At 51.7% G+C, this 139,496-nt stretch overlaps 8 protein-coding genes and 1 pseudogene across 17 annotated transcripts in view; 3 read left to right on the top strand and 6 right to left on the bottom strand.

The window, feature by feature from the left end:
- Positions 1–20,452, bottom strand: part of camsap3 (calmodulin regulated spectrin-associated protein family, member 3) — a 34,901-nt gene extending 14,449 nt beyond the window's left edge. For 3 of the 4 annotated variants that reach the window (XM_066707809.1, XM_066707810.1, XM_066707811.1), the window contains exons 1-2: positions 19,893–20,451; positions 6,657–6,913 (exon numbers count right to left, since the gene is read on the bottom strand). In XM_066707809.1, the coding sequence (XP_066563906.1) occupies positions 6,657–6,913; positions 19,893–20,025 (390 nt within the window). In that variant the 5' untranslated portion in view covers positions 20,026–20,451. Of the gene's footprint in view, positions 1–6,656; positions 6,914–19,892 lie in introns of all 4 variants that reach the window. The other variant, XM_066707808.1, reaches the window with a different exon arrangement.
- Positions 20,453–22,175: 1,723 nt separating this feature from the next.
- On the bottom strand, positions 22,176–31,412 carry xab2 (XPA binding protein 2). The gene is made up of 19 exons (XM_066707812.1): positions 31,271–31,412; positions 30,465–30,613; positions 30,195–30,318; positions 29,823–30,020; positions 29,472–29,606; positions 28,209–28,373; positions 27,942–28,086; positions 27,632–27,783; positions 27,402–27,521; positions 26,697–26,828; positions 26,441–26,572; positions 25,488–25,601; positions 25,210–25,372; positions 24,645–24,835; positions 24,381–24,503; positions 24,086–24,257; positions 23,872–23,992; positions 23,146–23,267; positions 22,176–22,929 (listed from the first exon to the last, which is right to left on the bottom strand). The coding sequence occupies exons 1-19, from the start codon at positions 31,304–31,306 to the stop codon at positions 22,853–22,855; spliced, it is 2,571 nt and encodes an 856-aa protein (XP_066563909.1). The 5' UTR covers positions 31,307–31,412; the 3' UTR covers positions 22,176–22,852.
- Positions 31,413–31,667: 255 nt separating this feature from the next.
- On the bottom strand, positions 31,668–41,817 carry stxbp2 (syntaxin binding protein 2). Its single transcript, XM_066707807.1, has 19 exons — positions 41,740–41,817; positions 39,271–39,320; positions 39,061–39,142; positions 38,845–38,921; positions 38,595–38,670; positions 38,187–38,290; positions 37,827–37,975; positions 37,547–37,631; positions 36,459–36,589; positions 36,258–36,365; positions 36,077–36,134; positions 35,863–35,928; positions 35,579–35,659; positions 35,286–35,427; positions 35,003–35,109; positions 34,760–34,858; positions 34,521–34,606; positions 34,144–34,304; positions 31,668–33,710 (listed from the first exon to the last, which is right to left on the bottom strand). The coding sequence occupies exons 1-19, from the start codon at positions 41,774–41,776 to the stop codon at positions 33,640–33,642; spliced, it is 1,770 nt and encodes a 589-aa protein (XP_066563904.1). The 5' UTR covers positions 41,777–41,817; the 3' UTR covers positions 31,668–33,639.
- Positions 41,818–47,116: 5,299 nt separating this feature from the next.
- pet100 (PET100 cytochrome c oxidase chaperone) lies at positions 47,117–49,908 on the bottom strand. The gene is made up of 4 exons (XM_066707806.1): positions 49,806–49,908; positions 49,416–49,502; positions 48,481–48,513; positions 47,117–47,794 (listed from the first exon to the last, which is right to left on the bottom strand). The coding sequence occupies exons 1-4, from the start codon at positions 49,830–49,832 to the stop codon at positions 47,708–47,710; spliced, it is 234 nt and encodes a 77-aa protein (XP_066563903.1). The 5' UTR covers positions 49,833–49,908; the 3' UTR covers positions 47,117–47,707.
- A 7,020-nt stretch (positions 49,909–56,928) lies between these two features.
- Positions 56,929–73,307, top strand: LOC136753463 (G-protein coupled receptor 54-like; annotated as a pseudogene).
- Positions 73,308–74,354: 1,047 nt separating this feature from the next.
- LOC136752464 (dentin sialophosphoprotein-like) lies at positions 74,355–77,626 on the bottom strand. The gene is made up of 4 exons (XM_066707804.1): positions 77,381–77,626; positions 75,517–76,626; positions 75,119–75,188; positions 74,355–74,706 (listed from the first exon to the last, which is right to left on the bottom strand). Exons 1-4 carry the CDS (start codon positions 77,550–77,552, stop codon positions 74,616–74,618), a joined length of 1,443 nt encoding a protein of 480 aa, XP_066563901.1. The 5' UTR covers positions 77,553–77,626; the 3' UTR covers positions 74,355–74,615.
- Positions 77,627–80,521: 2,895 nt separating this feature from the next.
- Positions 80,522–84,682, bottom strand: LOC136752463 (uncharacterized). Its single transcript, XM_066707803.1, has 3 exons — positions 84,389–84,682; positions 82,720–83,812; positions 80,522–82,197 (listed from the first exon to the last, which is right to left on the bottom strand). The coding sequence occupies exons 2-3, from the start codon at positions 83,809–83,811 to the stop codon at positions 81,799–81,801; spliced, it is 1,491 nt and encodes a 496-aa protein (XP_066563900.1). The 5' UTR covers position 83,812; positions 84,389–84,682; the 3' UTR covers positions 80,522–81,798.
- A 60-nt stretch (positions 84,683–84,742) lies between these two features.
- akap8l (A kinase (PRKA) anchor protein 8-like) lies at positions 84,743–94,922 on the top strand. Of its 2 annotated transcripts, none has more exons than XM_066707802.1 (13): positions 84,743–84,832; positions 86,080–86,118; positions 86,395–86,629; positions 88,081–88,516; positions 90,457–90,565; positions 90,991–91,037; positions 92,309–92,339; positions 92,495–92,609; positions 92,762–92,903; positions 93,102–93,207; positions 93,305–93,435; positions 93,526–93,621; positions 93,748–94,922. In XM_066707802.1, the coding sequence occupies exons 1-13, from the start codon at positions 84,808–84,810 to the stop codon at positions 94,195–94,197; spliced, it is 1,962 nt and encodes a 653-aa protein (XP_066563899.1). In that variant the 5' UTR covers positions 84,743–84,807; the 3' UTR covers positions 94,198–94,922. The 2 variants fall into 2 exon arrangements, with proteins under 2 accessions (XP_066563899.1, XP_066563898.1); XM_066707801.1 differs by having other exon boundaries at positions 88,018–88,516.
- A 1,454-nt stretch (positions 94,923–96,376) lies between these two features.
- Positions 96,377–136,497, top strand: brd4 (bromodomain containing 4). Of its 6 annotated transcripts, none has more exons than XM_066707797.1 (22): positions 96,377–96,489; positions 102,633–102,748; positions 108,417–108,634; positions 120,218–120,542; positions 120,737–120,874; positions 121,167–121,302; positions 121,479–121,846; positions 121,951–122,472; positions 122,628–122,756; positions 122,952–123,167; positions 123,925–124,142; positions 124,321–124,721; positions 126,138–126,248; positions 126,347–126,399; positions 126,542–126,911; positions 127,961–128,773; positions 128,935–129,047; positions 129,277–129,433; positions 129,536–129,666; positions 129,852–130,057; positions 134,078–134,510; positions 135,714–136,497. In XM_066707797.1, the coding sequence occupies exons 3-22, from the start codon at positions 108,534–108,536 to the stop codon at positions 135,780–135,782; spliced, it is 5,010 nt and encodes a 1,669-aa protein (XP_066563894.1). In that variant the 5' UTR covers positions 96,377–96,489; positions 102,633–102,748; positions 108,417–108,533; the 3' UTR covers positions 135,783–136,497. The 6 variants fall into 6 exon arrangements, with proteins under 6 accessions (XP_066563894.1, XP_066563896.1, XP_066563893.1 ...); XM_066707796.1 differs by having other exon boundaries at positions 96,392–96,489; positions 102,459–102,748; XM_066707795.1 differs by lacking the exon at positions 96,377–96,489 and adding an exon at positions 97,163–97,443 and having other exon boundaries at positions 102,459–102,748.
- Positions 136,498–139,496: the final 2,999 nt, after the last annotated feature.

Below are 139,496 nucleotides of genomic sequence, written 5' to 3'. Positions count from 1 at the left end.
CGTAGACGAGCCGGGCCGAACCGGGAGAAGGCAGGAGGGCTCGTGTTCCTGCGGGGTGGCGGCGAGTTGTGCAGCAGTGTGCGGAATACCAAGCTGTCCCGGGAAAAGCTCCTCCCGGTCTTGAAAACATGTTGGGGTTTTAAATAGAAATTCGTTTTTTTTTTTTTTTTTTCCTTCAGACTCACACCGACCCACACTGTAATAAAGCACACTGTGTCACACACGCAGGAACTGAACTGTAGAAGCTGCCACTAGGGGTCGCCAGCCCTCCACAGCACTCCCCTGAGTCAGCAGTCTGGAGGTCACAGGCGAGAAACAGCGCTCACTGGAGCGGGAAGGACGAGCCACTGCAAGGCAGAGTTCATTTACAACACACCCACACAGACACACTCGCACAGCAACACACACACAGACACACACTCGCAGACACACACTCGCAGACACACACTCGCAGACACACACTCGCAGACACACACTCGCAGAGCAACACACACTCGCAGACACACACTCGCAGAGCAACACACCCACACAGACACACACTCGCAGAGCAACACACCCACACAGACACACACTCGCACAGCAACACACTCGCACAGCATGACACATGCCAACACACACACACTCACACAGCAACACACTCACACACTCCAACATACTCTCTCAATACAGCGATCCCTCAAATAAAACTGCACTAGATTTACACACACATCAACACTCTTCAACACATCAAAACACAGAAAAATTACATTTCACTTGTACCTTTCAAGCAGTGTGTGTGTGTGTGTGTGTGTGTGTGTGTATATTGTGTTTGAAGCACAATCCAGATTGATCCAGTGTGTAATTAGGGGGCCCTGAATCATGTGGACCAGGTGTTCACCTCCACCCCCCCTTCCCTAGTCTCATTAACCTCTCCCGCATCATCTCCAGATTAGCCGCGCTGAGCTCCTCAATGCCATTAAGAAGCTGTGAGGTTTAAACGCATCCTGATCCAGCCGGGAAGGGGTGAGGGGGTGTGCAGCGGACAGCGATGATCGTGTGCTGAGCGCAGGTGAGCGTTTGGGTAGATCTTTAAAGATGACGAATTAAAGAGACGTGCGTTTTCATTGTGGCTCTTATCCAGGCTTACAGAGACGCACACCAAGAGAGAGAGACACAAAGATTGTATTTTAAGGTGTACACCGCTTCAACAACACGGCTGACTTTCACGCCAAGAAAGTACCCTTGATTGGAACTGAGAGAGTGTTGGGGTTGGGGGGGAATGTTAACTGGGTTCAGCCTTACTGAACAAACAGCACTATGTCACAATAAGAAAAAACGCATGGCAGAAAAAGGAGAACGTCACTGAGCTGTTCTGATAAGTAGAACCATGATGTGTACACAGGCACACACACAGGCACACACACACACTGATTGTATGCCCCCACCCTCCACCCTCTGTGAAATCCCCTGCTAATGGATAACCTCTGTACTCAGCGCTGCCTTAATAATCATTAACCCAGCCACTCCTCGCTCCGTGATTGGCTGATAGGCTCAGCGTTCCGGAACGCAGATGGAGATTCCGGGAGAGCCACTTCCTCCCAGGGCCCACACAGTGCGTCTGAGCACCGTGGCCGTTCCGGCTGTCCGCGCAGATCGGCTCAGGCCCGCCGATACACAGACGGGACCAGTGAACTGAGCAACTGGGTCTGGAGGGGCACATGCAGCTGAATTCAATTAAATATGAGAGAGAGAGAGAGATAGGAGGGGCGGGTGACAGGGACAGAGAGAAAGCAGGAGGTAGACGGGAGAGAGTCAATACATGAGTGTGCGTGTGTGCGTGTCAGTGTGCGCAGGCGTCAGTGTGTGCGTGTCCAGGGGAACTGTACAGGACGCGAGCTTCTGTGCGTAGCGGGATTCCCAGTTAATGAATGGACCTTGCGTGTGCGGGTTCTGGATACTGTTGTGATGTTTTGAAAGTAATTTGGGAAAAAGGGGGTCAGGGAGCTGTTCAGTGGGGGTGGGGTGCATGCCAGCACTGTCGTCCCCCGGCCCCCTCCAGAATGCACTAAGCCAAATCACAAGAGCGCCTAATGAGGTCTGGCTTTGACAGCGAGAGAGAGAGAGAGAGGAAAAAGGATACACAGAATAAAGAGAAAAGAACAGGAACATTTCCAAGTCTGTGTGCCAGGCGGCTGCTCGGAGGGGGGGTTGTGAGGTGACCCTGTCCATCCCTCCACAGGGTGGCTGTGTGACACGACAGGACGCCTTGAGACCAGACTTTTAAAGCCGCCTTCGTAGAGAGAGACGAGCGCATTGCGAGCAGGCCGAAGCCACCACGGCTAAATTTAGTCCGGCTGCAGCGCCATAAAAACAACAGATGAAGGCTTGGAACATTTTTTGCGTCTCTAAATATCCCCCCCAGCTTGTGTGTTTTGTGTTTTTGGCCATTCTTACTGCAGCACCGTCTCTGTTTATCTCCCGTTAATTAATAAAGAATGGCACAGGCAGCCCGTGTTCCCGCCCGAACCAATCAGAAGCTGTAGTACGAAGCATTCAGCCCAGGACTGGCCTCACTTTCACAACGACTAAAAAAAAAAACATTTATTGAAGCGTCCGGGGTTTTTCAGTTCTGCAAAAGCATCTCTCCCCCCTAAAACAAAGAGCCTTTCATTTATTTAAAGAGCAAAAAAACCACGAAGCAACAACAACGACGACAAATTCAAATGCCTGTACGGTAGCCATGGAAAGTAGATCACACAAACTTCCGCCAGACTCCGCATCTTTCTAAGGAAGTGAAGCAGCAGGAACACAGGTCTGTCCGTCTGTCCCTGGGCGTGTGTCTGTCCGTCTCCCGTACGACTGTCCCTACAGGCAAGTGCGACTGCGGAAGCCACGACTGGAATGGTTGTGTGGGGGTGCGGCCAACTGCTCTTTTCTGAGCCGCCGGTGTAAAGATCGCAAGGGCGAACAGTGCCCCACACCAGACCCTGCCCTTATTCGAGAGACTGCGCTCAGACACTCAGACGTGACTCTCCTGACTCACACCGATGCCGCACAATCCATCATGGCATCTCGACTGCCATCCTGAGACACGTCTGGCGAACCAACCCCCCCTCCGTCACCGCAGTCAAAGCGATGCAAGCCCGAGACTCTCACTAACACACCCCCTCCGTGATAATCCCGCCAGCCCCCCGGACTCAGATGGGCAGAGATCAGAGAGCCGAGCCCAGGAGGAGCAGCTCAGGGGGGGCTCGCACTGGCCTCCTCGTCAGATATGCGCTTCATTACTGCACTTCCCCATGGCCTTTACCGGCACTGTCTCCGCGGTCGGCCCGTCCTGCCATTTCACCGCTCTGCTGGTTTGATGAGGCCTTTAAATCATCATGGTGTTAAACTGGCCCGGCCCCGTGCTCAGAAGTGCCCGGCTGGCTCTTGGCGCGGTTTCATGTAATCCGAGGTGCTCCAGATCAGGATCAAAGCGTCCTTTGTTTCTCACGTACGAAGCATAACGAGGGATTCGACGGTGGCTTGCTGTGAACGTCCTTTGTTTCAGACTGTGCTCGGCGCTCAGAACCAGAAACACGACCCCCTCTCGCCTCGCTGTCTGTACCGATTCGAACAATGTTGAATGTTGATCCCTCACCCCACGCACTGTATACACGCTCTCCCTCACCCCCACGCACTGTATACACACTGTCTCTAGGACTCAACAGCAGGGCACAGTTAGGGTGTCTGCCAATACAAAAATACCAAAATAATTACTAAATCAAGTTCAAGCCTTCAAGCTTGTGCTGCAAACGAGGAGGCACAGATTAATGGTCTCCATGATGCACTACTTTCCCATTAAGCTCTGGAGACCCTAAGCTGCAGTCTGGGAGGGGAGGGGTGTCTACAGCAGGGTGTGCTGTCAGTGATCATCCTTTTTAAATCTGTCCATCATCGCAGCGTAAGCGTGTGTTGAGGTGGTGGGGGCTGGACACACGATGGCAGGCCACAGACCCCCATCTGTCCAGCGCATGCCACCAACAGCCCCAGAGCGACGGGCAAGAGCCGGGGTCCTTGCCAGTCCTTGCCCCGTGGAGCCGGGCTCGGAGCAGGCGGCGACTCCACTAGAGACCACCGAAAGAGGCGGATGGGCGGAGCGTTAATGGAGAGGTGGTCTGTGGTGAATCAACAGTGTTGGCTGTCTCTCTCCCACTCTCCCTCGCTCTCTCCCTTCATATCTCACACTGACAATATCGCCCTCCATATTTCTGCATCCACCCATCTCACAGTGTCTGTTTCCCTCCATTTCCCTCTACTAAACCCCCGGGGGCGGAGCAACGGAGATTGCGCAGTCAAAGCGGTTTACACCCCCGGCTTGCCTCCCTGTCCAACCAATAATACTGCTGCTGGTGACCCACTTATATCTGCGCTTCCTGCACAGCTCCCTGTTTGCAGCTCACCCACACGGCCATGACACACACACGCACACAGAGCCATGACACACACGCGTGCGCACCAGAGCCATGACACACACATTTTTATAGTAGTACTATTAATTTCAGGGCCGACTTTAATTTTAAAGGCAGGATTTTGGATTGGCAACCCCAAATGCCAGCTTTTAGTAAAGTCGTGATATTTAGATTTATTACGAGAGTAAATTGTACAGAGGAGGCTCTAGGAGTCTTAACTACTAAATTAATTATCATATTTATATTAATTCAAAAGAAGGCAATATTAGGCATAAAATCAAGTAAAACCAACCCCCTGGATGGATGTTGGCCTAGGTGCCCGCCTGTATAGCCTACGGCAGGAGCCACTCCTGATTAACTTAAATTCAAGAAACATTTCTAGTGCTTTATGCTTTGATATTAATGCTGCACCATATCTATACATTTTACACTGCCATCTGATTTACATGAAACATGGAATCAAATACTATTGCTCTTTACATAGGCTACGCAGTTACATTCATTACTGGAATATTCACTCATTACCAAAATGTGAAGTCATATAATCCTTCACTGCACCTTCAATAACGCTTTCCATAATATAGACCAACACTATGAGTTAAACTGTTGTAGGAACTCAACATGTGGTAAGGAAAGTAATTAAACATGACTTATCCCAAATGTTATGATCGCATTCTTGAGGTATATTTCGGTAATGACAATCTTTGAAAATAAAATAAATTAATAAAGTAAATAATTATATTTTGTTTTACAATAGCTAGCTTAGAGCTACTTTTTATCATAGTAATTAAAAAAACATGTCCCACTCATGTGCTTGTGAAATGTTACTGCATTTATAGTGACTTTAGACCCTACTAAGCTTACTCCAATAAAAATGTGTGGGTCAATATCATTTAAAATTTAGAATTTCGTGAGAATCACCAGCGCACATGCACACGCAGAGCCATGACACAGGCATGCATACAAACACACCCACATGCAGAGGGACTGTGGACTCTGCAGTCAGTTTGTCAATTGAGAGGAGCTTCACAACGACAATAACGATGACATCATCAGGGCGAGAGTGACAAACACCCCCACACAGCCTAAACGGGGGGGTGGGAGGGGCAGCACAGCTGGGGGTGGGGGGCACCCACACACACGTACCCCCGGCCCAGTCAGCCCCCTCCCCCTGGCCTCAATCACACCAGTTTCCCCTTAAGAAGTAAATCCAGGGATTAATGGATTTCCCAGCCAAACCTCTTAAATAGTTTACATTTTTTAGGTTGCATTTATTTTTTTGACAACAAGGTCGATGGCCGATCCGAGTCCCCGGCGTCACGGTGAAGCCTCCAAGACAAACCCGTAACAAGTACATGTGCACACACAGACAAACACACAAATAAAACAAGCTAAACAGCTGAGCGCACGGACGCCTCTGTGAGCCACACGCACGCCGACCTCACGATGACCCGGCAGCCCCGACGCCAATCCACCGGATCACAGCAAAGGCCGGCGACACTCCTCTACAGTCCACAACGGCAGGCCGCTGGGGGTGCTTACACTTACATTAAAAAACAAGACTGCGCTTCGGACAGAGGAGAGCAGGTTCTCGTCACGACCAGCGGGAGAACAGCCCGGCCGTATTAACATCAGTCAACAGATCACTGCGAGACAGAGAGCGAACCACCGCACGGCTGGGCGACGCCTCCCCCCCCACCACACACACGGCCATGACCCAGAAAGTCGGAGGAAAAAAGACAGAGGAGAGGAGAGGAGGGCCAGTTTAAACACACGTCTCTCCAGAGCCAAGCGCCAGACGTCTGGACTATAAACCATCGCTCTGCTTAACGCACTCTAACATCTCTGCTCGTCCGGCCCAGACCCCCCCCTCACTGATCCCTCCCTTTCCCAGTTTTCCCTCTCTAATCCTCCTATTCCCAGAGAGGCTCATCCCGGTGGAATTAACTCCAGCCGCCCACCCCTGGGGGCTATCCCATCAGCCACCTGGCAGCACGGCCAGCTCCTGCTCCCAGCGTGTGATCCTCTCTGCGACCTTTACAGTCCAGACAGACTGACAGAGACAGAGAGAGACCGACAGACAGACAGTCCAGAGAGAGAAAGAGAGAGAGAGAGACAGTCCAGACAGAGACAGAGACAGTCTAGAGGGAGGTACCAGCCTCTCCCCACAGGAGGACCAAGGTGGTCTAATCTACGCAGGTCGGGTCAGACGGTCTCACTCACCATCTTGATGGGCTTGTGCCGCAGGTCGGCCTCTGTCACGGGCACATCCTGCTCCTGGAGGCTCACCCCCCTGCAGGCCAGGAGCTGCAGCAGGGCGGTGTTGTCCCGCGGCGCCCCCCCCTCGCCCCCCAGGACCAGCCCGCACACCCGGCAGTACAGGTCCGAGGACAGCAGCAGCCGCGTGACCGGGGGCTTGATGTGCTCCTGTTCATACTGGTCACTGTAGAAGGGCTCTCTGAGCTCCTCGGGCACGTTCTCTGCACAGGGGAGAGAGAGGGAGAGTGGGTAAGTACATCAACCAATTAACCAATTTAGAGGAGATGGTAGGAGAGAGTGAAGATGAAACGGCCTCCAGGGCAGAAGGGAGGGTCCCGGCACCAGGCCCAACAAACCAAAATTCCCCGGTGTAACCCGGAGGACGGCACGAGAGAAAACGGTGCCGCATCTAAACGTGGAATGTGGTACACTGTCGGGCGTCTGAGAGGCGTGACGTAACATACATTTACAAAAATAAATATTGTGCGAAAGACGGGCCGTGCTTGTTGTTAAACACGACATTAGGAGGCAAGAATGCAGCGACAACAGGAATCAATGACGAGGAGGGATTGACGACACAGGGGCGTAACTGAAACCTCGCACTCCCAGCAAAGCAGCGTGCGTGCGCGTGTGCGTGTTTGGTTCAGCCAGCCGAGCGAGTTTCTAGGCCTGCGGTGCTGTAGCTGCTCCGGGTGTAGAGAAGGATCTCCACGTGGACTGACGCACATTCCAAGTCAGTCCCTACAGGCTCCCCACAGCACAGAGATCAGCCCAAAAACCCCACTAATCGATCGATCAATCACCCTTTATTCACACAGGGAAGCCTCAGTTGCAGAGGGCCCTGCTACACAGTCAGGAGTTGAATCAAATGAACGCCAGAAAACACACAGTGGACACGTGTATATAAAACATACAAATCAAGATCACCCCACACACCACGATACAGCAGCCTGAGCTATACCTCTCCGCACTCCTGCTCTCATCACACTCTTGTTAAACTCTGCTTCCTGACGCCCCTGATCACTTCTGTTCAGTCAGCACTTCGACCTTCTTACAATGACATCTCCGATGCCCCCCCCACCCCGTGGCACACGCCTGGGACAGACCTCTGTCACGCCCGTCAGCTCGTGTAGCATGTGCGCTGCCTGTATTTACTGCACTTTATAAGGCTTGGAAATGTTTTCTTGTGAAAACCGAGTCGCCCCAACAACAACGGCCGACAACAGGGCTGCGAATTAGAACCGACTCAGGGGTCCGCCGGTCTGCGTTTCCCGTGGGAAAGAGACTGCTGCTGGAGACATTACTGAGGGAAGGTCACATCCACCTTGTTCATGAGAAAGAGGGAGTGAGAGATAAAGTCCCAGTCGGAGGGAGAGGGACGTCCCAAGCTGCAGCCTTGGACTCGAGGACGGGACGGCTCCCCTTTACTCTGACACACACGCGTGTTCTGTAACTTTCCCAGAAGTAAGAGAGTGTTCACGGGGAGGGTTAAGCGTCTGATCGGTCAACTTCAGGAGATTAGCTGGAGGTCAAAGGGCAGATTTAAGATGGTGTTCTATATACATACTCTGTGTGTGCACTCTCTCTCTGTGCTGAAATCGATGCCGGACAGCCTGGAGACGTTGCAGCCACATGGGCTGCAACGTCTCCAGGCTGTCCGGCATCGATTTCAGCACAGAGAGAGAGGACTATGCATAAAAGCAGGTCAGTCCTGATCTCCCCACACCACACAAAAACACCTGACGAGCCCCAGAGTTCACTGGGCTCCATGGCCCGATGTGGGGGTCTGCTCAACGGTAGGCGAATAAGGAGCATCATAACCGCAATAGTGACTGACCGCATGGCCGGCTGGTTCCCTGCACTGGTTGAAGCAGTGATTGAAAATGCAGAGAGACAGAGACAGAGTGCGAGAGAAAGTAGAACTACACATCACGCCTGGACCACGCGAGACAGCCAGCAACGCAGAGGGACGGAGCGCCCTGCCTGTCACACTGAGCCGTCCTGACACACGCGGCAGGATTCGGCCCCAACGGAGACGAGAGAGACAGCCGCCCTGCCTTCACACTCGACTCCATCAATCACAAGTGAACACAGAGGCATCAGGACACCCCCGGGCTCACGGGTCTCCATCATCCAGCTGAGCAGTCACGTCTACAGGGGTTAAGCGATGCGATGGGAGGGGGTTTCCACAGCGCTGCAAGCCCTGAGGGACGCTACGTCCTCTCTATGCCCCCATCACCACTGTCCTCCTACCCCCTGTGACCCACATCCACACAGCGCAGCGCCAAGACACCGAGTCACAGACACCGAGACACCAGACCCAGGAGTCATCAGGGATAATCCAGGGAGATTAGGAGGCCAGACACACACACACACAGCACACACAGTACACAGACGAGAATGCATATACACACACATAGCACATCTATACACACACAGCACACACATACACCGACCAGCCATACCATTATGACCACCTGCCTAATATAGTGCCGCCAAAACAGCCCTGACCCGTCGAGGCATGGACTCCACCAGACCTCTGAAGGTGTGCTGTGGTATCTGGCACCAAGACGAGCAGCAGTCCTGTAAGTTGCGAGGTGGGGCCTCCATGGATCGGACTTGTTTGTCCAGCACATCCCACAGATGCTCGATTGGATTGAGATCTGGGGAATTTGGAGGCCAAGTCAACACCATGAACTCGTGATTCATCAGACCAGGCCACCTTCTTCCATTGCTCCGTGCTCCCTGACTGGTCTGCGGCTACGCAGCCCCATACACAACAAACTGCGATGCACTGTGTGTTCTGACACCTTTCTATCAGAAGCAACATTCACTTTTTCAGCAATTTGAGATACCGCTTTTCCTTCCTTGGACACTTTTGATCGGTACTGACCACGGCAGACCGTGAACACCCCACAAGAGCTGCAGTTTTGGAGATGTTCTGACCCAGTCGTCTAGCCATCACAATCTGGCCCTTGTCAAAGTCGCTCAGATCCTTACGCTGCACATTTTTCCTGCTTCTAACACATCAACTTTGAGGACAAAATGTTCACTTGCTGCCTAATATATCCCACCCACTGACAGGTGCCATGATAACGAGATTATCAGTGTTATTCACTTCACCTGTCAGTGGTCACAATGTTATGGCTGATCGGTGTATATATACACACAAAGAAAAACTTTATCCAAGGGATTACAAAAATAAAAGCCCTCCTGTCTGCACTTAGAGCTAAAACATCACCATGTATGTGTTTGTATGTTTGTTATGTATTTTTGTCAGATGGGTCATTTGTTAAAATGGTTTCCCCACGTGCGTATGGGGGATATCTGAACACGGCAGCGTACATTCACACGTACACGTGGGGTCTGGATGCAGCTCACAAATCTGAAACAGAAATATACACATCTACTTGTATTTATGATCCCAGTCTCGCTGTGCGGTTTCTCTGCATCTCCCGGGGGAGGATCACACCTGCACAGTCGCCGCTCACGGGCACATCCTCCCCGCCATGCCGTGTCACCTGCCTGTGATTCACACACAGTCCGTCCCCGGGGCGCAGCGTCAGGTGACTGCGGTGACACACACACACTCGCACACACCATTAACTCCCCAAGAACCTGCTCTGCCTGCCTGACTACCCTCTCAAACACCCCCCATCCCCCCCGCCCCACCCACACAGGCCAGTCCACTGACACACAAATGCGAGAGTCAGGGCAAAACCTTGTCCCACAAGGAAGCAGAAAAGAAGTTGCATTTCTTATCCTCCCATTTCTTTCCCTTGTCAGGAGTCGTTCTGGAGAAGCTGTGGCCTGATCATCCCCACGTCCCCCTCTCTCCATCTCACACAGCAACACACTGATGCTGCCCAAACGGGTCTTGCGTTTTGTGGTTCCGGTTCTTTGACCTTCGCCCTGCGAGGATTCTGTTCGTGTGGAGTTTGCGTGACAGGAAAACTGTCAAATAAAAATGTAGTGAGTGGATGGGAAGTCCCTACATATACGGCAAGTTTAAAATGTGTGTGTGTGTGTCAGAGAGAGACACGCAGGGACAGAGGGAGAGAGGGAGAGAGAGTGTCCCGATGACATGTCAGCCACTGCGGAGGGGCTTTGAGCTGTTGTCCACAGGGCACTAGAGCAAAGATGCCAATTTTGGGGGATGACCAGACAGTCATGAACCACAGAAGCCCTGGTGGGGGGGACACGCACCAGTTCCTTTTTTTTAATCATTTTACATTTTCAATCACCATGGTTCTGTCCGAGACGGAACAAAAAAAAAAAAAAAAAAAAGATGCATTTAAAGGGGAGAGACATTCAATGCTGCAGACAAAGAGGCCTTGTCTCCTCTGAGAGACTCGGCTGCACATTAATTCGGGTTAACCAGGGGGTCGGTGCTCTGAAATAATCTTTTTTTTTTTTGCTTTCCTTCACCTCTCCCCTCTCCGCTACTGTGATTTTAATGCTGTCCTGTAGAGGCAGCGACCTAAGGGACTGAACTGGTCTGGACTGGACTGCTGCAGAGTCACTGACTGGACTGGACTGCTGCCTGACTGGACTCTGGTGGACCCGTGCCACTGTCCCACAGCCAGCTCCACACCCCACAGTGAGAAATTCAAAGAAACAACACGGCAGCAGAGTCACAAAGCCAACACCCCAGTCCTGGGGGGACAGCGAGAGAGACTGTTCTCTCCTTCAGAAACACCTCAAAAGAAAAACACCCTAAGTTGGGCTGACCTTTCCCACAATGCACTGCTCCTCCCCGGGAACAGAGGCAGGTGAGAGGGAGCCTTTGGGAAATTAGGGAACAGCAGCCCATTCTGGTGGCAAGCAGAGAAGCGGGGGGAGTGAAAAACGAGGGAGAGGGGTGTGAAGTTACCGGAGTGTGCGTCTGTGGAGGTGTGTGCATGTGTGAGAGTGTGTGTGTGTACGTGTGAGACAACACGCGTGCACAGACTCTCCTCGCTGCCCCTAACGGATGAGTCCAGACACACAGAGCCAAACTCATATTATAAGCGCACACATTACAAAATATAAATAAATAAATATAGGGACGCACAAGTACTCCACAGAAGGAATGCAAATCAGCATGCAAACCATCCCCTGAACTGGTCCGACACGAAAGTGGAGAGAGACGGTGACGTCATTCTCATGCGCGCGTGTGCGTGGGCTGAGCAGCAGAACCAGGGTCTCTGCAAACTGAAAATCTCAACTACATTTCTCTTTTTTTTTTTTTTTTTTTTTGAGGCCCCATTTCTTTCTAATTAGCTTTTCCTTCAGTTGCAATTACACTGCAACTCGGACACAGGGACTCGACTCGTGGCTTCGATCGATGGCGCTTTGGGTCACTTAAGTCCTCCAAAGAGCCGATTTAATGAGCTCCTGGTTTCATCCCGACATGACACCGTCACCAGACCTGGCGTGGACGAGCTGTCGCAGTTTGTGTCGTTTACACACGGCGAATCTTAAGCCTGCAGTTATGTTATATTTTTATGAGTTAATTCCCCTTTTCTACAGGAGTGAAAGAGGAGCACAATGCCCATGAAAGCCTGTTTGCTTTTCCTTAATCCTATGCTATACACACACACACACACACACAGAGGCAGGGCTAGACAGGGGAGACACAATGATGGTGTCTGAGTGAGTGGCGCTCAGTGCGGTCAGCCGACTGCAGGATCACAGACGCACAGCAGGGACCACCACGGGGGAGGGGGAGGTAGAGACCCAAAGGAAAGGAGGAAGGAGTTGAGGGAGAAAGTAGGAAGAGACAGGAAGGGGAGGGAGGTGCTGGAGAGAAGGGGGGGTGAGAAAAGTATAAATAGAAAGCAGGCGATTAAAAAAGAAAAAAGGAAGGTTGGGAAGTGAAGGAGGCTGTTTGTTTTGCTTCTCTTTCCCATCTGTGTACTTCCTGACGGGGGGGTCGAAGGTCAACATGGCTTTCCAACACGGAGCGCCTGAGCTTTCAGAATGCAGGAAGGGTTCCTGTCGGATGGAATTAGTTTAACTTTTGTAAACACAAACCCCCAAATGACAAGAAGAACAGGAGGAGACACAGATCGCTACAATGCCACTTTGGGGGCGTCGTCAAATGACGGCAGTAACATCAATTATTTGTCTCGTCTCCCCCCCCGTGTGAGCTCTGTACCCCCACACATCGGTTGGACCCCGCCCAGGACCGCTCCAGACGCGGCAACACCTCCGTGCCGGTACCACGCGACCCGTGAGCGGGACCGACTGCACTGGCTGGAATCCCTTCTGTGCCTCTGGGTTTCTGTGCACTGATACTGTAGGCCCCCCGACTCCCGTGCCGTTACCCTGTCCCCCTGCCGAGTGGCACTTCGTGGCGTTCCAGTTGCCAACGAAGAGCGGGGACTACAACTCAACACCGCGCCGTTGGATTCCCTTCGCTTTCATCCACATCAAACATAAAAACAACCTGTGCACGTGACAGGAATTTACATACGAAAACAAACAAAGGAACGGGATCAAAAAGCTCGATTCTGCAAGGAAGCTCAGAGCACGAGAACACGAACGGGACAGGAAGCGGCGCCGAGGCATGATCCGGATCCTTCGGGATGGATCGCAGGCCCCGCCGAGACCCAGTCAGGTTCCTTTACAGCACAGCGTCCCCACAACCGGCCTCAGCTCCTGTCCGTGTGGCACCACTCGACACCACTGCAACACGCCCGCGATGGCATCTCACGCACCCTACTCCCACTGCGCTCAGGGCTGCCAGTATCGTTTACTCCGCGCCTCTTGTTCGCCCGGATCGGCCCTGGCTCAGGGAAGTGCAAAGAATTGTGCGTTTTGACAATACCTCCATTGTGTTCCCGGAGAGAGGGTTAGAGGGAAAGTGGTTTTATTACACTTAAGATTGTGCCTACGTGGAACATTGTAAGTGAAACCATGTCAGTCACCTCGGAGGAAGGCATCTTCATCATAACTATAATAACTACAACAACACAGGCCCCCTAATTTACCACAGCACAGGTTTGAATCCAGGTCTCGGTCTGCCGGCACCTGTGAGTGAGACCAGCCGACACCAGACACTGGATGTGTTATGAGCTTGGTGCCTCATGCAGAATACATTTGCATAGATAAGACACTTGGAGTTCAAATAGTATTAAAATACATATTTGCCTTCTGCTTCATCAGCGAGATCAGTGTCAGAGCCCTGGCACCTGCAACACTCAACTGGGTCCGCCAGCAAAACGGCCTCTCTAATCTACACTCCCGACGGATTAGGACAGGGTGCCAGGGGAGGAAATAAGTGTGGCACAACTCTCTGTAGCCCACTGGCGGTGCGACGCTAAAATCCGTACCCCACCACCCTGCATTTTTGGGAGTTATTCTGAAGGCCTGAGCTCTTCAATGCAGTCTACCCTGTGCCGGCGTGGGTCACGGCAAGAGACCGGCACGATCACCGCCACTTGTCTCCCGTCTCCCGGTCAAAACAGAAAGCTGCTCTCCAGCTGTAGCCTTCCAGTGAAATGGCACGAGACTCCCGGCTCTAATGTCAGAAGCGTCCGACTCACTGTACAGCGCGATTGGATGGCCCTGGCCCCAGCAGAGGGCGTTTGTTTACTTTCCTGACGGCTCTGCCAAAACCACTGGACTGAAGTTCCGTCCAAAAATAATAGGGTCTGAGCTCCGGGCGGCCGCTCCGGGCTTCCCCCTGGGAATTTGCTTTCAGGAAATCTCAGCAACGGCCAAAGCCTGGCCCAAAGAGCAACTCTGGGATGAACTGGAACAGAGAGCTGCTTTTAGGCACGGCGCCTTGGTGCAGTGTGGCGCTTATTGAAGTGGACGTCGGTGTACCGGACTGTACTGTACTGTTGTGTATGCTTCTGTGGTGACGGGGCGCTATAAAAACAATGCATTAGACAGGATTATTGTTCGCTGAAACGCTAATGCCGACCGCATTCCCACTCTGCCCAAGCCCACGGAGCAGCACTGGCGGGCCCCACCCCGAGCAGACACCGCCCCGGCCGGCACTCTCTCATTATTATGGTAGTCAGCTTAAGAGGGGAAAGCCACGAGGCGAGGTGGAACCGAAACCGGGTATGCAGTCAAACATTCAAACATCCAGCCGGCCAGTCCTGTTCTGCACCACGGAGGAGCAGGACAAACCAGAAACAAACACAGCGACACCCGAGCACCGTCCCTGCACCCCAACACGCCACGGACAGAAACCGCATGTCAACACTGCCGTCACTCGCTCAGCCCGTCGGGCGGCTCTGCTCAGTGCCGGCGGGAGCGACTAACAGTTTAATGGAGCGACATTTGCCTTTGTTTGCTTAGCGGCTGAGTCATTTTCTCAGTGTGACTCTGGCAGGTTTTTACTTCACTGACGCATACATACACACACACACACACATATATATGAAGGCATGTACTTAAACATACAGAGGTAATGGAAATTATTCACACCCTTCATTTCATTAGAATATACGTGTGTGTAAATGTGGGGCAGATACTCTGAGGATTTCTACAAGCAGAGGATTGAACACAGAAACAGAAAGTCAGTAAATGGAGCCCCAGTGTTAGTCAGTGCCAGGATAAAGAACAGAGCGAGGAGAGGAAGGGAGGGGGGGAGGGACGAACTAATTAAGCTAATTAGACACTGCCACAGAGAAAGACCAAGAGAAAAGAGAGGAGAGAGAGACAGCAAAGAGGGAGAAAGGGAAGAGAGAGTCAGACAGTTGACACCTACAGTGACAATTGAGGGAGGGAGAGAGAGAAAAGAGAGCTAGATATATGGGGGGGTGGGGTGGCAGAGAGCTCTCCTACATAGTCCAGAGCCCTGATCTTATCTCATTTCATTACAGGCCACTTCTAATGCCCTGCTGTGTTCACCGAGGACTCGACTGCCAAGAGCGAGAGAGGGAGAGAATAAAACAGTCAGAGAGAGAGAATGTGGATGAGGAAACGATCCCAGTCTATCAGAGGACTGCGGGTAATTCAATAGAGGACAGAACAGTAGCTCTTTCTCCCGAAGGCCATGGGCCGCCAGGCTGTGCAATCGTTACACCAAACATTTCTCCAGCCGTGCATTTCCTTTTAACAATGTTTAAACTGGACACGATGCCTCGGGTGGACAACTCACATGCACACGCACATGCACACGCACACCTCTTATATGACATCCGCCTTATTCAATTTCGTCAATAAATAGCTGACCGTTAACCAGAGTAAACAAATGTTTAGGGCCAGCAGGGCAATCTGCCACCACAGGCCACGTCCCCAACGCTGCACGGCTCGGAGCCCACGCCCCTGTGTTTACTGCCCTCGGAGCACTTAAGAGAAAGAGTGAGAAAGAGAAAGAAAGGTGGACAGGAGGGGGAAGGGAGGGAGGCAGGAAGAGGAAAGGAAAAAATGAAAGAAAAGCAAGCATACACAAAACAAACAGTGCAGCCCGTTGGCTTCAGTGAGGTGTTTTCTGGCGGGCGAGACGGGCGCGATGGGCACACTACAGGCCCCTGCCACGCTGCGGCACAGAAACGCAGCGCCAGCACGGTCACTAAGAAATTGACATTTTAGGGGATGGAAAAAACTAAACAAAGAAAACAAAGAAAAAGGAAAAACTGAAGCATTTGTGAGCTCAGGCGGACCCTGCACGTACACCAATCACATCCACTGTTCAGGACTCAGCAAAAAGCACCCGGCCCTGACTGGACAGTAATTAAATAAGTGCACAACAGCAGCTGACATCTGCGGAGGCGAGGTGTGCCCCATTCCTCTCCTGGGCTGCTAGTGATGACGTCATCACGCCCAGTCATGTTTCTGGGAAGAGCTGGCCGTGCCGTCAGGAAGGACCTCGGCAGCAGACCTGGCTCAGCGAGATCCTCTAGACAGACACGGCGCTTTCTTTCTACGCAGCGTGACCCTGAACGTCTGAGCAGATCCCCACCTCCTCGTCCCAGTGAGGGGGGGCACAGACAGTGCTCCAGAGCTCTGTGCCGGAGCCGTGCCAAGGCCAAGGCGTCTGCGGAACGCTACACAAGACGAGTCTGGCAGGTTCTTCCACCGGCCTTGCTTTTGTAAACAAGAAATGGAAAAGATAATAGAACGCGTCACGCAGCTCAGGGGCGCTCTGTGGCGACGCCTTGAAGCGTCCTACAGAGACGACAGCGACATCAGCAGGGGCAGGAACAAGAGCAGCCGCGGGTCTGCCTTTCTTGATTCGGGCACCACTCGAGCTGCCGTGCCCCGACCGGCACTGAAGCTAGCTGGGACCCACCGAGCCCTTGCTTCACCAGAAACAAACAAAAAATGGATGCCGACCGGAGTGGACGCGAAGCTCAGGCAGACACCAGAGCAGAGGCCGGTGAGAGGAACCGGCCAGACTGACGACCGCCGCTTCCCCCACAGGAGCGCCGGCCTGTCAGGAAGGCAACAGAGTGCCAGAGGAACCGGCTCGATCGATCTCACGGACGGGACTCCCTGATGGAGCCCAGAGAGCGCGCTGCGAGATGAGCGGACCGCAGCAGAGCCGTGTGGGTCTCGAGGCCTCGGCGCCTCCCGCTCCCCTCTCGGCCACACGGTGACTCTCTGGGGAGGTTTCGGCTACCTAGAACTGCCCCAGCACCAGGTCTGCTACATAAGCTTCTACACAAACTACCTCGCACACGAAGTCCATACAATACAGTGCAAACAACACAAACAACGCAGCACAAAGCGCCGCCACACAATCCACCTGGTTCAGGACAAACCTGTGTTCAAGACCGGCCACCATCGAAGGCCTCCCGAGGAGCCAGGAGGCCTCGACCAGCCGCCCGTAACCCGTCTCGTCTCCTAGCCTATCCTCACGGACCCCCACCCCCCCGCCCCATCTGGCGCATGTGTAATTTCCAGAACACAGCAACATGTATCCCGGGATCCCACGCCACATTCCCGTCCCGGGGCAGCAGGCCAGCCCAGCCCCTACACTGCGCGGAGCCGAGCAGCGGCTGGGACACTCCTCTGGTTCTTCTGGTTCCGCTCGTTTGCTGACAAAACATCTAAGCCCAAGGGGTGCAATCACAGCTACTGGGCAAAAACTTCAATATTGGGGAAATAATATTGTAAACCAGCGTTTGAAGGATGCTTTTTGGTTTTTATGGAATTGATTTGCCATTTTCCAAGCCTTTCTTCCTGTGGCTAACCGGCAGGCTTTTCAGGCTGGGACTAGGCCTCAAAGCCCACCACATTTCCACCAACCCGAGGGATAAACACACAGGCCAAACACAACAAAGACCTCATCCTCTTGGCACAGTGCGAGAGACGAAACAGCCCTGCTCCCATCTGCACAGAAGGGACTCTGAGCCACACGGCGGGGAGCTGTCGAGTCCGACAGGAGCGCCGATCGAGCTCATTGATCCCGGAGGATTTTAAGTCATTTAACGTTAACCAGCTCAGGGGAGGGCGGCGGGCCGGCCGCCTGTTAAACATCTGGACATCTTAGCAAAACAGATCAATAGCGGCAGCGAGACGCACAGTGCGGTCGCAGCCTTCGAGGGGGTCCTAACTGGGGCGGCTCTCATTCTGGGATTGGGCAGACCAATCGCAATGTCCCGGTCAGCGGAAGTCTGCGTTAAAAACGTGCAAACGAATCCCATCATCAGTACGATCGTCCCAGCAGCCACATGTTGGAGTTATCAGCATAGTGTAAACCACAGCACCAACCCAAACCGCCGGCCCGTGTTGTGTGTGTGTGTGTGTGTGTGTGTCCCGTCTGTGAAACAAAATCAGTGCTTGATATTTAAGCCTCAGACCCCTCTCCTGTTCTGAGAGCAGCCGTCACCTGCCCAGCGCCAGTGTGCGCTCAGAGTTTGGTAGGAGGTGGTGAACATCTCCCTGTGGCCTAATATTTAGGATTTCCCGTTACATAAAGCAGCTCTGGGACAGAGAGGGGTGGTGGCGGTGATCCCCAATGAAACACAGATCAATTAGAGGAGAGGAGAGGAGAGGAGGAGGCCTTTGAATGTCCTGCCACCGCCGCACCTGCCATTCCCCGAGGAAACATTCTGGTTTTTAGAGGGGTCAGGATTACTGCGCTAATCATCATCATCATCATCACAACAACACTTTTAAACCAGTGTGTGACGTGCAGAGATACAACACTAAGACATAAACAGATATGACGTGATGCTCTGCTAGAGCCCAGAGGAAAAACACCTCCTCTCTGATCCCGAGCAGGGAAGCCGCTCTGCTTAACAAAGGGGCCGACTGGGGCGGGGGGATTAGGTCTTGAACCCGCAGTTTAGATCTACCCTTTCCTTCTATGCAAATCTGACCGATCCATCTGTCACAGCCCCGCGTCCCTGATATGTAGCCTGTATACATACATACATACATGATTAGCAAGGCGTGTTGCTGGGGATGCCTGTTGTCCTGCTGTGCTGTGCTGGGGTGTGTGTGTGTGTAATAAATCGCTACCATATGTGCACCTCTGGACAGGGTGCGTTGTGGACACACTCGGGCGGCATTAAGGGATAATATCGCAGCCTAGGCCTCAAACTCGGCAAAGGATTGGTGTTTAAAATGTCGAGGTTGTAACACATCATCACACCCACATCCCCCGCAGCACAACAACACAGCCACGTTCACCATCACGCAACACGCAGCTCCCGTCTAAAGCCACCAATTAATCAATTAACAGCAGCCTAATAATCGCTGAATCGAGTATCGAGTGCCAGGTATTAGAACGCAACAAAGTAACAAAAGAATGACGCAAGGATGACGGTTATTGATATAAAAATGACAGCACACCATCTAACACACCGTCTACACACTGAATCCGCCGCTGTCTCCACATCTAGATCCATCTTAACGCAAACTGGCAGCTGTTAATTATGTAGGTGGTCAATTACGCGTGTACGGCGACACACACACACACACACACACACAAGGACATGTGTGTCCCGTCTCCAGGAACATGCGTGTCCTTTGTGCCCGAGAAAGCGCTGATCCTCCGGGACACAAAGCCACCGGAGACAATACAGCAACCCAACGCACACAGTGACACAGTGACACACCGCCGAGCCGAGCCGAGCCGAGCCGAGCCGACACCTCCACACGAACGGCACCGGCCCGGGGTGTCAGCGCGGTGTCAGACAATACCGGCCAGACCCAGGCAGGGAGAGGCGAGACAAGGGTTAATACCAACAATAATAACAGTAATAAGGAGGAGGAGGAGGAGGAGAAGGGTGATGAAGGCTCCCCTACCTGCATTGCCGTAGGATTTCGCCAGCAGCCAGCCCAGACTGGCGCACACCCGGGCCCGCTGGAAGTCGTACTGATCCAAAGGCTTGATCTCCGGCACCAGGAACGTCTTCCTCATCGCATCTGAATCCACCATAGCAAGACCAGGGCCGGGAGCCGGGAGGGAGGGAAGAGAGAGGGAGAGAGGAGAGAGGGAGGGGGATCGCGAACAAAAATGGAAGGAAAAATAGAAACCGGGGCCGGCCAGCTATTCCATGGGCGCCGGGGGCAGAGCTGAGGGGCGCCGGGAGTCGGTCGCTGGCTCTCGGCTCAAGGCAGGGTCATGAGGCGGACAGATGCGGCCGGGGATCCAGGTGAGGGGAGGGGGGACGCGGCTGCCTTTCAATCCGGGTCCGCTGAGCAGAGTCCCAGACGGCGCCCGTGTGTCTGTCTGTCCGTGTGTCCGGCGGTGCACGGCGGCGGTGGGGCGGCAGGGCAGGTGTCACTGTGCGGCGTCCATGTTTCCAGCGCTGCTGCTCCTGCTCTCCGCCGCGGATCCGCTGGTGTCTCCGGAGCGCCGCCCGCCTCCACAGCCCAGGTGCTCCCGGCGCCCGTCACTCAAGCCGCCGCCGGCCAATGGCGGAGCAGGGTGGGGAGTAGAGGGGCGGGCCCTGGCGTGTGACGCGGCCGCCGGGCTGCTGCTCCCGCTGGGCAGGTGAGGCTGCGGGGCTGTGCTGTGCGGGACTGTGCTGTGCGGGGCTGTGCTGTGCTGTGCGGGACTGTGCGGGACTGTGCTGTGCGGGGCTGTGCTGTGCGGGACTGTGCTGTGCGGGGCTGTGCTGTGCGGGGCTGTGCTGTGCGGGACTGTGCGGGACTGTGCGGGGCTGTGCTGTGCGGGGCTGTGCTGTGCGGTGGGGGACTGTGCGGGGCTGTGCGGGTACCTGGGATGAAGACGTGCGTTGTTACAGTTCGGTGGATATAGCGCACATAAAGGGATGAAATGGCTTCTGAAACCCTCTGAGACACACACTGACGTTGCCAGAAAAGTGTCCACAGCCCCATCTTTGACCCATTTAATATATTGCTCATTATTTTCCCACTGTACTACTGCTGGCCAGATGGGTATTATTATTATAATTATTATTATTAATTTGTAATCAGAATATTGTTTATATACAGTCTGTCAGTGTGATCCTGTGAGAGTGAGTGAGTGTGTGTGAGGGTGTTTTGTGTGTGTGTGTGTGTGTGTGAGTGAGTGTGCAGGTAAACACCACAGCGTGACATTGACCCGTCTCAAAGGTCGCCTGTTAAACAAACACGTCGACTGCACAGGGACCTGGGAAGCAGAAGTCTCTCACAGTGCAGGCTGGCGTTCTGCTTTTACTGCCTTTAGTGGGAGGCATCGCCATCATTCCTCAGACCTTTAACTTTCACCAACATCACGTAAAAGTGCTCGACAGGTCCGGGAGTCTGTTCGAGGACTTCCGGGGTGTACTGCTCAACCTCCCTTGCTCATCGAAATGCATAATTATTCAATTTGTGGAGGCACTCAGGACTTAATACCCCCCAAGGTCTGGAATTTGAACTCCCAGTAGGCTCAGCACTCACATGATATCTTAACCCAAAAACATCTTTACATCTTGCTGGGTAATTTTGTAAGAGGATTACAAGAGAAATATTTTAATCTTATTAAAGAGAAATGATTTCCCCTTCGATCGAGGTCTCGTGTCTCTCAGTGCAGGTCTTTGTTGCGCTTCAAGAACAAGAGCGCTTGGAAGTGGCCTCCACCGGGACGTCATCTCTACACACTGTGCACAACGGCAGGAGGGGAAGTGAATGAGCACAAATATACACACTCTTTGTATACATAAAATGGGGGAGAACCCTTTCTAAATACTCCAGAATCATTAAAACGAACTATTTGAAACCGTCTTTCTTTAAGAACTATTATATCTTTAATGAAACAACTCTATAATATTGAATGAAAACAAAGCCTGGCCTACACACCTTCCCATGGCCTAACGATCGATTAATGCCCAGACGAGCCGTGTGTGCGGACTCGGTGCTGGCGTGATCACGCGTGTGTATGTAGGGAATGACCCAGTTTACACAGTGGCGCAGGCAGTGACACACTAACAGTGTTGAGTTCAGAGGCTGCAGACGCTGCTTCTCTGCCCTTCACTCGGCCCCTCTCTCTCGCCAGCGCCGCTCAAACTGGCGGAGCGTGGCGGCCTCTCCTGGCTGGAGCCGATACTGCAGGCGGCTCTGGACTCCAAATCAACGTCTGTATTATTAATACAACAGAAAACCAGGAAAGAGTTTTTATTACAAGCTGACAAAACAACAACTGCTGGACAGATGTATTCGCACCCCCCAGCCCGCGATGCAGACTTACCCCCCCCACTTTAATCGACCCGGGTCCCCTGGTGGGGGTCACGCTGGGGTCTCTGCAGAAAGAGCAGGAACAACAACAAGGGGGGGGGAAACTAAATAAAACGCACAAAACGGTGACAGTTGGGCTCCGACACGAATCCCCAGGACACCCAACCCCCCACCCACACTATGAAGACACAGCGCCCCCCTCCCAGTCCCACCACACAGGGAATGAGTGTCGTCTGCCCCAGGCCCGGTCCGGCCCAGCCCGGCACCCAGTTGTCAGAATGCGTGTGTTGGGGTCTGCTCCAGTGTATGCTTGGTGTTGTGTCGTGGCTCCAATGGCTATGTCTGTAACGCAGCTCTGCGGTTTAACCTCCGCCTCCCTGAGCCGGGCCACACCGGACATAAAGACACTCCGCGTGCACAGCAGTCCGAGCCGCTCCAGATGTTACGGCTGGCGGCTCCTGTGACGGGGGGTGCGTTGACGTTCCCGGTGCATGGGGTTGGGGGGGGTTTCCCAGCAGGCCTGCGGATTGCGTGGGCTGAGATGGGCCGAGCTACGTGCAGCAGGGGCCCGGACTGCTGGTTCTGCGGCCCTCTGGTCCTGCTCAGTCCCGGGGTGGAGTGGTGTCCCTCAGCCCCCCGAACACTGCGGACGGCACGCTCTTCTGCTCCAGTTGCACCTCTGCACAGAGAGACAGAGAGAGTTAAACAGGAGCAGAAACACTCTCTGCTCATTGTCAGTTACATGTCCCCGTCTGTCCGTCTCTCGACCCCACGCACGGCCGCTGCTTCACTCTCCAACAGGGAGCAGAAGAACATCTTCCCAGACCCCAAGCCCTACATGACCTCTGACCCCCGCAGTAACACCTTATGCAGCACCCCAACCCCGCCCCCTCACCGTCGGGCTCCTGGCCTCCCTCCCCGTCCTCGTCCCCGTCCTCATCCTCGTCCCCGATGTCGATCTCGTCCGGGTTGGCCTGCTTGGCCAGCTCCGCCAGCTCGCTGCGGGACGCGTCGCTCCTGCACCAGAGACACGGGACAACACGCGTGTTACAGAGGGCACAGCTCAACATCTTTATCATCATCTATATCACAGTTAATGATCATTATATCTGGATACTGTGGACAGTTCTGGGCTCCAGACTTCAAGAAAGATATCGCTGCTCTAGAGGCAGTTCAGAGGAGAGCAACCAGACTTATTCCAGGTCTGAAGGGAAAGTCCTACTGAGAGACTGAGGACCTGAACCTTTTCACCCTGGAACAGAGGAGATACGTGGGGACTTGATCCAAGTCTTCAAAATCATGAAAGACATCGACCACATCAAACCAGAGGAGCTTTTCCAGATCAGCAGGGACACACGCACCCGGGGACACAAATGGAAATTGGGCTTCAAGGCATTCAAGACAGAAAACAGGAGACACTTCTTCACACAGAGAGGCGTCACAATCTGAACAAACTCCCCAGCGATGTGGCTGAAGAGACAATTTGGGATCATTCAAAAACAGACTGGATAGGATCCTTGATCACTTAGTTATTAATGGACACCAAACGAGCACGATGGGGCGAATGGCCTCCTCTCGACTGGACACTTCTTCGTGCTCTGGTGACGGTCCTGTGTCTGACCTGACGAACAGGATCTTGTCCTTGGCTCGGGGCGTGTCCTGCTGCGCCTCAGCAGCCATCTCCTGCGCCCGTTGCTCCAGCATCTTCATGTCATCCCCACCACTCTGCCCCGCAGCCAGGTCTGTGAGGGGGAGGGAGAGTGAGAGATCGCATCATTTACTCCCCCACCTCCTCCTGCCCACCCCGCCTTCTCCCCCTCTCCCGCTCTCCTCACCGGCGGCCGTGGAGCCCGAGGTGGCCTTGAGCATCTGGGAGCTCATGAAGTTGACCTGCGTGTTGTAGGTGGCCTGAACGCTGCGCTTGATACGCAGCATCTCCCGGATCGTGTCCTCGTTGCCGTGGCGGATCTCAAACTCCTTCCAGGTCTGCCAGAACGCTGGCGTCATCTGGGGCCGGAGAGAGGGGGAGGGAGAGGAGAGTGTGAGAGGGCAGGAGAAAGAGAGGGGGAGGGAGAGGAGGCAGGAGAGAGAGAGAGAGGAGAGGGAGGGACAGGAGTGATCGGCGCTCACCCGCGGGTCGCAGATCTGGGAGCAGTAGGAGTAGATGGCCCGCGCCCGGTCGATCTCGCCCAGCTTGCTCTCCATGTCGGCGAAGCGCAGACACATCTCCCGGGAGTGCTCGTCTGGAAGCACCTGATCAATACCACACATCAGCACCGCCGATGACACACATCATCATCAATACACACAGACACACTAAATGAAACCCGTGCATGGACAGATGGACAGATGAACAGATGGACAGACGCACAGACAGGCCCCGCCCCTTCTGACCTCGATGGCGTTCTGGTAGATGGGCCGGGTGTACGTGACGCCGTAGATCTGCGCGGCGCGCCGGATGTAGATGTTGAACATGTGGTGCTGCTCATCGGCCGACACGGCCCGGGTGGCGCGTTCGTACACCGCCATGGCGTGCCGCGCCAGCCCGAACTCCTCCTCCAGCTTGGCATACAGCAGGTAGATCGCTGTGCAACGATCAGATCAATCAATTAATTAATTAATTAACTCCTGGTGTCCAGCAGGGTGACTGGTGTCTAGTAATCTATCCGTAATCAAACGACCAACTGATCCACAGCTGGGCCAGGAGAGAGTATTTCAAGTAAAGAAGTAAAATTTAATCAATGCCAATCAATCAACTCCTCTACCAGGCCTGTTCACAGCACTGCCCCAGAAAATCAGTAATCAATACAGATCAATCAATCAATAACCACTCAATAACTGGGTGCAGCAGGTAGACGGCTTCCAGAGGGAATGTGATCAACAGACAATGATCCATTATCCAGGGATCAGCTGGTCTCGCACCCCCGGGAAGACCACGATCAGTCAGTCGGGCACTTACTCTTGGCGTACTTGGGGGGGCAGCCGTCCAGCGCCTGCTCGAACAGGTCCCGCGCGCGCTCCAGCTTCTTGCCCCCGTAGCGCTCGATGAACTTGGTGAGGTAGGTGTTCCAGATGTCGTACACGTTGGGCCACTTGAACAGGGCGATGCCGCGCTCGTACGCCTGTGGGGAGAAACAGCCATCAGCGCCCGCTCGTCTCAGAGCTCGACGCCCCCTGGGGGGCCGAGATCAGCGCGTCCCCCCCACTCTCAGAGACGCGGATGGGGCGGCGCCTCACCTTGAAGCTCTCCTCGAAGTAGTTGTGCTCCTCCAGGAACAGGGCATAGTTGATGATGATCTGGGGCGTGGCGATGCGCAGGTCGATGATGCGGTCGTACACGGCCTTGGTGGACTGGCAGAGAGAGGGACAGTGCCCTTACACACATGTTACAGCCTAGCTCACGATGTACACGGCATTTACATGCGCCCCGCTGCCACATTTTCCCCATTAGACTTTAATGCAAAGAGTTCTGGAGCCGGCTGCATAAAACTGTAGTAGACTGGTCTAATGTGACAGTTAGACTAGTCTATCCAAGTTAGTCAGTTGCATAAAAATGAAGACTGAAAAGTCAGCCTATATAATTTAAACTCTATAATTTAACCTGCACTTCTGTCATTTCGAAACTTTATACATTTATATTATGACTGATTAGTAATTTTGTGCTGTATTTAGTGCTTTTGTTTTGCTATTGTATCCTATAGCCTAAGTCACCCTGGAGAAGGGCATCTGGCAAGGGAACAAATAATAATAAACTCTGCGAATGTTTCCTCTGAAATTATCATATTACTGAATTGTTTCTCCCGTCTTTTAGAGGCTGCACAATGTTAACTTTTTCATTTTATCCCATGGCTTATGTTTCAATGCGTGGTGTGGTGCGGGCGCTGACCCCAAGGGGTGCACGAGAAATATAATGGCGCTCTCATGCAATGTTGCCGGCTGCACAACCCCACCACCCCTCCCACCCGCTCTCACGCTATTTTGTTGTGAGCCCCAATTTCAAAAACTACCACAGATTGTCAGATAACCGAGATCTTTGCCGTTAGAGACACATCTGCCTTTTCTAAAATTTCTTCACGCGTCTCAAAATTCCCAGAATTATATACAAACACAACAGTGGTGAGGAGAGAGAGTACCAAACACACACACGACACACACACTCGGGACAGAACACCAAACAATCCGATCGGTACCTTGAAGGTCCCCAGACTCTCCTCCAGGTCAGCCAGCATGGACCACACCTTCAGGGACTTGTAGACCCGGTTCTGGACAGGCTCTGACATGTCGAAGTACTCCGCCTTCTTCGACGGGATGGCCGTGGCTTTCTGTGGAGGGGGGGCATGAAGCTCACAACGGTTAACATAAGGGACGTGTATTTAGTAATATTCATATTGCCGCATGTGGCTGGGGGTGTTTAGACCTGCAGCGGTCTCCCGCCCCGCCCCTCACCCGGAGGATCCTCAGCGCCTGGTCGTAGTTCTCGTGCCGCAGCTCCATCTCCCCGTACTCGCACCACACAGCCGCCAGCTCCTCCACCTGCTTGTAGCTCACCTTGGTGGCCTTGTCAAAGATGGTGCGGGCCTGAGGGACAGGAGAGACACGGTTACAGCAGCTGGGACTCCTGCCAGAGTGTGTGACTGTGAGTGAGTGTGCGTGAGACTGTGTGTGTGTCAGTGTGTCAACAACATTAAATATACAGATTTCCACAGTAGATGCTGCTTATCAACAACATCTCTAGCAATTAGACAGTCGTCCGAATGCTATCTCCACACCCGGAGGAAGTCTACACCCCCCCGGAACTGTGTCACGTGTTGCCGGGTCAGTACCTAACCCACACTTATGGACACGCCGCACTGGTAAAGTGTAGGAAAATGTATATATTAAAAATACAACACTGAAATATCATAACTGTCTCCTAACCCCCGAGCGAGGCTGGTGGAACTGTGCCTCAAGGCCCATTCGAGGCCTAATTCAGCCGAGCGATTCATTTTATTGGAATGAGTGCGTTTCTCTTGGACGCTGTTGGGCAGGATGTGCAGATCAGCTGACACACCTCAATCCCAGGCTGCGAGGTAACAAGATGACTGTTCTGAAAGGGGGGCACTGTGTGTGTTTTATACGTTACATGTTTTATAGTACAGAAAATGCTCTCACGTCATCCAGTTGCTGGTTGTCCTCGTAGAACTTGGCGAAGGAGACCCAGAGCGAGTGGGGCTTCCCCGTGGCCTTCATGGCATCCACCGTCTGCACCGCCTCCGTGTAGGTGTTGATGATCTGCACGGGGAAGCAGGGAGCGACAGGCAGAGAGAGAGACTTTCTGTCAGCCATTAGTGTCCATCACCAAGTGAGCAGGGTGTGCTGACGGACAGAGTGTCGCGGCGTACCTCTCTGGGCTGGCCCTCGTACAGCTTCACCCTCTTGTGCCACTCGTGCACGTTGTGTGGGTTCTGGCGCAGAAGCACGCTGTTGAGCAGCAGGGGGCGACGCGCGATCAGCTGCTCGAAGCGCGCCAGCCGCAGCTCCAGATCCACGTCGTCTGCGGGAGCAACACAGAGGTCAGGGGTCAGGGGGGTGGAGAAGCGTACAGTCCCGTCTCTCTACAGGACTAGGGCTCACCCCGAGGGGACGCGAAAGGTATCTAAAGAGCGGCGCAAAAGCACCCCCCACCCCCCAAGCTCCCAGACCTGCCCTCACCCTCTCCGTCTGGGCCCAGCTCGGCCGTGGTCTCCATCTTGGCGGCGATCATGCTCTCCTCGAACTGCGCGTAGCTGTCGAACACCTGCGTGAAGTCCCGCACCGTCACCACCGTCTGGATCGCCTCCTCGTACACGTCCCGTGCCTGCGCCAAGAGAGAGGGGAGAAAGACAATGTGACACAGTAAAGGTTTAATGAATGAAGTTCAACGAATATGGTCCAATATCCCTGCACATCTCCCTCTCCGCCCGCGTAGCATCCCCGCACCTTCTCAAAGTGCCCGCTGCGGATGTAGTAGTCGGCCATGGAGCACCACAGCTTGCCCAGCTGGTCGGTGAAGCGGGTCAGCCCACCCCGGATGATGGCGCCCACGTTCAGGGAGCGCACCTTGTCAGGGTTCTGCGAGATCAGGTCACACAGCTCATGCCACAGCTGGGGGGGTGAGAGAGGGCGTTATTGAGGGGCACCGTTACCAGTCAGAGCTGCGCTGGGCCTCCGGACTGGACACAAATTCACAGAGTACAGAAAAATACATTTAACTGTGTGGTGTTCCCCACGAGAAAGTTAAATGTGTACAAAAACACAGACACGGATACAGAATACACACGCACACCCATACCAGGGCTTAAAAAGTCGATCAAAATATTTGATTTGTTATTCAATGGGCATTAGTTGATTAATCAGGCACTTATTAAAATAAGTAATGGTCTTTGATATTACAGTATAACAACGCTGAACGTTGATATATATATATATATAAATGTATATAAAAAAAACACTCAATTATAATCAGCAAACGGATGTTTTGCTCACAAGTGATATTGTGAACGGCTCACACTGCCCTTGTAAAAGCATTGCTTGGAAATGAAACCGAAAACCTTCAGTTTCCTTACGAATCCAGTTTGAATGCAGAGCTCGACTGTTGTTTCCCTTTAGCGGCTGTAACCCTGCAGTTTGAGCGCAGATACTGTACTCGTGATATCTTGTGTGATCCGCCTTTATAATTTCACTGGACGCGCAGAGACTGATTTAATTTGAATGACTCCTGAATACACTGTGCATATCCCTTCTTACTGCGTTTTAGCTGCATAAACACAGATCAAGTTCAAGGCGCGATCTCTACCTCTGCAGTCTTTCATGTGCTTGAAAAGCACATATTGTATAGCATCAAGCCCGATTTACACTTCTGCGTAGGTCTGCGTATGCTTCTTTGTGTAGCGACGCAGAGTAGGGGTTTGTAGGCAGAGGAGCCAACGCCACTGCTCCAAAATCTCAACAGCGCGTCAGGCCACTGAATGGTTGAGCAGGAGATTGAGAACCGTGACGTGACTAATCGCAGTGCTGGGGCGACTGGTGTACGATGTCTGGCTGTAGGCGCTGCAGAATATGCACAATATGTGGTGACAGGCGAAAGTGTTTACAATTCATCTCCTCATCCACGAAACGAATTTGGCGCATTAACAGACTGTACTTGCCTGGACATGTGCGGAGGTCTCACAAAACTACACACGCACACCACAGCGCTCTCACCTGGTAGTTGGACTTGCCCTCCTTGGAGACGAAGCTCTCGTTGTTGACGATGGCAGCCAGACGCACGGCCGCCTCGTCCAGGCGACCCATGGAGCGCAGGTACTCGATGTACTCCTCCGCATTCTCCGGACAGAGCTGCGTGGGGAGAGAGAGGGAGAGCGCATGACTGAGTAGGAGAGAGTGAGAGAGTGAGTAATGAGATGAGATGGTGAGTGCGTGTGTGAGCTAATGTTTGTGTGAGAGAGAGAGAGATGGAGGTGGAGGGGGTTTGAGTGGGCCCCAGTGAGCAATGGATGAGCGTTTCAGGGCAAGCCGTGCCGTGGGGCGTGTGGTGGCGGCGGCGTGTGGCACCTTGAGGTAGCGACGGTAGGCGCGCACAGCCGTCTCTGGAAGCGGGTGGCGGCGGACGAAGCGCAGGTACAGGGGCCACACGCGTGGGTGCTGCGTGACCGGCAGGGCCCTCAGAGCCCGGTCGAAGGTGCGGCGGCTCCGCGTGATCCGGCACTGATCCACAAGGAACTGGCAGTAGTCCAGCCAGATCCGCGGCATCTAGGACAGAAGAGGGGGAGTAGAGGAGGGTGACAGAGGAAAAGGAGAAGAGAGCTATGAACAACGAAGACTGACTCACGATCATAATAATAAAGCATCCTGCCGAGTCCTGGAGAGATTGGTTTCCTGATCCACTGATCGATCGATCCACTGATTGATTGATTGACAGTGTACCTTGTGCATGAACACCAGCGCCCGCTCGTGACAGTTATTGACCTCCTCGAAGGCGGACTCAGTGATGCACTTCCCCTTCACCTGCTTCCGGCGCTCTCTCAGGTAGTTGTACCACAGCTTGTAACTGCGGAGACACGGCAACATGTCAAACACAGAGCCTGCGGAGAGGACAGTGTCGCTGCAGTCCAGTCCAGTCAGTCACCCTGCTCCAGTCCAGCCCAGCCCAGTCCAGTCCATACCTAGTTCCTAGTACTGGACAGTGACACTGACCTGCCGGGCAGCTCCTTCAGCGCCCTCTCGTACACCATGTTCAGGACGCTCTTCGGGCCATTCTGCTTGTACTCAATGTAGCGCATCCAGCACTTGACCGAGTATGGGTTGCGGATGATCTCCTCCTCGTAGGGCAGGTCATCCTCCTCCTGCCAGTGGGGCACAACCACACACACACACAGACACACACACACAGACACAGAGACACACAGTGACACACAGACATACACACACACAGTGACACACACACACAGACACACACACAGTGACACACACAGTGACACACAGAGACACACAGACACACACACAGGTCAGGACAGCTCCAAGGAGGACAGAGCTCACTTCTTTTACAGCGATCAGAAATGTATAGCTTTTACCCAGCGCAGTCCCGGGTTTTCATTATTATTTTAAGTAAATGACACAAGATCACCCTCTCTCCTAAATAAACAAAGACGTGTGTTTTACTGCACATGCTCAAACCTCCCCAGCCGAGCGCTTCCGCTGCAGCGCCACAAAGATCAGCCCTCATCTCTATTACGTGTCTACTCGCTTTCTTACGCGGATTTGAGAAGTTCAGGTTCACGTTCAGACCAGATGTCCACCTCCCCGTTCCTCGAAAACCAACGCTTAACCCTGTGACAATAGCGGCTCATCCCTAAACCCGCCGCCCACGATGGCGCTCCCTCTCGCCGCAGACCCACTACCTGTAGTCCGAGGCTCTGGCGAGGCCTAAGAAAGACGCGACTCTTGAAGCCACGCCACCCGCCCGACCTGGTCTGTGTACCGCGCAGTTACTCAATACTCACGAACATGACCTCCCGCCTGTCCGTTAGCGAAGGCATCTCCGGATAGGAAACACAGCGATGTCGAGATGTTTATTTATTTCAAAGAAACCGTATCCGAAACTTCCTCAACGTGCGGACGACGACTACAATCCCCGCCCTGCGCCGCCACGGCTCTGATTGGACAAGCCAGCGTGACGTGATCTAGTGGCCAATAACGGCGTGTTGTTTCTAGTAAGCCCGCCCACCTCGACATTTCGCGCAACAAAGTTATTCAAAATAAATAAATAAAACCACACACACATATAAATGCATATACACAGTGTATATATAAACATACAAATTAAGTATTCTTCTTTAGAGAATATTAATTCTTAAATGTGAATGACATTATCTGGAGAAAAAAGACAAAGCATCCGAGTTGCTTTATTAAGATGAATACATTTATTTGGCAAGGTCTAAAGTGACTGAGATACAACAATAATACACATAAAAAACCCACAACCAAAGCACAGATTCAGAAAATCACAAACACAGCATGACATTTAAAACAACTGTCAAGAGGATTTCAGGGTCGAGTCTCTTCTTCTTCTTCTTCTTCTTCTTCAAACGTGGTCATAAACACACCGGATTGAAAGTGGGCGAGTGTGCGATTCTCACACGCTCCTGAAACCCTCAGCATTATGGATCTGCTCATCCTGCTGGGGGGTTAACCTGTAAGACTCGCCCCCCTCACCCACAAAATAAAGAAAAATTTAACGTATATACGATTACAGTCTCTCCACAGCTCTTAAGCAGACAGCGAGTTGATTCGGCAGTGAACCGGGTACACACACACCTCCTGAACACAACACGCATCCTGCAGAGGAGAGATGAAGGAGGAGAGCGAGGGTGTGGTGCTGGGGGGTCCCTTGGGAGGGAGTGAGAGAGCCAGGCCTCTTCGGGATCCCGCACACAACCCGGAAGGGCTTAGAAGACAGACCGGCCTTAGAAACTACAGGGCCCTCCTTCACACACTCAGTTACACAGACATAGAACATTAAAAAACTGAACTGAAACAAACGAGCTTCACAGATCCCCCTCCTGTCGGCCCACACTTGAATACACACTTAAATATATTTATCTATATAGATAATTTTATTTCAATTTGATTGGTCAATCTCAAAATAAATATATACACCAAAGGTTCGGCAGGAGCATAAAGAAGCCAAGAGACCGACTGAACCTGGCATTCAGTTCTCACAGCAGGACAGGAGCGCTGCTGAACAACAGACCACAGGACAGAAAGGAGGCAAGCGCTGTTTCAGGCAACAATACAATCGATATCCAGTTTCGGGCGGAAAAAGCCCTCGGGAGGTCAAGAAGCCGAGACAAGGCACACGGAGGCTCCCAGCGAGACGAGTGATGTTAATTAACAAGCACACAGTTTAACGCCCGCTCCCCGCCTCCCGACGCACCTCACGCCCTCGGTCCCTCACAGAACCGGCAGCAGAGCGGCCAGGGAAGCGAATCGGGAGGAACGGGCAGGGATTTGAGATGGGAGGCACTTATTTATGTGTTTACTTCTTCTTAAACCCAGAGAGAGAGGGAGACGGAGAGAGAAGGAGACCAGCGAGGCGACGAGGGGAAGAGAAACTGGCCCGGGCCAGAAATCAAGACGCTGACCCAGGTCTGAAGGCACTTACTGTTAATTAAGAAAACGATTCTCTACTGCATGACTCAGTTTGCTTAAACCGTATTTCAGTTGACAATCAACAAATCAACAATCATAACCCCCGAAATGTGACCAGGCCCGGCTCTGTGACTAGCGATCGGGTGGGGGGGAGCTGGCCGCAGGCAAATGGGCAAAAAGAAAACTGAGAATGGATCCCTGTTTTAACTGCGGATTCACCCGGAGGACAGGCCTGTTTAGGGGACACCAGTAGAGACGTCACCCCTTGTTTCACATCTCCCAAAGCTTTGGATCAGAAACGTGCCCAGAACCCGGCCTTGTGCCAAGACTGCCTTCACAGCATCCCCCCGTAACAGCTGGCGTGACCCTGCAGTCGCAATTGGGCACCGGCGGGCAAGCCAAGCGTAGCTCTGGCACTGCGCCGAGGCCTGGCGTCCATTCCCAGGGCGGGACACTCTTGCTGTGGCTGTAACGCACGGCGGCAGTGAGGTCCTGTGGGGCCCAAACTGCCTTCACTGTGCTTAGGACACCGGATCGGCGTGTCTGGGGCCTGGTCACTGTGGGGGCATTCAGGCAGTGAGATGCACCGGAGGAAGACGGTCAAGGTCTACTCAGAGGTGTCGGTAGGGAAAGTGGTCTCTCTGTCTCTATGTCTCTCTTTCTCTGTGTGTGTGTGTGTGTGTGTGTGTGTGTGTGTGTGTGTGTTGGTGTCTCTGGCGCACTACTGGGGCGGCTGGTCCAGCTGTTTGAGGTCGCTCAGGAAGCTGCGGGGGGTGAGGATGTGGGTGGAGCCTGTGGGGAGGAGAGGAGAGAGGAGACACGAGACACATGGTTAAGCCATCACGGTAAAAAAGACACTTTTATCACGTTTTGCCCATCAGAATCACCGACAGCACCGGCACACGCCCTGAAACACAGGAAGCACATGTTCCCGCCACACGCCGTGTCTGTTTGTTTACACACTACAGAATAACCAACTACTAAACCACTAAACCAAATCCAAAGAAAAGGACAGGGAAAGTCTCAGTCTTAGAAAAAACTGGCGGTTATTTTGTTTATATAGATCTTTATATCTTTATATATCTTTCTGCACGACCCACAGAAAGAGGTGCCGCCGTCAACACGGACATCCCGGCACCGCGGGAATCGCAAGCCGGTGGAATCCGGTGGGGTGGGCCCACGGGTCGGCCCCAGGGAAGACCGTGTCCCCGCGCCCCGCACTCACCGATGACCACCTCCCACTTGCCGTCCAGGGCGCGCGTCACCTCATAGGCCGAGCGCATCTCCGAGTGCGCCACCCCCCCCAGCATGAAGACCAGGAGCCGCGGCCCCGAGCGGCTCTCCGCCGGGGACTTGCTCTTATGCCAGTGGCCGAACCGGGCACTACTGTCAGAGGGTGAAGGAGAGAGCAAGAGAGAGGGATATGACTATTTGCAAAAATCATTCATTTATAATGTTCAGAGCAAGACAGAAACAGAAACTGAAATTGAAATTAAAAATTGACTGGGGGAGAGAGAGAGAGAAAGAAAGGAGAGGGAAAGAGAGACAAAGAGATGGAGCGATACAGACAGACACAGGCAGGCAGGGCACTCATGGCTGTACCTGACTGCAGTCTGGGTGGTGGGGATGGGAGCGGGGTCAGAGATGAAGGGCCACGCCTTCTTGTCCAGCTTGTCCTCTATGGCGTTCTGCTCACAGAGACCAACACAACACACAACACAGGGTTAGAAATCAGTGCTTCAGGTAAGTGCCTGTCTCTCGGGACCAGGGCTGAGACCATGCTAAACACATAGTGCCCTTGTGTGGGTGCATGTCCTGGCCCCTGACCTTTACCCTCTCACCTCCATGACATCCTTGATGACAGGTGTCCAGCGGGACAGCTGGTAGGTGCTCTCTGTCCGCTCCTTCCTGTCAGGTATGGCACTCCCGGTGTTGGTGCCCTGAAACACACGCTCGGTCAACAAACAGAGGCCCCCCACACACACAGCCCCCCCACACACACAGCCCCCCACACACACAGCCCCCCACACACACAGCCCCCCACACACACAGCCCCCCACACACACAGCCCCCCGTCCTCTCACCCCAGCGATGATGGGGCAGCCAAGCCGCTGCAGGTTGTGGATGATGTTGCTGTCCTGCTGGATGTTGGCGTGCTGGATCAGCTTGGTCAGGCTCTCCTCCCCGACCCCTGAGACACAGAGCGGGACACTGTGGAGTTGTGTCTCTGTGTGTGTGTGTGTGTGTGTGTGCGCGCGCCATACCCTTCCTCTAGTGGAATATGTAGAGCAGGATGATGCGGAACTTGCAGAGTGGTGTATGTAGTGTGCATGCATGTGTGAGTGTGTGTGTGCGAGTGTGCCGTACCCTTCTTCTTGTGGAAGATGTAGAGCAGGATGATGCGGATCTTGTCCAGCGGCTGCACCTCGGTGTTCAGCAGCACCGGAACAATGCTCTTCATGGGGTCTTTGATGGGCTCCCCCTCCGCGTCCGTGCCCATCGCCAGGTCCTGCAGGGAGGAGGCAGCCACGGTCACACACACACACACACACACATACAGAGGGTACCGACGCACAGACTCACACAGGAGACAGATGCACACGCAATCACAAACACACAACTACACGTAGGCCAGACGCGGCTGAGGACAGGACCCTGACCTGCTCCACCTCACACAGCTTGTCCAGGGACGTCCTGAAGCGCTTCATGCAGGCCTCCGCCAGGTGCAGGTGTGTGGAGTACTACAACAGAGAGAGCCAGGGTCAGGGGTAGGGGACAGTCACCTGCTGCTGCTGCATTATGTCAGACCCTGCACACACCACACCCTCTCATGGAGTTATTTTAAAAGGTCTTCACACGCGTCTCTCTACTTCTGGCCTAGAGGTGTCGCTGCAGCACACACACACACACACACAACAGGGGGAGGGAGGCAGAGGCTACCCACAATGCTCAGCTCCTTCTGGTACTGGGGCATCTTCTTCAGCATCTGTGACAGGTCTTTGATGTTGGCCTGGGAACCAGAAGACAGCAGCCATCGTCACTAACCATCATCATCATCATCATCATCATCATCATCAGGTCTGTGTGCGTCTGTGTGTGTCCAGCCTGTGTCTGTGTGCAAGTGTGTGTAAGGTGGCACACAGTGTCCAGAGACTCGCCTTGTCTGTGCACATCCTCTTGCTCTCGCAGAAAGTCTTTAGCAGCTCGGTCACTTTCCTGCAGACAGACAGACAGACAGACAGGACAGTCACATCGGCATTGGAGGCTGTTTTACTTTAATTTCCTTTATTTTTGCATGTCAGTGGGCCTGTTGGCTCAGGCGGGCGGGGGCGGGCATACTTGGTGACATCGGCAATGTGCATGTGGCGGAGCTGCACCCACAGGTCATCGTCCTCGTCCAGCAGGACCTCCTTCTCCCGACTGTCACCCAGACCAGTCGTCTCATACCTGTGGACCCGAGCAGACAGACAGACATAGATGCACAGAGAAGTAATTTAGTCAGTCAGTGTGTCAGACAGTCAGTGTGTCGGCAGGACTCACTTGTAAATGTCATGCTCGATGTCCAGCAGGTCGTACACCATGGCCTGGAAGGTCAGCTCATGCAGGATGGGCGACACGGGGTCGTAACCTCTGTCCACTATCAGCAGCTGGGAGCGGGCCTTGTCTGCCCCCTGACACACGAGACAGACACACGCGCGAGAGAAAGAAAACCAGTTGGCTGATTGGCAGGTGATCCAGCGAGGAAAAACCACAATTACAAAAATGAATACATGCAAAAACAGACATTACTGAAGTCACGCTTTTCCTTTATTATTTGATTTACTCCTTTATTGGTCTGTTCATTCACTGGGCAGGGCCACAGTATTTCAGGAATTCAGGGAACTGGAATAACCAGATTTCATCACACACACCCCCAGGGCAGGACAGAGCCCGAGACTCACAGCGGAGGGTTAAAGCTTAGACCGCAGCTGCACAACAGCTCAACAGTGATCACAGTGTGACTTTTACAGACACAGTGATGCCGACAGACTGACACACAGACAAGCACAACTGAACCCAGTCATACTGCATTTAATTCTGTCCCCCATCCAGGCCTGCTCGTCTGCGGCCCGACAAACTCGTCTGTCCAGAGCGCCAGTTCCCTTCTCCTTCACCTGTGTCTCGCAATGTCTGGAGCTCGACTGACTGACTGACTGACACTGGTGCGATCTAGCACGACGCTACAGAGGAGGAGGAGGAGGAGGAGGAGGAAAAGAAGCAGAAGAATACGTGCCTGCAGCGCGGCCGCCAGCACAGCCGGAGAGACTGGGCGGCAGCAAGCGAGGAGAGCAGAGGAGGAGACTGAAAAACAGAGGAGAGAGAAAATGAAAACAAACACAAGCGAGGAAAACCCAAGTCTTTGCAGAGCGTGACAGAAACAGGAAGTGGTCAGAGATTCTGCCGCAATGCCACGGACTGACCCTTCTGACCTCTGTGCCCTGGATATATATATTTTTTCTTCGCCGACGCCTTTACAGGGCTTGTGAGGAGCAGGGAGAGCGAGGCACAGCAGCCACTTTAAGGAGGGAAGAAGAAAAGAAAGAAAGGAAAGCCGAGTCCTGTGCGGGGCAGGGCGGAGTGGGGCTCACCTCTCCCATGCTGGGGTTGTCAGCCTTGTGAGCATTGAGCCGGTCCAGCACCATCCCAGCGAGCAGAGCGTTGTCCTCCGGGCCCCTTGGGGAAGACAGGCAGGGAAACATCACACAGCGTGCAAAAACATAGACCACGCTCACTGTCTCGCACACACACCATGTGACAGGGGAAAGGAAGACGGAGAGAAGGGGAGAGACACAGAGAGAGAGGAACAAAAAACATTCTAAAGGCAAAACAATCAAATGGCACTGCTGGGCCGTACTGGGCGGGGCTTACTTGCGGTATCGCACGGCGGGGTACTCCTTCAGCGTGTCGCACAGTGTGGCGATCTGCTCGGCCATGTTCTCCATCAGGGTGTTCTTGTCTGCGGTGCGATGGGGGCTGAACAGCGTGTAGAACGAGGAGGGGTTGTCCAGGGAGTACACCTGAGGGATGGACACACAGAGGGTCAGAGCGAGGGACCGGCACACCGAGGGTCACACACGTGTTCAGACCAAGGGACGGACACACAGAGGGTCGGACAAAGGTCACAGGCTGAGACTCTAGTGAGGCGGGCAACGAGGCAGTGAGGCGGTCGCTCAGGCCAGCAATGGCATGATCGGTCAGGACGCCAGCACGCCAGTTGGTCAGTCGTACCTGCGACTCCTTGGGCAGGAAGGCCACGTTGATCTCCTTCAGGGTCTTGATGAAGCGAGACGCCCTGGCCTTGCCGATCTCTGAGAACAGGCCGTCAGGACAGACTGCGGGACACAAAGGACACAGTCAGACTGGACACTGAGGGACACAGATTGCAGTCGACTATTTTGACAGGACACACTTCTGTGTTTTTTTTGGTCCTATTCATCCCTATTCTGAATAGACCTGGAGGGCCCTGTACATCACAACTTATCCAAACCACAAGCAGGCCAGAGGAGGAATATGATCTGGGCAGGACTCTTGTTGGCGTCCGTTTGGGGGGTTTACTCCGGGCTGTTTTGGCTTCGCAGTGCTCAGACACACGGCCTCGATGCAGCCGCAGAGAGCAGAGCCCGATCAGGGACTCACTGTCGGTGAAGAAGACGTGGGCAGCCTTGTACGTGAACGTCGTCTCTCTGAAGTCGTTTATCAGGGCCTTGATGGACTGGGGGCGAGAGAGTGGGGGGGGTGGTGAATAGAGACACACCTTCACTACACCGCCTCACTGACTGCACATTAACACCACACAGAGTCTGGGGGAGAGGAGGAGAGAGAGGGAGGGAGAGAGGGGGGATTAAATGAGAGAGGGAGAGGGGGAGGGGGATGCCCCAGCGCTGACCTGAGCCGTGGGGGAGATGAGGTAAATGGCCTCCAGACTGGAGATGGGCTCCCTTCGCTTGTTCAGGTCCTCCACAACTGCAAGAACAGACGCATCACCACCACAACGACGACGACGACGACAACACACACGCACACAAAAACATCACGGCACCACGACAGGACCGGCAGAAACACCCCCTCACTCCCTCCCTCCTCCAACCCCCACCCCACTCACTGGTGACCCCTTCTGCCATGATGTCAGACATCTTGCAGCAGGAAGACAGGATCCTCATGCTGGGGTGATCGACGATCAGGACCTACGGGGACAGGAGGGCAGGGAGGGAGAGGCAGAGGCAGTCAATCAAACTGACCACTCGATCAATGGGTGATCACTGTGTGAGCAAACTGGGACCAAATAAATACATTAAAACTCTACTGATGGTACCTTCCATTCTCCGTCCTTCTTCACACTCTTGATCACCCCGTTCAGGATTTCTGAGAGAGAGAAACAAGTCAATACACTTAAACATACAAAGATATATATGTACAGACTGGTGACAAATTAAAGGAAAAATGAATAAATGAGTGGGGGAACATAACGAATGCAGATGCCATCATCAAAACCCCAAATGAGGGAATATCTTTTGGAGGAATGGTGTTCATGGAGTCCAGAGACTCGTACAATCTGCGCCAAGAGCATTGAAGCCGTTCTGGGGCTCGTGGTGCCCAACACCTCACTGAGACACTGATGCCATGTTGTGTTGGTTTTCCTTTAATTTGTCACCCGTCTGTGTATATATATATATATATATATATATATATATACACACACACACACAAAAATAACACCCCGTTAAACGAGTGACTTCCGATTCGCTTAAACTGTCAACAAAAAACAAGTGGCTTTTGCTTTTGACATTTTATACAGAATGCAAAAGCACCAAACTGAATCAAGCATGGAGCTTCCTGTGTGAAGAGCAGTGCAATACAGTACAGAACAGTGCAGAATAAAACAGTACAGTACAGTCGTTTCTCCGTCCCGTGCTCTCATTCCCTCCCTGTTTATTATGAATAGGCCCAATTACTGTCAGTCGTAACCCTGACACTGGGCTAAAGTACTTGGTGAAAAGATGGACAGATAACAGAGCACAGAGATGTTAATAAAGGTACATTCATTGTCCAGTTCTGCTGGGTGCCATAGGCAACAGGCAGCTCCATGTCACCCAATTAACCTAAATCAGCAGAGCGAGCGAGAGAGTGCAGTGTGAGAGAGAGAGCAAGGAGACTGACACTTCTCCACGTTACACAATCTAATTAAAACTAAAACAGATTAAATGGCACTTGTCCTTCTCTCTGTCATGTTCCCTCCAAACACCTCCGTACCATTGTGATATCACTATGCCAACATGGTTTCGACGTGGTGGATTGTTGTTGACAGGCAGGTTTCTGCTCTGACCGCTACTGTGTGGATATGCTGTACAAAGAACATCAAACACACAGGCAGGTCGACTCAAACGGCCACGCCAGGGCACTGCAGTGAGGGCAATTCTGCCTGTTAAAGAAGCTTGGTGGAAGAATAGGTATTTCATCGTAGAGGATCATAGCAAAGTCACATCACAGCAAGAATGAATACCCCAGAAACACTGTGACAGTGACATGTCAGCCCTCAGGGGAATAATGCCATTCACAGAGGGAGACTCATCCCATTTCTATTAGGAACAGGTTCAGCGAGCGAGAGAGAGAGAGATCCACTCTCACTCTTCAACTCAATAAGCGTTTGTGAATTTGCATCATCCCTCCCTCTGGCCCGTCACACTGACCGACAGGCAGATAATAAGCTGTGGGGTCTGCAGTGGAGATGTGAGCGGTTCCTGCCGTCGTTTGAGCTCATACACTCAATCACGAGGACCTGGGAGTGTAATCCCGAGGATTGTGTCACTTATAATCATCCATATGACCGACTTCATAAGACTTCATTGCGCCAACAGTCTTGCTTCAATGTTGCAACATTGGATAGTATGGGCTGGTGCTGCTAAATGGCCATCACTACACACAACACACAACACACTACACACTACACACTACACGGCTGTTTCCCTCCACTGTGGCCTGTAACCCTGCAGAGCTTCCTCGTCTGGCGGCTCCACCCCACCTCCTGGCCTGTGCTCACCCACTTCCTCCATCACGGCCGAGGGAGGAAGATGGACAGATAGAGAGCGGGGGCAGGAAAAAGCACTTATTTCCCCATAGTAATTCAGTGGTTGTCAGGTTTACAAAAATCCAAAGCTCGGGTAATATTTAACCAGCCCACACAGCACCCTCCCCCGCGTCAGGAGACCAGGCAGGCAGGCTGGCACAGCAACAGAGACACTGTGCGTCAAAACACGGCTCTGGAAACTGATATGCAATGTGTGATTATTCATATTAGTCACACGGACACGGTGCTTCAATAACCCGCTCGTTTCAGCCCAACTCGTCCTCTGTATTATTTTTAATAAGCGCACACACACACACACACACACACACACACACACACACACACACACACACACACACACACACACACACACACATGTCCATCCAGCCACTATCGCAAACCTGAACCCATTATTATCATTATTATGATACTGAACACAACGGAGCAAACGCACCAGCCCGTCTCTTCACAGAAACACGTCTCGGTCCAGTTTTCTACACAACACCCTGACTGATGCCATGTTGAACAGTGTGTAGTTTGATGAACGAACCGAATCACGCCAGTAACACCGTTTAGATACCAACACTGCTATTTACATGTTCGCATATGACGTCAGTGTGTGACATCATCAGCCTCCCGCTCTCCCCGCGAGAGAAAGCCTGTGACGGCCACTGTCTCAGAAATACAGGCGCTTAGACAAGTTTAAAATCCACTCACTCTCTCCGACTATCGCCTTCAAGCCGCTGGGAGCCATCTTGCTACTTCCTGCTTTTCACTCTCCACCGGAAAAACAGACAGACAGACACGCCCCTCTTAAACAACGCCCCTTCCGACCGCCAGCGTGACGTCAGCCAGGGTCTGTTGCAAGCGCCCGCGATTTATACTTCAGCTAAATAATAACTAGAGATGAAAGTATCTGAAGATTATTGGTCTGCAGGCAGCAGTACTTTTTGCACAATATACAGACGAGTGACAAATGAAAGGAAAAACCCACATACAGTGTCTCAGTGAGGTGTTGGGCACCACGAGCCCCAGAACAGCTTCACTGCTCTTGGCACAGATTCTACGAGTCTCTGGACTCTACTGGAGGGATGGACACCATTCTTCCAAAAGATATTCCCTCATTTGGGGTTTTGATGATGGTGGAGGAGAGCACTGTCTAACACGTCGGTCCACAATCTCCCATAGGTGTTCAATTGGGTTGAGATCTGGTGACTGAAGGCCAGAGCATATGAGTCACATCATTTTCACACTCATCACACCATTCAGTGACCCTCGTGCCCTGTGGATGGGCATTGTCATCCTGGAAGAGACACTCCCATCAGGACAGAAATGTGTCACCATAGGATAAAGGAGATCACTCAGAATAACTGCGTCATGATTTGCAGTGACCCTTCCCTCTAAAAGGGACAAATGGACCCAAACCATGCCAGGAAAATGCCCCCCACAGCGTAACAGAGCCTCCGGACCCCCTCACTGTAGGGGTCCAGCAGTCAGGCCTGTCCCGTTCTCTTAGTGTCCCACACACGCACTCGCCCACTTGTCCAGAACATGGTGACGGATGACTCATCTGACCAGATCACTGTAGACCAGTGCCTATGGTTTTTGCACCACTGAACTCTCAAATGTGCATTTATACATCATGCCACAGAGCGTGACAGGATGTTAATTGCTTAATTGTATCATGCAGTGCACCTGTTTGGAGGCATCTGCATTCGTTATGTTCCTCCACTCATTTATTCAGGTTTTTCCTCTAATTTGTCACCGGTCTGTATATGTATTATTTTGTGTGGTTTGTATCAGTGACAGTTTGTAATCAGAGTAGTAATAGCACTCTATTTGATGTCACCACAGATTGTGGTCACTATGAAATCTTAAGCAGGGTCAACCACATGACACGTTACTGTGTTAACAGGCTACCACAGGACACTACACTACACAACACTTATTGAATTTCTGTACCACAATACACCACTCTACACTTTACTGTGATTTTAGCATGGTAAATAATGACAATGATGTGAGAGGAATAATAATAATTAATAATAATCAGTCATTCCATGTGTCAGTGTGTCAGTCAGTCAGTCCCTCTGTTGGCCCACTCGTGGCTCACTGCTGGCAGTGTCTGTGTCCCAGGGCTGGCTTCCCATCCGGGCCCACATACACAGCCACCCTCACTTCATCTGCCAATCAGAGCAAACAGAGTTATAATAAGAACAGTAGTAATAATTACAGTAGTAACTAATTACTATAATAATAATTGCATGGGAGACATAATTTGAGACCAGGAAACTGATTTGACAGACAGAAAGACAGACAGGCCCTCACCCTGTCCAGTGGGCAGGAGGTCCTCTGAGTTGTCCACGTGCCTGGTGCATAGCCTGTGCTAGTGCAAGCTCCCTTTTTGTGCTTGGTGTTGTGTCTCGGCCTCAAGGTTCGGCCCGTGTGCGGTGCCTGGGAGATTCAGTGTCAATGTGAACCGATTTGTGTAATTTGACTTTTGAACTTCCTTAGTTTACAGAATGATGGAGGATTGAAGTGCCTGGTCTCACTTTCTATGGAGCTTGAAAACTCCAACTGTTGCCATCATTAAGAGACAATTAAGGGGTTCGATTCAGTAGCTGAGAGCGCGTGTTAGAGCAGAAACAGCAGGGCAGCAGGGCCCGGGGCCAGGGTTGGGAATCATGGCTGTGTGGCGCCATGGGACAACGACAGTTTACATTCGGAAACAAGGGTCCCCAGACAGCAGCTGCATCCGAATCCCCAGCTAAGAGAGAGAGAGAGATTCCCCACTGAATATATAAATATATATATTTATTTGCATCTGCGCAGGGGTGGGCACACTGCCTGATCAAAAGTATCCATTTGCATGAAGGGTTTTTCTGCATTAGAAACCTGTAAGATCCCCCGCTCAGGTTTTGGCTACAGTTTGAAACACATTGGATCGATGGCAAGGGGCACGTCTCCGGCAGAGTCCCGTACCTTCGAACTGGGACAGATTCACATCCACGTAGCCCACCATGTGCCGGGTTCGTGTGTTGGGAGCCCAACCCAGGTGAACAAACAATACTGTGGCGACATTTCTAACACAGTGACCGCAGGACACGTTCGGCGATGTGGCGACACCAGTTTGTCGACTCCATGGGAGGTTGTGAAAGGTTGTCAGATAATGTGATGGAGTGATATTTACACGACATTCCTCAGAAGCATGGCTGACAAGCAACTCACAGAAAGAAAGGTTTGTGTCGGTTGGATGTAAAAAGATGCACAAAAGATGCACACAATTAGTAATGCATAATAATAGGACTGCGCTGGGTGGACATTAAAGATCCAGGGAGCGGTGAAGGAGACAAGCAGAGAGCAGCACCACGAGGTCAGGATAAGACGATTCTACACCTTAAAAACTACAACTAAACCACAACCTCATACAATGTTGCCAGAACTAAATGTTTTAACTGGTAGCATATTATTATTAATAATAATACAAATCATTTGGGAGATGCCTTTATCAGCACACCTACCTCTCCCCTGTCCCTCACTGCTCTCTACCTTCCCAACATCCCCTCGCTCCCCTCACCGTGGTGTCTCCAGTTGGTACGTCCCGTCCTGCAGCCTGACCCTGCAGTACAGCACTCTGGTGACCCTGGGCATATTGTCCAGCTGATTCAGGAACAGGGAGACCTGGAAACTTTGATCTCCTCTTCCTCACTACGTCCACCACCACCGGTCCTGACCCCCCAGGGGCACCAGAGAGGCCCCACTACTCCTTCTCCTCCTCCATTCCACTTTCCAACACTTCCACATCTGTCTCCTCTCCCTGCTCCCTCTGTCCCTCTCTCTCTCTTTATCTCTCCAAGCTTCTGGACCAAAGTAGGGAGTTGGAAAAGTCTTGATCAGTCACTCATTTCTGAGCACTACCTAGGAGTCAGGTTAGTACCTAGTGATCTGGTTAGTCTACAGCTGTGAAGATGTTTAGCTATGGCCAGTTAGTCGGTAGTCTTGAGTTGCCTGGTTATTTTTAAAATCATCGTCTTACTTCAGTGCGTCCTTCAATCTATCGTCTCTGTCCGTCTACCTCAGACGTGTGTTGGGACACCGGTCAGGTTACCGAAACGAATTTGTCCAATTCGGCTTGATTCTGTGCTGATTCCGTGTGGACCACCAGCTTGACCTGGGCATCGAGTGAGTCCAGAGACATCACGAGGCAATCCCCATGACATCACACCCGACCCTCCTCTGTTTCCACCACTGGGACGCTTGCGTTTATGTAGTCATGACCTCCGCCATGTCCACACTGTCCTACACTGTGACATTGTCTGTATTGTTTCTGTTATGACACTGTCCACCTTGGAGGGACAAGGGAGAGACGGAGCAGAGAGGAGGAGTTGGAGAGGGAGAATCTGAGCTACATGATGTGAAGTGTTAATCCATTTAGAGCCCTCTTTTGCTGAACACATTCCCCGGCGGTATAAACGGCTTCATTACAATGCTGCTTGAGTCCCTTGGTTTCCGATCTGAGAAGCTGACGCTGCACATTGGCTTCAAACAGCTGCCCTGAAGCGAATGAGTGGAGGTTTGCGGCACAGGAATGGCAAGATCGAGCCACCCTTCACAGACAGCGGTATCCATTGCATAACTACTTTATCAGTCGCTCTCTAATCTGTTCCCCTGTGATCAGTCCCGCCCACCCAGCCCCTTCAATATGTCACAGATAACTTCATTCTCAGAAGCATTTCTTTCTTTGGCCATCTCATTCCAGGCAAGGATCTAGTCATGCATCCTTATGTTGTTACATATACAGTATATACATACAGACAGGTGACAAATTAAATAAAAACCCACATACAGTGTCTCAGTGAGGTCTTGGGCACCACGAGCCCCAGAGCAGCTTCACTGCTCTTGGCACAGATTCTACGAGTCTCTGGACTCTACTGGAGGGATGGACACCATTCTTACAAAAGATATTCCCTCATTTGGGGTTTTGAAGATGGTGGTGGAGAGCGCTGTCTAACACGTCGGTCCACAATCTCCCATAGGTGTTCAATTGGGCTGAGATCTGGTGACTGAAGGCCAGAGCATATGAGTCACATCATTTTCACACTCATCACACCATTCAGTGACCCTCGTGCCCTGTGGATGGGCATTGTCATCCTGGAAGAGACACTCCCATCAGGAGAGAAATGTGTCACCATAGGATAAAGGAGATCACTCAGAATAACTGTCATGATTTGCAGTGACCCTTCCCTCTAAGGGGACAAGTGGACCCAAACCATGCCAGGAAAATGACTCTCACAGCATAACAGAGCCTCCGGACCCCCTCACTGTAGGGGTCCAGCAGTCAGGCCTGTCCCGTTCTCTTGGTGTCCCACACACGCACTCGCCCACTTGTCCAGAATATGGTGACGGATGACTCATCTGATCAGATCACTTTTCAACATCTCTGTAGACCAGTGCCTATTGTGCCCCAATAATAATCCTCTTTCACAGTCACTTAGATCTTTTCATCTTGCCACCTGGATCCAAAATCGAGGTCAGCTGGGCCTCCTCAGCATTTGTATACATGCAACAGAGCCGCAGAGTTAATTGCTTAATTGTGTCATGCAGTGCACCTGTTTGGCATCTGCATTCGTTACATTCCTCCACTCAATTATTCAGGTTTTTCTTTTAATTTGTCACCAGTCTGTATATATAATATAAAACAAACACTTTCACACTGGAAAAAAAGTCCTTGAACCACATAGGTCAGTGGGCCACCACGAGACTCTGGGGAAGTTATTTTTAATGGTCCAGATGAGAACCAGCACAATCGTTATCTACAGGAAAACAGAAGCAGGTTCTCAGAATAGATTTTCAGAACAGAACCGAGCAGACAATGGAAGGAATACTTCAAATGATTTGCTTTGCTTTTTCTCTCCAGCAATTACATTCTGTAACGTGGGACCCTTCAAAGGGAACCTTATCTCTTAGACTGCGGCGAAATCAATTAATAATGGAGAACACTGACCTACTTCCAAACCCATTCGAGTCGCACAGGAGAGGAAGCGTAGTCTCCTGCCTGTAAGACTGCAGGAAAAGCCCAAGACTTCACACGAAGGACAGAAGAAACCTTTAATGGCATCATATTTACAGAAATCACACACGGCTTTGCACAAGACATTTATCACGGTCTCCAGTTGCCGATATATTACAGCCCAGGGCCACGAGATTTCATTTTCAGCTTGGCCCTCGTCCCTGCATCCAGAGGTCTTTGTAGGGCGTATTTACACCCCCAGCGTGGTTTTGTTTTCTGTTCTTGTACTTTGAAGTAGCGGAGAAATCAACTGGGCTTGAAAAAAAGATTAGTTATTTAATGTTTTGATTCGTTAAGCTTGTTTCTCTAATTGAACAGATAAAAAAAAAAAAAGGATAAATAAGCACACAAAGAAAAGGCGATGAGATTTTATTTCCACGTCTTCCTGCGCAGGCCCCGTTTTTGACCGCCCACCTGATACCTGATTAAGGGTGCAGTGGGGCAGTTTGCACACAAGGCCTGCTAATATAAGTTTGCACGTTCCTGTGCTTAAGAGTCTCACATTTCTCATTAGGGACAAAGAGCAGAGGCAGGGACAGCCCGGGCCCGCTGGTCCTGTCCGCTCTGTGCTCTGGGCCAAGGGTCAGCTCGGGGGCCGCTCCCACCTCACTGGTCCTACTGCGTCCCCGTCTCCATCTCGCCCTGCATCTTGAGCTCCCTCCTCTCCCTCACACGGTCCCGAAACTCCTCCAGCCTCTTTTTCTGCGACAGGACAAGAGACACAAAGACATCAGAACGTCTCTCTCTCAATTCAATTTCAACTCAAGGTGCATGACATGACTTTATTGACTCTCTCTCTCTCCTTTCTCTTTTCTTTTCCAAAGAGCACACTGCGGTCTTTATTTTGTTGCGTTCTCTCATGGTGGAGTAATGATCGGCCCCTTCGGTCCGGCCCTTCAGAGAGCCACCAGTCGCTGTCAGCGCTCAATGGCTGCGCCCCCCCCCTCGGGTGACAGAGCTCGGATGCCTGGAGAATGAGCCCATCGATTTCTTGTAACGTGGGAGGCTGTGTGTGTGTGTGTTAGGGAAGGGGGGTATGCAATGAGAGTGTGTGTGCGCATTTGTTATTTGCTATTACTGTCTCTGATGTGCCTGATTGTGTTTGTAAACGCTTTGGCGACACTGATGAAATAAAGTCATGCCAATAATACATATATATATATATATTAAATCTGTGGGAGATGGAGAGAGAGAGAGAGGGAGAGGGAGAGCACGCTCCACACACAGCCACTTTGTAACCCTGGCATAAATATGACAATTACAATTCCTGTCAGCACACAACTGCCCCCCCCAGCTCCAGAGGCACAACAGTGCGAGGCTGGGCCTGGCAGAGGCGAAGGCAGCAATGACGAGGACGGCCCCCAGTTTCAGCACGGGCAGACACTCACCTGCAGCTTCTCATCGGGGGGGTACAGCTCCCTCTGCAGAGACAGAGTTACAGCGCGGTCAGCTCACAACAGGCAACACATTTCAATCAGCAGAGCCAACATCACTGCACTAGAGACACGAGCAGATTCACCCGAGTCTCAGCAGACTGGAGGACAGGATGAGCCGCTCTCGGACATGAGCCGGCAGGACACCGTGGTCAAACGACTTCTGAAGTCAGTGTGTCAGACAGACAGTCAGTCAGACAGTCAGTGTGTCAGACAGACAGTCAGTCAGACAGTCAGTCAGTCAGTCAGTGTGTCAGACAGACAGTCAGTCAGTGTGTCAGTCAGTGTGTCAGACAGACAGTCAGTCAGTCAGTCAGTGTGTCAGACAGACAGTCAGTCAGTCAGTCAGTGTGTCAGTCAGTGTGTCAGACAGACAGTCAGTCAGACAGTCAGTGTGTCAGTCAGTGTGTCAGACAGACAGTCAGTCAGTCAGTGTGTCAGACAGACAGTCAGTCAGTCAGTCAGTGTGTCAGACAGTGTGTCAGATAGACAGTCAGTCAGACAGTCAGTGTGTCAGACAGACAGTCAGTCAGTCAGTCAGTGTGTCAGTCAGTGTGTCAGATAGACAGTCAGTCAGACAGTCAGTGTGTCAGACAGTGTGTCAGACAGACAGTCAGTCAGTCAGTGTGTCAGATAGACAGTCAGTCAGACAGTCAGTGTGTCAGACAGACAGTCAGTGTGTCAGACAGACAGTCAGTCAGACAGTCAGTCAGTGTGTCAGACAGACAGTCAGTCAGTCAGTGTGTCAGTCAGCCAGTGTGTCAGACGGTGGCAGGTTGTTCCAGACCCCCAGCACTCTTGAGTCTAAACTCCTTTTCCTAAAGAATCACATCCAGGATTCATCTTCATTTATAGTTTAACACACAAGAAAAACAACCCGAGCAACTCGCCTTTCTCTTCACCACGTATTCCTCGAAATATTCGGCCTGGTTGGAGATCCAGAACATTGTCACCGGGAAGGACAGGTACAGCATCATCTAAACAAATCAACAGGAGGGGTTCAGAGAGAGAGACCGGGCAGAGGACACCGCGGAAAACAGCGTCATATTAACACCCACAGACCCGAACCGAAACACGGCCGACGGGGCTCAGCCGCTCCGGTCTGTCACGGGACTGACGCACACGGGTGCCCGCAGCGCACAGCTCTGCCCGGGCAGGACCGCGCCGCCGCCGCGCTGTCTCGGATCTGGATTCAATGCACCGCAATAAGCGCGGCTCTGTGTCCTGCTGCCGTTGGTCTTTATTAGTTTATTTTCGCATTATATTTTAAAAGATCTCACCCGGAAGATTTCCAGCCGGACTCCCATGTCTGTGACCTTCACGGCACTGCCGGGATCGCCGCGTCGACCCGCAAGCCACGCCTCCTTAAAGGGACCCGGCGCCACAGAGCGACGACGAGGGACAGACAGTCAGACACACAGACAGACAGAGGGACAGACACACAGACTGACAGAGGGACAGACACACAGACTGACATACAGACAGAGGGACAGACACACAGACAGACAGAGCGACAGACACACAGACAGAGGGACACAGACAGACACACAGACGGACAGAGGGACATACAGACAAACAGAGGGACAGACAGACACACAGACAGACACACAGACAGACACACAGACAGAGGGACACAGACAGACACACAGAGGGACAGACACACAGACAGACACACAGACAGAGGGACACAGACAGACAGAGGGACAGACACACAGACAAACAGAGAGACAGACACACAGAGGGACAGACATACAGACAGACAGAGGGACAGACAAACAGAGGGACAGACACACAGACAGACAGAGGGACAGACAAACAGAGGGACAGACACACAGACAGAGGGACACACAGACAGACAGACACACAGAGGGACAGACACACAGACAAACAGAGCGACAGACACACACAGACACACAGACAGAGGGACACAGACAGACACACAGAGGGACAGAAGGACATACAGACAGACAGAGGGACAGACACACAGACAAACAGAGAGACAGACACACAGACAGACACACAGACAGAGGGACACAGACAGACACACAGAGGGACAGACACACAGACAGACAGAGGGACAGACGGACATACAGACAGACAGAGGGACAGACACACAGACAGAGGGACACAGACAGACACACAGACGGACAGAGGGACATACAGACAAACAGAGGGACAGACAGACACACAGACAGACACACAGACAGAGGGACACAGACAGACACACAGAGGGACAGACACACAGACAGACACACAGACAGAGGGACACAGACAGACAGAGGGACAGACACACAGACAAACAGAGAGACAGACACACAGAGGGACAGACATACAGACAGACAGAGGGACAGACAAACAGAGGGACAGACACACAGACAGACAGAGGGACAGACAAACAGAGGGACAGACACACAGACAGAGGGACACACAGACAGACAGACACACAGAGGGACAGACACACAGACAAACAGAGCGACAGACACACACAGACACACAGACAGAGGGACACAGACAGACACACAGAGGGACAGAAGGACATACAGACAGACAGAGGGACAGACACACAGACAAACAGAGAGACAGACACACAGACAGACACACAGACAGAGGGACACAGACAGACACACAGACAGAGGGACACAGACAGACACACAGAGGGACAGACACACAGACAGACAGAGGGACAGACGGACATACAGACAGACAGAGGGACAGACACACAGACAGAGGGACACAGACAGACACACAGACGGACAGAGGGACATACAGACAAACAGAGGGACAGACAGACACACAGACAGACACACAGACAGAGGGACACAGACAGACACACAGAGGGACAGACACACAGACAGACAGAGGGACAGACGGACATACAGACAGACAGAGGGACAGACACACAGACAGAGGGACACAGACAGACACACAGACGGACAGAGGGACATACAGACAAACAGAGGGACAGACAGACACACAGACAGACACACAGACAGAGGGACACAGACAGACACACAGAGGGACAGACACACAGACAGACACACAGACAGAGGGACACAGACAGACAGAGGGACAGACACACAGACAAACAGAGAGACAGACACACAGAGGGACAGACATACAGACAGACAGAGGGACAGACAAACAGAGGGACAGACACACAGACAGACAGAGGGACAGACAAACAGAGGGACAGACACACAGACAGAGGGACACACAGACAGACAGACAGAGGGACACACAGACAGACAGACAGACAGACACACAGAGGGACAGACACACAGACAAACAGAGCGACAGACACACACAGACACACAGAGGGACACACAGACAGACAGACAGAGGGACACACAGACAGAAAGACACACAGAGGGACAGACAGACAGACACACAGACAAAGAAAGGGGAACACTTGGCGTAAGGCGTTCAGATAAATAAATAGGGACAACTCTGGAAATGTCCTCTTAATATTTAAAACAAAAATACCAACCATTTAAAAAATCATCTCCACCTTTTACAAAAATATAACTATTGCAAACATATTTTCCTGTATTCCTGTGAAACACGGTATACCTTGCCTTGCATTAGTAGTACTCATATTGTGTATTTTGATCTCCCCTACGCTCCCTTAGCTGGCTCTTAACTGTGGCCTGACATCGTCTGCACTCATCATCTTCTACAGTCCAGGAAGTAAGACCTCATATATTGTGTAAATTGGAATTTGTAAAATGTATTATGCCTTGAACTGCACTATTATGTGAATTGGAATTTGTAATGTTATGCCTTGTACTGCACTGTATTTTTGCACTTTGTATTGCGCTTATATTTTGTAAGTCGCCCTGGACAAGGGCGTCTGCAAAGAAAAAAATAATTATAATAATAAAATATATGAAATGATTGCAGATTAAGAAACCACAAGGCACACACACACACAGACTCACACAGAAACCTCATTAACATAAATCAGTCACCTTGCACGGCTCTCCTGTCCAATACACAACCCTGAGGAATAGAGACACAGCACTCAATGCACACAAGGAGTAGCCCGCCCGTGGTGCAGTAGAAAAATTAATTCCATTTCAGTTCTGTAATGACAACCCTTGTGCTTCTCTGCTTTCCACAGCGGCCGATTGACTGGCTCCACTCTGGTCTCTGAGGGCTGGGGGTGGGGGGCTGATTGGGATCACTACTCAGCTACACCCTGTTCACAGTTGACGAGGGCGGCTGACCCCGGGGGTGGCACAGTGAGAGCAGGGCATAGACAGGCACAGATGCAGCATGGAAACCAGGGCCACATGTCTCTGCTCAAATCGATGTGGGTTCGACACACAGCCCCTGTGTGTCACTGTGCAGCCACGGGGGACTACTGAACACATTGACTCTATGCACTCTAACGAGGCGGTATTGCACAGCGGACTGGGCTATACAGCGCCCTCACTGAAGGGCTTCACACCCCAGGGCCCCGGACTTCACACCACACTCCGCCACAGACTCGCTATTCACACTCGCTGGACTGCAGCCCCACGCCACCATGGCCTGCATAGGATAAGACAGCACAGAACGCAGTGTAAGAGAGTGTAGTGCAGTGTAGTGCAGTGCAGTGTGCTGTAGTGTAGTGTAGTGCAGTGTAGTGTAGTGTAGTGTAGTGTAGTGTAGTGTAGTGTGCTGTAGTGTAGTGTAGTGTAGTGCAGTGTGCTGTAGTGCAGTGTAGTGCAGTGCAGTGTAGTGTAGTGTAGTGCGGTGTAGTGTGCTGTAGTGTAGTGTAGTGTAGTGCAGTGCAGTGTGCTGTAGTGTAGTGTAGTGCAGTGCAGTGCAGTGCAGTGTGCTGTAGTGTAGTGTAGTGTAGTGCAGTGTAGTGCAGTGTAGTGTAGTGTAGTGTAGTGTAGTGTAGTGTAGTGCGGTGTAGTGTGCTGTAGTGTAGTGTAGTGCAGTGTAGTGCAGTGCAGTGTGCTGTAGTGTAGTGTAGTGCAGTGCAGTGTAGTGTAGTGTAGTGCGGTGTAGTGTGCTGTAGTGTAGTGTAGTGTAGTGCAGTGCAGTGTGCTGTAGTGTAGTGTAGTGCAGTGTAGTGCAGTGCAGTGTGCTGTAGTGTAGTGTAGTGTAGTGTAGTGCGGTGTAGTGTGCTGTAGTGCAGTGTAGTGCAGTGCAGTGCAGTGTAGTGTGCTGTAGTGTAGTGTAGTGTAGTGCAGTGTAGTGCAGTGTAGTGTAGTGTAGTTTAGTGCAGTGCAGTGCAGTGTAGTGTAGTGTGGTGTAGTCTGCTGTAGTGTAGTTTAGTGCAGTGCAGTGCAGTGTAGTGTGCTGTAGTGTAGTGTAGTGTAGTGCAGTGTGCTGTAGTGCAGTGTAGTGCAGTGCAGTGTAGTGTGCTGTAGTGTAGTGTAGTGTAGTGCAGTGTAGTGCAGTGTAGTGTAGTTTAGTGCAGTGCAGTGCAGTGTAGTGTAGTGCGGTGTAGTCTGCTGTAGTGTAGTTTAGTGCAGTGCAGTGCAGTGTAGTGTGCTGTAGTGTAGTTTAGTGCAGTGCAGTGCAGTGTAGTGTGCTGTAGTGTAGTGTAGTGTAGTGCAGTGTAGTGCAGTGTAGTGTAGTGTAGTGTAGTGTAGTGCAGTGTAGTGCAGTGTAGTGTGCTGTAGTGTAGTGTAGTGTAGTGCAGTGTGCTGTAGTGCAGTGTAGTGCAGTGTAGTGCAGTGTAGTGCAGTGTAGTGCAGTGTGCTGTAGTGTATTGCAGTGTAGTGTAGTGTAGTGCAGTGTAGTGTAGTGCAGTGTGCTGTAGTGTATTGCAGTGTAGTGCAGTGTAGTGCAGTGCAGTGTGCTGTAGTGTAGTGTAGTGTAGTGTAGTGTAGTGCGGTGTAGTGTGCTGTAGTGTAGTTTAGTGCAGTGCAGTGCAGTGTAGTGTGCTGTAGTGCAGTGTAGTGCAGTGCAGTGTAGTGCGGTGTAGTGTGCTGTAGTGTAGTTTAGTGCAGTGCAGTGCAGTGTAGTGTGCTGTAGTGTAGTGTAGTGCAGTGTAGTGCAGTGTAGTGTAGTGTAGTGTAGTGCAGTGTAGTGTAGTGTAGTTTAGTGCAGTGCAGTGCAGTGTAGTGTAGTGCGGTGTAGTCTGCTGTAGTGTAGTTTAGTGCAGTGCAGTGCAGTGTAGTGTGCTGTAGTGTAGTGTAGTGTAGTGCAGTGTGCTGTAGTGCAGTGTAGTGCAGTGCAGTGTAGTGTAGTGTAGTGCAGTGTGCTGTAGTGCAGTGTAGTGCAGTGTGCTGTAGTGTATTGCAGTGTAGTGTAGTGTAGTGCAGTGTAGTGTAGTGTAGTGCAGTGTGCTGTAGTGTATTACAGTGTAGTGTAGTGTAGTGCAGTGTAGTGTAGTGTATTGCAGTGTAGTGTAGTGTAGTGCAGTGTGCTGTAGTGTAGTGCAGTGTAGTGTAGTGTATTGCAGTGTAGTGTAGTGTAGTGCACTGTGCTGTAGTGCAGTGTGCTGTAGTGCAGTGTAGTGTAGTGTAGTGTATTGCAGTGCAGTGTAGTGTAGTGTAGTGCAGTGTAGTGCAGTGCAGTGTAGTTCAGTGCAGTGCAGTGTAGTGTAGTGTATTGCAGTGTAGTGTAGTGTAGTGCAGTGTGCTGTAGTGCAGTGTAGTGCAGTGCAGTGTAGTGTAGTGTAGTGCGGTGTAGTGTGCTGTAGTGTAGTTTAGTGCAGTGCAGTGCAGTGTAGTGTGCTGTAGTGTAGTGTAGTGTAGTGCAGTGTGCTGTAGTGCAGTGTAGTGCAGTGCAGTGTAGTGTAGTGCGGTGTAGTGTGCTGTAGTGTAGTTTAGTGCAGTGCAGTGCAGTGCAGTGTAGTGTGCTGTAGTGTAGTGTAGTGTAGTGCAGTGTGCTGTAGTGCAGTGTAGTGCAGTGCAGTGTAGTGTAGTGTAGTGCGGTGTAGTGTGCTGTAGTGTAGTTTAGTGCAGTGCAGTGTAGTGTGCTGTAGTGTAGTGTAGTGTAGTGCAGTGTGCTGTAGTGTAGTGCAGTGTGCTGTAGTGCAGTGTAGTGCAGTGCGGTGTAGTGTGCTGTAGTGTAGTTTAGTGTAGTGTGCTGTAGTGTAGTGTAGTGTAGTGCAGTGTGCTGTAGTGCAGTGTAGTGCAGTGTAGTGTAGTGTAGTGCAGTGTAGTGCAGTGTAGTGCAGTGTGCTGTAGTGCAGTGTAGTGCAGTGTAGTGTAGTGTATTGCAGTGTAGTGTAGTGTAGTGCAGTGTGCTGTAGTGCAGTGTAGTGTAGTGTATTGCAGTGTAGTGTAGTGTAGTGCAGTGTGCTGTAGTGTGCTGTAGTGCAGTGTAGTGCAGTGTAGTGTAGTGCAGTGTAGTGCAGTGTAGTGTAGTGTAGTGCAGTGTGCTGTAGTGTAGTGTAGTGCAGTGTGCTGTAGTGTAGTGCAGTGTAGTGTGCTGTAGTGTAGTGTAGTGTAGTGTAGTGTAGTAATCTCTGGCACAAACCATGGTAAACAATACACATGCCTTAGAAGTGTCACCTGTTACCGTGGTGACCAGTTGGAAGGGCACTGGAGACGCGCTGGGGGGGGCTGTTTCCTGTCATTGGCCGAGGTGTCCTGGGGGCCGCAGTGATCTTTACACTGAAGCCCCCCAAACACAATCTGTGAGCAGGAGCCCTTATCAGAGCATGGAGTGATGTCCGGGGGGTAATGCAATTGTATGTGGTTAACCTTTAGTTAGGAGCGACTTGGGTGGGGGGTCTGGAGAGATGACAGACAGACCATTTAATCACTCAAGACAAATACTCCACAGAGAGAGAGAGAAGAGTGCAGAGAAAGTGTAGAGCGAGTAAGGAGAGAGTAGAGACAGTAAAAGAAAGAGGGAGAAACACAGACACAGACATGGAGAGAGAGAGAGAGAGAGAGAGAGAGAGAATCATGATGCTGAGAGCAGCTCTGTTCCTTCCCTCTGTCCCCACTCTGCTGCTCAATGTAGTGATGGATCACCTGCCAATCAGATCAATTTCCTGTCTTTACCACATGCACACACAAACATACACACACACACATACATATACACACACTCACACTCACGCACACACACACACACACACACACTCACACTCACGCACACACAGACACACAGACACACATATACACACAAACACACACCCACACAGAGACACACACACACACACACACACACGCACACGGAAGGTAGTGTGTATAATGATCGTATTATTAGTTTGTTTGTGGCCTACACCTTTTTCCAAGGAGACTGGGCATACAGGAATACAATTGCATTATAAACGTATAGGGAACTGTACACAGATATAAGTAAATACATAAGTTACACTGTCCAAGAGTTTTATAGTCCAAAGTGGCGCCGCACAATCGCATACAGCACAACGCAAGAAGCTACAGAGTCACATCAGTGATGCAGCTCCAGAGACGGGGGCCACGGGGAATGGGACGGAGAGGCATGAAACACAAGGAGGGGTGAGTGATCTTCTGAGCGTATTCATCTTTCTTTCTGCATTATAACAGCGTGCTGTGCAGGGCAGAATGTGTGATGACCAATAAAGAAGAAAGCTTTCATTAGAATTGTGAACGCGAGGGAGACAGAGAGAGAGATCTGGTTCACCGTACCTCTTAATTTTCTATCCATTAAGGATTACCTTCTCTTGTTTTCCACTCAGTCCACAAGCTCAGTAATGGACGAGGGGGTGAATGTAAACAGACGGTTGATTTTTGCTGCGCACTTGTGGGGGGGAATCCATGGCAACCCTCTTGTTTCTGCCCATGCCTGAATACAGAAATGTTCAGATATTAAATATCACAGAGGTCACAGAGCCGGGCTGGGCTGGATTGCACAATCCGCACAATTTCTGTAGCCCCTGTGTTCCAGATTACATTGGACTCCAATTATGGGCAGGATTAATTAGCATTACAGTTTTTCTCAGTTGCTAAGACACTTCTCATGAAACTGTGGTCAACTTGTTCTCCGTCTGAACCTAATGAGCACAATAGCATTCTTTTGTGCAACACACTAAGTCACAACACAACCCTCTACAAAAGATGCCAGACTCAGTTGAGTAAGTCATCACGCACCAGAGAGCGGGACCACCAGAAGAGAGAGGGCTGGTGAGGCCTGGCGTGTCCCACCGCGTTGTCATATGGGACGATGTTGCTTTCCACCACTCCTGCCCGGTTACTCCCTCTGTCCTCTCCTTTTCCCTATCCAGCTCCGGACTGGCCAGGGCCTGTAAGCAGGAGAGGGCCTGCAACCTGTGCGGTGGGGGACGGCACCTTTTTAGGAATTGCCCCTCCTCCTATGCAAATAGGGCGCAGGCCCTCGGGGGTGGTGGAGAGACAGAAAACCAAGTGGAGGCTCCTTTAACGCAGATTCCCCTAGACAGGGGTAGAGAGGAAACAGTCCTCAGGAGTCTCATAGGCTCCCTCTCCGACTCTGGGTCGAAAGTGGAGGCAGAGGGGGAGTGGACAGTTGTGGCGGGGAAGAGGAGAAGGATGGAGAAGAGGAGCATGGGTGGGGGGGGTGCGAAGAGCAAGAGGTTCAATTCTGCTGGCTCTCCCCCCCCCGCCAGCTCCCCCCCCGCTGCAGAGACCTCCCCCTCTCAGTTTTACACGCCCCACTCCGAGTCCGGAGCGGAGAGTTGTGGGCCTTCTCCACTCCCCCCAGTGGGCAGCCTGGTGGAGGACAGGCCCCAAAATAGTAACATCCCAAATGGTTGAAATGATGGGTGCGAGCGCTAAGCTAGGTGAGGGAGAAGAGAGAAGTGGGGAAGAGGAGGGTTTCTTTACATGATTGTTACGGAGCGGGTAATTGCCCTCACTGCCATTATGGCTTTAACAATTATATCTATAAACGTGAGGAGCATTGCTGAGGTGAAAAAGAGGGCCGATGTTTTAAGCTCTCTGGCTGGAATGAAAGCAGACATCATCTGTTTACAGGAGTGCGGCATCCCATTCCAAAAAGAATATAAAGATCTCCGGGATACTTGGACCCTAGGTGATTCCTTCTGGTCCAATGTGTCCCGAGCGGACGGGATTGCCGTACTCCTGAAAAACCCATTCATAGAAGTTAAAAAATTTAGGGTGATAGAGGCGGGCAGGTTGGCCAGCCTCGACCTTAAATACAAGGGGGCTGTATTGAGGCTGGTCAATGTCTATGCCCCCACCAGCCAGAGAGAGAGAGTCCTCTTTCTCCCTCAGCTACGCCCGCTCCTGATCGGCACCTTACCGGTTATCATTTCAGGTGATTTCAACTGTGCTCTGAGGGATGTAGACCGGAGTAAGCCCTGCAACGATAGATCCAGCAGGGACCTTGCTGCGTTCGTGGAGGACTTTGAACTCTGCGACGCAGGTCGGGACCTGGTCCCCTTGTTCACCTGGGTGAGTTCTTCTGGCTCCTCCTTCTCCAGGATAGATCTCGTCCTCCTCAGTAAGCCACTGGAGAGGACCGCCATGTCTTCGGGGGCGGTCTTCTTTTCAGACCACAGGCTCCTGACGACAGAGCTGTTCATTCCGAGCACACGGGAGTCGGGGCCTGGGGTCTGGAAGCTCAACACCTCTCTGCTCGATGACCCTCGTGTTATTAAGACGTTTAGCAGATGCCTCGAGGAGTGGAGGACCCTGAAGGACCTTTTTGATTCTCCCATAGAGTGGTGGGAGATGGTGAAGAAAAGGACCAAGGGCTACTTCATTCAGCTGGGGAAACGAAAAGCTCGCGAGAGGCGGGCGAAATATTCCCATCTAAACGCCCGCCTCCAGCACCTGAGTCTTTTACAGCTCAGAGGCTTCGACCTAGCTGAGGAGGTGGCTCGGGTCAAACTGAGTCTCTCCGCCCTCTATCGGGAGGAGCAAGAGAAGATCAAGGTCCTTTCCAGGGTCCGCATCATGGAGGACGACGAGAAGTGCAGCCACTTCTTCTTCAAGAAAACGAAGGAGAGGCGGCCTGCAATGTCCTCCATGATCGACTCCTCGGGGCAGGAGGTGGAGGGCAGAGAGGCTGTTGAGACAGTGGTGCGGGACTTCTACAGGGAGTTGTACGATCAGAAGGTGGTGGATCAAAATCTGACCCATCACTTTCTGTCCCTGTTGGAGTCACGCAACGAGGGGGACGAGGAGGCGGAGGAGGATCCAGAGATCACCACCACTGAACTCTCCCAGGTAAAGAGTCTTAACTCTGGAAGGACACCGGGTCCCGATGGGATCCCTGCTGAATTCTATAAGATCTTTTGGGAGGTGCTTAAGGAAGATCTGGCTCAGGTCTTGGGGTCGATGTACAGAGAGGGTAGACTGGCCCCTTCTATGAAGAGGAGTATCCTCTCTCTTCTTCATAAGAAGGGAGATCCAAAGGATCTGAGGAACTGGCGGCCGGTCAGCCTCCTGTGCACCGACTACAAGATACTGGCCAAAGCACTGACGCTCCGGCTGCAGCGGCCACTCCCTCAAGTCGTGGGTCCCGACCAGGTCTGCGGTGCCCGGGGGAGATCGGCGGCCGACAACGCCATGCTGCTCAGGGATGTCGTGGCCTACTCAAACGAGAGAGGGCTTCCCCTGGTCCTAATTAGCCTGGACCAGGAGAAAGCCTTCGACAGAGTGGGCCACGAATACCTGCAGCTCGTTATGGAGAGGATGGGTCTCGCTCTTGGCCTGAGAAAGTGGGTTAAGATCATCTACAGCGGCCTAAGCAGCAGGCTCCTCGTGAACCACCACCTGACCGAACCATTTCCGGTCAGGTCGGGGGTCCGACAGGGTTGTCCCCTGTGGGCCCTGCTGTACGTCCTCTTTCTGGAGCCGTTCATGCAGGCGATCCGCCGGGACGTCCGGGTGACAGGTTTCCATCTCCCGGGTTCCGGCGGAGAGCAACTGAAGGCCCTGGCCTACATGGACGACGTGGCCATGGCCAGGGTTGAGGAACTGCTGGACGGCTTCTGCAGGGCGACGGGGGCCGCTGTCAACAAGGCCAAGAGCGAGGTCTACCTCTCCAGGGCATGGCCTGTCGGCCAGGGCCCGCCGACCGTGTTCCCTGTGAAGCCGCTTATCAAGGTTCTGGGGATCACGATCGACGGGACCAACACGGGCACCCGGAGCTGGGAGGAGGCCATATCTAAGGTCCAAAAGAAGATCCACGGCTGGAGCACAAGGACCTTGACGATGGCTGGTAAGGTGCTGGTCGTAAAAGCCATCCTCTTCCCGATACTCCTCTACGTAGGAATGATCTTCCCCCCAGACAAGGTCATCGCAAAACTAGTGACCCGAATTATATTTCGGTTTGTCTGGGGGAGCAAAATGGAGAGGCTGAAAAGAGTGCAGATGGTGAAGGGTACCCTGGATGGAGGCAGGGGGGTCCCGGACGTTGTGCGGCTGATAAAGGCGCAGGGGCTGGCCTATGTGGTCAAGAACATCCAGGCTGCTGGCAAGAAAGTGAGTTTTATGAACCGCTTTTATTTTGCCAGCAGCCTGAGACCATTCGGCCTCTGCGCCATGGATAACACCAGGCCGCACTCGTGGGATCCCCCGCCGTTCTACAGGGCGCTCCGAGCCTTTGCTCTCATCTCCCCCTGCTGGAGCCCGAGCCAAGATCTTTTAATTCTTTTATGAAAGATTATATTTTAAAATGAATTTTAAAAATGAATTTTAATTGTTTTTAAAGATTTAGTTGTTTTTAAAAACACTAGTTTGATTGGTTTTTTGGGTTGTTTTTGTTATATTTCTTTGTCAAATGCATTGGCCGTTTGGTTTTAATTTTAAATGAATTGGACTGTTTTGGTTTGTTTTTTATTTTTCTTGTTTTATTTTATTTTTTTGATTTGTCCGATTCATTTTCAGTTATTTTCAATGTATTTGACATTTTTTGTTGGTTAGCAGGTTTGCTTTTAGCACATTTGTTTTTCTTTTTATGCACATGTTCAGTTATTTTGAATTTAATCACTTTGAGATTTTAATTTTTTTTAAGTGATTCTAGTAATTGATTTTTAATTTTTTTAATCACAAGTATTACAATTTTGAATGTTTTTATCTGTAAAATGTAAAATACTTTCACCTAATAAACAGTATTTTACTATCCAGCCCCGGAATCCTCTCTGCGTGGACGTGGGAAGTTTATGGTTACTGTCCACATGATCAGATGTCCCTCCTAGACACAATGCTGGTTGTCTGGGAGCATCACTGAATTTATAAAGGACAAAATGAACAAAGGGCAAAGATAGCCCATTGTTTCTGGATATTCCTGCTGAGTGACATTCTTTCTGCCTTGATCATCGTTGGCAAAATCATTTTAGGAAGAAAAAAGTGCTCAAGCAATTGAGACCAACTGTAACAGAAATGCAAAGATGGAAGAATGCCAGAATTCCACTGTTTAAGAGCAATATTGTATTGAGTTAAAATTGGACCTTAGAATTGATTTCAGGTTTGAGATCAGGGCCAGGCAAGGGCTGGGGTTGGAGTCCGCAGCACACCGGTGTTCCCATTGTGGTTAGGGCCAGGACAACGCAACCAGGTGCATTTGCAGACTAGGAGCAGCTTTACCTTTTGTTTTGTTGACCATGGACTGTAACTGGGACACACTTATATGTATGCATTTACACCGATCAGCCATACCATTATGAGCACTGACAGGTGAAGTGAATAACACTGATAATCTCGTTATCATGGCACCTGTCAGTGGGTGGGATGTATTAGGCAGCAAGTGAACATTTTGTCCTCAAAGCTGATGTGTTAGAAGCAGGAAAAATGTGCAGCGTAAGGATCTGAGCGACTTTGACAAGGGCCAGATTGTGATGGCTGGATGACTGGGTCAGAGCATCTCCAAAACTGCAGCTCTTGTGGGGTGTTCCCGGTCTGCAGTGGTCAGTACCTATCAAAAGTGTCCAAGGAAGGAAAAGCGGTGAATCAGCGACAGGGTCATGGGCGGCCAAGGCTCACTGATGCACGTGGGGAGCGAAGGCTGGCCTGTGTGGTCCGATCCAACAGACGAGCTACTGTAGCTCAAACTGCTGAAAAAGTGAATGCTGGTTCTGATAGAAAGGTGTCAGAACACACAGTGCATCGCAGTTTGTTGCGTATGGGGCTGTGTAGACGCAGACCAGTCAGGGTGCCCATGCTGACCCCTGTCCACTGCCGAATGCGCCTACAATGGGCACGTGAGCATCAGAACTGGACCACGGAGCAATGGAAGAAGGTGGCCTGGTCTGATGAATCATGAGTTCAAGGTATTGACTTGGCCTCCAAATTCCCCAGATCTCAATCCAATCGAGCATCTGTGGGATGTGCTGGACAAACAGGACTTAAAGTATCTGCTGCTAACGTCTTGGTGCCAGATACCACAGCACACCTTCAGAGGTCTAGTGGAGTCCATGCCTCGACGGGTCAGGGCTGTTTTGGCAGCAAAAGGGGGACCTACATGATATTAGGCAGGTGGTCATAATGTTATGGCTGATCGGTGTATATGTAAGATGGAGCTAAACTGAACTCCCAGTCATGTGAGGCCCGTGTTGCTGCAGACACAAGCGTGAATCAGTGCAGCCAGTGAAAAAAGAAAAGAAAAAGGCAATATTGAAATACATGAAACAGTGGGAGATATCACTCATTATTAAATGAAGAAGAAAATGTATGTATATATGTGTGTGTGTGTGTAACTTGCAGCCTAATGGAATAGATTTATTATGCGTAGACAATTCGTTGTGCGGAATAGCTAATGCATTCCAAAACGATGCAAAGAGAAAAATTAAATCGTAATAAAGCTGGAGAAGGCAGCCGGGGGCAATCCGGACCTGAGAGTAATTACTGTGACAGCACCGGCCGATGGACGAGCTTTAATTAATCTCTGCATTGAGATTGATGTGGGTTCCTTCAGAATGAAATCATTTTATATTGAAATAATACAATAAAAAATTCAGTGCAATTTCTCACTTTGCCACGACTGCAGGGAATTAATTAGCCGTTATGTGTGTTGGTGTTGTTTTTATTTTGTATTGATTGGTGGTTGGTGATTGGTGATTGGTGGTTGGTGATTGGTGATTGGTGGTTGGTGGTTGGTGGTTGGTGATTGGTGGTTGGTGGTTGGTGATTGGTGATTGGTGATTGGTGGTTGGTGGTTGGTGGTTGGTGGTTGGTGATTGGTGATTGGTGATTGGTGATTGGTGGTTGGTAGTTGGTGATTGGTGGTTGGTGGTTGGTGATTGGTGGTTGGTGATTGGTGATTGGTGGTTGGTAGTTGGTGGTTGGTGATTGGTGGTTGGTGGTTGGTGGTTGGTGATTGGTGGTTGGTGATTGGTGATTGGTGGTTGGTGGTTGGTGATTGGTGTTTATCGCCTGATCACAGCGGGTTTAGAGGAGAGTCCTGACAGCAGGAGATTGGGCTCGTTATATTCATCAAGGGTGTTACAAAAGGTATTTCTCTCATTGTTTTCTAAATGGAATATAATGCAAAGTTAATACATCAGAGCTACAATTTGATCTAAAGATGCTGCGTGTGAGCGAGTCATTTCTCAATCATTTTGCAGCTTAGTTGTACTTTGTGTGATAAAATAAGTGTCAGAAATAACGAATTGCTATAAACCCCCTTCATTTAATGTATTATGTAAAGTAGCACTATATGTTTAGAGGTATGGCAGGGGCAGTAACATACTCCTAGATGGATATTTGGGGGGGGGTGTTATTGTGTGTGTGTATACAGGCTCGGCAGCGCATCACTCATTATAACATCATATGTGTTCAGTAACTGCACAGTGTGTTTAAATACTGGATGCGTTCATGACACAGACAATCGTCACAGACTGTGAAAATGAACTGCACTGACACATGTTAGACTACGGCATGTATGTGCTTTATTATTATAGATGTGTTATTGTGCGCGTTAAGCTGCCATTTCTTATATGCACTAAACATGTCAACTGTAAATACTGTGTCAATACGAACCGAACCGATTTGGTAGAAACGGACCCAGTGTGAGGGGTAACACGTTTGTTAATGTAGTTCAATAAGTACAGAGATCATATTTATCGGTACATAACTTCTGACATGTGTGACAATAGTTAGCATTACAAACGCCATCCTGCTGCTTCATCAGTAACACTCGCAATTGCTGCGACTATATTATTTTCAACCCATTTCTAACGACCCGGTCCGTTTCTCGTTACGGTCACAGGTCTTGGTCAAAGGTGGCTGAACCTCTGTGCTGTGGTCTCATCTGCCGGCAATCATATTCCTGCTCCATTCACACAAACTGCCGGCAATCAGACTAGGACCCATTCACACACCATACCGGCAACAAAAAGACGCTGTTTCTGCGTTTCTGAGGCTCAGGAGTGATGCACAGGCGCCGTGGGGAGGATTGAGCCCTCACAGCAGGCTTTCTAAAAAAAGATAGATTCTTTAGACTGGGAAGAATTGTGTTTTAGCAGGGAGAAGAAGAAGAAGAAATGTAGCCCTCCTGCTGCCCCACTGCTCCCGGGAGATCAGTGCATTGGCATCCTCCTCGCCTGGGTCACCCAGCCCTGGCTCCCACTTAATCCCTACATTTTATTACTTCTGTTTTACTCTCACTCCATGACTGGTCTCTGCATTTATACAGCTTCATTTCACACTCCTCTCCCACAGAGGCGCCGGGCGCCTGCACAGAAAAAGGAGAGAGAGAGAGAGAGAGAGAGAGAGTTTACAGTGACAGTGGGGTCAGCTGGGCCAGGGAGGGGACCTAATGGTAAAGTGTGTACAATAGGCACCCATCTTAAGAACATAAGAACATGAGAAAGTGTCCAGTCAAGGCCATTCAACCCATCGTGCTCGTTTGGTGTCCATTAATAAGTGAGTGAGTGAGTGTGGGGGTGAGTGAGGGAGTGAGTCTGTGAGGGAGTGAGTGAGTGTGTGAGGGAGTGAGTTTTAGATGCCTGGGGTAATCAGCACTGTGGGTTGTTGAGGTCACAGTCACTCGTCCCTAAAACAGAGTTAGAAAAACACAAGTGAAGAACCCAGTCTAGATGGTAAATGTATTTATTTAACATGCCAGGCCTGGAAGGGGCCCGACATGGAAGCACTCTACCTCAGCAGAGACTTATTGAACAGCAGAAGTGGACAGCCTTATATACACTCACCTAAAGGATTATTAGGAACACCTGTTCAATTTCTCATTAATGCAATTATCTAACCAACCAATCACATGGCAGTTGCTTCAATGCATTTAGGGGTGTGGTCCTGGTCAAGACAATCCCCTGAACTCCAAACTGAATGTCTGAATGGGAAAGAAAGGTGATTTAAGCAATTTTGAGCGTGGCATGGTTGTTGGTGCCAGACGGGCCGGTCTGAGTATTTCACAATCTGCTCAGTTACTGGGATTTTCACGCACAACCATTTCTAGGGTTTACAAAGAATGGTGTGAAAAGGGAAAAACATCCAGTATGCGGCAGTCCTGTGGGCGAAAATGCCTTGTTGATGCTAGAGGTCAGAGGAGAATGGGCCGACTGATTCAAGCTGATAGAAGAGCAACTTTGACTGAAATAACCACTCGTTACAACCGAGGTATGCAGCAAAGCATTTGTGAAGCCACAACACGTACAACCTTGAGGCGGATGGGCTACAACAGCAGAAGACCCCACCGGGTACCACTCATCTCCACTACAAATAGGAAAAAGAGGCTACAATTTGCACAAGCTCACCAAAATTGGACAGTTGAAGACTGGAAAAATGTTGCCTGGTCTGATGAGTCTCGATTTCTGTTGAGACATTCAGATGGTAGAGTCAGAATTTGGCGTAAACAGAATGAGAACATGGATCCATCATGCCTTGTTACCACTGTGCAGGCTGGTGGTGGTGGTGTAATGGTGTGGGGGATGTTTTCTTGGCACACTTTAGGCCCCTTAGTGCCAATTGGGCATCGTTTAAATGCCACGGCCTACCTGAGCATTGTTTCTGACCATGTCCATCCCTTTATGACCACCATGTACCCATCCTCTGATGGCTACTTCCAGCAGGATAATGCACCATGTCACAAAGGTCGGGGGATGTTTTCTTGGCACACTTTAGGCCCCTTAGTGCCAATTGGGCATCGTTTAAATGCCACGGCCTACCTGAGCATTGTTTCTGACAATGTCCATCCCTTTATGACCACCATGTACCCATGCTCTGATGGCTACTTCCAGCAGGATAATGCACCATGTCACAAAGGTCGAATCATTTCAAATTGGTTTCTTGAACATGACAATGAGTTCACTGTACTAAACTGGCCCCCACAGTCACCAGATCTCAACCCAATAGAGGATCTTTGGGATGTGGTGGAACGGGAGCTTCGTGCCCTGGATGTGCATCCCACAAATCTCCATCAACTGCAAGATGCTATCCTATCAATATGGGCCAACATTTCTAAAGAATGCTTTCAGCACCTTGTTGAATCAATGCCACGTAGAATTAAGGCAGTTCTGAAGGCGAAAGGGGGTCAAACACAGTATTAGTATGGTGTTCCTAATAATCCTTTAGGTGAGTGTACATTGCAGGGCATGTGGGTCAGTGGCCGGGGTCTGTCACTGGGGGTTTGCCAGAGTGTTATCTTGAGGTCAGATTTCTGACCCTTGTAATGTTCATGGTAGTCTTCCTTGGAAGAGGTGTGGGATCCAAAGAACAGATGTCTTCCTTTGATATACTAGGAAAGGTCCGATCCCATGGTCGTCATTTAACAACTGTCAATCGCTCATTAACAAAAACAGTTCCTGCCTATCTGGAGAAAGGATTAAGTCCACAAACAGACTTTTAACAAACAGTTGTGGGCCCTCTCTCTCTCTCTCTGCAGTTTGATCCTTTCTATTATTGACAGGAATGTCTAGAGGGTATGCCCTGAACAACTTGCAAAATGGTTGTTGCTACCATAATACATTTACTTTGCTTGGTCTGCATATTATTATTAATATAAAACATAATACAGTTTATATAAAACCTTAACGGTTCTTCAGCAAGCGACTGAAACGTTTAGAAGCCCAAAGACGAGGCGCCGCTCCAGGGGCTGTTGTGGGCCCGGTCCACACCACTGTGCCTCGAGGCTGCAGGGCTGTCTCTGCTGCTGTTCTTCCTGTTTTGTTTTTATTGCGGTCCGATTTCCTTTATGCAGAAGGACTTTAGCCGAGACTCATTAATGCAATGTACTGTAATTATGTGTCGCACAAGCTAATGCACTCGGCCGGCCTGTTCTCTACAGTCTTCACGGACGCTGCAGGAACACGATGATCCTGCTCTGTTTCTCAGTAGTGCTGATTTACCACATGAACGCAGCAAACAAGTGGGCTGAGGGGCCGAGGTCCGGCTGTGCGCTGCGCTCAGATCAGCCGTTTTCATTTATATCAAGTCCGTTCTATCTATTTTGTCAGCCGACCGGCCCGATTCTCTTTTTCGTGAGCCAAGATGGCGGCTGACCACCTGTTCTTCTCGTTGTCGTGGTCTGTCAGTGTGTCAGTCCATCAGTCAGTGTGTCTGTCAGTCAGTGTGTCTGTCAGTCAGTGTGTCAGTCAATCAGTCAGTCATTGTGTCAGTCAGTCAGTGTGTCAGTCAGTCAGTGTGTCTGTCAGTCAATCAGTCAGTCACTGTGTCAGTCAGTCAATCTGTCAGTCAATCAGTCAGTCAGTGTGTCAGTCAGTCAGTCAATCTGTCAGTCAATCAGTCAGTCAGTGTGTCTGTCAGTCATTGTGTCAGTCAGTCAGTGTGTCAGTCAGTCAGTGTGTCTGTCAGTCAATCAGTCAGTCACTGTGTCAGTCAGTCAATCTGTCAGTCAATCAGTCAGTCAGTGTGTCAGTCAGTCAGTGTTCCACCAGGGGTGGCATGGGACGACCACACAGGAGTCGAGCGGCTCACCAAACTAAAAAATGGTCCGGCACTTCTTGTATTTGACAGAATTGACCGATCCAATGGCTTCCACAACTTGCTTGGAGGGAGGGGGGGATATTTGTTTCAGACCCCTGCTGCTCTCTGTGAAAAGTAAAGAGAGGACTTCCTGTTTTCACCTGTCACTCCCTGTGGACCTCAGCTGTGTATTACGCACTGCTGATAAAAATGAGAAATGTGTCTGTGCTGTAACAGTGGAGGCGTCAAGGCCAGTGACCAGCGGCAGAGACGAGGACAGGCTGCAGTCTGCATCTCGAATAGCCCGAATAGCCATCCTAACAGGTGGAGACGAGACGGGGGTATAGCAGTGCGGTGGGGAAGAATACGGCACCAGTAGAATATTGATATGTAAATAATGAAAACATTCGGGAAGGTTACACAAACTCAGATCAGCAGTGACAATAATAATAATATAGACAAACAAAGGTATAAAGCACTGCTGTTTTTACACACGCGGTACAAGAGGGGCCGGGGGGGAAGGTGGCGCTGTGTCGTGGCTGGCATGTTGATGGGCAGGGTTGTGTTGTTCAATAGCTCCAGGGTGCAGAGTCCCTCGCTCACCTCTCCATTGTGTCAGCAGAGAGACAGACACTCGGTGTAACACACCTGCCTCCCACTCAGACCAGAGACAGGCGGAGTGTTTAAAACCTGAAATACACAGACCAACGCACCACAGAAAAGGCTTTGAATCTTTTACACGCATCCACTGAATAGGAGAAACTATATATTGGCACAATATTAATAAAGCGGAAATTTCAGCTGGTTGTTTTTTGTTTGTTTTGTTTCGGTTGGATTGTTTGTTCTGTTTTCAATAAATCCTTTCCCTCTTCAGTCTTCTCTGAACAAACAGACATGACCAGACCACGTGAGACTTCATTAGACAGCACATAGGTGATATACTATAGGTTTATATATATGGAAAGCCATTGTGACATTTAATCCATATTTGCTGATATCAATAATTCAATTTCTGATGTCAAGAATTATCTGGTTATCAGAAATTTCAAAAAATGATATGAAAAATGCATACTAAATACCATCCGGTTCTATTTTTGATATCAAAAATGCATTTGTTGCTATTGGCAGTTAATTCTTGATATCAGCAATTGATTTATTGAAGCAATTATGGATTAAATGTCACAACATCTTGCCATGTGTGTATATATATATATATATATATATATATATATATATATATATTATCTCTATCCTATCCTATTGTACACTTCTCTTACACAGACACCCTGAGTGTTGTAAGTCTCAGTCACTCGTGTGAACGGACACAGAGAGAGGGGGAGGAGGAGAGCAAGACAGAGAGGATGGAGAATGAAAGACCAGGGTCTGATTCATCTCCTTAATTGTACAGTCACTGCTGCTTTTCACAACATACTCCTTGAATTTGTTTTCCTCAGGTGTATCATGTCTGTGTGTGTGAGTGAGTGTGAGAGTGTGTGAGTGTGAGAGTGTGTGTGTGTGTGTCAGTGTGTGAGAGTGTGAGTGTGTGTGAGTGAGTGCATGTGAGTGCGTGTGAGTGTGTGTGCTGATGCATGTTTCTGTGTGTCTGTGAATTAACGTTTGTGATACGTGTTTTTATCTCCAGATGCGAATGTTTTATATTGATTGATACTTTTGCGTGTTTTGCTGTGGTTTTACTGGTTTTACTGGTTATTATAAAAGGCACAAAGAGAAAAGAAAAGCCGCAGACTGCAGGGCAGAGCCGCTGCTCTCAGGGCTGGCGGTGGCACATCTGGCTCTGACTGAATGGACTCATTAGCCTCTGCGCGGTCCTCACACTGAGCTCATCATCCATCCTCTCCGTAAGAGCCGCGCTTCATTTCAGAGGAAGAGGCTACAGAAGCAGTCCCTCCCTCTCTCTCTCTCTCTCTCTCTCTCTCTCTCATCCTTTCCTTTTTCTCTCTCGTCTTCAGAGTCAGATGATACATACACTAAAGGAAGAAAAAGAAATACAGAATGTACATATTTGTATATATATAAAAATAAAACTGCAGGGTTATAATCGGTTACAATCTGCGCCTCTTATTCGGGATGAGGAGCCGGCGGCCACTCTGTGATTGACAGGGAGACAGCAACGCCCCCTAATCAAATGTTAATTAACCAACGGACCAATCGCAGCAGAGCTGAGTCAGTACGTCAGCCCCAGCCGGAGCGCTCGATATAAAGTGCGAGTCTCGGAGCGGCAGAGTCGGTCTGCGCAGAGGAGCAGCCGGGGGGGAACCGGGTCCGAGCACTGGCGGTCCCATGCATAGCACCGTGCGGAAACTGAAGGCTCAATTTGCTAATTGGATGATGATGTCATAGAGCCTTTCATTCCAGGACGCGGGCTGATTGATTGTTTAATTGATGGGTCTTGAAGTGTTAGTCATCTGAGATGTGCTCGAGAGGGGGTGACTATATAGACATAGCCTGCGTTACTCTATTATTTCTATAATACCAATCATAATTATTCTTCATCAGGAGGAGGACGATGGTTTGAGTGACGCAGAGGAAGATATGGAACTTTACAACAGCACGTCACCCACCGTCGTCAGCGCCTGCGCACACAGACCCCACGGGGTCCCGACGCCCAGCTGCACCGTGCAAACCGGCACCGGCACCAACTCCACCCGCCCTGCCGACGCGGGCCGTGACGTGGCCGCCGGCGTGCGCACGCGCCTGTGGGTGTATAACGTCACGGGGGGGGGGAGGAGCCCCCCCTGCTGACGGACGCCTGGCTCGTGCCGCTGCTCTTCGCGCTCGTGGGGCTCGCGGGGCTCGCGGGGAACTCCCTGGTCATCTACGTCATCAGCAGACACCGGCACATGCGCACCGCCACCAACTTCTACATCGGTGAGTGAGCGGAGGACAGATGGACACGCGTGACTGTCTCTCTCTCTCATCTCATTTAACAATATATTAATTACAGATGATACATTTCACTTCCACTCCTGTATCTTGTTTACAATTCTGCCTTTTTAATGTAATATTATTGTGAAATGTATTGCAATGCATGTTCCTGTCCATTTATCTTGCATTTCATATTTTGAATGTAAAATCTCGGGCCCAGTGACCCAGTTCTGTGTCAGTTAATCAGACCAGGACAGAACCCTGATCAGTGGAGTGGATATCATGCCCTCCTCAATTAAGCCAATTAAAGCCCTTCCTCGGATAAACTGAACTCGAGCTCAGCTGAGAGCGAAGACAAAACCATGTCCAATCAATGACACGTCAACCACGTAGCTCAGTCAGTCAGTCAGTCAGTCTCCTCCTGGGTTCTGTGTGCTGTTACACAAACGTGCACATTGACCCGGCAGCGCTCTGAGGCAGCTGTTCTGACAAGGGCGCTGATTGGTCGATGGATTGATTGATTGATTTTGTGTGCCTACCCCCCCAGCCAACCTGGCCTGCACGGACATCATCTTCCTGGTGTGCTGTGTACCCTTCACTGCCACGCTGTACCCGCTGCCCAGCTGGGTCTTTGGGGAGTTCATGTGCAAGTTCGTCAACTACCTGCAGCAGGTACGCCCACTCCACCGCAGAGACGGACACACGGGGTGGCAGAGACACGGAGACAAGTGGAGACAGAGACATAAGGAGACACACAGGCACTCACAGAGACGCAGAGACTTCGTAACCAAAGAATTGCTGTATCTTTTATTTGTATTTTATAATTTTAAATTTTTTTAATAAATACATCTCCGTCTCTCCCTCTCCTTCAGGTCACAGTCCAGGCGACCTGCATCACGCTGACTGCCATGAGTGTGGACCGCTGCTACGCCACCCTGTACCCGCTGCAGTCACTGCGGAGACGCACCCCCCGTGTGGCCGTGGCTGTCAGTGTGGGCATCTGGATCGGTACGCCCGGCTTGGACTGGAGCAGCAATCTGCACCACACAGTACTACAGTATACTACACAGTGCGCACAATGAGCACCTGTTGCACCGATCACACTTTCTCCTCCCGTCTCTCTCTCTCCCCCCTCTCCCCGACCCCAGGCTCGTTCCTCATCTCTCTGCCCATGGCACTGTACCACCAGCTGGAGGCGGGCCTGTGGTACGGGCTGCGCACCTACTGCACCGAGCGCTTCCCCTCGCCGGGGCTGCAGAGAGGCTACATCCTCTACACCTTCCTGGCCGCTTACCTGCTCCCCCTGCTGACCATCTGTGTGTGCTATACCATCATGCTGAAGCGCGTGGGCCGGCCCGTGGTGGAGCCCATGGACCACAACTACGAGGTGGGCACGCAACACAGCACGCAACGTACTACACACGCCAGGCATCACATGCACCACGCGCAACGCAATGCCCCACATGCACCACAAAGCCCACTGCACACAACACACAATACAAAACACAATGCAACACAAAACCCACCACATTCAAAAGTAAACATACAACATGCAGCAACAACACACCACACGACACACAACCTGCAACATGCCACACGCAACACACAGCACAGTAGGCACACAATGCACAACACGACACAAAAGGTCTTGCTTCTTTTAACCAGTCCATGCCACCTCATCTTTCTCTCTCTCTCTCTCTCGCGCAGCACGAGTCGGGCTCGTCGGAGCGGGCGGCGCTGGTCCGGGGCCGGGTGACCCGCATGGTGGTGGGCGTGGTGCTGCTGTTCACGCTGTGCTGGGGCCCCATCATGCTGTTCCTGCTGTGCCAGGGCTTCTACCCGGCCTTCCGCGCCGACTACCACACCTACAAGATCAAGACCTGGGCCAACTGCATGTCCTACGCCAACTCGGCCCTCAACCCGCTGCTCTACGCCTTCATGGGCGAGAGCTTCCGCAAGGCCTTCCGCAAGGCCTGCCCGCTCTTCTTCCGCAGGAGGGTGGCGCACAGGGGCAGCAGCGTGGGCAGGGCAGGGGGAGCGGGCGGAGAGGGAGAGGGAGAGGGAGAGGGAGAGGGAGAGGGGTCACGGCACCACAACGCAGAGATGAAGTTTGTGACTGTTGGCAGCTAGAGGTGGTGGCGGTGGAGACAGGGGAGGAAAGGAGAGGGGTTTGGAGAGGAAAAGGAGGAAGAGGAGGAGGAGGAGGAGAAGAAGAAACATAAGACAGTGTCCAGTCGAGAGGAGGCCATTCGCCCCATCGTGCTCGTTTGGTGTCCATTAATAACTAAGTGATCAAGGATCCTATCCAGTCTGTTTTTGAATGTTCCCAAATTGTCTCTTCAGCCACATCGCTGGGGAGTTTGTTCAGATTGTGACGCCTCTGTGTGAAGACTTAAGTCTTCAAAATCATGAAGGGCATCGACCACATCAAACCAGAGGAGCTTTTCCAGATCAGCAGGGACACACGCACCCGGGGACACAAATGGAAATTGGGCTTCAAGGCATTCAAGATGGAAAAGGAAGATCCTGTTGTAGTTTATCTGAAACTCACAATGCTGCTGTGATTGTATCATAGAGTGGTGTAGATATGGGAATACATATATTGTATTTATTTGTACATATGTTCATATTTGCGTGTGTGTGTGTGCACTGCGGTCTGTTGCCCCTCCCTGAGCCATGATTAAGACTGTTTTTAGTGCCTTTTCATGTTCAAACAGAACCATCAGCTCACAGGCTGATTTCTGTTTCCTGTCAATTGATGCATTTCCAGCATCATCACCCCCCCACAAGAACCAGCCAAGAATATCATCTCTGTGGCTTAAACCTTTGGAAGGAAACTCATAGCCCTGCCTGCTCTGGTCTCGAATGCAAAGTGGATGTGAATGGAGCACTCTGTGTGTGTCATGTGATGCACTGGCGTGTGGGGGTCAGCTCTGTGCATGTTTTCCCTTCCTGGTTCATGTGTTGTTGCATGACGATGTGCCTCTGTAAGCTGCCCTGTATCTGACCGCCAGGAGAGAGAGAGACTGGCAGGAAATGAAACCTTGTTGAAACAGTGACACCTAGTGCTGCGTCTGCAGTGACGCACAGAGGCCAGTAATAACCAGGCCGCCGTGGAGCTCCGTGACTCTGTCTTCATTGAACAAATGAACAAAAACCGAAACAGCACAAATGACATTCCTTCAATTCATTCATTTATTTACACACACTGTACTTCAATTCCCACCCCAACCCGAATAAAATGTTTTTTTTTTTGTTTTTATTGTTCTTGCAGTGATTTTTTTTATCTTTACACACACACACACACACACACACACACACACACACACATCTCTATTTATATTGCAGGGACGGTAAGATCCACAGCTCTAGAGCAGCCAGGAGGCTCCAGCAGGGCAGAGAGGCAGAAGAAGCTGCGCTGCTGGGGGGGTTGTCACTCTAGCACTTGGTCAGGTAGACGGAGGGCTTGGCGTTGTCACACCCCAGCGTCTTCACCACCTTGTCGAACTCCTGGGCCAGAGCGGAAGGCCTGCGGTTGAACACAGCAATGGCCAATTAAGCAATCACCAGATTAATGAGTTAACAACGAGCAATTACGCAATTACTCAACTGATGAATTAATGAATTAGTGGTTTGATCACTGGACTGGTGAGAGGCACAGCTCTGGTCCGTGGGGGCTGCAGCCCGGCCCGGCCCAGGGATCCGGTACGCTCCACGGTTGCTGTGTAATTAATGTTTGTATGGTTGCTGCTCCTACTACTGCTTCTACTCCTACTCCTGCTATGATGTCATAACTGCAGCCTCTATAGTCACTACAGCTGCTGTTGCTTCTGCTACTACGGCGCCTACAGGAAGCGTCACTGTACTGTAACTAGCCCTCTCACGAGTACCGACAACTGCCCCTGCTGTGGCACTGAGGCGTGACCATTTCCCCCACTCACCCCAGGCCCAGTTCCTGCATCACTCTGAAGGCGCAGGTGATGTCATCGGTGATGTCATCGTCCATCAGCTCTGCCAGAGAGAGGGAGAGGGGGAGAGATAGGGAGAGTGTCAGTCCTGTCATTTTCTCACATGACATCGGCAACACCCCCGAGGAATCTCCACAGAAGAGAGGGGAGAGGGAGGGAGATGGGGGGGTGAGAGGAGAAATGGAGGGATGATATGAATGGAGGAAGGACACAGATTACAGGATGAGGCAGACAAGGAGAGAAGAGAGAGGAGGTGGGAAAGATGGCAGGAGGGAGGGATAGAGTGTGGGGGGTGGAGATGAAAGAAGGGGATGAAGAGACAGAGGGATGATGGCACACGAGTACAGGAGTGACGGGGGGTGGAGACTCACTGGTGCAGTTCAAGCCACACAGGTTCTGGCCCGGCTGGTCCGGAGAGGAGCAGACCACCACAGAGGGCAGCTGCAGCAGACCCAGGCCCAGCTTCGGCCCAGGAACCGGGGCTGACCTCTTCTTCCGAGAATCGTCACCCATGGCCTCCTGCAGCTGCTGCAGGAACGCCATCAGCTCCCCCTCCTGCTCGTCCCCATTCTCATCATCCCCTTCCTCGTCCTTACTCTCACTCTCGTCCTCATTGTCATCCTCACTCTCGTCCTCACTGTCATCCTCACTCTCGTCCTCACTGTCATCCTCACTCTCGTCTTCACTGTCATCCTCACTGTCATCCTCACTCTCGTCTTCACTGTCACTCTTGTCCTCACTGTCATCCTCACTCTCGTTATCGTCCTCACTGTTGTCATCACTGTCGTCTTCACTGTCGTCCTCACTGTCGTCTTCGCTCTCGTCCTCACTGTCATCCTCACTCTCGTCCTCACTGTCATCCTCGCTCTCGTCCTCACTGTCATCCTCGCTCTCGTCCTCACTGTCGTCCTCGCTCTCATCTTCACTGTCGTCCTCGCTCTCATCCTCACTCTTGTCCTCGCTGTCGTCCTCACTCTTGTCCTCGCTGTCGTCCTCACTCTCGTCCTCACTCTCACTCTCACTCTCACTCTCGTCCTCACTCGCACTCTCGCTCAGGGTCTCATTCTCGCTGTCCTCTCCGCTGTCCCCCTCCGTCTCCACGCTCAGTAAGGCTGATATAATTTGTCCCATTGACTTCTTCACTTTCGGCGACCCGTCCATCATCTTCCCTCTGTCCAGCGAAAGCAGCTGCTTGATCGGCTTCTCTTCTTCTCCCTTCTTCTTCTCCTCCTTCAGGGCTTCCAGCGGCCCGCCGGGCGCCTGCCCCACCCTGCTCCTCCTTGCCCTCCCCTTCCCCTTCTTCTTGTCCATCCACGATCTCTTTTTCCTCTGTTTTCTCTGATCCTGCTTCCCATTCTTCCTCCCACTTATTCCTCCGTTTTCCTCTCTCCCCTTGGTGCCTGCCGGCTTGGGGGGGGCGGTGCTGTACTGTGTGACTGAGCTGCTGTTCAGCCCCGCGCCCTTCTCTGCCATGCACACCACTGCGGAGAGAGGAAGAGTGGGAGAGGGAGAGAGGAGAGAGAGGGAGGGAGGGAGAGAGAGTGAGGGCAGCCCTGTGACTCGGCATGCCTCGCTGACACTAGTGTACTTGTCCTGCTCCAGGGCCTCATATTCTGGATGCATTTCCACTAACAAACACCTGAGCCGAGACGGCCGGCGATCCACATATATGTTTGGAAAAGTTAGCATGAGACCAAAAATGATAAATCACACCTTTGTTGCCTTGTGTCAGATCTGATTTTGTGTCATTCAGCAGCTAAAACATAAAGATGCAGAAAAACACAAGCAGAGCGTCGTGATCCGCCAGAGGAGTCAGCTCTGTCCGTCGCCGTCGCACTCACAATGCATCATTGCCTCATTCTGCGGATTCCCCTAATTCAGGGGTTTTCAAACCGGTCCTGAAGTACCCCTGTCCTGCTGGTTTTCGTTCCAACCTAGGTCTTAATTACTTAATTGAATGGTATATTGCTTTGTTAGGTCAATTAAGGATTCAATTAAGCAATTAAGACCTCGGAACAAAAACCAGCAGGGCAGGGGGTACTCCAGGACCGGTTTGAAAACCCCTGCACTAAACTATACTATTCTATTCTATATTGTACTATACTATACTATACTGTACCTCTCCATTGCTCTACTCTGTACTCTCTACTCTACTCAGACGCTGTTCTGTCTGTTAAACTGCAGGGTGGCTTCACCATCCTGACTCTACAGTTTATTGCAACACAGGCGACTCACCGGTAGCCAGGAAAGGCTTGGGGTCCAGTTTTACAGGGACGCTGGTGTTGGACTTCATCTTGTGAATCTGTTCCTCCAGCAGGGCAGCAAACTCGCACCTCTTAAACGCCCTGGCGTCCGCGCCGGGCACCGCGAGCACCAGGCACAGAGCGGCCAGCAACCACAACGCCATCTTCACGAGGCCAACGCAAACAGGCAGAGCAACAGAGAGAGCGACAGACAGACAGGTGCTGAGAGGCTGCGCTGGGAGTGTTCTGGGCATCGGGGCACCCGGGTATTTATACACAGAGAGCCCGTTCGTTCTGTCCACCACACCCACACTCACCGCACAGCACCGCCCGGCACTGCCCTGCGTGGGACTCTGCCTGCTATTGTGCTGATCGTCCTCAGAGGTCATTCTTCTTCTGTCTGTTTGTCTGGTTGTCTTTGTCCGGGGCAGCTTTCACAAACCCCATCAACCACACAAAGTACAGGCTCGTCTCGCACTGACACACAAGATGCACACAAGACAGGGAGTGTGTATGAACTTTTAATTATTATTTATTGATATATTTATTAATTAATTAGCAAACACCTTTACTCTTTACTTCCAGCAGTAAGGAGCATTAAGTTCAGTTCACAGGACCGGCCCTGCATGTGGGGTAGTGTCGGGGCAGCGTGCTCAGAGCCGGAGCCTTACTGAGACACAGTTACAGCGTGTGGAAAAAGTGCAGGAATCACACAAAAGTAATTGTGCTTTTACTAATCCATTCTGTGCTGTCCGTCTGGCGACATATTCTTATCCAAGTCACACTGATTAATTTCAATCGCAATACAAAGGGCAAAAACCTCCTGGACGTCAGAGACATCCGTGGCTTCTGCGGAGATTGCCTGACAACCCGCATTCATGGCATCAAGAGACATTCGGTCATACGGACGGTTGTCATTTACCTTCCATCGCCAGGCTGAAAATAACTCCTCGACGGGGTTCAGAAAAGGCGAGTGTGGAGGGAGAAATTGCACAGACATGCCCGGGTGAGCTTCAGACCACTCTCTTACTGGACGAGAGTGGTGCAACACTACGTTGTCCCATATAACCGCACAGTTTGGCATTTCAGGCCTCACCTGCTCTCTCTCTTCAGGGGGTACAATCTGTTGAACAGGATATCAAGGGATGTGAATAGGTGTGCTGTACTGTGTGGGCCAACAGTGGGGATGTGAGATAGCTGCACACATGGCAATATTCCCACCTCTCTGCACTGGACACTGACTGTGGCTCTGTGACCGGTGATATTCCTTGCACGTCTCTTGGCTTTGGACAGATTGAATCCTGCTTCATCCACATATATGAAGACATGTGGCGAAACATTTGCCTCCATGGTCAAGGATAGTGGCACACATGTCACTGGAAACGTGTTCCGTCTCCCCTCTGAGCTGCTGTGCCACCGCGCACACGCACCCCTCTCCTCTACGGCCCCGTGGCTGTGCTCTCTCTCTCTCTTTTGTCTTTGCCTTCTGACTTGCTCCGTTTCTCACCAACACCAACTCACTGTTATATGTGATTATGGACTGACTGCCAACTGAACAACTGAGCAATGCAGATCTGCACATGTGCAGTAGAGATTCACACGTGTGGGAGTGCGTGTTATTGACTGTAAACAAATTATCTGATTTTGTTATCAAGACTTACTCAAACGACTGTTGTGTCTTGTGTAGAGAGTTGTGTTTACTGTTTTGCACAAATGTGTTTGGCATTTGCATTTTGTGTGAAAGCAACCATAAATGAATTACTGTTTTGCAGAAATGTGTCTGTTCTGCTCACCCAGGTTCTGGTGTTGGTCATGTGGACCATTGACTCAGCAATTGAGAAAAACTGTAAAATCAGGAGAAAGCCTAATTCTGGTGTCCTAGGGCATCTGTCTGGCTCTCTGTCTGTCCGTCCTTGTGCTTCTAAGAGCGTGTGTGTGTGTGTATGTGTGCGTGTGTCTGTTCAGGTGCTTCTGTGTGTGTCTGCCTGCCTCTGTGTGGCCTATTGTGTCTGTGTATCTATCCGTCAGTCCTCCCTCTGCGTGTTTTATATTGGACTCTTTTCTACTTTTTTTTTTTCCAGGTGCGCTATTGGCGACAGCTGGTTTCGGCCACACCTGGGAGAAAAGTAACAACACCGCACCAAAACACACACGCAAATGACGCAACTGATAAACAAAAAGGTGGACAAAAAGACCCGGCCTGCGCTGTTTGCTCTCCACAGGGGAATCTCTGGTGAAAAAAAGCCATCAATGGTCTCTGGGGCGAGACTCTGTGTTTGCGCAGTACAGCGTCTCCGCCGCCCAGGGAGGTGCCCAGATGCCATCGGGGTCAAGAGCGGGCCGGCCTGGTGTGAGAGCAGCGGGAGGGGGAGCACAGCTGCGTGCTTTGTGTCTCCAGTTCAGCAGTGTCACGGCCTCCTCCACTATCCCTGATGGGGAAAAAACGCGGCCCCGGCGGAAACGTGGGTCCAGATGTAATTTAACTTTAACGTCAGAGAGTTTATGCAGCTGCGGTAATAACTGTGCTGTTTTGAATGAATGAGGGGAAATCGCATACACAGAAATCTGCATGGATGAACTGAATCTAGTCTCTGACAGGATGAACTAACTGAAGGCAGGACTAGATCACGGATGGAGAGATGCTGTCACATGTCCAGAGAAGTGCTTACCGCTGCTGTAGCACTTCATGTTAATGAATGAATGGTGAAATGAATGGTCTCCTTTTAATTCGGCATGTTTCACTTTCTATTCCAATTACACCAATATCATCTGGCATTTGGTGTGCATGTGTGTGTGTGTGTGTGCGTCAGTGTGTGCGTGTGTCTGTGTGTGTGTCAGTGTGTGTCTGTGTCTGTGCGTGTCTGTGTGTGTGTCAGTGTGTGTCTGTGTGTGCGTGTCTGTGTGTGCGTGTCTGTGTCTGTGTATCTGTGTGCCTGTGTGTGTCTGTGTGTGTGTGTCTCTGTGTGCGTCAGTGTGTGCGTCTGTGTGTGCGTGTCTGTGTGTGTGTGTCTGTGTGTGTGTGTGTGTGTGTCTGTGTGTGTGTGTGTGAGAGCCCAGGTTGCTGACCTCAGCTGTGCTGTGTTGAGAGATGCGGTAAGATGTGTTTTTTTTTAATCAGGAAACAAGGCACATATTGATATTTATGCCTTGGTGTATTTATTAATTTATTTTAATTATTTTGTATTTTAAAATGCTGATTAGCATTTGGCAATCTGGCAGTCAAATAAGGCTGCAACATCCACAGGGCTCTGCACACGTTTACAGCGGCAGAACGTGACAATAGTCAGCACAGTGGAGCAGCTGTATTATAATGGGGAGCCGTTACAACAGGGGGCTACAGTGACAGAACAGAACAGCACAATACATGCTACAATAGGGGGCTACAGTAGGAAACAGCTCAAAAGTGACCTAGGGTAGAAGGCGTGACAGGGGCATGTCGTAGGGGACGGAGTGTGTCACAGGGGAATGAGGCGTGTCATATGGGACAGGGGCGTGTCGTGGGCGTGTCGTATGGGACAGGATGTGCCGTAGGGGACAGAGGCGTGTCATGGGGACAGGGTATGTCATAGAGGTCAGGGCATGTCATAGGGGACAGAGGCGTGTCAAAGGTGTGTCATAGGGGACAGGGTGTATCATGGGGACAGGGTGTATCATGGGGACAGGGTGTGTCATAGCGGACAGGGAATTTTATGGACAGGGGCGTATCGTAGGGGACAGGGCCGTGCTGTAGGGGACAGAGCTTGTCATAGGTGTGTCGTAGGGGACAGGGTGTAGTGTACTGCAGCCCTGGGGGGCAGATGTAACAGCACAGTGCAGTAGAATAGTGCGGTTGTGGATTAATAGGGGACTGTAGAATATTGCGGTTACAATAATGGGGGGTTGGTGTGACAGTGCAGTAGCAGAAATGTTGGTTTAGGGGGGCGATATTGACAGAGCTTCAGCTTGTCCCCCTTAATCGTAGGAGTCCCTCCCACTTTGTGAAAGATGCGATCGTTCATACCCCTTATTGGGGGGGAATACAGGTGTCATCTGCAGACTGCAGCATTGTGTCTGTTCTCCTTTTCAGGTTTAAAAGTGTGTACATTTATATTCTTCTGTCACAATATATTACAAATACACGCAGGTTTAAACTACCCCAAAATAAAGGAGACCAGAAACGATGCGGTGTCTGCAGGTCAATAAATGTGCTGACTAGCGTATGTAAAATACGATTAGACAAAACAAACTAATACCTATTTAAAAAGCACGAGTTTTCATTCCATTTGATTAATCTCTTTAACTGTTACACGTGTCTGGCTTCGTTTCAAGGGCGATATTTTGTGTTATTCTTGTGATATTTCGAATCTGCAGTACCAGGACCTTAATATCACTCAGAACCGCGATTTCTCTCTCAAACTCGGCGAGGAATTTTCACTTCACAACCTTCTCTGTCACTGGTCGTCTTCTAATGGAGTGTTTCGAATTCTTGGTGCCAGACTTCTTCACACCACACCTGTCCCTGTACGCGTCATCGCTCCTGTCTCTCGCAGGTGATTTTGCCAGCGGGAGAGGTGTTGTGTCAGTTTCTGGTGGTTTCCGTTTACACTTGCGGGAATGGTCTTGGGCCGCTGTGACTGGGGGCAGTGCCAGTCCTTCATCAGATGCATCTAGGACGTTCTTGAAGGTATTCTGCATTGCCTTCATTCCATCCGTAAGTGCAATCAGAACTGGCCCGTCCGTACAGCCGAACGTCATAGCCCTCAGCACTTCCAGCTCCTCCAGCGCCTTCCTCCTGCTCCTGTCGATGTCCGTCTCAGGAAGACTTGGGCTCTGGAACAGACGTGATCTTGTTAAACATCGATACCACTGACAGCTGAGGATCAAGTTCTTACAGTGCAATATACACTACTGGCCAAAAGTCTTAGAACACCCCCATTTGTCCAGTTTCTATTGAAATGTAAGCAGTTCAAGACCAGTGAATAACCTGAACTGGTACAAAGGTAAGAGAATGCTTTTATGGGTACCAGAGCGGTTAAAGTTTGTTATACCAAACGATTCCATTATTTATTTATTTTATCTCCAATTGTTTATTTGTTCTATGCATTAATTTCAGAGTACACTGAGACATTAAACTGTGTACATTTCAATTAAAACTGGGTAAATTGAGGTGTTTGTATCTCTGTTGGGTTTGATATTATCACACTACAAAAGGGAAAGGTCTGCAAAGGTTTGTATTTCAATGCAAATAATGCACACTTAAAAACATGAGTTCCTTAGTAGTAATGAGATTTTTGGACACACTGTAATGAAGTTGCATGTTGTGTGAAAATAACAATCTAACACTTTATATACCTCTTGTCTTGGTATAGCGTCTGCATCAATGTCATCCTGCTCGGGATCCCCATCATCCTCATCCTGCTCTGGCGTACCAGGGGAAGGGTTGTGTTCATCACCAGGAGGAGGGATGTGGCCGCCACCATCGACGGTCTCCCATTTCCATTCTGGTAGCTTTCCACGGAGGTCCTCTCGGTCCAGCTGGGGGACTCTCTGCCGAACTTTCGCCAGGTAGATGTGGTTCTTGATGTCCTTGAGCCTTGGGTAGTAGGCCCGGTCAAGGTCACTAGGGGCAGCGGTGTCCGTCATCCTGGTCTTGACATAGAGTCGGAGGGTGGCCTGCATCTCCCTGCTGTCTGTCATCCCTTCGCTCACGAGCTGGTCAATCCACTCTGCGATCTGTGGGTGTACTGTCCGAGCCACGCCAGAGAGGCCTCCCGGGGTGTGCTTGGTATGTGCTTCACTCAGAGGGAGTTCTACGTAATATCTGCTCTGCACAGTCAGCTCCTTTCCGTCGGTGAGGTCTTGCAGTAGTCTCTCCTTGACCTTGCCTTGTTCCCTCTTCACATTCTTCACACAGGACACGGCATAATCGGGGAACCTGCACACTTGCTTGATGCTTATCTTCGCTTCACATCCTTTCTTCCTGGTGTCCCGAGTCTGGATTCCCGGTTTGCCTTTTCCTGTCGTTTCGGAAGGTGGTGCATAGTCGTGATCCCAGCCACCTCCCTGTTGCGTGACGTCTCCCGTCTTATGCCTTTTGCCGTGATCTCGGCCAGGGCCAAACTGGCACTCGAGGATCTTCTTCCCGCCGAAGATGAAAGGGACACCATCTCCCGCGATGCACGGACTGCTGGACTTGGAGAAGAAGATGGAACGGCCGGTAAACCTGACCGTCTCTTTGCCGACCTTGGCTGGATTGAACTGGAGAGAGGAGGAGTCCCGCACGCAGAAGGCTGTCGTAGTCACGCGTCTATGCAGCTCGAGTACACTGCGCACGCGGTCCTCACTGGCGACGTGGCCATGAACATAATTCCCCTCCGTGCTGCATCCTTCCAGCAGTGTCTGCCATTCAACGGCCTCGATGCTGCCCTCCTCAGATTCATCCATCCTGAAAAAAACATGTGGTATATATATTCTTATTTCCTGCTGAAACGCTTAATGATTCTGTATGGTTTTTATGGTGACGTGAACAAATTACGAGTGGATTTTGTGCTTACTGTATGTAACATCAACAAGTGTGACTTATGGTAAACTGTAACAAGTTTCTAGCCACGTGTCTTAGATCTATTTCAGTTTTTTTACATGATGTGCATCTATAATCAAGCTGTTTAATGTTTTATCATCGGTGTTCCTTGTGGAAAACTGAACTACAATGACAGATGAGCTTATGACAGTGTAAAAGTGTTGTATAAAAGTTGTGTTAAACTTGAAGACCTAGGTGTAATTGTGTGCTTATTTTGTCCTAATAAATACGAGAATATGAGGTGTGGGGGGATTCAAAACTGTTGGATTTTCCCACCTGATGATATCTTGGGGGCTGTATGATAGGTCTGGTATTTTGTTGACAAGTGATTGACAGAGAGGGCATAAGCAAACTGATTCTTTAGCAAGAATACACATCAGATCTGAGCAACTGATTTACTTCATGCACACTCACCTTTCCAAAATGCTGTGAATTACTAACCTTAGGATTTGCAGAAAATCACCAAGGAACCCGCAATATTTCCACCGCAAAAGTCGGCTTCGTTTGGGAACCCGGGCCGAATCGAACAGAGTGACGTCACGCTCAACCCTCGGCTCGAACCCTCTCCGGCTGGTCTCGGCGAGCAGCGAGGCATTGTGGGAAATGTTCGCCGGAAAAGTCCGCACAGCCTCCCGGTTCGGGCCGCAGAGAATTGGCCTATCAGATCTCCACTTCCTCTATTTCGCCGTTCGTCTTTCCGAGTCGCTGATAGGCCGTGGTCCGGAAATGGCAGGGGTCCGCCCCAATCAGCGGAGCGCTTCCTTTTCCTTGGGCCAATCGGGGGCCGAGGGGGCGGGGCCGCGGCGACTGTAGGCTTGCCTGCTGCCACCGTTTGCAGTAGTCGGAGCTGCAGCGTCGAGATGGACAACCGCGGCTACAACACAGGTACGGTACAGTCCTGCAGCCTGTACGGTTATCACGGTGAAGGCCGGCTGAGCCCGCAGGCGTCCCTGCCGTTGTGATGAAGATATGCGCCCGTCCATGTTGTGTCGGTCGTATGGACGCTCGGTTTGCTGTTGCCGCACATTCATGGCCTCTGCATCGCCGGCCTGTGCGGGTCTCTGCGGTGTTAGCTGGGCGGGAGGCGTCCATGGCTGGGGCTCTTTGTGTGAGAGTGTGTAGCCGGGGCGGGTGTGTACGAGTGTGCAGCTGCAGTGTGTAGCGTGGGGTGGGGGGGTTCAGTCCAGACGACACGGTCCGGTTTCGCTGTGCGGTACCGACGGCGGGTTTGGGCCCGGCGCTGCGCTCGGTGCTGACCCGCAGTGCCCCACGGCACTGCTCTCCCCTCGGGGCAACCCCACGGCCGTGTTGTGTGTCGCTGCCCCGGCCTGTGTGCGCGGAGGGCGGGGGCTTCAGTCCGGTTGCGCCGAGTTCAGCGCCGAGTCGCGGGCAGCTGCTTCTCTCGCTGTGCGCGCTAACGGTGAAATAAAATGGAGTCGTTTCGAGTGGGGAAAATGGCCGCCATTTTACCGTCGCTTCCTCTATACACACCCCCTCCCGCAGCCGCCGTCTTCGAGGACAGTGTCCCTTTTTTAACTGCCTGTAAAGCGACTGTTGGGGTGGTGTGAATGGACAGCTGTCAATCATTCGGATCAATGGCTTATTTTTATGACGTCACTGCAATGTCCTCGCTGTCCGAATTCAGTCAGCGTGGTCTGACACAGTCCGTGTCCCTGTCTGGACAGCTGTTCACACACACACCCCTGTAACCGGTCTGACCGGCTCTCGGTGTGAAGGGTTAAATCCGCCCACCCGGGCAGCCTGTGTTGCGTGACCAGGTCTCTCAAACGTGTGGCCGCTTTGTAAAGAAATGGACGCTGGTGTGAGACCGCGCTGCCCACTGCGGAAGATCTGGCGCCCATTGTTCGTGCCGCGGTGTGGCGCCTGGTGCCTTTGTTTTAAGAGCCGTGTTTTGATGGGGAGAATCGGAGGACCGCCATCGTCATATTATTGAATGCATTTAATATGATTTGGTTTACAACTTCCACTTTCTATGACATGCTGTGCCAGTGGCTGTGACTGTGTATAAGATGCGGTTTCATTGTCATGCACTGTTCTGACCCAACAGTTGTGTGTGTGTGTGTGTGTGTGTATTGACTCTCTCTCAACACCCTTGACTCCTGTCGTTGCAGGGTACTCCAGTTGGAGCGGGGGTGGCTCTTCCAGCAGGGGTAAGTCACAGCGGTGGCGGTTTCCATTGCTCGCCATCAGAATCTCCCTACACACATATAGGCACACACGGGTGTGTATATGCAATATATACACACAACTCCCCCCGACATGCATCCTGTCCTTGGGGGGGGGTTCTTGATTCCTCTGCTCAGTGCCTTATGCCTCATTTGTACCTCGTGTCCACACTGACTCGTTCTTCACAGCCTGTGCCGCACTCGTGTGTAGCAGGGTATCTGACAAAGCTGAATATTCATGCACTTGAATTCCCCCCCCAGGCTCGGGCGGCTATGACTCGTATGGGTTCGGCTACGGGAAGGACTCGGACTCGGGTTTCGGCGGGTACGGTGGCGCCCCCCTGCCGAAGCGCGGCCTGTCGGGCGGATCGTCGTCCTCTTTGTCCACCACGGGCACGAGTGCCGACGCGGTCATCGCCAAGATCAACCAGCGCCTGGACATGCTGACCCAGCTGGAGGGCGCGGGGGGCATGAAGGGAGTGGGCCGCAGCGATAGGTAAACAGCCCGCAGCCCACCCGGGTCTCCACACGCCTGCCCCCACGGCACTGCCCCTCACACTGGAGTGAGAGAAGTGCTCTGTGTGCCCATCTCTGTCCTCCTCCTCTCTCTGTCGTCGTCGTCCTCCTCCTCCTTCTTCTCTCTCTCTCTCTCTCTCTCTCTCTCTCTCCATACAGGATCAGGGTCAGACTCCACTCCATCAGTCGGCCCAGATCAGGGCGACTCCAGAAGACTATGTTCAGTCATTTTACTGTAGTAGTTTTTGGTGCTGATCGAGTTAAGGGGTTCAGTTCTGGTTAGACTTCCCTGCTTTCCAGAGGGTGGTTCTTGCTTTCTTGTCAAGCCAAGACAGTCAGTGCCACACTAGAGTACACACACTCCTCGGGAAATAGAGAGGGCTGAGGTGGAGAAACGGGCTGGACTGGAGAAGGATGAAGCCCAGCTGACACCTAGAGCCATGTTGTCATGCTCTTCGGACAGGAGTGTCTCTCTGTTTAGGATCACATAGACAGCGTAGGACCCGATCAGTGTGACGCCCTTTACCAGTCTCCAGAGTGCAGGTCCTGGGGGGCTGATGGGAGCACTGTTAGGACACAGTGAAGAGAACGCACTGAAGAAGTCACTGCTCTGCTTTCCAGCAGTCAAACAGGCTGACTTGTTAAAGTACATGTAGTATTACTGTTAAGCTCTCCTTAGTGAACCCAGTCTGGGCCGAGAGGGGGGTGCTGGACCCTTGCAGGGTGTCTGTGCCGTGTCGTCTCCCTGGGGTCTTGTTTCCCATAGGAAGCCCTGTTGTGGTTGATGTTTTAAAGGCGATCTCGGCAGGGGGCATTGCTTTTGTTTGGTTTTTAATCTCTTTGCATCATCATCTCACACCCCTTCCTCGTCCAGATCTGTCCCTCAGTGTTCTGCAGTCCACAGCGTAGCTAGTCTGTGAGTTGTTCTGGTCCATGTTTCTGCGCTCCCATCGCCATCTCGTCCTGTTTCTGATCATGTGGAGAAACTCACCCCCCCGCCCCGGCTCTCACCCCTTCTTACCATTTTGCATTTTTGAATCGATGTTTTGGTTAGTGCCAGTTAGGGATGACCCCAGGTAGCCGCACACAAGCCAGGCCCCCCCGTAGCGGCTCTCTGCAGTGCCCCCGCCTCCAGAACACACAAGGCAAGCGAGCGGACGCCCAGCACACTCCTGCTCTCTGCCCCGAGGACAGGTGTGGCGGGGGGGGGCACGAGACGCAAAAACTGTGTGCTTAATGCTGTTATCAACACAAATGTATTTCATTGCATTTAGATGATTGATTTTTATTTTTATTTTTATTTTATTTTATTTTATTTGTGAAAGTCGGCCATGCCTTCACTCTCCTTGCTCTGCGCCTCCTTTGCAGGTTTGACCAATACGAGTCCTTCGACTCTCGGCCCACCGCACTAAACGACCGTGATCTCTACAGATCCGGCTACGGTTACAGTGACGGAGGACCGGACCTAATGCCGGCGCACCGGGGCGGCAGCGCGTACGGTGGACCGGGGAGCTATGACGGCTCCGGGTTTGGATCCGGCAAATCCCACAGCTCGCGGCAGCCGCGGGACGCCTACGGCCAGAGCTGGCCAGGGAGACGCTCCCCTAGGGGCCCGGGGGGCGGCCGAGGTTTTGGGCGCTGGCACGACCCCCCTATGGGCGGCCGGGGGGCCGGGGGGGGCCCTCCCTCCTCGGGCGGCGGCGGCGGCGGCAAACTCCCGTCTCTCCTCTCCCACCACATGTACCCCGAGGGGGGCCCGTTCCACCCCCCCGGAGCGCAGGAGTACGCTCACCCGGGCAAGAGATACGGAGCGGCTGTGGGCACGTGGGCCGGGCGCCAGAGAGTGCGCAAGAGAACGCCCAACCGAGTAAGTACCCCCCAGCTGGAGCACAGCACTATGCACCACCGCACCGCACGGGTCCTGTAGCTGCTGCGGCGCTCGCGGGCTGTCCGCACACACGCACACACGTGTACAAGAGGGCGCCTTGAGAACAGGTCACGACTCTGCCCCCCCTCCCTGTTCCCTGAAACCTCAAGGTGTGCAGATTACATCCCTCCCTGCTTTCTGGTGTTTAAACCTGAGCTGCGTTGACAGAGCTGTCCCCTGTATTCACTATGTAATTGAGGCCCTTTTTTTTATTATTCGATCCCAGGGCGGCTTTCGGAGGCCGGCAGCACAAACGTTTTTATACTTTAGTTTTGTTTACCGTTATACCAAGTCCCCAGACTCCTCCTTACATCAGCTTTGAGTCCTTTGACCCCCACCCCCCCGAATTCCGAGTGGCTGTGCAGCCCCCCAGCCCTGTCTGGCTTCTGTCACTACTGCAGGACACGCTGCTGCCAGATGGGAGTGTTATGGATTAATGTTTTTGGCTCTGGTTTTGTTCTGAGCTCTTGAGTTTCTAATTAAGTTTTGTTTTCTTTTCATGGACTCTTTTTGAAACTGCACTCATGGGAGGTGGGTTGGGGGGGTATATGATGTAGGGGGGTGGGATGAGCTGGTGGCATTTTTGTTTTGTTCTGGTTTGTTCTTTTGCATAAAACTAAATTTAAACGCAGTCGGGACGGTCGCATGCGTTTCTGTGAGCTGGGGTGGGCGGCCCATATTCAGACGAGCCCCTTCGCGTGCACCTGCAATTAAATCGTCCCGGGGGTCAAGTAAAGGAGGTTCTTGGGGGTGCAGATGAAGCTGGAGATGGTTTAACACAGGGGTGTCAGACTCCAGTCCTGGGGGGCTGCAGTGTCTTAATGGGTTTCATTCCAGCCCAGCTCTTGGCTCCTTAATTAGTCTAATTAAACAATTAACTGGATGAATTGAACACTTCTCTCCAGACTGACAAGTTATATTGGTTCAATGTTTAGAATAATCAACAACTTGTAAGATATTGGCTACAAAAAATAATGACAGTTTGAGATACTCACCTGATTTAAATAATGACATTTTAATCAAGTAATTGGGGAGCTCCAAACCAGCAGACACTGCGGCCCCCCAGGACTGGAGTCTGACAGCGCTGGTCTAATGGCTGTAGCTGAAGTAGAAACCAATGTTAAAGTTCTCCATCAGGTTATGGTGACATTCTGGTTGGGGCTGGGGTCAGGGGTCAGGGTTCGAGTCCCTAGTGCCGCCGGTGTGGGTTTGGCGGGCCCTGCCTGATGCTGTGGTGGCGGCTAGGCCTGTGGTTCAGGCTGTTTTTCCAGTTTTTATTTTGTGTGTGTGTGTGTGTGTGTGGGTGAGGTACAGGGAATGGGTATAGTGTGTACGGTGTGGTGTGTGAGGTACAGGGAGTGTGTACGGTGTGGTGTGTGAGGTACAGGGAGTGTGTACGGTGTGGTGTGTGAGGTACAGGGAGTGTGTACGGTGTGGTGTGTGAGGTACAGGGAGTGTGTACGGTGTGGTGTGTGAGGTACAGGGAGTGTGTACGGTGTGGACTGTGCGTGTGGTACAGGGAGTGTGTACGGTGTGGACTGTGTGCGTGTGGTACAGGGGGTGTGTACTGTGCGTGTGGTACAGGGGGTGTGTACGGTGTGGTGTGTGAGGTACAGGGAGTGTGTACGGTGTGGACTGTGCGTGTGGTACAGGGAGTGTGTACTGTGCGTGTGGTACAGGGAGTGTGTACGGTGTGGTGTGTGAGGTACAGGGAGTGTGTACGGTGTGGACTGTGCGTGTGGTACAGGGAGTGTGTACGGTGTGGACTGTGTGCGTGTGGTACAGGGGGTGTGTGTGTGCGTGTGGTACAGGGGGGGTGTACTGTGTGGTGTGTGCTGCAGTGCCGTGGGAGGGGTGCTCACACTGTCCTGTGTCCCCAGGTGAAGATGCAGAAGGATGGGAAGAAGAAGAGAAAGCAGTCCCTGAGCGCCGCTGACGAGCCCGACAGCAAGATGGGCAAGACTGAGACTGGAGCGGAGTCGGCCAACGGTAAAGACCTCTATAGCCGGGGGGGGGTTCTTGAGTCGCAGTTCATACACAGGGCAGTGATTCGACACCCTCAGTCCTGGAGGGGTCAGTGTGTCTGTCACTCCTGCAGCTCCTGCTTGTTTAGCTTTATTTATTTGTCTAATCGTGTGATGGGATTTAAGGATGGTCAAGCCTAATGCGACAATGTAATGCGTGTGTTTATAGGGCTGCACTGGTCTGGGAGTCTGACGTTTGTGTGATCGTGTGGCTAGGAACGTGTGCAGCACTGCAGCAGGAAACTCAAACCAAACCAAATCCTGAGCTCTTTCCCCTCGCAAAATGTATATATATTTAAAGGGTCAGTCAAACTGGATGTTCTGAGCCAGAGCAGGTTGGTGTGTGGGTGGAGCAAGAGTGAGCCCTGTCTCTGTCCATTTGTCCTGCAGAAGCAGAGGAGCCCAGCGTGGAGAACGAGGAAGTGAAGACCAAAGATGTGAGTGCCGTTGAATCGCTGCTCTGGTCGCTTCTGATTCAGCCAGCATAGTTTCCTTGATTTATGCTTAATTAGTTAATTGACTTGGGGTAATTGCTTAATTTTATTGCTTGACCTTAATGGACTTTAGCTTGGTTATTGGCTTAATTGGTGGTTAATTAAATAATGAAGTAATGGCTGGTGCCCACTGACTCCATCACGGTGTTGGTGCCAGGGGCGTCTGTTCTGCGGCTTTCCAAGTGCTGGCAATTACAAGGGACCTCACAATATGATCTTGCGACACTTGGGCGCTAATATGTATTGCGATTTTCACAATCCTCATGATTCTATTGAATCGCAGCTAACATTGTAATCTGTGGCTTCTTTTCATCATTGAACCATTGCAAACTGTTAAATCATACTTCCAAAGACATGTTGAATAATGTGTCAATTAAATTAGCTTTCTAAGAGTTAATTAGAAAATGTTTACATTCACATTCAATCTTTAGTATAAGATGCACCTCTACAGAGACTGAGCAGTAACACGCCGCCCTTGGGAGTTGGAAGAAACATGCATGGGAGCCGAACTGATTAAATGATAGAGGCTTTATTAAGTCCCAGTTAGTGACTGGTTTAGAGAGCTGCAGGACGGCCCCCAAGCACCGGGTCGGACCCCATAGGTGGCACAGGGCTGGGGTTATTGTCAGACACAGATCCATTGGGGGCCGAGCGGCACAGGGCCCCTGGTTGTAGTGTTTATACAAAAGAACAGGCATTTAACTTCACACAATCTGTATCAACTTCACGTTAAGCCCAATACAGTACACCACATCAAGCACGTTCAGCGTTTAGCGAAACACGCTTGGGTACAATCGGGTCGCATTGTTGGGCAGATTTCCGCGGTTCTGCGTAGATCTGCAGGATCCCATTGGTGAAGCAGCGCAGAACTGCGATTAGCTGCGCCACACAAACTCGATGACCGAGTCATGCATGATTATAATTGGACCATGAAACGGCTCCCTGACCGGCCGCCTCGCAAAGCACTGTCATCCATGCCCATCGGTCTTGTATTGAATTTGTTTTGTCACATTACAGTCAACTAAAATTAAAGGCTTTTTTTAGTTATCGCCCCCCCCACAGTATTTAGTCTCTTATTGTCACTGAAAACAGGTCGTTGACGAATATTGTCAGTTTTCGTTATCGGAACTAACACTGGCGCACAGCTGTCTGCGGTCACACATCTGCATCCCGGCCTGACTTTCTTCTTCTCTTCTGTGTTTCTCCTTTTGAAGGAGTCTGAAGGAGCTGCGGAAGGGGAGGATGGTAAGCTTTATCAATTTAAAAAAATATGTATATAAATGTCTCTCCACTGGCTTTTGCGTCTGTCCTGCGAATGAGATGTTGGAATTCGTCGTGTTTGTGTTGGAGCACTGCGGCTGTGTCCTGACGGCCGTCTTACCCACCCCCCCCCCCCCCAGCGCTGACCATGCAGGAGGAGATCAAGCAGATGAAGAGGAAGCTGCAGGGCCGGCCGCCCGCTCCGGACAAGCCCAAGCCCAAGACCAAGAAGAGGAGCAGCCGCTTCCTGGAGAGGTGAGGGGTCAGGGGTCACAAGTCGGGGCGATTAGCGTCTTCCCGTTTTAGTAAATGTTTCGTGAGAACCTGATACTGAACCCATTGGACTGAAAGTGTGAAGCACTGTGTGGCCCGTACTGATGGTGTGTCCCCCCCCGGCCCCCTCCCAGGGTGATGTTCGCCTGCTCCGTCTGCAAGTTCCGCTCCTTCTACAACGACGAGATGACCGCCCACCTGGACAGCCGCTTCCACAAGGAGCACTTCAAATACCTGGCCAGCAAGCTGTCCAAGCCCACCACGGACTTCCTGCAGGTGAGCGCCCCTCTGTCTCCCGTCCATGGGTGGTGCTCAGGATAGTTTAGTGTGGGTGTCATGAGTTGGGGGCAGGAAGGAGCTGGGTCTGCTGTCGGGCAGATGTCTACAAAAGAGGTGTAATGACCCAAAGGAGAGCAGTTTCAGCTCTGATGTGTGTTGGTATTCATCTTCATTGATCTCCCTGCCATGTCTCAGGAATATCTGTCCAACAAGTACAAGAAGACAGAGATGCGCAGGAGCCACATGGAGAACATCAGCGCGGCCATCTGCCAGGTGTACAAGGAGCAGGACCTGACGCGCGGTGAGTGTGGGCCACGGCTCTGACCGGCGCCCCCGGGTGTCCGCGCCGTCCTGTCCGCCGGCCGTCTCTCATGACGCGCTGTCCCCTCTCCCCGCAGACCTGGGCATGGAGCACTTCATGAAGAAGGTGGAGGCGGCCCACTGCGCGGCCTGCGACCTCTTCATCCCCATGCAGCCCAACCTGCTGCAGAAGCACCTCAAGTCCCCCGACCACAACTTCAACCGCAGGGTGAGCGCGGGCGGCGCCGGGGAGGGGGAGGGGAGCGGGAGGGCCTCGGGCGGCGCTTCTGACGCGGTGGCCTTGTCCCTCCGTCCGCAGGGCATGATGGAGCAGTCCAAACGGGCCAGCCTGTCGGTGGCGCGCAGCATCCTCAACCACAAGGTCATCGGCAAGAAGCTGGAGAGCTACCTGAAGGTGAGGAGCGAGGGAGCAGCCCTCCGATCGAGAGTCCCATCCTGGCGTGAGGTGTGTGTGGTTAGATCGTGCTTGTTTTTAACTCTTCCCCGTCCCCGCCCCCTCCCCCTCCTTTCCTCCGATCAGGGAGAAAACCCGTTCACCGGCAACCCCGATGACCCGGACCCGGACGAGTCCATGGCGATGGACGTGACGGAGGGAGAGATGCTGAACGAGAGCCAGGGGGAGGGAGGGGTGGAGGGAGAGGGGGAGGAGGAGGAGGAGGAGGAGGCAGCGGAGGGGGAGGGCAGTGGCGGGGTGCAGCCAGAGTCGCAGGCTGAGAACGAGGGCGAGAGTAAGGAGGAGGAGGAGGAGGAAGAGGAGGGAGCAGGGGAGCTGGGGCTGGATGAGGAGGGGGAGATGGAGGGGATCCCTGGAGAGGAGGTGCTGGAGGAGGAGGAGGAGGCTGAGGGGGAGATGGGAGGAAAGGATGAGGGTGTGGAGGAGGGGGCAGAGGAGGGAGGGCAGGTAGGAGAGGGAGAGGAGGAGGAGGAGGAGGGGGCGGGGGGGAAAACGCAGCCGGGAAAAGCCGAATGACCGCCGCACCTTCACGTACAATCATTAAAACCTCCTCTTCCTCCCCTCCCTCGGTTTTCTGAGCGCGTCTCCCTCGCCCCGCAGAGACCCCCACACTCCCCCCCGCCAGCCCCCCCGCTGTGCGACCCGTGCGGCCAATCGGCTAGTTGAGTCTCGCGCGGGGAGGGGGGGTGTCTGCAGGCCGATGGGGTCGCCCTCCCCCCTCTCCTCTAGATAGCGGGCTGCCTCGGCCCCGGCCCCGTGTTCGCGGCGGCTCTGTCCCCTGGGTTAGCTGGTGACGTTCTGAGCTCTCAACCTACATTCCTGTTCGGGGGGTTTGTGTGTTTGTTTTTCCTCTATATGACCCCAGTCCTCTCTCTCTCTGGGTGATTTTTGTAAATATTCCTGCTTTGGGAGTTTGTGTAAATAGAATATACCCCCCACTGCACACCCACTCCTCCAGAGGTCGCTGTCCTTCAGACCGTGCAGGAGCTGCTTCTCTCTCCTCCACCCGAAGAAGAAAAAGATGAAAACGGCTCCGGGCCCGCATCGCGTTCGCAGTCCTCCAGCCAGGGCCACGGACAGGGCCGCAGAGTCCGGTCACTCCAGTCTCTCTTCACTACTTTCGTTTTTATGTTTGTTGCTGGGGGGGGTGTTGGGTGTAAAACAACAAAAAAAAAAAAGTTGCTTTTCGTTTTTGTTTTTTTATGATGAATTAACTGATGTGAATAAATGTCCAGAACCTGTCTGTGTGTTGTGCTCATTTCATGCCCCTCCTACTGCTCTCCCAGTGCATTGTGGGTTAGACATGAGTCACATGACGCATCCAGCAACATACAACAACAAACAAGCGATACATCTAACAAGAAAACTTTCAATCTTAATGCTATGGGCAGAATTTCAGAAAGATAAGCAACTGCAGCAGTCCAGTCCAAACGTGTGTTTTTGTGTCTGTAAAAGCGCTGTATTTTGGGATGTCTTCTAGCCTCCTGCGACCCAGTAATTATTTTTTGTCCAGTGCAGTGGACACAGGCTTTCGGTCAATCTCTTAGAACAGACATGCCACTGGTGTACGTCCCAGTACACAGGTCATCCGGCGCTGGTCTGTGATGTCACAAGTGTGGTAGACCTTGACAACTTCCTCTCCCTGGCTTTTCAGAACAATGTACATTAAAAATAATAAATGTTGTGGAGTCGATGGAAACTTGAATATTGTATATTGATTTTGCTGGATTTAAAGGAGCCTGCTTCTCCTTCCTGCACACATCGTTACTAAACAATACGTGTGTCAGACACTGGACAGGAGGACCTGGGGGTGTGAGTGCCGTTCACACGGTGCCCACAGGAGGCCGCCGATACACCGCTCAACAGAGAGATTTTATTTATAAATGATATGGTACTGTTTCCATTTTTTTTCCCTTTTTCTTACCTTTTATTATTTTTCAATGTATGTATATAATATTAACTGCTTGGCAACACTACGAAACTGTCATGCCAATAAAGCACCCTTGAATTGAAGTGAGAGAGGGGACTGAAGCGCGTCAGGACGGAGGGGGTGGGTGAGGTTTCAACTTTTGACTGCCTGCGTTGAGTTCATACAGAGCCGTCAGTGCGGAGTCAGTGCGGCGCAAAGTGCGCGCATAAGGACTGGAATAAATGGACAGCCGTGTTTTATTTCAAACTCCCCACTGCAGGGATGTGTGTGTATTCCTCTGAAGTGGCGCCTGTCCCCAGGAGACACCCTGCACCCCAGCCCTCTAACCCCGTCGAGCAGCTCGGTCACCGACTACCGACGGACGGGTCTGTAAGCCGGCGGCCCCCGGAGCACAATAGCATCATTCACTGGCCCTCCCCGCCCCGTCTCTGAAACGGGAAGAAAACAAATGTATCTTTGAAATTATAATATTTTATTAATGGTTATAATTGGTATGGTATTGATATAATTGTTTCCCTGATCTTTGTATATATTACACATTTTGCATGTTTTGGCCGTCAACATACGAATATAAATGTACAAGTATGTGCTTCTTATTACTGCCGTGTTTGGACATTGCCCCTCTGATACAGCGGCTCTCGGGGTGATTGCACGGGTATTGCATGACTGCACTGTACGAGAGAGAGAGAGAGAGAGAGAGGGAGAGAGAGAGAGGGAGGAGGAGGAGAGCGCGGCGGGGGTGCGCAGGCTGGCGGTGCGAAATTACATTAGAGCGACGTGCCGTCCACTGTGCGTGTGACGTCAGCGCGTCGCAGGAGCTGTTTGTTCTGGATTTGGGGAAAGAAGAATCCGCGCGCGCACTGACACCCGCTAAAGAGGTAAATAAAGCGCCTTTCCGCGCGGGGCGGCGGGCGCACGACGGGGCCGCCGCCGGGGTGTCGAGTGTGGCCCCCGGGGCGGCGAGGCCGGCAGAGCGGGGGTCGTTGCCCGCGGAGTGCAGCTGGAGACCGGGGAGTCGGAGAGAGGGAGGCCCGCCGCCTGGTGAGGGAGACGGGGATGGAGGCGGCTGCGGCTGCGGCTGCGGGGTGGGAGGTCGCGTCCGGGGCGGCGGGGCGACCCTGGCCGCCTCCCTCACGGCCTGCAAGGGGTGAGCGCCCCGGCGGCGGCGGAAGGAGGGTCGGGGCGCAGAGCTGGGCCGCACGGCGGCGGGGCCGGTGGGCTGCCGTCTTGTTTGTTTGCAGCCCCAAGGCCGTATTCGTGAGCGCAGTTACGTCCTGTCGGCGGCGCAGGCGGCGCTGTGCGGGACGGCCGCTACGTGCGGAAAAACACGCAGCTCCTTTCGGGAATCGCTCGCCAGGCTCGGGCGCTATTCTCGACGGCGCTTTACGGCAGGGCTGGATGTTGTTTGCGTAGGGACTGTTCCCTCGGAGCGGCCGGGGGGGCGATTCCGGGACCTGGTGTACGTCCTTTGCGTGGCGTCCCTGGCCGGGTGGAGGTGCGGCGCTACGTTGCGTAAGATGCGTAAACTGGGATGCGCGACCAGCGTAGTCTAAGAGCGGTGTATTTTTTTTTTGCTCGGCAGCTCTGGCGTGCGGAGTCGCGGCACAGGCGCCTCTTTCGATGCCCGGGAGCGCCATCCGCCCCCCCCGGCCCCTGTGAGCAGCTCCCCGGCTGTGCGGGAGTGGAGCGGTGCGCTGATCGCCGAGACCCCCATCCCCGGGGCGGCGTGCGGGAAGTATAACGCAGAGAAGGCGACTCGGATCTTGTAGCGGCCGCCATTTTGTGCTGTGAGGGACAGAGGCAGCGCAGAGACCCGCCGTGCCGAGGCCAGTGTAAGACAACCGCGGTATCTGCTCCAGCGCCTGGCGTGTTGTAGTGTGTGTTGTCTCGTCAGAGTGCACGGCGTTGTGTCCAGTCGCTCCTTTTCCTTTCCGTTTTCCGGCGCATCCATCGCAGCAGGCCGTGCTGTCAGTCATTGTTGCCAGTTATCAGTAACACTAACCCCGGGCGCCCCGGCCCGGCCCGGCCCTGCGGAGGGGTCCCGGTCCCGCTGTTGGGGGGTGGGGTGGCAGTAGCCGCCGGTCGCGGGTTTTCGAGGTGTCGTGTCCAACTGCAAAACACAGCTTCACAAGTTGCATCACAACACTGACCTGCTCACACCCCCCCTCCGCACACGCTTCATACGCACATGTGTGTCTATACCATCACATCACCCCCGTCGGCCCTTCTGGGTTAGGGCCTGCCAGGGTGTTTCACTCGCTCCGATCTACACCTCTTCTGCACATCACGCCTGCAAACTATCATTTCATCTCCCCATCTTCTCCGTGGTCGTCCCCCGTGTGTCTCTCCTTCTCTTGGGATTCATATAAACAGTATATGTCTATAACAAAGCCGTCTGTCGCTCCGGGTCCATGCCGTTGACACGCTTGTAAGCGGGACTATAAACACAGTCGAGCCCGGGTCACGGTGTGTGTGTGTGTAGAAGTTGCATGCATTCATGTACATCTGTGTAATGTCGAAATCATTGTCAGTGTAGTATGGAAGTGGCCCACACACCCACTGTGCCGCTCTCTTGGGCCGATACAGGCACTGGTGCTCCGAGGAGCTGTCTGTGCAGCGGGGTTATTTATAGCGGGCAGCCCGGTGGAAGTCTGTTGTGCATGCCAAGCTAATCAGATGCCAGGCGAGCGTGTTTGTTGTGGCATCAGGGCTGCATTTCTGTACGGTGAGTTCAGCAGGTCGTGCCAGCGTGACTGGACACCACACCAGTCAGTCAGACACGCATTGCTTTTATTGTGGGTTACCTGCCATTCACTCAACTGTACCTAATCCTGCCCCTTACCTTGCATAACTCATCTCACTGTTTTGGTTTCACTTTTGTTTTTTATAGTTGTTTAGTCGGATGCTTATAACACTCAACACCCTGTAACCCCTGGGCCGGGTAGTGACCATTTTGTACTGTACTGGTACTGACTGGTGAGTTGTAAACACACCAAAAACATAACATAGCAGTGTAGTAGTAATGCCTGTGTGACTGGGTGTCCTTTACTGGATTTGTTTTTATTACAGAGGAATAAGTGATTCTTATTGTGCGTAAATGGTTAAAAATGTTGTTCCTTGCTTGGCATTATCGTACTGTAGTGACGCAGTTCTGTGGGATTGAGCTACTGTGTCCAGGGAAGAGCTGCTTCTGTGCCTCTTATTCCTTAATGCCAGGACACTTGTGACATTACTTTTTGCTTATTTTCTTTATATTGTTAATGGTTTCATGTTGTACTCCTTTTTATGGGATACTTTAATTAATTATTAGTTTCTTGGACTTGTATACATCTACTGTGTTTATTTCCGTCTGCACACACACCTATTGCAATCAGCTACTGTCTTTGTTATTCAGTCAGCACAAACTGTGTAAAAGCTGTGTGTTTTGGGACATGGGTATTTGGTTGAGGACTTAAAACAATGTCTTGCTTGAAGATTGCTGACCAGCTGTAATTAACACACCAAACACTACAACAGTAATAAACTCAGGCCTATGTAAATTATGCGAATGGTATAACTCCATTTGCACAATTGTATTTGCCCATCACTGAGGCCCCCACCCCCTGTAATACCCACACGCCAGACTTGTCATATTTATTTATTTAAAGCACTGGTTTAATTATTTGAAAACACACTAACAGTATGGTGAGCTTATTTCTGTCCTTCCAGTGACTAAGGGTAAGATAGATGCACACTTTACTGTATAGTGGTTACTGGTCCACGTAAGCCCTCGCACCCGCTGGTACACGCAAGCCATCGCACGCTAATATACACACACACACACACACACACACACACACACACCTATCCTCACACACACCCTCGTGCACTGGTACCCACTGCCACGCCCTCGCTCCCGCACACTCATGTACGCACTCTCATACGCACCACTGTGCTGCTATAAGTGGATGCTGATCTTGCTGTGTGTGGAGAAGTGTGTTTGTTTGTAAATTTAAGAATACATTAATTGGCTTCTGGTGCCCGGGCGGAGCGCCATGAATCGCCCAGTTGAGTTAATTGTGCGCTCATTTGGGCCAATTGCAAAAAACATAAGCGCCATTCCAGTGATGGGAGCTGCTCTCTCCCGTGTGCACCGTGAACACGCCTGTGTGTCATGCACTGTCCTGCTGTTTCAGCTCCCCCTCCCCCACAAATGTCAGGTTTGTTTTATTATTTTTTGCCACCCCACCGGGGCTCTGGGGAGCCACTGTGGCCTTTGTACTCTAGGTACTTAGGGCTATTTAGCAATCTAAACCATTAACTCCTTAAGTGCCTTACTTATTGGGCCTTAATAAGTCCAAACTATCAGGTGTTGCAGGTATGGCAGGTATGTAATGGGCCCAAGCAACCCATTTAGAGATTGAGTGGCCTTTAGCACTAGGATTCGCTATCTTACTGGACAGGGCAGGTTTTTTTTTTGGTGGGGGGGTTCCTAAGGAAAAATGGAGGAGAAATGTCTGTTGTGTTGTGGTTCGCCAGGGTTAGGAATGGCACGCTCTCGGATTACTAATGTTATGATTTTATATAGCTATATTAAATTGCATGCAGTGGGGAGGATGCCTATGATGGCTTTGCACATAGTGGGCTTTCACTTCATCTCTTCCTCCTCCTCTTCTGGGGAGCCGGTCTCCTCCAAGGGGCTGAGGGAGTGTTCCTGTCCTTTGTTCACCCGTGGTTCATTCTCGTTCTCTCCTTCTCTAGCCTGAGAGGAGAGTGGGAAAGCTGGGATGGAAGAACAGGGAGATGTGGAGAGGAAGAGGGAGTGTGTGGCGATGGGGGGGGGGGGGGGAGGGAGGGAGAGATGGAATGGGGGGGAGGAGAAGTGGCAGAGACGAGGAGAAAATGTGAGCAGATGAAATGAGATATTGAATGGTAGAGAGAAGAGGAGAACAAATGAGATGAGAGGGAAGAGAGAGAGACTGCAGGGAATGTGTAGAGACCGGGGGGGGGTATTCATCAATCAGTTTATCGATTTACCTGCTGGTCTATCCTTCCATTTATTTATCGCTGTTCAGCTGTTTATCTGCATGAGTCTCTCTCTCAGGGTGTGTCTGGGTCACTAAATGTACCTATTGAAAGTGAGTGATCAGAGTTCTGTGGGAGTGGATTTGCATGCAGGTTAATAAAAAAACTAAATCAGTAGTTACGCCATGACACCAGGCACAGAAGGCCTTTTATTTATTTTTTACTGTTTTGATGTGGGGGTGAGATGGTACAGAAGAATGCAGGCCAGTGACACGCTATGACGGTTCACACGAGAGCGGTGTGTTTATTTTCTGGACTTTTCCACTGGGTCTCAGCGCTGTGACTTTATGGCAGAAGAGTGAGGTTTCTGAGCAGTGATGTCATTCTCGTGGGTGGGGGGCAGGTGGCTGGGTGGGTGGGGTGTCTGGGTGTGGTAGCTGTGGCCAGGAGTCAGTGGGTTCCCACCAGCCACACTTCCTGCTCGGAGCCGGTCAGGGTCTCCTGTAACGCTGGCGTTTGAGGTTGTGGCTGCACAGGGTGTGTGTGTGTGTGATCTGGCAGGTCCGAGGCAGAGCGGAGTCCCTCTCGTGTGTTGATTCAGATGCGTGTCTGTTGAAGCGGCTCCGGCCAGCTGTGATCGGGTCAGGGAGGATCGCAGTGCTCTGGAACCCACAGGCGTCAGAGTTCTGGAACTGGAATCCTGTGTGGGTTGAAGACTGTGAGTGTCTTTTGAGGGGGATGGGAGGGAACAGGGGGGTGTGCCAGTCTTCAGTTGCACCATGTTGTCTCAGTGTAGCGACAAGGAGGCGTGTGCATGGGGCACCATGGTGAACTGCTCTACTGAAACCCCCCACCCCTCCAATAGGAAATGGAGCTGCGCAATGTCTATCTGATCAGCCACCCGAAATATGTGCAGGTCAGTGTCAACTTCCTGCTGCGGTGGTAGGGGTGGGGTAGTTCTTGCACATTTGTCTCGATGTTCCTTGACAGGCTGCGTGGGAGTGAAGAGGAAGGTGGGGGGGGCAGCAGCAGGGACAGTGAGAGCGCTGGTAATGTACACACGTGGGTCAAACGACAGGTGCTGTGAAGGGCAGGGGGTGGGAGGTTTGCTGAGCTTCCTAGAGTAGGGCCCTGCAGTACAGTCTCAGGGTCTCAGCCCTGGTCCTGCAGAGACGCAGTCCAGTCCAGCAGGGTCTCAGCCCTGGACCTGGAGAGACGCAGTCCAGTCCAGCAGGGTCTCGGACCTGGTCCTGAGAGACACAGTCCAGTCCAGCAGAGATGTGGAACTCTTCGTTCTGCTGCCCCCCCCCACCCTCTTATTATGTAAAATGAAGTAAAATTCGTGATGTTCATGTGTTGCTGCTGTTGCCGTGGAAACCGCATCCCTAGTCTGGTGCTGAGTGCGTTCTGACCGCAACGTGCGTGATGGACGCACCAGGAAGCCCTTCAAGGGGCCGTCAGCGAGGGTCTGTCCCGTGCGCCGCGCGGCTCCTCTCTGCGGTCACCCCAGCTGCCGGTCGTGTCTGGTGGCATTAGGATCTTCTGCCTCGCTGCGAACGCACCCCCTCTTCTGCGGCTGTGTCTGTAAATTCTGCGTACAGAAATCGCCTACAATGTCAGCGTTTGCCTGTACTGCGCTCCCTGTGTAAGAGCCATCTGTTGTTGACAAGACTCTGGGCTCCGATAGCTGTCTGATGCGTCCACGCGAGAGAAGCCACTTCTCCAGGCCCTGATCTTATGGCTACCGGTTCCGTCGCCTCCGGTCACTTGTCTGCGGATGTGCTCGGGTCTTGTGACTGATGAACCCCCCTCTCTCTCTCTCTCTCTCTCTCTCTCTCTCCAGGTGTCGATTCCCCGTTGCAGCCTGTTCTCATGGGCTCCTGTGCCTTTTGTTAGTTTTTTTGTTTTTTTTTCCTTCCTTTTCTTTTTTTCATCCTTCAACCACCTTTTTATTTATTTTTATTTCACTTTTTTTTTATATATATATATTTTTGTATTTTTTTTTTTATGACCAAAGCCCTGGCCGGTAACGGGTCCCTTGCTGTGTTGTGATATACGTCGGGAACCTCCGCAGACACAGGCGAGATGAGCCCTTTCAAATAGGACAGCTGGACTGACGAGACACAAAAACATGTAAGTCTGCAAAATTATAAATTACATTGCTGCAGTCTGGGCCCTATACTATACTCTACTATACTCTAGTCCACACGGCGCTGGCTCCAGTCTGGGCCCAAGTCTCTCTGCTGTGAGTTCGGTGTACAGATGATGTGGTTGAAGTAGAAACATGAACCTCGGGTGCTGTATTGGCTCGGGCCAGCAGGGGGCCCTGTAGGCTGCTGAGTGGAGTCGGTCAGTGCGGTCCGAGGCGCTGCCTGGGGCTGGACCCATGACCTCCAGTTCACATGGGCCCTAGGGGAGGATTGTGGGTGTTGTCCTAGCTTTATTTTCCATCCCCTGTCTTTCCCTAGATGCCCCTCTGTGTCCAGCTCCATTCACGGGGTCTGTAGTTCATAGACCGAGACCTACACACCTCCCCCTGCTGCCTCTCGCTCACGCTGGCTTCCCGGCCTCTCTGTTGATTGATTACCTCTGGGGGTGGGATGATGTGTAAGCAGGCCTGCTCCTCTCTCTATCTGTCTCTCTTTCTTTCTCTCCCCTTCCCTCCCTCCCTCCCTCTCCCTCTCTCTCTCTGTCCGGGCCGGTATTGTCTCACTGGCAGCTGTGTCTTTGTCCTTGTTGGGGAGCACGTGGCACACAAGACGGGTGTGATGGGGGGAGTAAGTGTTGCACAGGGGGGGCTTGGTTTGTATTCTGGGACAAGGGAAGTAGAAACAAAAGGAAGAGGGGGCTGGGGGGCCGGGGCTGCTGCAGCTTCTCCGAAATTAGCTGGGGCCTCTGATAGATTTATCACCTTTCTCCCAGCCCGGGTCAAAGTCTCTCTGTCCCTCTCACTCCTCTCCTTGGAGCGAGGGGGGTTGGGGGCCACATTGTCACTGGAGTGTGTGTGTTTTGGGCCCCAGACTGTCACAGTTGGGCTGTGCTCTTCTTACTGGGCCATTTCATTCGAATTCTGTTGCGCTTTTGGAGAGCGAGCCGACATTGTAGAAATTCCTTTTTAGCGATAAATAACGGTGTCTTTACGTGTCCGTGTGCGGCAGCTCTCCTGTGACGCTCTGTGCGCTGCCTTCGGTAGCAGGGTCCCATATTTCATGCGTTTCTCTTTATGCACTTTTTTTTTTATATATAGCACTGTATATACATAAAATGTTGCTTTTCAAACTGCAGATGAATCCGTTGTGGCTCATTCAGGCATGTCTATCGAACTTTGTGTCTGGAGAAGTCTGTATCAGACAGAGACATTCCGTTCCCAAAACATCTGATTTCCCTCCCTTGACGCTTTCAGGTAAACATGGCTGCATTGATAACGAACCGTCCTGTTGTTTCTGAGAGTCGTCCACAAGGTCACAGCAGTGAATCTGTACCAAAGGGCCTGCATATCCACTCATTAGCTCTTGTGTTGATTACTTGGTAGCCAATATATTGTTTTGCATATTAATCAGAATTTAATTAATATGCATTGATTTTTCCAATGAATCCCACATATGGACTTTTTCTCTGCTCAGTTTTGAGGTCTCAGTCTTTGAATGAGTTTGGGGACCCTCTGTATCGGTCATTGAGATCTGCACCGTTTGCTTTGTTTACCTTCATTAAAGGAAGGTTTTTTTTTTTTTTTTGCTGTGGTATCAAAGTACAGAGTATCGTGAAACTGAGCTGGTATCGTATCGAAGTTAAAAATTCTAGTATCGTGACAACCCTAGTAGTGGGCTGCTTGAAGCTCCCTGTGCCCCCAGCCCCCAGGTGCGCTCCTCTTGTGCTGGCAGCCCCGTCCCCTCCCCGTTCCTCCTCGTGCTTTTCTGTTTTGTGGTCCGATTCCCCTGTGTGCGCACTGTCTGTGCTGTGGGCCCGGCCCCTCTGTCCCTGGGGTCTGGACCGCACAAGCTCTTCCAGTACCTGATCTCGGCCCTGTGATTAGTACAGGAGTCCTGGCTCTGGTCGGTGGGTTGGGGTTTGTGAGGGCGCTGTGTTTTTAGTTAAGGGATAGGGAGAGAAGCACGCTGTCCCTGGGTGATCTCTGCCTGGCCTCTCACCTCTGTGTTTCTGAAGCTGAAGGAACAGGAGAGGGATGGAGACTGACCTCTGACCCCCACAGCGGAGAGGGGTCTGTGGAGGGTCTCCGCAAGGGGAGAAAGCCGATGCCCCCAGATTAGAGCAGAGTACAGTCCTGTTATTAAACTGATCCCATCAACAGAACCTTTGTTATAACACAAATTATAATAAATAAAAAAAGTTTAATGGTGTTTAATCAGTTTCGCCTACTGTGAGGCAAGAATCCGGGGAATGTTTGGCGGCGTTTCTTGGAGATTACCAAATTTTCTAGCACATGTCCTGTCCCTCCCCCGTCCCCCCACCTTCTCCGTGGGAGGGATGTCTGTAGCAGTGTCGTGGGGGCCCGTCTCGCCGCCTCGGAGGCCGACGCCTGCTTGGTTTTAAACTGCTCCGCTTGCACGGCTGCCTGGCCCTGAAGGGGGTGAAAGGTCACGCCTCCCCCTCTCTCCCCTCCCCAAACAGTCCCTGCAGAGACTTCCTGTCCCAGAGGCCTGGCTCTGAGAGATAAGTGCGCCGAGGCCGAGCCGGAGGGTCGGTCATGTGGGACTTCGGGGGAGGGGGGTTTGTAAGCAGACAGACAGAAGGCAGACGGACAGCCAGAGCCGACTGTTTGAGTTCAAAGGTTGGTGTGCAGGAGGGGGAGGGGGAGGGGGAGAGACGTGCGTGTGGGAGATGAGGAGGAGGAGGAGGCCCTCGGGAACACAAATGGATGGAGCGCCGCCTCCTCCAGCTGGGGTTTGTGCTCAGCTGGCTTTTGGAGTTCCCGGAAACGGGAGTGAGAGGAGCAGTAACGGGAGTCCGTTCTAGACTGCGGTCCCCGCCTGACCCAGCCCTGCTGCTGCCCTCCTCAGCCTCCGCGACCGTGCTGACAGTCCTGGGTATCGGAGAAGAGAAGACCCTCGTAGTAAGACGGCCACTGTACTTTTATTACGCATCCTACTTGCATACATGGACAAGAGGAGAAGTGTCCCCCCACCCCCTCTGTATAACCATCCCAATGCCTTGCTTTGGGCTTATTAGTGGATAATGTAACTTAGTCAAAAAGCTCTAAATAATTTGGCAAACAAAACCATATCTCTAGTACATTAGACTTCTGCACTCAAGCAAAAATAATCAAATGGATCTAATTTTAACATTTTAATTATAAAGCTTAGCAAACATCTAAACAGGTGTTTTGTTTTTAATATGCTCAGTAATTACAGCAGGGCTGTTGAGGCGTCTGAGTGTAGCAGAGGTGGGGTATCGCTAGTGCGCAGCCTGCGGTCCTCTCGGCCACCCCTCCCTCTCCACTATCCACACATCTGTCTGCTGTTGTAGTGGCAGGAAGGACCCTCTGACCTTTGACCTCTGGCCTCTCCGTTAACCCTCCCCACCCTGGCCTGCATGATCTGTGTGGTCTGGAGGTTCCTCCCCTGACATCCACCCCCACTTGTCTCGCTTATCCGTTTGGTTCTCTCTCTCTTTCCTCTTTCCCTTGGTTTTTCACCCTTCTTCCCCCCCACCCTCTCCTCACTAGAGGGGTTGGGAGGCTGTGTGGGTTACACTGGGGTTCCTCTAAAGGAGGAGAGAGAGCAAGTGAGCGAGGGGAAGAGACGGCCAACGGAAAAGGCAACAGAACTGAAACTAACCCCGACGGTCGTCAGTGGCGCACTGGGACACAGCAGGGTGGTGCGAGCGCGGGTATGACCCGTCTGAGACGAGCGTCTTAATTTATTTAAGGGAGAGAGGGAGACGGGGTGAGTCCTCGCGCTGCTGCGAGGGAGAGCTGAGCCTTCACACGACTGGGGAAGGGAGCAGGACAGCAGGAGGCACAAGATCCTAATTGCTCAGCTGGGAGAATAATGGGACTCAGAGCTGTCTCTCTCCTCCCTGTCAATCCGCCTGCCTGGGTGTCACCCCGAGTACCACGACACCCTTCCATCTTTCCTCACTTCTCCCTGGTCATTTCATCTTCCCCTCCCTTGTTTCTCTTCTAGCTTAATCCCCCCCCTTCTCCTCCTCCCTCTCTTATCTCTTGCCCAGAGGGCTGGGCAGTCCTGCACTCCCCCGCAGAGCCAAAGGGACAGAGAGGTGAGAGAGAAGGAGGAGAGGGGGGGAAAAAAAAGCCCTGCAGGCTACTGGAGCTGAGTCACTGAACAGGCAGGAAACGGGGGAGGAGAAGGAGAGATGGGAGGGGGGGCATGCACGCAGGGTGGGAGAGAGGGAGGGAGAAGGGAGAGGAAGGGAAGGGAAGGGATTTGAAGCCAAATGCTGAACTGGATCTGAAAGTGCCTGTAGTTGAATTGGGTACGGGGCTCTGGGAGGCTTTAGAGCCACCGCTGATTGAGATGCGCAGACCCGTCTGTGCGGCTGTAGTGCCCCCCGTGATGCCAGCCGAGGGAATCCCAGGGCTGGAGCTTCCCCGTCCGTGGCCCCCGCAGCCACAGGAATGGCTGGTGCGTCTCTGAGGCTCTTTAACTCGTTGTTGTGTACAGGACGGTGGTGTGGGGGAGTAGAAGCATTCCATAATATCCTTGTAGTATTTATTTTTAATTTTAATTTTAATTTGTATGCAATATGTTGTCGAGCTGGGCTGTGGTGGGGGGTCTCTCTCTCTCCCTCCCTCTGTTGTTCTTTCACACCGAACATGCTCCAGAAATCTCCGATTGCCACCGATCCATTATCATGCCTAGACCATTTTTCTGTGCTCGTCTAGTCTAGACGTGTGTGGGTGTGAGTGAGTGAGAGAGACGGAGGCGTGGGGGTCGGGGAGCGAAGATAAGCAAGCTCTTGATTTGAGGAGGGTGGTGGAGAAGCGTGCATGGGAGACTGGAAGGAGGGGGGAGAGAGAGAGAGAGAGAGGTGGGGGAAGGGAGAGAGACAGTGAGAGAGATCACCCGGTTACTGAGTGAAAGGGGGAGTGGAGAGGGGAAAGGTGTAAGAGAGAGAGAGAGAGAATTTGAATTTGAGAGAGGAGCTATTGATGGGAACGAGAAGAAAGGCAGGGTGTGGGAGAGCGAGAGAGAGAGAGAGAGAGAGAGAGGGGGGAGTGGTGAACAGGGTTTAAAGTAGCAACAATGAGGAAGTGGAACAACCATTTTCACTGCTGGGGAAATACAACTCGCTGAAGAGAGCCGCGCTGGATTACCCGACACCTCTCCTGGTCGCCCGCTCGTATTTGCCCCTGCGCCCCGCTCGTATTGACCCCCATGCGCTCGGCGCGGCGACGGAGCCGGCGGTGACCGGCGCGGAGAGGCGCGGAGGCGGACGATGGTGAGGGCAGGCTGCCTGGAGCCGGAGAGCGAGCGGCGGAGCGGGGGGAGGGGAGCCGGGCCAGGTCGCGCAAGCGGGAATTAACTCGGTCTCTTCCTCTTGTTGGGCTCCGGGCTTTGTGTGATTTCTCCTTGCGGGTCGGGAGGCCGGATTGCTGCGTTTTCAGCTCTTTCGCGTGGCCGCCTGCTCCGTGTGGATGTGGGGTTTGCGAGACGTGCGCCGGATCCAGTGACCCGGGGCTCGTCGTGCCGTGTGGCCTGTGTGCGAGTGTCCGCGCCCGCCCGCCCGCCCGCAGCTGGCCTGATTTGGATGATCTGGATTTTTATTTTTATTTTTTGTTTTTCTTCCTCCCCCCTTTTCTTCGGTTTCTCTTCCTTCTTAGAGAACAGATGCAACTTGGATTACAAAAGGAAGCCACAGCAGCCACTACAACTACCAAACAAAGACTGCGTGCGTGTGTTTGTGTGTCTGCTTTTTTGTTTTGGTTTCAATTCGGTAAATGGATTACAAAATGCACTCCAAGTCAAACGATCTGTTGGATTTCCAGACCCTGGATGCCCTGCTGGAAAAGATAGCACATTACTCAGTTACAGTGAAGAGGTACTGAAAGCTATACATTTTAATTTCCTTTCATTGCCTTTATTTACCCCTCTCCCCGTCTTCCTCCTCCTCCTCCTCACCTCCTTTCCCTGCACCCACACCGAGCTCTGCCGCTTTCCTCGCCTGCTCTCCGGCAGTAAGAGTAGATCAGACCGGGCCTCCGGGTCCCTGCGGGTGTCCGGCTCTGTCAGCCTGTGTGTGTAATGGGGTTTCCCGGGGCTTTGGCCTGTGCTTTGCGTTTGGTTGTCTAGTGTCGGATCAAGCCGTCTGGGACGCCGGGCAGGGAGAGGCGGTGCGCCCCGAAGAGCACCACTGTGCGGGCAGCTGTCGAGGGAGACATGGGGCACTCGTAGCCCGCTGGTTTTTGAGTTTCATGCGGGGGGTGAGCGGCTCCGGACGCGTAGGAGTTTGTGTTTTGCGGTGTCGACGGTCCTGTCGCTGGCAGTGCATCCCCAGTTGTCTTCTGTCCGCCGTGCAACCCCGGTCTTTCCCCCGGCGGGACCGCACAGACCCCCGTGCCAGCACCGGGCCCGAGAGGAGGGCTGGGGGGACGTGCAAGACGTGTTTCCCCCTGTTAGACCACGGACAGCACTGTGTGTGTAATATACCCATGTGTGTATATTGTTATTATTAATATCTATTTCTTATCAGACGCCCTTGTCCAGAGGCGACTTACTAAATTAGATTAGATTACTAAATACAGTGCAGTTCAAAGCATAATATATTTTTACAAATTCAGAATGTATACGAGATAGTCAACAACATATATAAGGTCTTTCATCCTAGATTGTAGAAGCTAATAAGTGCAGACAAGATGTTATGTCACAGTTAAGAGCAAAAGGGGAGGGAGCGTAGGGGAAATCCAAATAAACAATACAAGTGCTAGTAATGAAAGCAAGAGTATGACAAAACGTTGTATAAGTGCAATCTTACAGGAGAGTAAATGACTAAATTACAAGTAGAGTCTGAAAACTTGTCTTGAGTAACCGGAAGGAGGTCAGGGACTCTGCTGTTTTGACTTCAGTGGGAAGGTCGTTCCACCACTTAGGAGCCAGGGATGAGAAGGAGCGGCTCTGGAGGAAGGGGCTTATATCGAGTATATACCCCTGACCCTGTATAAGCCAGGGGACCCAGCCCTTGTCCGCCTGGTCCCCCTTCAGGGTAGCATCGCGCGTGGCACGGGCTCTGGCGTCGCTCAGGCCGTGGCTGTGGGAGTGGAAACCGTGCCATTGACTGCGTGTTGTTAGTTAAAAATGGTGTGTGAGTAAGAACAACAAAACAAACCACAAAAGGACAATTTTAAGAGACCCTGCGCTGTGTCTAATGGGCGTTCAGTTGGAAGTGGATGCGTCCCTGCTGCTGTCGGGACCTCTTCACAGTGACACGATCGAGTTTGGGAGGAGGCGTGTGTGAGCGCCTGCCTGTCTGCCCGTGTGCGTTTATTTTATTGTAATTGGCTGATTTCCAAGGCGGCTCAGGTTTGTTCGGCATGCAAATATAAAAAGTTATGCAGTGATTAGGTTACATTATTTCTTGGCGTGCGGCCTCACCCAGGTGACGTAGCGTTGTTTTGAAAAATGCTGGTCTTTACAGCTCACCTGGGCCTAACCTTTCTGTTGGCGACTGATTAAGCCCTGGAGTCGACGCAGGGCATCTGATAACGACCCCTAGCATTTAAGACCCCGAGGAGAAATAGAAACCAGAAATCCCCTCGTACCCCGCAGATTGCAGCTGCCTGGCGCAGGTGTGCCCACTGTGGCGCCTGGCGGTCTGGGCTGCTGCTCTCCCGGACGGTCGCAGTGATGACCTGGAGCTGCAGGCGGTCAAGCTTCTCTGTCATCTCCGCCCGGTTCTCTGGGCAGCTTTTAAGACATTGCAGAGATGATGCACGGTGTCTCACACTGTCCAACGCTGTAGACACAAGCCAGGCTGAGATGCGCATAGAGTTGCGTCATATCTCGTACGCACAATCTGGCCACATGTGATGTCAGCGCTGCAGACTGGACTATAGTTCTCTCTCTCACACATGCACGCACACACCTAACACAGACGCACTCCACACAGACCACACACACACACACGAGACACAATCCACACAGACTACGCACGCACAAGGGCAGTCACTACTGGGAAGGCTTATACAGTCAGTTCTTTGGGAAGGTGCCTGGATTAGTTAAGCATTAAATCTTTGCAACGAGAGCATAGGGGTTATCTGAGTAGGGCAGAGAGGGAGAAGAGAGAGGGGAAGGGGGAGGAAGAGGAAGAGGAGAGTGTTAAACCCCAGTAATGTTATCAGAGCCGTTAATAGGATCAGTCAAGTGGTCCAGTGTCGTTTCTGGGGGGTTTATTTGGTTTCCCGGGCCCTCGATCAATGGGGGTGGTGTGTGAAGAGTGCGTAGTGGCGCAGGAGCCCAGCGTGCGATGCTGAAGGAGTGCTCCTGTGGAGACTGCCGCTCTCTCCTGAGGACGCATGCTGCCCTGCTGCCAGCGTGGACTACGGCCTTGCTGCGGGGGATGGCTGCGTCTGCGCCTTGTCATAGCTTGGGTGCTTTTGTTAGACTACACACACACTCTCATGCACACTTAGACTCTTTCACTCTTTCTTCTCCTCTCAAACAGAACTCTAAGCTTGAGACGAGGAGAGAACTTGTGACGACTAGAGACAGAATTGGGAGTCACTTGGAAAGTGCTTTTACAGTCTACAGGGTTTGTGTTTGACCTCGGGGGACACGTGCGAGTCACAGAGAGTGGGAAATTATGAAAGGGAGAGAGGGAGAGGGAGAGGCCTTCTGTTCAGTCCTACTCCCCAGGACAACACGCACTTGCAAACTCCATCTCTCACGCGCACACTCTGATAGTCAGAAAAGTTAGTTGACCTGACTGCCAGTCAGAGAGAGGGTGGGGATGTAGAGAGAGTGTCTTTGCAGTGGAAACTTCTGCTTCCGATTAGGGTGTGTGTTTGAATGCCGGGTGTCGGCCCTGTGGCTCAGGGTTAGTGTGACCTAATACTGCTAGCCTGTGAACGACACACACTTGAGTGTCACACTCTGTTACAGAATACTTTTCACACCTCCTCTTGGGCCCAGCGATGCTCCTGCAGTCTCGGGTCAGCGGCGGTTGGCTTGCTCGCACAGTGGCAACGAAAGGCTCCTTTGTGGTCGATGTCACCAGAGCGCTGTGGCAGGGGGCAGCTCCCGCCTCGTGTAATGGAGCAGAATGTTCCAATGGGCGTCTGTTGTGGCAAGGCCAAGCTTACAGAGTAAACAAGGTCACCTCGGTCCTTTTTGGGTCCAAGAAATAATCACTAGTAGTCTTGATGCCATACGATTCTCTCGTGTGAGACTGGGGGACCCACCTCCTGTGCTCAGTCTCTCTCTTATCTCATGATTTCAAACCACTGTGATTACCATCTCTGTCATCTCAGCCTTGTAACTGAACTGAAACCATTGAGTTAAATGGTTCACTAATGGATATAAATGTGGCGGTTACAAATTTAAAACTTGAATGGGGTTCTCGGCTGAACTGGGCTGCACTGTGCTGTTCCTCGACCACCACTCTCGAAAGTCTGAGAGATCAGACTGGCTCTCGCCCCGAGCCGACACACAGCTCAGGGAATAATACAGAAGGGGAAAAAAGTGCTGGGGCGAAGTGCTGGGGCTTCCCCCTGGCAGAGCTCAATGTTGTTTTTGTTCTTCTGTCGGATCTGCTAATGAACATCTCCGCAGGTACATGTGACGCAGTTTCTAATTGTTCTATAGGCTGCCGAGCACATGGGTAATAGTGCCCCAAGAGTAAGACTCCTACTGGTCAAACTCTGTACTATTTGTTACTTTTCTATAGAAACAGGATGTCATCCACCTGTTTTCGTGATTTCCCTTAAACAGGGGAAGTGTCCCCACTATGTCTGCCAGGACTGCAGGAGCAGGTGGTTCTTCCCCTGAGAGGACGGGCAGGTTTCATTTTGTGTGGGATTGTTCTTTGTGCACCAAGTGTACCCTGGTTCTGCCTGGTGCGAGACCGTTATGTATCTCGGGCCTGGGCCTGGACCAGAACCCAGACCTGCCTGAGTAAAGCACAGGGCAAGCCTGCGTCCGGCTCCGATCGTGGCTGTTATTTGCCCTGGGCAGGTTGTTCCCCCCCTTATCCCTTATCAGTGAGAGAAACTCAGGAAGTGATGATCTCCCCCAGGCCATGGGGTACGGGAGTACTCCCTCCTCCAGACCTCCACATCAGTTGCACTTAGGAAGAGCAGTCGGGAATTAAGGGATGCAGTCTGGCAGCACTGATGAAAGATACTTTTTTGCCAAATCAAAATTCACGGTGGGCTGGTGGCACATTTGTACTGCCCGTTGGCATCACGGTCACATGCTGTGGCATGAAAAAAACACACACACGGGAACGGATGCACACACACATCCACACACACACACAGGCGAGCAGGAGATGGAGGAGTCTGGGCTGGGCTCTTAAGTGCAATTCCATTTATTATTTACAGGCTGGCTTTTAAGCAAATAGCTGCCCTCCACCCCCCAGTCTCCTGGAATGTCAGACACAGCGCAGGGTCAGTCTCATTCACACCCCCCACCCACAGAAACAGGCTCTTCAATTGGCGAAAGCAGTGAGAAATCCAGGCTTCGTCTCCTGAACCCCTCACGTCTACTGTAATCCATCGGAAACCAACCCAAAACCTAAAAGATGGATTAATCGTGTTGACAGGTTCAGTCTCCTCTTCAGAACTCTGTTGCTTTTGTTTGTTCGTTCAGTTTAATGTAATCGGATGCACAATGGGCCAGCAGACAGTGTCCCATGTCCTGTGGCAGAATCTGCCCAGCAGGGGCACCCAGGTGGTTTCTGCGCCACTCTGGACGCCACACAGAGTGCCCTGGAGAGGAGAACCGAGTCCTCCCCTGCCCTCCCCTCCCCCACGAGTCTGTTTTACAGTCTCTTACCGTCAGCTGTGAGTCATTCTTCTGGTTTAGTGCTGCAGGTTATAAGAATACAGAACTGAAAAGAAAACTCTCCGGCCTAAAACCCAACCCAAAACACAGACGCAGAAAACATGAAGAGGCCGTCAAGCGGTGGTTGCATGTGTGGTTTGTTTTGTTCTCGCTCTCTCTCTCTCTCTCAGTCTCATTCTCTTCTCATCAGTCGGACTGAGGGTGAGTGTAGTGGAGCCACTGTTACCCTTTTTCCACTGTCATATCTGACCTGACCCAGAAGCAGGCTCGCGGGTGAGGTAATGTTACCCACTGGCGGTTTTGTCAATCTGACCCTGAATCTAGTGCTAGCCTGGCGCCGAGCAGGGCCTGCGGAGGAGTTAACTGAACGTGTCATCACGTACCGTCAGTCTAGACTAAAATACACATTTCAAATACTTCACAATCTACTACTTTTATATACTGGTAAAAAGTTGAGGATTGATCCACAGTTTAAATTTTCAGGTCTTTTCTTTCTGTAAATAAGGTCATGAACCTCCAAAGTCCGTAACTTTTTCTCGCCTCTCTCGACAGATAAGTTTATTTATGACCATTAGAGCTGATAGCTTTTTAATTACAGTTTAAACCATGGTAACAAGGATTTATCCAAACATTTGCATGTTACAACAAGCTTTTGAAACGGGTGAGCTTGTGACGTCATTGACTGCAGGTTGTGCTGTGGAAAAATGCTCTGCTCGGTTCCGGCTTGGCTCAGGGTCAGGTGTGCCTGTGAAAAAGGGGAAAGTGTCTGAAGCTCAGGTTGTACAAGCAGTGCCTATAACAGGGTCTCCAGCCATTGTCTTGCTCGGGACCAGGGCCGAGACCCTGCTGGACTGGACTGTGTCTCTCAGGACCAGGGCCCCGCCACGCCCCCCAGTGAAACACATGCACACTTTCACACAAAGTTGCCTAATAATCTAAATTCATATATATATTTTTTTTTACATAGTCATACCGGTTTTTAAGACCGGAATTTTAACTTTTAATTTTTGGAGGGTGGGGGGGGGGGGGAAGAATCTTCCTTCCTGTGCTGGAGCTTTACCATGTGCTGTTACATTTTCACCTCCTTGTGGATTTTTTGTCGTGATATTTTGTGGTTGTGTCAGAGAGGATGGAGGGGGGCCTTGTTCACGACATATAATCACACATGATTGTCACTCCCTCAGCAGACTGCAATAAATAACACTCATCGTTGTCCCTGACCCTGAGGGAGTGAGAAACAAAAGAGAGCGACTGAGGGAGAGAGGAGGGAGGGAGGGCTATATACTCCTCTCGGTTTTGTTCATGTGTTTGAGGATTGCGTTTCTGCCATGGCTGGTGACGGCGCTGTGTTGCCGAACAGGTGTGAGAGGTGGGGAAGCCGGTCTGACCGGTCTCGGCTCTACGCTTTTTCCTTAGGAGAATGGTGTCCCTAAATAGAAAAATGTAGGGGCACAGTCCACAATTTAGGGGGACCCTGGAAAAAAAAAATCGTAAATGGTTCATATTTAATGCTAAAATGAAAAACAAATGCAACAATGTTCAAGACATTTAAATACAGTGTTGTACAGTACAGCCTTGTGGGGGGGGGCAGTGGCTCAAACCAAAAAGGGGCAATTTGTTCAGGGGGAGCAGCTAGCGAGGTGCGGTCGGGGGGGGGAGTCATATGGGTCATGTGGGGCACTTAAGGGGAACAGCAGCACCGTTGCAAACTCAAAACGAAACTTAAACGTTTTCCATTCGTTTTTTAGTTTATGATATATATTTATATTTTAAATTCAATATGTATGGCACTAACTTGATCATATAGTATGTGCAACGCACTTCCAGAGACTCTGAGGTGTGCCCTACACATATAAAGAAATGTCTTAAAAATCACTTTTTTGAAAAAAGAAATTAAGGATCTCTGTTAGTTACAAGTTTTAAGATCTTTTCATACTTTTTATTGCTTGCTCTCCTTTATTGGCTGACCCAGCTGCTTGTTTTCTTGCTTATGTTGTCTGTGTGTACTGCACTGCTGTATTGCATCTTTGTACTGTCTGAGTGTAGCATGTGGGTAATAGCGTGTTATAAATAAAATGTATAATAATAATGTAGTTGAGGAGGTAAAGAAACCGGCGTAGCTTGCGAGACGCATACGAGTTCAAGTAACGGGAAAGGCTGAGTACTCTGCGGTTTAAACCGATTCAATTTGCAATATCCTAGATGGACAACTTTTCGGATACAGAGGCAGCAGCCTGCCCCAGCTGAGCGTCTCCATCCTGTCCAGTGCGTCTCTCCAGCGCTCTGTGTCATTGTCGTTATCGCACCATGTGAGTTCAGCTGTGCACATTTTGCAGCAAACTGTCCTTAGTGTAACTTCAGTGTAAAGTGCTCCTATCCTGCTGCCTCCGCCATCTCTCAGGGTTTCGGTTTAGTAGCTGCATCCAAAGTAGACCCAACTCAACGATGATTAATTACATTTTAAGATTTTAGTAGATTTTAATAATCAACGTAACAGCTAAGTTGTGGCTGCCCCGCAGTCGCTGAGTACTATTGTATCTGTAAGTGTGTTTTAATGACGAGGTGGCTAACACCAGCTAGTAGATGATTGGATATCGTGCCTAATGAACTGCTGCAACACTGGGTCATGAACGTCATTCACAGGACTTCATTTTCGTTGCCTTCTCGGTTAATTGCGACAATCCACAACCGAACTACATTTGCTACTGTAATAACGATTAGTGTAAAATATCATTATCATGCTCATGTCAATGTAGTATTTCCTTATAAAGTTCAATAGGAGAGTGAGAGAGGCAGAGGTGGCTTGACTCCGGGCTTAGGGACTGAAGGACGTGTGTTAGTGCGGTAAATTGTGCCGGACATGAGCTATACTGGTCAGGCTGGCACCAGCTACGCAAGGCAGCGAACAGTTGTACGCACTGAAAAACAGTTTCACGGGGACTGTTGTTGAGAGGCCGCTGCTGCCGAGCACATGGGCTATGTGAGAGGGGTGTCGCTGGACTGGAAGCGCTGAAGGAGAGTTATTCTCAATGTGCTTCTCCTGTCTATTTTCACCAAACGTTCACTGTACTTGCACACTCACCCCCCTCGCTCGCTCAGGCACACGCACACCCCCCTCACGCACTGGGCCTGGGAGCCGCTGCCCCACTGGCATCGGTTTCAGCCCAGCCGTCGTTCTTCACCGGACTCGAGGTTTGCTTCATTAGGCCAGAGAATTCAAGCGCTACATATTTAAGTGGAATCCCCTGAGCGCAGTGTTTCCTGGGGGGCCCCACCAAGTTCATGAGCCGCCCCCCTTGAACGACAAAAAAAGGATCGGCCAACACACACAACCTGTCCAAAAAATCTGTACCCGCTCTCCCAATGCAAATTTCTATTGAAACTCTTAATTGTTTTTGAGGCAAATTTAATAGTTCAGTGAACTCATTGAGAGATGAGCGGAACCAGACCCAGCCAGACCGTGCGGCCCCGGGACCAAGGCCGAGGTCCACCGTGTCAGACGACCCCCCCAGTCGAATGTGCAAAAAATGTCTTGTTTTAATTGCTAAATGGGCCTGGAAGTCAGTCTGGAAATTATGATCTCGTAGAGCAGCCCTCCTATCGGACATTGCTGTGGTGTAACCCTGCCACTGTGGCCCAATCAAAGCCCAACGGCAGCTCCGAAACCTGCCATGCGCCACTCCTGCACGGCACACATGCCTCCTCCCCTCCCTCCCAGGTGTGTTGCCGTATACACTGTCCCCCTGCAGCTGCGGGCGTTCCTCTCCGACCCCGCTCCGAACGACATCGGATTAATGTGAAACCTCTTCATTGTGTATAAAATTAGACACCGTGCTGTGATGGTGCTTTATCTGCCATCTTCCACGACTGACACATTGTTTGTGATTTTCAGGGGTACGCCCTGCCCTCTCAACACACAGGGTTCAGATATGCCCACTTCCTGTACGCAGAAGACCAAACCGAACCAGGCACAAATTGGCCAGCGGTGTTCAGTTCAGTAGTGTTTTCCGAAACGACCAAAGAGTAGCTCTCGAGCTCATGCAGGAGACTTGAGATTTCTGTTCATTGCGTGTTTTATTTATTTTTTTGTCTGTGTGTGTGTGTGCGAGCGCGTGTTGTGTAATTGCCTAAGTTTCCCCATCAGCAACAGCCTGTGACCATCACTCATGAGATGAGTCAGCAGGGCGCTCTGAGTCACGGACAAACACCATTCATCACCCGTGTGTGTGTGTGTGTGTGTGTGTGTGTGTGAGAATATCTAACAGGAGCTTTTATTTAAGTGACTAGGGATGGTGGGTTAGACACGAGGACTGGACTGGACTGGACTGCTGCAGTCACTGACTGGACTGGACTATAGAGTCACTGACTGGACTGGACTGCTGCAGAGTCACAGATTGGACTGGGCTGGACTACTGCAGAGTAACTGACTGGACTGGACTGGACTGGACTGGACTGGACCACCTGCAGAGTTGCTCCAACAGCTGTCATCCAGCTGTTTCTTGAACATACCCAGACCCCGCCCCATCCTGCCAGGGAATAAGGGGTGGGAGGGGGCATTGTGTGGGGTTACTCTAGTCCCCATGGCAATTCTTTAGAAAGAGCAGCCTCCATCTGCCTTGGGGGGGGTGGGGGTTATTCACCACAATAAAAAGCAGCATACTCACCCCCTTTGTACTGGCTCCTTATGTAATTGGTGATCTTTGTTTATTGTGGTCATTGTTTGTATTTACAGATTTAGCTACAAGTCTTATGACTGATAGTGTTATGAGTCCAGGCACAGATCTGTGTATTGGTGGGGGGGTCCTGGTAGAGCCGGGTGTTTAGGCTAGTTTGCTTGGTGACGGTAGAGGAAATCTGAATCTTAGCCAGACTCCCGATCTTTTCAGTATTACACGTTTCTGCTTCTGTTAAGGAAGCTTTGAGTAGCTTTGCAGGAGGGGTTTTCCCTCAGTCCCAGTCAGCTGTGTACTGCTTCTGGGGAGACCGACGGAGAAAGAGGGAGACACGGAGAGACAGACATGGGGGCAGAGAGAGAGAGGGAGACGCCGAGAGACAGACATGGGGGCAGAGAGAGAGGGAGATGGAGAGATCGATAGGGAGACGCAGACAGCCGGGCAGAGGGAGGCATAGATGCGTGCGCACACTTCCCACTGCACACACACTGTGTGAGTCAGGCTGCTTCCCGTTTCTGGAGAGGAAAGTGTAATCCGAAATGTGGGAAACCTGTGCAGTCTGACCATGCTCACATCATGGGCCTCACGACCGACTTCCTCTGTTTTTTATTGTATTAGTTTCTTTCCCTGTGGTTTCATTTTATTTACTCCCAATTCCTCCAGACGGCGCGTGTTTGGCCGTGGGACTTACAAGACGAGACATGCAAGAGATGTGTGTATACTGGCAAAATCAATGAACGCGGGATGACTGGTCCCTTTTTCCTCCCTCTCGGTCTGTCTCGGTCTCTGCCAGGTTTAAAATGTTTTTTCCCCTCTCGCTCTACTGGGCAGCCGTGTGTATAGCGGTCAGGGCTCTGGACTCCTGAGCTGGGGGCTGTGGGTTCAGTCCCAGTAGGGGGGGACGGGGACTGCCGTTGTACCCTTGAGCAACACACTGTTCCCAGAATGCTCCAGTACAAACTGGCCTGTTAAGAAATATAATAATTATCGTAAAGCTCGAAGCACTTCCTTGGTCCGTTATCTGCTTCAGTCTCCAAGGACGTAAATCAGTTTTTCTTCCTGCTTGTAGAAGAGCTTGTGCCCAGCAGGTCTCGGCCTTAGTTAGAGTGCAGGTTCTGAAGGGGACAGTGTGGCCCCGGTGTTGCGCCCATCTCCTTCCCCCCCTGTTGACCTGCCGTCTGCGTTTGTGTTGGCGTTTGGAGCGGGTCGGGCTGTGTGTGGAGCGCGTCTCTGCTCTGGTTAGATCTGTATGTGATGCTCGTGCTGCAGCCGCCTGAATATCTCTGTCTGGCTGGGGGTGGGACAGAAGCACGGGAGGGTGGTGGGGGGTGAAGTACATAGTTTTTGATGGGTCGGGAGCAGGAAGCTCTTCTGCAGTCTTGCTCAGTGATGGAGAGCTCAGAGGTGATGTCAGTGCAGGTCTGAGCAGGTAGTGTAGTTCCTGCACCATGGGGCAGTGGGCTCAAAACCAGACACTGAAGAGACTGGGTGCAACGAGTGTGCGTCTCCTACACAGGTCTACAAAGGTCAAGGGTCACATCGGTGTTCTGCTCTACCCCCCCACAATATCCCTCCTATGTTTGTGTGAGTGAGTGACCTTTTCTCCGTGTGATCAAAAGACAGGAATCGGAGGGGGTTGGAGGGCAAGAAAACTGAATCTGCTCCTCTGCCTGCAGTAGCATCTGAGCTTGTGTTTTGGCTGTAGAGTGGTGGGGGGGGCGCCCCCTGGTGGATAGTGCCAGCAGGTCCAGGGCTGCAGTGAGTTCAAGGACTTTTTTTTTAAGCCCCAACTGTCTGGTCCGGTCCGCGACTAGCTCACTCTCCTGTCTCTGTGTGGACACTGTTTCTGGGGCCTTGGACACCTGTCTTCTTCCTCCCTCTGTCTTTTACACTCCTGTTCCCCTGCTGCATTCAACCACCCCTAACACCCCCATCTCTCTCCTCCCCCACAGAGAGCCCAGTGAGGAGTGCAATGGGATCAGTGGCGCCCTCTCAGGGGAGACCGCACCTGGGACGAGAGTGAGGGAGTGCGCCGCCATGGGGGACGGCCTGGACGCAGCGCAGATGTCGGCCACCACGCAGGGCCAGCCTCCCCCCCTGCAGCCCCCCTCCGCCTTCCAGAACCCCTCCCCACCCGAGATTGCCAGCGTGGTGCGGCCCAAGCGCCAGACCAACCAGCTGCAGTACCTGCTCAAGGTGGTGCTGAAGACGCTGTGGAAGCACCAGTTCGCCTGGCCCTTCCAGCAGCCCGTGGATGCCGTCAAGCTCAACCTGCCTGTGAGTGCTGGGGGGGGCGAGGGGGTGACGCCGTGGCGAGGAAGAGCCTGGGGGAGGGATGACGGGCGTGCCACTGGGCTCAGTTCCGAGGGCGGTGGCATCGGAGGGGGGCAAACTGAGCAATACAAGCACGTTTTTTTTTCTCTTCTCTGCCAGCTATGTGGTTAACCCTTCCGTCCCCTCTCTGTGTGCAGGACTATTATAAGATTATTAAGTGTCCTATGGACATGGGAACAATTAAGCGGCGCCTGGAGAACAGCTACTACTGGAACGCCCAAGAATGTATTCATGACTTCAACACCATGTTTACCAACTGCTACATCTACAACAAGGTGCGGGCAGGAGGCCGGCCGCCGCTCTCCCTCTCAAATTCAAAAACAAGCTTTATTGGCATGAGATGTTTACACACAAGTATTGCGAAAGTGTGCTCATGGCTCTGTCCCTGTTCCTCTCCCTTTCCCTCTCTCTCTCCCATCCCTCCCTCTCCCTCTCTCTCTCTCTGTCCCTCTCTTGCTGTGCTGTGCTCTCATGGGTCGTTAGGTTGAAAAAATAGGAACATTTGTCAATGGTAGCTTTTAATTAGGGTGTCTTCTGTTTTTGGTGTCTTCCACCCCTTCTCTCCAGCCTGGAGATGACATCGTCTTAATGGCAGAGGCTCTGGAGAAGATGTTCCTGCAGAAGATCTCAGAGATGCCACAGGAGGAGACAGAGATCGCAGTGATGACGGGCAAGGGCCGCGGCCGAGGACGGAGAGACTCGGGTACAGAAGAGCGAGGCGAGGAGGGGAGCCAGGGAGGGATGGAAAGAGAAGAACGGAAAGAATGAGTTCTCGAGGGAGGGATGTATGGAGGGTGGCAAGGAGTGAAGGATAGAGGGAGGGTCGTTTGATCTCCAGTGTCTTGTATTTGTGCCTGATTATTTGTATTCCTTCCCCAGGTCTGATCTCGAAGCCAGGCTCGGCCCTGGACTCGCCCGCCACACCCCCCCAGACCCGCGGCCCTCCCATCTCCACTGTGACCCCGGGGCCGCAGACAAGGGGCCCCCCACCGGGCCCACCCCCCCCCACGCAGACCAGGACCCACCCGCAGCAGAACGCACAGAGCCTACCCATGCGTGGGGGCCTCCCAGTGCAGCCCCTGCCCCCCAATCCCCAGTCCAGAGCCCACCCCCCGCCCTCAGGGCAGCCCTACTCCCTGGGGCCCCCGGACTGCATTACCCAGAACCCCATGCTCACCTCTGTGCCTAACCCTGCCCACACCACCCTGCCCCCCACCCCCATCATACCGAGCACCCCTACCCCGAAGGTGAGTGTCAGCAGGGAAGGGCGGGTCAGTTCGTTTTGTTCTGTTCAGTGTTTGAACAGTTTAACTCTTCGCTGATTTGCTCATTTTCACTATGTCTCCCCCAGTTCCCCCAGCAGAGGAAGAGCATGAAGAGGAAGGCCGACACCACCACGCCCACGGCCAACGACCAACTGAGCGAGTTGTCCCCAGCTCCACCCGAGTCCCGCCCCCCCAAGACCCTGCCACGCCGCGAGAGCAACCGGCCCCCCAAGCTGCCCAAGAAGGAGGCGCCCGACTCGCAGCACCCGGCGCTGGATAATCCCGGCTCCGGCTTGGGCTTGGGCTTGGGCCTGGGCCTGGGTCTCGGCCTGGGGAGCGGCGGGGGTATCGTGGGAGTGGGGGCCGGTGTGCTGGGCGTGCTCCCTGGGGGGGCGCTGCTGGGGCCCGCTGGAGGAGGGGGCGCAGGTGGTCAGAGTCCGAAGCGGCAGGAGCAGCTGCGGTACTGCGGGGGCATCCTGAAGGACATGTTCGCCAAGAAGCACGCGGCCTACGCCTGGCCCTTCTACAAGCCCGTGGATGTGGAGGCCCTGGGGCTGCACGACTACTACGACATCATCAAGCACCCCATGGACCTCAGCACCATCAAGGTGAGTGGGGTATAGAGAGTGGGAGGCAGGCAGGCAGGGAGAGAGAGGGGGTGTGGGAGGCAGTTAGGCAGGCAGGCAGGGAGAGGGTGAGTGGGAGGGAGGTGGTCTAAACATCTCTGTACTGTAATTCACACGGCCCTTTCCGCAACCCCCAGGTGAAGCTGGACAACCGGCAGTACCGAGACTCGCAGGACTTTGCGGCCGATGTCAGGTTGATGTTCTCCAACTGTTACAAGTACAACCCCCCCGACCACGAGGTGGTGGCCATGGCTCGCAAGCTGCAGGTGAGGGGGGCGCCGTGCCATGGACAAGCCCCGCGGACGGCTGGGCGGGTGGGGGGGAGTGGGAGCAAAGAACTGCAGTGGGAGCCCCCAGAATTGGTACATCGGACCTGTGACTGCCTCCCACCCACACCACACACACACACACACACTCGAGCACACACACTCTCTCACTCACTCTGACCCCCCACCCCGCAGGACGTGTTCGAGATGCGTTTTGCCAAAATGCCGGACGAGCCCGAGGAGCTCCCGGTGCCGGCCCCCTCCCCGGCCATCCCGGCCCCCATCAAGCAGCAGCCCCCGCCCCCCCCCTCGTCCAGCGACAGCAGCACGGACAGCTCCTCGGGCAGCGACAGCAGCACGGACGACTCGGAGGAGGAGCGCGCCCAGCGGCTGGCCGAGCTGCAGGAGCAGGTACGCACGGGCAGAGAGGCAGGCAGGCGGGGAGGGAGAGAGAGAGGAGAAGCGCACAGACCGGCGGGGAGAGGGGGAGAGGGCGCAGGAGCAGCGGGTGGGGAGAGAGCCCAGCAACTAGCCAAGCTGCAGGAGCAGGTATGGACAGACCGCCGGGGGGACCGGGGGGGGGGTGGGGGGGTTCTTGTGTCTTCCCTTCATGACTTAATTGGTCCAGTTAGGTCTTTAATTGCTCAGCTTCCAGATCTGGCAGAGGCAACAAACTGATTTGTCACAGGGACACCTGGCCCTCCCTTGGCTCTTAATTGACTTAATTGATGGATTTTAATTGGTTTAATTAAGTCGTTTTCCGTTTCCAGCTGCCCCTCCCCCTCTCCCATCTCCTCTCCTCTGTTATAAATCCAATCCCTTGATCTATGCGGCTGCACAGGAGAGATGTAAACGGCCTTCCCCACCCCCACCCCACTTCACTTGGAGTCTTCACACCCCTTCCTTCCTCTCTCTCTGGTGATTTCCCACACTTTTCCCTCCTTCCCACCCCCTCTCGGCTAATCTGTACTGTCAACCTTTCTCTCCCTCACCGGTGCCGAACATTGTTCCGTCTTTCTCTTTCTCCCTCTCTCTTTCTCTCTCTCCCCCCTCCCCTGTAATAACCACTGTTGTCTTGTCTCCCCTCTCCATCTCCATCTTTCTCCACCTGTCATTTTTGCTTCCCTCTCTCCCCCCTCCCCCCATCGCGCTCTCTCCCCCGGCGCAGCTGAAGGCCGTTCACGAGCAGCTGGCGGCCCTGTCCCAGCCCCAGGCCAGCAAACCAAAGAAGAAGGAGAAGGACAAGAAGGAGAAGAAGAAGGAGAAACACAAGAAGAAGTCTCTTCCCGCCGTGGTGGCAGTGCCGGAGGAGGTGGAGGAGCCGCCGCAGCCCCCCCGCAAGTCCAAGAACAAGGAGCCTCCCCCCAAGAAGACCAAGAAAATGAGGTACGGGCCCGGGGGACGGAGTGGTCCGGGCTGGGGTCGTGGTTAGGGTCGCCCGTGCCTTGAGGTTGGGGCTGTGGTTCTGCCCAGGTCTGTGTGGCCCGGCCCGACGACACGTAGCTGCATAGAGCTGGGGTTCGAGTGGCTCCTACAATACCTCTCTCCTTCCCTCCCCCTGCAGTAAAAAGGATGCAGTGAAGAACAGCCGGGTGCCCCCGCCTCCCCCCACCCCCGTGGCCGTGCCGGCACCGCCCCCATGCGACTCGGAGGATGAGGGAGCGGGGGGCGGCCTCCTTGGGGCGCTCACAGGCGGCGGGGCGGGCGGCGGCCCGGGCCTGGCGGGGGCAGAGAAGTGCCGGCCCATGTCGTACGAGGAGAAGCGCCAGCTCAGCCTGGACATCAACAAGCTGCCCGGGGACAAGCTTGGCCGCGTGGTGCACATCATCCAGTCCCGCGAGCCGTCGCTCAAGAACTCCAACCCCGATGAGATCGAGATCGACTTTGAGACGCTGAAGCCATCCACGCTGCGCGAGCTGGAGCGCTACGTGTCCTCCTGCCTGCGCAAGAAGAAGAAGGCGCCAGGTCAGCCCCCGGCCCGTCCTCCTGTCTCTTTAATGCAGAGTTGTAATGGCTCGAGTCGATGATTTCCAATGATTTTTCGATGACTCGAGTCACTGATACCAAAAGGCTCGACTCGATTCGAGTCCCTGCAAGAAAAGACCCAAAATATGTGACTCGAGTCATTGAGAAAATGCCCCCCCTGTCGACGCAGTCCCATAAACAGAACGGCTTCTGCAGTGATGGGCAAGAGCACTGCTGCGGAAATGCTTTCCAGCCTGTAGCGTGGCCTGTGACCAGAAAGCGACCTCATGCAGGCGGGGAGATATGATATGATGCACTGATATGTACAGTAACACACCTTGTATTTAATGTTGAGAGAACGTTAAATTGGGCCCCCAAACAATGGTTGCCTGGCTCCATAATTGTATTGTTTTGATCTGTGCTGTATTAATTGCACTTTTGTAATGCTCTTATATGTTGACCTTGACGCCTGCTGAGAAATTCATAATAATCACAGTGGACGCCCCCCCAAAATTGAGAGCAGCCCCCCGCCCCCCGACATGAATCCTATGCCCGTGCACACACACACACACACACATACACTGATACACACTTACAGTTAGTAACACACACACACACATCCTGACAATCTTGTACATAAAGTCAATAATGGGGATTGAGAAATTAAAACCTGCATTCTATATTAATGACGTACATTACAACCCTGTTATATTTTTCTCTTGGCCTCAGCTTTTTGTCACCATATGAAATTTTATCCCACCGCATTTCCTTTCATGCGGTGTCTCAAACAATAACTTGAGAATTTATTTTGGTGTTACTCACTACTGTACATCCAACACAATTGAGCACAGATATTTGTATTTATAGTTAGATTTCCTGTAATCATTTTATCTGATGAAATCAAGAAGTCTTGAACAGTCGGAGCTAATGACTCGAGCCAGAGAGGTGACACGAGCTTGGCACGTCACTGACTCGACTCCTGTCTGTACTCCTGAATGACTCAACTCGAGTCCCAATTAGTGACTTGGTTACAACTCTGCTTTAATGTCTGTTTTAATATCTTTGGAGTGAAGTTCACCAGGAACTGGCCAACGTCCTGCTGGGTGGGGCAAAAGTGGCCCTCGCCAGGAGCCGGTCGGGGGGCAGCGCTTGTGCTGGGAGGGTGTTTGCCACGCTGGTGAAGCGCAGAGCCGACCGTGCGTTCAGTTACTACCAGCTGATGTAGTGTGTGGGGGGGTATAGTTTAAGAGTTGGTGGGGTGGTTTTTCTTTTACTGACATCAGCGTGAATAAGAAGTCTCTCACCCCTTCCTCTGACTGTAACGGGCGAACACGCCGTCCGTTCAGTGTCGTGCTATGGGTGAGGAGCTGTCGGAGCCCTGCCTGTAACGTGTCCCGTGTGCTGTTGTGTGTGCAGTGGCGGAGAAGACGATGGAGACGGGGGCGATGAAGACGAAGGCAGGCTCTTCGTCAGACTCGGGCAGCAGCAGCGACTCCAGCTCCTCTGACAGCGAGGACTCCGATGCAGGTATCCTCTCTCTCTCTCTCTCTCTCTGTCTCTCTCTCGCACCTGTCTCTGCGACTGTTCGTATCCTTTCACTGCAGCTCTTCCGTTTCCCTTGGCAGGAATGGCGCCAAAAATCAAGAAGAAGGGGCAGGCGGGCAAGGAGCCAAGAAAGGTGGGTGGAGTCTAATCTACCGCTGCCAGGGTGCTGCCGATCACTACTCGCCTGCCTGGCTGATCCTGATTTTGGTTCAATCATTCAATTAACTGAAATGATGTAAACTTCTGACCTCTAACTCTGGACATTTTTCTTACAGCACCATCACCACCAGATGTCTGGCCCCCCCCCCACGCTCCCGCCCCAGGCTCCCCCGGTGGTCCAGCCCGCCGCCCTGCCGCTGAAGCCCTCCCCGCCCCCCTACGTCGCCTCCGCCCCCCCAGTGTCGGCGCTGGAATCCACGCCATTGCTCAGCAATGCGTTCGACGCCATGGCCCACTTCGGCCAGCCACTCCTGCAGCTGCCCCCGCACCCCAGCGAGCTCGCTGCCCACCTGGGGCCTGCCACACCCTCGCCGCCCGCGCCCCCCGCGCCCCCCCACCTCAACACACACCCGCCCGCCAGCGTGGTGTCGCCCCCCCCGGAGGCGCAACTGTACCTCAGCCAGCACGGCGTCCTGCCCTCCCCAGGTGAGTGATGGACTGTTGTCTCCTGTTTCCACTGATGAAGGGGCCTCTAAGCTCTCAATTGAACCCTTAATTGAAGTGGTAATTTCCTAAATTGGAGCCTTTTAATTATATTTAACAGTAGGGGTTTTAAGTATAAAATTGTATAAAGAAAATTCTTTATTAAGGAACCAACTTTGTATCAGTTACACAATTTAAAGATTCAAATGTAATCAAATTACTTCAATTAAGTTATTGAGAGCTCGTTTGGATCAAAAAAGAGCAGGCTCAGTGTTCTGCCAGTACCAGGGTTGAGAACCACTGTTCTAGAAGCTATTGGGTTAATTGAAACTTAATAATAATAATAATATTATTGTAATCATCAATGTATGTGCTAGTAGATTTTTGAACATGACCCCTTAATTTATTGCTCTTACTACAGATTTGTATAGTATAACTGCAAACAACACTTTTTCTGTATTATTAATTTATTGGCAGACGCCCTTACCCAGGGCACATTACAGTGGAATCTAAAACAGGTTTCTGGGATATTCATACAGTAACAGCAGCTGCAGTAGAGCAGGTTATAACTGAACAACAGTAACGCGCTTCAGTCAGGTGTTTGACTCGGTAATCCCAGTAAACACCGGTACAGTACACAGCACGTCGAGTGCTGAGAACTCTGGCAAGTTTCTCACCCGGGTATTAGTAACTGTAAGCAGTAATCGTTTCTGTATGTGGACTTCTCTCCATGCTGCTAATAGCTGTGCATTCTTCGTGCTCCCACGTGGCGCTTGTAGCAGACGTGTATCCGATGCTTTCCTCTTCCCCGTCAGTCTGCCAGTCTAAGCACTCGCGCTCTGGGCCACGTCTCGCCCAGAGTCATTCGAATCCATGGAACCTCTTTAAAACTCTGTGTGTCCGGTTTGAAGGAATTTGAATTGATCAGTTTGGTGTTTGGAGCGCCCCCCGCGGTTCTGTGTGTTGTGCAGCCCGAGCCAGTCTGCGGTGGTGGGGCTCGTTTGCTCACCGCAGCGCCAGTGTTAATGCATCTTTTCCTGTTTCCCCCCCAGCTCTGCACAACGCCCTGCCCCAGCAGCCCTCGCGCCCCAGCAGCCGGGCCGCCCCCCTACCTCCCAAAGCCCCCCTGCCCCCCCAGCAGCAGCAGCACCCCCAGCCCCCGCCCCAGGCCTTGCAGCAGCCCCCCCAGCAGCCCCCGCACCACCCACCCGCCCACATCCACCACCCCCTGCAGCCCCAGGCCCCACCCCCCCAGCACCAGGCCCCCCCGCCCCACCGGCCGCACGCGCCCTCCCCCACGCTGACCCCCCAGGGCCTGCTGTCCTCCCAGCCCCCGCAGGTGCTGCTGGAAGAGGACGACGAGGACGAGGAGGAGGACGAGTCGCCGCCGCCCCCCCACCACGGCCTGCCGCTCAACCCCCTGTACCTGCACCACCTGCAGCAGCTGCAGAGCCGGCACCCACCGCACCCGCCGCTGCACCACCCGCCGCACCACCATCACCCGCCGCACCCGCAGACCCCGCTGCTGCAGTCGGTGCAGGTGCAGTCGCAACCCCCCGCACCGCAGCCGGTGCCACCCCCCCAGCCCCAGCCCCCTCCCCAGCAGCCGCCCCCACAGCAGCAGCAGCCCCCTCCCCAGCTGCCGGCGCCGGCCCCCCAGTCCCACGTGAGCCAGCAGCAGCAGCAGCGGCACCTCCACATGCAGTCGCTGCCCCCGTACCCCCCCTCCCAGCTCATCCAGGGCGCCCCCCCACCTCAGCAGCAGCAGCATAAGGTGCCGGTCCAGACGGCCAAGACCCAGCAGATCATCCAGCACCACCACCACCCATCCCCCCGGCAGCACAAGCCCGACCCCTACTCTGCAGGTGAGGCTGAGCCCTGGCTTTGTGCCGGTGTGGTTATGGTCAGGCCCGGCGCTCATCTGGTGAACACGGAGAGTCTGAGTGGCCGTGAGCGAAGCATCTCATCGATTGAAACGGAATGGTGACCAGTCCTGATTTACAGCCCCTCTCCCTCTCCCTCCCAGGTCACATGCAGGAGCCTCCCTCCCCCCTGATGATGCATTCCCCTCAGATGCCCCAGTATCCCTCCATCATCCACCAGTCCCCCCCCCAGCAGAGCCTGCAGCCCAAGAAACCGGTGAGTGCGCACTGAACACACACACTCGCTCCCTCCCACGTGGGTACACTGAACCCATTACACTCTCTCTCTCGCGCTCACACGGGTACACTGAACACTCTCGCTCTCGCACGGGTACACTGAACACTCGCACACATGTATGTGAACAGTGGCGTGCGGTTGATAGGAGGGTGAGGAGCACGCTTGCCGTGTCGGTGCCGTGTGTAAGACATGTTGTCTGTGTGTGCAGGACCAGCGGGCGGTGCCCATGGGTGGGGTGAAGGAGGAGAAGCTTCCCATCCCCTCCCCAGTGATCCGTGGAGAGCCCTTCAGCCCCGGCCTGAGGCAGGAGCCCCCCAAGCACCCTGACGGCATCAAGCCCGCACCCCCCACACACGCCCCGCAGAGTGAGTGCCCCGCTGCGCTCTAGTGCACACAGTGTACTGCACACACTGCACTGCACACTGCTCTTGTCTTATGTGCCATATTGACCTGTGTGCGCCCCCCAGGGTCGGACATGAAGCCGCTAGACAGCTCTCGGCCTGTGATCCGGCCGTCCGAGCCCAGCGCTTCCCAGCCCCCCCCGCCGGACAAGGACAAGATCAAACAGGAGCCCAAGACCCCCGTCGCTCCCAAGAAGGTACTGAGAGAGGGGGGAGGGAGAGAGCATAGATGTGGAGGGAGAGGGAGGTAGAGTGGCAACGGGGAGGTAAAGGTAGATAGATGAGAAGAGGCAGCGGAGGGATGTCAGATTGTGAGGGGGGGGTAGGGAGAGATGGGTGGAGACGGAGGTGCTCAGCAGCGTCGGTCTGTCTCATCTGTCAGGACGTGAAGCTGAAGAACATGGGCCCCTGGGCCAGCCTGGCGCAGAAGTCCCTGTCCGCGCCCTCGTCCTCGCTCAAGTCCTCCAGCGACAGCTTCGAGCAGTTCCGGCGGGCGGCGCGGGAGAAGGAGGAGCGCGAGAAAGCCCTGAAGGCGCAGGCCGAGCAGGCGGAGAAGGAGCGGCTGCGCCGGGAGCAGGAGAGGCTGCGGTGAGTGGAGAGAGGGGGAAGAGGAGTGGAGAGGCGTGTCCATGTCCGTGTATTCATAGCGCGGTGCCAATGCAGCGATTTAATGTAGCATCGCGATTGTTTTTCACAGACCTCTAGAATCGGTGTTCGTTTCGTTGTGCCCGTGATGCGTGAGCACTGTGAATAACACGGTGCCCCCCGCGCGGCTGTAGGAGGTTATCAGGGCAGGCGCAGGAATTCTGGGCCCAAGACGGCCCGTCACCACAGATCCCGTCTAAACCAGATAGTCAACTCCCTCTTTCCTTACGTCGCTGAGACGCACTGCATTGTGGGATTGCAAAACGTTCTGGAGGCGATTTTTCTCCCGATCTACATCGTAGACAAGCTTTCGCCTTTAAAAACAAGTGCGTTTTTCAACATGATGACCTGGATTGTATTAGACTCCCCTCATGAGCACTGGCGAGAGCACTGTATCGCTGCCTCTAGTTGGTGGCGTCATGAATTTCCCCCTGACTTCTCAATCAGCTATCAATCGTAATTTAAATATGATTTTAATGAACAAATACTTGCAAATAAATAGAGAACTATATAAACATGAACAACGAACAGCTTTTTTCAGTGAAAAGAGAGACGGTCTGTACAGTTGTATTAGGGGACATTCACTGTGCGTAATTCCAGATGTGTGAGCGAGACGGGCTCAAGTTTAGCCTCTTTGTTTATGAAGTTGCTAATAGGACTGGGCGATATGGCCAAAAATGTTATCACGATAAAAATACAAAATTAAATCGATAAATGTCAAATCATTATTTCTATCAAGTTTAAAGGCTGATTTTTGCTTCTGAGTGGAAGTTGAAGAAACCAGAAGGTTAATTGTTATTCTTTATGGTCAGAACAAACAGTGGATCATTTCACAAATCTGAGGTAGAACATTCAAAACAATTATAATGATAAAATCTTTTTTCAACATAAAAATATGCATGAGTAAAATTAAGTAAAATCCCTTTTCAGTACTTTTTCCTCAACAAAATAAATATCTGCAGTCTGATGTATAAAAGCCCCGCAGAGACAATGTATATGAAGGGAACACGATTCAGTTAACGTGTCCATTTACCAGTTAAATGAATGAATTAATAAGTACAGCAGATCTGGGTTTCCCTCTAAAACATTAAGGACTGGTTTAATAAATGCGTCCATAAACGCCATGTGACGCGCACACTTCAGTTAAATTATAACCTGCTATATTGTATCTGGATGATTAATCGTGAAACGTGTGTATTTTGTTTCAAACTAACTTACCCTGGTTAAGGACGTCGGCGAAGTAAATTATAAATAATACGGCAAAATGTATTGTTTGCCGTTACAAATCTGCAGAAAGAGTAATGACTCCCTTAACTTCTTAAGTTGTGCCATTTAAAATACATACAGTGAGGGGAAAAAATTATTTGATCCCCTGCTGATTTTGTATGTTTGCCCACTGACAAAGAAATGATCAGTCTATAATTTTAATGGTAGGTGTATTTTAACAGTGAGAGACAGAATAACAACAACAAAATCCAGAACAACGCATTTCAAAAAAGTTATAATTTGCATGTTAATGAGGGAAATAAGTATTTGACTCCCCCCCAGTCAGCAAGATTTCTGGCTCCCAGGTGTCTATTATACAGGTAACAAGCTGAGACTCTCTTAAAGGCAGTGCTCCTAATCTCAGCTCGTTATCTGTATAAAAGACACCTGTCCACAGAAGCAATCAATCAATCAGATTCCAAACTCTCCACCATGGCCAAGACCAAAGAGCTGTCCAAGGATGTCAGGGACAAGATTGTAGACCTACACAAGGCTGGAATGGGCTACAAGACCATCGCCAAGCAGCTTGGTGAGAAGGTGACAACAGTTGGTGCGATTATTCGCAAATGGAAGAAACCCAAAATAACTGTCAGTCTCACCTCGTGGAGTTTCAATGATCATGAGAACGGTGAGGAATCAGCCCAGAACTACACAGGAGGGTCTTGTTAATGATCTCAAGGCAGCTGGGACCATAGTCACCAAGAAAACAATTGGTAACACACTACGCCGTGAAGGACTGAAATCCTGCAGCGCCCGCAAGGTCCCCCTGGACGATGGACGGGGGTCATGTACCGTCAAATCTTGGGTGAGAACCTCCTTCCCTCAGCCAGGGCATTGAAAATGGGGCGTGGATGGGTATTCCAGCATGACAATGACCCACAACACACAGCCAAGGCAACAAAGGAGTGGCTCAAGAAGAAGCACATTAAGGTCCTGCAGTGGCCTAGCCAGTCTCCAGACCTTAATCCCATAGAAAATCTGTGGAGGGAGCTGAAGGTTCGAGTTGCCAAACGTCAGCCTCGAAACCTTAATGACTTGGAGAGGATCTGCAAAGAGGAGTGGGACAAAATCCCTCCTGAGATGTGTGCAAACCTGGTGGCCAACTACAAGAAACGTCTGACCTCTGTGATTGCCAACAAGGGTTTTGCCACCAAGTACTAAGTCGAAGGGGTCAAATACTTATTTCCCTCATTAACATGCAAATCAATTTATAACTTTTTTGAAATGCGTTTTTCTGGATTTTGTTGTTGTTATTCTGTCTCTCACTGTTAAAATACACCTACCATTAAAATTATAGACTGATCATTTCTTTGTCAGTGGGCAAACATACAAAATCAGCAGGGGATCAAATACTTTTTTCCCCCACTGTATATACTAGCACATATCTCGATGATTACAATAATAATAAATGTCAAATATTTTTTTGTTGCACATGGAAAAGTTTTCTTACGTTAATGTAATGCTTGTCTGAATATAATGTTGTCTAATTACATTTAGCTCTTCCTAAAATCTTTTAACAGAAACGTGTATTTATTCCGCTGTTTACAACCATGTAAAGCAGAAAGAATAAAATAGACACAAGTCCTTCCCACATCAGGCTCTATCGCTCATAGTGTTGTTTTCGGTCTTTGTTTTTAAAACAAACCAAACCCACAATCGCTCTGCTCCTCCACAACAAATGAACTTCTGACACGGCTGGGTTTCACAGACAGCTCTGGGGTGCTGACGGCACGGACGTTGAAGCCAGTGGATCCGAGGCACGAGTGTGTTTAGTGGGCATACTGTCACTTGTCCGCACGTTCCTGCTGCGTCACAAAGGTGAACTGGACTGCTGTACCGAATTATCAACATTATTGAAAATGTATCTAAACGTCTTTATATCGTTATTGAGGGAAGTAATTACCTCTAATTATTAACATTGATTTATCGCCCAGCCCTAGCTAATATGATGCGGTGGGTGACTAATCCGTGTCACTCCTGGCGAGTTTCAAACTTGTAATTTTTTAGTGGTGTGTTGATATTGCCAGTGATCAGACAGATTAAACTACAGTTGTGGCTTATGGGACAGCTTGTGCCATTCGAGTCATGTCTGTTAATCAGTAGCTAACGGGCTTTCGACACGTCCTGCCTCTGAGGAAAGTGACGACACTAGGATGCTTGCAGGTAGCCAGTTATATTTTATTTGGGGGTTTTAATGTGCGCTAGCTGAGGTTCATCCCATTGAAGTATATTGCCCACTGCGTCCCAGTCCTGGTCCTGGGAACCCTGCCCTGGTGGTTTTCAATCCAGCCCAGCTCCCAGTTACTTAATTTGACCGTCAATTGAGCTAATTTCCTTCATTTGACTTTTTAAATTGCGTAGCTTATAAAAAGTTGGAGATGTCAAGTTCCATCTACAGTTTCATACAGAACACGAACTGTTTAAAATAGTTGAACATCTCAGATTAGGCAAATGATTTGTTCAATTAGGGTTCAATTAAGAGAGCTCAGCTAGAACAAGTAACAGCCGGGGCAGGCGTCCCAGGATTGAGAACCACTGATGTAGCCTAATATTTGAGGTTTCCAACAGCACTTCGGTGAGTATCGTGATGTATTGAGTCGTAATGCAATAATATACATCATATCGCAAGGTCCTGGCCGGTTCCCACCCCTCATATATACACGCAGACTGTAACCTGCTTGTCTCCGTGCTGCGCAGGAGCCGGGATGAGGACGACTCCCTGGATCACTCGCGTAGGGCCCACGACGAGGTGCGCAGGCGGCAGGAGCAGCAGGCGGCGCAGGCGCGGCAGGAGCAGCAGGCCGCCCAGGCCCGGCAGGAGCAGCAGCAGCAGCAGCAGGCGGCCCAGGCCCAGCAGCAGCAGCAGCAGCAGCAGGCGGCCCAGGCCCGGCAGGAGCAGCAGCAGCAGGCAGCCCAGGCCCAGGCCCAGGCCCAGGCCCAGGCCCAGGCCCAGCAGCAACAGCAACAGCAGCAGCAGCAGCAGCAGCAGCAGCAGCAGCAAGCTCAGGCTGCCGCCCCCACGCAGCCCCCTCCCACCGCGCAGGCGCAGGCTGCCCCCTCGCAGAACGCGCTCGACCAACAGAGGGAGCTGGCGAGGAGGAGGGAGCAGGAGAGGCGGAGGAGAGAGGCGGTGAGTCTGTGTGGTGGTTTAGTCTTTTCTGTTGGCAGGAGTGCATGTGGGTGGTTTTTATTTCGGTAGCAGATGGGGATGAACCATCAGATCGGTATTGGTCCGATATGGTCAAAATTTACTCTTATCGGCTTGCTTTAAAATGGCTGACGTTTCTGACCAATATTTGTGACTGATGGTGCTGCTTGTGTTGTGTCTAACTGAGCATCCGATTGGTTCTGCTCGTGGGCCTTCAATATGAATGACGCGCAGGAACTGCTTCGAATGCGCCTGGTTAGGAGAGTGCCGGCTGTGTGGACCTGTTCAAGGTGTGGATCAGGACATATTTATTGGGCACTCTCTTAGCAGCGGCACTTAATTGCAGTTAGTCACAGTTCGGTATATCCAAAATTATGTATTGCCTGACGCAATTTATAGGAGAAAAACTGAACAGCCTCAGTGCGTTTTGTTGCTTGTTTCTGTATTTATATTTAAGATGCGTCTTTAAATATTTAGCTATCTGCAAATGAACTGAAGATCTTTTAAATTAATTTCACATCTTTTTAAATGTTTTGAAGATCTCTAAATTAATTGCAATTTTTATTTTAAAGTCCATTTGAAGATATTAATTTAAAGATCTCTAAATATTTATATAAATGAAGTACATCTGAGCATACCTCAAATGTTTCAGGGTTCCCTGCTTCTGTATTAAAAAAGCATCCTGCCTGGTGCAACAAATGCTTGAAAAAAGTACAATAAACCCTATATGAACACAAACGCTTTCAATCTCGCACCCCACCCCCCCGGACCTGCTCTCATTCTATAGGTAAATAAATAATAGGAAGATATCGGATATCGGTATCTGAACAGAAATTTCATATCGGTGTATCCCTAGTAGCCAGGTCTGGCGCTTTTTGATGATGTCACTGTGCGACTTGCATTAATTAATAGACAATACTAATCTTTTCCTTACCGCAAGCCTGGTAAATTGGGATGTTTTTTTTTGTTGTGTGGACTGTTGTGACTTAAATGTGGCACTGGGTTCTGAATCGTTGAAGTTTTACTCAATTACAAACGCAAGACCCTGTCGATGGGCTAGTCTTGCCATTCTGCGAACCTCAGGCAGGAGGCGAGGATGAGATCATGCGTTCAGAACACCTGGAGTGAAAACCATCCGTTCAATTCTGCGTTTAAAATGTATTTGCATTCCTCTGTCTTTCTCAGATGGCAGCTACTATTGACATGAATTTCCAGAGCGACCTGATGGCGATCTTCGAGGAGAACCTGTTCTGAAGAGACGAGTGCGGGGGAGAAGCCGGGATGACGGAGCAACCAACGACAAAATATAACGCAAAATAAAGAAGTTTTAAATACATTTAAAAAAAATAAAAATAAAGACACCTGAATGGAGTAAAGTAAACGCAAAACAAACGAACTTTCTGGAAGGGAAGCGAGCGAGTGGTGGATGAACCGAACCGCAGATGGCGGGCATCGCGCGCACTGGCGCTGAGGCGGACGCCCGGAGAGCCACGGCCGGGACAGAGGGCCCCGCCATGCCGCGGACCCGAACTCTCCCCGGGAGCACCAGGCGCTCCGCTGCTCTGGGGGCGTAATTCGTGCATTTTGTTGCGGTTTTACTTGTGCGTCGGGCCCCTCCCTCCACACACACACACACACACACACACACACACACACACACACAGTACCTGCCCACCCCCCGCTTCTTCCTCCCCCGAGAAACGGACCGCGGCGGGGGGTCCAGAGAACGAGAAGCGGAGACGGGCGGACGCGGCGAAGGAGCCCAGGGAGGAAGTACAGACGTGGACAGGAAGTGGGTGTTGTCGGGGCGAGAAGGCGAACAGAAACAAATTTATTATTATTTTTTTGTTTTTGTTTTTTCTGAAAAATGCAAAGGAAGAGCTTATGGGGGTGGGGGGGCACGGAAAAGTATGTTGAGATTGGTGTTAGTCTCAGTATTGTGAGGTGGGGGGGAGTGTGTGTGTGTGTGTGTGTGTGGGGGGGGGTGTGTGGGTGTGGGTGTGGTGGGTGGGGGGGGGGGTGAAAAATTCTGCCTTACACATCTGACTTGTAAACCCTCAAAATATGTATAAACACCTGGTTACATGAACAAAAATTATGGGGGGGGATGGGACTCGGAGGATATAGGCGCTCCCTCCCTCTTCATCATCCGTCTGTCGCGTGACTTTCTCTCCCTCCTGTTATCTTACCACCCCCCCACCCCAACACACCCCCTGCTCAAGGACTGCCGATGCCAAACGTCATTCTTTTACCGAGTGCTGAGATCAATTCTAGTGGGATATATATTTGTAATTTTTATTTTGTTGTTGTTGTTGCATTTTTTTTTTTATATAAATAACATATAAATATTTCTTTCTATCTTCACCCTATATCAAAAGGTAGGTAGTAATGACAATAAATTAAAAATAAAAAAAATATATGCATTTTTTTTCAATAGTGTTAAATACTTTAAACTAAAACGGCACCCCTGACCCCCCAGCTCTGTTGGAGATGCCTGTATCAGGAGGACAATGGACACAGGCAGGATAGTGATAGTGGCGTTTTTCCACAATCTAATCAACCCCCCCATGAAAGATGTGCATTTTAAAAGATATATTTAAACTTGATTCCATCCCCAGATCTCTGCATTTCATCGTTTTTATTCACGTCTTCAATAGAGACATGACCCCCCCCCCCCCACACACACCTTTTAAAGCTACATTTTTCCTTTGTAGTTTTTTCTCCAGGGAGCCCCCGCCTCAAAGACACTGAGGGACTGGTCAACTGAAGCAAAACTAAGTCCTTAACTTTTTTGTAACTTGGTTCCAGGTTGACATTTATTGTGAGTCGTGATTTGTGGTTTAAAAAAAAAAAAAAAAAAACTAAAAAAGTTGGAAATGCACCCCCCCACTCGGGTGTCCTGCACCTGTGTTGTGCAGCAATGATGGGGGGGGGAGTGGGAGTGTGAGGAGGGTAGTTGGGGATCATGGGCCTGAGTGGTAGCGAGTTGTGGGGTGGAGGTTGCAATGATGCTACTACTACTGCTTTACTACAACTACTACTACAACCGCTCCGAGCCTGGCTGACCCGGGCAGCTCTGCGTCCGAAGAAGAGGAGCCGGGCCTGGATTCCCCTGCAGCCTCCGCCCCTCCGCAGGGCTTTACTACAGCGGGACGGGCTTCACCGATGCGTAGCCAACACGCACGCACACATGGATGACGTGTGTCTGGTCTGATGAACGTTTAAGACAGAAAAGTGCTGTTCTGTGTTCGAGCTCTCTAGTTTACTCCTGTTCATTTTATAATCGCGGGTGAGAAGATTCATCTGTAACGAGTTTCTATGCCACTGTCACTTTCATTTTATTTCCCTACAACCCCCCTCCACCATTTCAGTGAAGTCCATATATATATATATATATATATATATATATATATATATATATATATATATATATATATATATATATAGTTCTATTATTTCGGTTGGTTGGTTGGTTTCAGAAACAGTAATGAAAAAATGCAAAACAAAAAAAAAATCTTTTTTTTTTTTTCTCCCTTCATTCCTTCATGCCTTTTAATGTATTCAATTGTTTGTTTTCTTTATTTCTTTTTTTTTTTTAATGTTAACAGTTTGATATTATGTGCCATAGATGCCCACTATACAGTACAATTCTGGCTTCTGTGTCGGCCAGGCTGTTTCTTCTCAGTTTCTTTTATTTTGTTTTTTTGTTTTTGTTTTTCGTGTTTGTTTTTCCTTGATTACACCAGTTAATGTGACTGAGTACAGTAATAGAGGAACACAGTTTGAGTCTGTAATGATCATGGATTAAACTCATCTCTTTTTTAAAAAAATAAACCAAAAAAAAAGTGTATTTTTCCTTTTTTGGTCTATTCGTCCGAGTCTGCAGTAGCCATACAGACCAGTTCCGTCCATGACTCTGCAGTAGTCCACTCCAGTCAGTGACTCTGCACCAGTCCAGTCCAGTCAGTGACTCTGCAGCAGTCCAGTCCAGTCTAGTCCAGTCCAGTCAGTGAGTGACTCTGCAGCAGTCCAGTCCAGTCCAGTCCAGTCCAGTCCAGTCAGTGACTCTGCAGTCTAGTCCAGTCCAGTCAGTGACTCTGCAGCAGTCCAGTCCAGTCCAGTCCAGTCAGTGAGTGACTGCAGCAGTCCAGTCCAGTCAAGTCCAGTCAAGTCCAGTCAGTGAGTGACTGCAGCAGTCCAGTCCAGTCAAGTCCAGTCAGTGAGTGACTCTGCAGCAGTCCAGTCCAGTCCAGTCAGTGACTCTGCAGCAGTCCAGTCCAGTCCAGTCAGTGACTCTACAGTCCAGTCCAGTCCAGTCCAGTCAGTGACTCTGCAGTCCAGTCCAGTCAGTGAGTGACTCTGCAGCAGTCCAGTCCAGTCCAGTCAGTGAGTGACTCTGCAGCAGTCCAGTCCAGTCCAGTCAGTGAGTGACTCTGCAGCAGTCCAGTCCAGTCAGTGACTCTGCAGCAGTCCAGTCCAGTCCAGTCAGTGACTCTACAGTCCAGTCCAGTCCAGTCCAGTCAGTGAGTGACTCTGCAGCAGTCCAGTCCAGTCCAGTCCAGTCAGTGACTCTACAGTCCAGTCCAGTCCAGTCCAGTCAGTGACTCTACAGTCCAGTCCAGTCCAGTCCAGTCAGTGAGTGACTCTGCAGCAGTCCAGTCCAGTCCAGTCAGTGACTCTACAGTCCAGTCCAGTCAGTGACTCTGCAGCAGTCCAGTCCAGTCAGTGACTCTGCAGCAGTCCAGTCCAGTCAGTGACTCTGCAGCAGTCCAGTCCAGTCAGTGACTCTACAGTCCAGTCCAGTCAGTGACTCTGCAGCAGTCCAGTCCAGTCAGTGACTCTGCAGCAGTCCAGTCCAGTCAGTGAGTGACTCTGCAGTCCAGTCCAGTCCAGTCCAGTCCAGTCAGTGACTCTGCAGTCCAGTCCAGTCCAGGCTAACAAACCAATCCCAGACTGAAGAGCTCTGTT

The sequence above is a fragment of the Amia ocellicauda genome, chromosome 7, assembly GCF_036373705.1.
Source record: "Amia ocellicauda isolate fAmiCal2 chromosome 7, fAmiCal2.hap1, whole genome shotgun sequence".
NCBI lineage: Eukaryota > Metazoa > Chordata > Actinopteri > Amiiformes > Amiidae > Amia > Amia ocellicauda.
The sequence above is the reverse complement of the archived record's forward strand: the minus strand, read 5'-3'. Positions and strand labels throughout refer to the sequence as shown.

Coding starts and splice junctions, on each gene's coding strand:
- stxbp2 (XM_066707807.1), bottom strand. CDS start 41,776: ATGGCTCCCAGCGGCTTGAAGGCGATAGTCGGAGAGA. Junction 37,976..38,186: donor TCCTGCCCAAGGAGTCGCAG/GTACGACTGACC, acceptor TCCATCCCTCAG/GTGTACTCCCTGGACAACCC. Junction 36,135..36,257: donor CACATTGCCGATGTCACCAA/GTATGCCCGCCC, acceptor GTCTGTCTGCAG/GAAAGTGACCGAGCTGCTAA.
- xab2 (XM_066707812.1), bottom strand. CDS start 31,306: ATGCCTTCGCTAACGGACAGGCGGGAGGTCATGTTC. Junction 30,614..31,270: donor ACAGGCGGGAGGTCATGTTC/GTGAGTATTGAG, acceptor CCCCACTGGCAG/GAGGAGGATGACCTGCCCTA. Junction 26,829..27,401: donor ACAACCAGCAACTGGATGAC/GTGAGAGCATTT, acceptor CCTGTCCCTCAG/GCCCGCACCATCTTTGACAA.
- LOC136752464 (XM_066707804.1), bottom strand. CDS start 77,552: ATGGCGTTGTGGTTGCTGGCCGCTCTGTGCCTGGTGCTCGCGGTGCCC. Junction 75,189..75,516: donor GTGTGGCTTGAACTGCACCA/GTGAGTCTCCAC, acceptor TCTCTCTGGCAG/AGCTGATGGACGATGACATC. Junction 74,707..75,118: donor ATGCAGGAACTGGGCCTGGG/GTGAGTGGGGGA, acceptor GTTCAACCGCAG/GCCTTCCGCTCTGGCCCAGG.
- akap8l (XM_066707801.1), top strand. CDS start 84,808: ATGGACAACCGCGGCTACAACACAG. Junction 86,630..88,017: donor GGAGTGGGCCGCAGCGATAG/GTAAACAGCCCG, acceptor CCTCCTTTGCAG/GTTTGACCAATACGAGTCCT. Junction 88,517..90,456: donor GCAAGAGAACGCCCAACCGA/GTAAGTACCCCC, acceptor CTGTGTCCCCAG/GTGAAGATGCAGAAGGATGG.
- LOC136752463 (XM_066707803.1), bottom strand. CDS start 83,811: ATGGATGAATCTGAGGAGGGCAGCATCGAGGCCGTTGAATGGCAGACA. Junction 82,198..82,719: donor ACGCTATACCAAGACAAGAG/GTATATAAAGTG, acceptor CGTCTGTTCCAG/AGCCCAAGTCTTCCTGAGAC.
- brd4 (XM_066707797.1), top strand. CDS start 108,534: ATGGATTACAAAATGCACTCCAAGTCAAACGATCTGTTGGATTTCCAG. Junction 126,912..127,960: donor CGGCGTCCTGCCCTCCCCAG/GTGAGTGATGGA, acceptor TTTCCCCCCCAG/CTCTGCACAACGCCCTGCCC. Junction 134,511..135,713: donor AGAGGCGGAGGAGAGAGGCG/GTGAGTCTGTGT, acceptor TGTCTTTCTCAG/ATGGCAGCTACTATTGACAT.
- pet100 (XM_066707806.1), bottom strand. CDS start 49,832: ATGGGAGTCCGGCTGGAAATCTTCCGG. Junction 49,503..49,805: donor TCCGGCTGGAAATCTTCCGG/GTGAGATCTTTT, acceptor TGATTTGTTTAG/ATGATGCTGTACCTGTCCTT. Junction 48,514..49,415: donor AATACGTGGTGAAGAGAAAG/GCGAGTTGCTCG, acceptor CTGTCTCTGCAG/AGGGAGCTGTACCCCCCCGA.